Source organism: Onychomys torridus, chromosome 23, assembly GCF_903995425.1.
Source record: "Onychomys torridus chromosome 23, mOncTor1.1, whole genome shotgun sequence".
In the NCBI taxonomy this organism is placed as follows: Eukaryota; Metazoa; Chordata; class Mammalia; order Rodentia; family Cricetidae; genus Onychomys; species Onychomys torridus.
In genome coordinates this window covers 26351080-26495258 of record NC_050465.1, presented here as the reverse complement: position 1 = coordinate 26495258, position 144179 = coordinate 26351080, and the positions used below count along the sequence as shown (strand labels likewise).

Sequence of the window (144179 nt, the reverse complement as noted above, 5' to 3'; positions counted from 1 at the left end):
AAGCCATCTCCTTAAAAGCGGCTCATTCTGTGCATTCTGTCATCTATGTGTAAAGTACAGATGCTAATGAAACAGTTTGTTGTTTGTCACAGGGAACCCGAGCTAAAAACTCCACACATGGGTAGAGGGGAAACTTTTTTTCACCTCTCCAGGACTTACATTCTCCACTATAACACTCTAATAGCTAGTGCAACCACTTATACCTTAGTGGTTTTAGGGCTGGGGGGTGTCTCAGTGATGAAGCATTTGCTTCACAAATGTGAAGACCGGAGTTCAGATCTCCAAAGCTCATACAAAGGCTAGGTGGCATGGCAGCCCACCTGTAATGATAGTGATCAGAAGATGGGGAATAGGGCATCCCTGAAACCAGCTGGCCAACTAGACTAGTCCACATTGGTGAGCTCTGTGTTCAGTTGAGAGACTGCCCTTATGAACACACCAAGAGTGACTGAAGCCGTAGGGCCACCACATGCAGGTGCATACACACAGACCCACACACATGCAAACACATACATACACAATGCATATATACACATGAAAAAAGTTTTTAAAAAAATTATGCATCGGGTTATGATCAGCCAAAAAGTTAAGTGACTTCATCCAGATGCTGAGAGACAAAATACCTAGAGTAAAGAAGTGAAAGAAGGTGTGATCTAGTGCTGATCTTGCTGTTAGGACCTTTTCTATGCTTTCTGTGTTTCTGTCAGGTCTCTTATTGATTAAGCAGATGTTGAGTGTAGCTTGGCCTCCTGGACAAGTATCACTGGAGTACAATAACCCAATCATATGTTAAAAGTAACATAACTAGGGCCCAGAAAGATGGCTGTATGAGCCAAGGCCCCTGGGACCAAGCCTGATATACTGAGTTCAATTCTTGTGACCCACATGGTGGAAGGAGAAAACTGACTCCCCCATGTTGTCCTCTGACTCCTACATATGCTGTGGTACAAGGCGCACACACTCACAAATAACCACAGAAGAGGACAGTATACCTAACACACCTGCTTTCCCGGTGCTATAGCTTAGCATTGTAGAGTACCAGCTGTCCACCCCATGGTTCTGTGGCTGGCTGCAATTCCCTGCTGTTGTTATTCAGAGGCTCAAGGAATACTGTGCTGCATGTCACTAGCCAGAAAGCAGGCAAATTTAAAACTTAACGTCTTAAAGCAACAAAACTTAAAAATCGTAAATCAGACCATTACAAGGCAGGAAATGGCTGGTTGCATATGGCATACATATAAACATGTATGTGTGTGTGTATATGTATACAGAAATATTGGGCATGTATATACATGAATATCGAAATATACTTGATAGATCCAGGTGTATCCAAGTGTAGGGGAAGGTGCTTTCCAGATGGATGACTGCTAATACCCACCATAAAAACAAAGGGCTGAGCCCTTGTCCTGAGATTTGACGTTATGAATAATGACAGCCTAGGTTCTAGCCTGACCCTGATTATTAATACATAAAGTATCAAGAGACAGGCACTACCCCATTACAGTTGTGTCTAAGAGCTTCAGTGGTTCACTAGAATTTCAAAGCCTCTTGCCCTGCTGGTCATCCTCTTCTCCTGAAAATGCCAACCTCCTTTGTGCTGGGGCCACATCTATGAAGAAAAGCAAGGCCTCTGGCTAGTCCACTTATAGTGGCAACCATGACAAAGAGGACAAGGGACCCAAAGGGGGTAGAGAATGGGGAAGGTAGAGAAATCTAGATGGTTTCAGGCAAGGAGAGAGAAAGACATGAGTTTGAAAGCCAGGAAAGAAGGATGGTTGCAGGCTACTGCAATCTGGGACTTGGTTCAGAAACTCCAGCTACTATGCTTTCCATAGGAATCTTCCCTGGGGTCTCTCTACCATGCCCCAGATCCCTCTCATTCCTCCTCTCTCACTGAGGACCCTCCTGTCACAGCCCCTCTACACCACATCCAGTCTTAGTAGCCCCCTTTCCAACCGCTGACAACCCAAAGCAATCCTTTCTAGTGAAAGGAGCCACAGGACACACTGTAGAGAGAGCACCAGTTGTTTGCCCCTGTAATTGTACCTATGTCAAATTCCAGCCAAGGGGCGTGGCAGACTGAATCATCACCCAGCATAACAGCTACTGAGACTCACCCTCCAAATCAGATATGCTTTTTACTTCGAGCACGTGCGCTTAAGCAGCACTGCCTTTGAGCACAGAACACACATGTTTTTCTGTTTGCAAGCTTGCACAAACCTAGTTCTGGTTTTGCTCAAGACCAGTTTCCTCAGCCAGAAAAGAAAAAACCACAGGAAGAGTTCTGCTCATTGCTGAGCTGGCAAAGGGATTTTTCTCTCCTCCTAAGTGACTGGAGGATCTCCAGAATCAAGATGGGTGCAAAGCAATGCAGGCTGAACACATATAAAAGGAGAAAAACATAGCGAGAACCTACATTGGAACCAGGGATTAGAGAGCACAGGGGTAAACGCACAGACACATGCCCAGAAAACCTTGTGAAAGGAACAGGGAGTTCACAGCTGAACCACAGCCTGTGGGAACCTGGAATATTAGGAACCAGGCAAGCTTCTGTTGCTGGCTACCCTACAATATACAGTACATCCACGTCCAAAATGCTTCATTAAATATCCTTTCCCAGAGCTACTAAAGAACCACTTCCCTATCTTCTCAGTCTGTTTTCAGAAGGCATCCCTGAAATGTGTCAATGGAAACATCTCTACATATACCTTCTACTGGCTCCTTGGTGTTCTTCTATCACCTGTTAAATTTATTGCTCTGTTTAATGCTAAAAGAATTGTCATCAAAGAGACCAGAGAGATTTCATTCAGCAACCAATGGGAACAGATGCAGAGTCCCACAGCCAAACCCTAGATGGAGCCCAGGAGTCCTGTGGATGAGGGAGAGGAAGGACTGGAAAAATCAGACAGAGAGGAACTATGAGAACATGGCCCACTGGGACTCATGGAGACTTGCTGGCGGCAGAGATCAGGGAGCCTATAAAGGTCCTAGGTCCTCTGTATGTATGTTATAGCTGAGTAGTTTGGGGTTCTTGTGGAAATCCTAACAGGGAGAGTGAGGGCAGTCTATGACTCCTTTGCCTTCTTGTGGGACCCTTTTCCTCCTTCTGGGTTGCCCCTTCCAGCCCTGATATGATGGTTTGTGCCTGGTCTAATGGTAGTTTGTTATGTTGTGTTTCCTTGACATCCCTGGGAGGCCTGCTCTTTTCTGAGGGGAAGTGATGGGGGAGAGACTTGGGGGAGGAGAGGGATGGTAAACTGCAATTGAGGTATAATATTTGAGAGAAGAAGAAAAAAATAAAGAAGAGGGGTAAAAGAATTGTGCCCTCTCCCCGACTCTCAGCCCCCATCTTGCTATTTGACTCGGGTTTGGAATCTTCCTGCATCTGTGACCCAAAGGCTCTGATATAGGCGTGGACTGCTTCTTTACACATGATGTCTTTAAATAAGGGAGAGTGCTTAAGTGTGGACAGAACTGAAGTGTCCACAGAACTGGCCTCTTCTCCACTTACCGCTTTGCTCCAAGGCAAGAATTCTGATATTAATAGAGCCCATTTTCATGCATTTTGTTGTTGTAGTGGTGGTGGTGGTTTTTTTGTTTTTGTTTTTTGTTTTGTTTTTGTTTTTTGTTTTGTTTTTTTGTTTTTGTTTTTTGTTTTGTTTTGTTTTGTTTGTCTATCACCAAAAACTCAAAACAAAAAATACAGTTAATGACAAGTTAGTTACCCAGCAGCTCCAATTATTTGTGAACTAACAAATCAGTCGTTGAATCTTAAGCGCAATGATTACACAAAGCATCAAGTGCTTCCCAGGGTGCAAGTGGCCCCTTGTTTATTCCTAAGAATTCCCGCAATAGAAGCCCCAACATTTCAGGCTTTCCATCGCCCCCCTCCTGCCCCCCCCCCGCAAAAAATCTTCACTACCTTCCCCACTTAGGAGCAAGGAACAAGCAATTTTCTTTTCACGTCACACCAAGATTCGAATTGACAGTCTAATTTTCTGTAATCCAGAATGTGTCTGTACTTGGAAATAGGTACTTTACAGAAGTAATCAAATTAAAATGAGCCTATGAGCATAGGACCTAATCAATAGGACTGGTGCCCTTAGAAAGAGGGAAAATGTGGACTCAGATGCAAACAGAAAGATGATGTCGGGGAAGAAGACAGCCACCAATCAGAGAGAAGTCTGAAACAGACTCCATTACAGCTCTCAAGTGGAACCAACTTGACAACGTCGTGAGTTTGAACTTGCATCCTCCAGGACTGTGGAACGACAGAAGTAGATGTTAAGGCGCCCAGTTCATGGTACTTCTTTGTACATATCCAAAGGGGGGGAAGTTTTAAGTACTCTCTTGAAAAGACGTTCTGTACTCTTCAGGCTCATTGGCATTGTTCACAGTACTAGTTAACACCATAGTCAAACGCAACTTGTTTGGGAAGAGCTTGTTGAGTTACATGCCTCCAGCACAGTACTCCTAAGAGGAAGTCGGGGTAGGAACAGCAGTGGGAACCTGGAGGCAGGAACTGAAACAGAAAAAAAAACAGTTTACTGACTTGCTCTCCCTGTCTTGCTCAGCCTGATTTCTCATAACCCAGGTCCACTTATTTTCCCACAGTGAACTGGGACCTCCCACATCAATCATTAATCAAGAAAATACTCCCACAGGCTATCAAATGGGGGAAAAAAATCCTCAGTTGACATTCTCTCTTCCCAAATGACTCTAATTTATGTCAAGTTGACAAAAAACTAACCAGAAAATTCACAGTATATACCCAAATGTGGTGGTTTAAAAAAAAAAAAAAAATGGCCCCAAAGGGAGTGGCATTATAAGAAGGTGTGGCCTTGTTGGAGGAGGTGAGTCACTGTGATGGTGGGCTTTGAGGTCTTTTTCCTCAAGTTTCACTCCATGTGATAGACATTCGACTTCCTGCAGCCTTCTGGTTAAGATGTAGCACTCTCCGCTCTAGCACCACAACTTCCTGCATGCATGCTCCCTGTCATGATGATAATGGACTAAACCACGGAACAATAAGCCTTCCAATTAAATGTTTTCTCTGTAAAAGCTGCCATGGTCATGGTGTCTCTTCACAGCAATAGAAAACCCTGAGACACCAAGACATGGGGAAAAAAATCTATCAATGGGTAAGTGCCTAGAGAAATGTTACAGATACATATTATGTATAAAAATTATTTGGTCTTTATAAAAGAAAGAAAACTTTCCATCTACAGCCACAATAATGCGTCTGGGGTCCATGATAGCTAAGCCAGTCACAGAAAGATAAATACATGTAGTCTCGCTCGTTTGTGCACGCATAAAAAGACTAAACTCACAAAAACAGAAAATAGAATGACAGTTACAGGGGATTTGGAGGGTGACAGAAAATGGAGAGATGGTAGACCAAAGTTTAAAACTTGCAGCCAAAATGCTTCAGTTCTGAAAACCAAGTATATGGGATAGTGACTGTCACAACCTTTAGTGAAACGTGCATTTCCTAAGAGCATAGACATGACCTGTTCTTTGCATGCATGTGAATTTTTTAACCTAAACTGTACAGTTATGCTAATCAGCTTGAGTATGAACATTGTTGCAGGATTATACACTTAACAATACACTTATCAAAGCATCATTGTGCAAATGAAACAAAAAGCATCACTTTGTATACCTTAAATACGTACAATTTTTATTAATCACAATTCAATAAATCTAGGGAAAACTCTTTTTTTATTTTGTTTTTTGAAACAGGGTTTTTCTGTGTAGTTTTGGTGCCTGTCCTGGATCTTGTTCTGTAGACCAAGCTAGCCTTGAACTCATAGAGATCCACCTGGTTCTGCCTCTCAAGTGCTGGGATTAAAGGCATGGGTCACCACCGCCTGGCTGAAAAACTGATTTTTTTTTTTAAGTACAGGTTTAGAGCTATAAAAATGAGACTGGCTGAAAAAAATGAATGTGAATGCACATCTTCATACATTAAACTTGCAAATATTTAACCAAAGTGTCACCTTCAGATCCTAATAATCACCGCAAAGAAGGCTCCATTTCATATCCCGCTTTATTGCATCCCAGAACTCCCCATAGGAAACACATGTTAACCTGCAGGTATCTGTGTTTCACAAGTAACAGACCCCAAGGGACAAAATACCAAATGGCACGGCAGAAGGTTGTATTACATGTCCCTTTGTGAAGTCCTATTACATCTGTTTCTTGCTCCTGTGCCTTGAAAAACTTTCAGTACTTGCAACTGAAATGCCCTCCACCCATCACTTGCCTCTATGTCATAGTCATGAGGTAGATAACGTCATTTCACCCACACCCCACCCATTTCCCACTAACTGCACTATTTTTTATATTCATATCCTTTCATCTTTTGCTTGGTTCGTTTGCTTGTTTCTTTGTTTTAAGATAGGTCTAATGGGGCTGGAGAAATGAAGCAGCAGCTAAAAGCACTCACTGCTCTTCCAGAGGAGCTGAGTTCAGTTGCTAGCACCCACATAGGGCAACCCACAACCCCCTATAACTACAGCTCTGGGGCATTCAGTGCCCTCTGCTAGCCCCTGTGGGCACCTGTACACATGTGCCTATACCCACGCACAGACATACATAGATATATGTAAATGAAAATAAAATAAAATATTTAGGAAAAAAAGATAACATCTCACTATATAGTACAAGTTGTCTTCAAACTTGCCAGCCTCCTGCCTCAGCCTCTGTAGCTAGAGTTTTCTTGCCTGGCCCACAGTCAGGACAAATCTCTCTCACCTGCCAGTCCCACAGCCGCTCAGACCCAACCAAGTAAACACACAGAGACTTATATTATTTACAAATTGTATGGTCATGGCAGGCTTTTTGTTAACTGTTTTTATATCCTAAATTAACCCATTTTTATTAATTTGTAAATTGCCATGTGACTTAACATGTTGCTTCTCATCAGGGCATCTCCCTGCCTCAGCTTTTTACTTCCCAGAATTTTCTTTTCCCACCTATACTTCCTGCCTGGCTACTGGCCAATCAGTGTTTTATTTATTAACCAACCAGAACAACACGTTCAATATACAGAACATCCCACAGCACTTCCCCTTTCTTTTTTTTAAAGGAAGGTTTTAATTTTTCCATAGTAAAATTACATATAACAAAAAAATATTTTAAGCAAAAATTACAGTTACAATATCTAGTCTATTTATAATATCTAGTCTATTTGTATTTGGCAAAATTAAAGAAGATATCCTATCTATCCTATATTTGTGAGTCTAAGGTTTCATATCTAACTTACCTTTTATCATAACTAAGGAAATTATAACTATATAGTCTTCAACTACATCAAAGACCTCAAAAGGATATAATATTACCTGAGAAACAAAAAGACGCAAGCAACTTTCAAGAGTCTTACAAGAATGGACAGAGACATCTGGCATCCTGGACAGTCATCCAAAGTTCTTTTGTAAAGTTGGGGCATCTGTCTTTAGCCCACAGGTCTAGAATCTCTCACTCATTTCTCTCTGTGTCCTGTAGAATGTCTGGAGAAGCAGGAACCTAAAGGACCATTTTGCCGAAGTTCAGTGGTCACCCTCCTATGGGTCCTACATGTCCAGTCGATCAAGAGGTCTAGGCAAGAACAGTTTCTTGCCCAAATCACTATTTTTTTAAATAAATAAATAAATAGATAGATAAATAAATAAATAAAAGATAAACTCCATATAGAGTGTCTTTGATGTCCATCCTCCTATCTGAAGCAAATTTTGAAGTAAATTTTGAAGTTAAGGTACCTTTAAAATATACATATTGGCTTAACTCAACAGCTTTTATGATCAAATTATTTTCTGCAGTTAAAAAATCTCAAAGACGGTTGGGGATTTAGCTCAGTGGTAGAGCACTTGCCTGGCAAGCACAAGGCCCTGGGTTTGATCCTCAGCTCAAAAAAAAAACTCAAAGAAAACACAATTTGTCTAGATTTTTTGTGTAATATCTATCTTTATGTGGCTTATTTTTTATATTGCCTTTACTGTCTTTTTTAAAACTTTATTTTTAAAAACTATCTATTTTTTTGGATGAGATCTACATGAACAACCTGGATGACAGTGGGAGTAATGAAGGGCAAGATTTGAGGAAAAGAAAGCTTAGGGGAGCAGGAGATCCCAGCTGGATCAAGAACAGAAAGGGAGAACAAGGAATAACAGACCATGATAAATGAAGACCACATGAGAACGGGAACAGGCAGAGTGCTCGAGAGGTCCCCAGAAATCCACAATGATACATCCTCTGTAGACTGCTGGCAATGGTCAAGAGAAAGCCTAATCTGACCCAGTCTGATGATCAGATGGCCAAACACCCTAACAGTCGTGCTGGAACTCTCGTCCAATAACTGATGGAAGTGGATGCAGAGATCCTCAGCCAGGCCCCAGGTGGAGCTCCAGGTGTCCAACTGTCGAGAAAGAGGAGGGACTGTAAGAGCGTGAATTGTTGACTCCAAGATTGCAAAAAGCACAGGGACAAATAGCCAAACGAATGGAAGCACATGAATTATGAACCAAAGGCTGTGGAGCCCCCAGCTGGATCAGGCCCTCTGGATAAGTGAGACAATTGAACAGCTTGAACTGTTTGGGAGGCATCCAGGCTGTGGGTGCAGGACCTGTCCTTAGTGCATGAGCTGGCTGTTTGGAACCTTGGGCTTACACAGGGACACTTTGCTCAGCCTGGTAGAAGGGGACTGGACCTGCCTGTACTGAATCCACCAGATTTAAATGAATCCCCAGGGGAGTCTTGGCCCTGGAGGAGATGGGAATGGAGGGGAGGAGATGAGGGGAAAGTGGGGGTGGGGACGGGAGGGGGGAGGACAGGGGAACCCATGGCTGGTGTGTAAAATTAAAACACAAATATAATAATAATAATAAAAGAAAAAAAACTACTTTTATATAACTATATAACTATATAACTATATATATATATATATATATATATATATTTCTTTTTCTCTCTCTTCCAAGCCTACATACATTTTTATACACATTGTAAAGCATTTAAATTCTTGTTCCATCTGAATCTGTCTTATTGTGAATCTATTGTTTTAAACTGCAGCATTTCTAAGACTGAAACAGAGCTGTGGCTGATGACTCCACCCACCTCAGTTCTCAACATGGTGGTGGTACATTTACTGCCAGCTCTGGGAGCCATCAAGTCTCAGAAACAGTGGGTCTATGCTTCTATCAGAGCAGTGTGTAGCTCAGAAACCTCTTTTTTGTTTTGTTTTGTTTTGTTTTGTTTGTACTAGCAAAGTCTAAATCCACCACACAGCATAATGTGCCACTTGTAGACGCCTCATTCCCGCCATACTGCATGCAGGTCAAGCATGTAAGCTAGGAACCCGCCATAGTAGCTCAAACCCCCAGGCTGGCACTAACTTGAGAGAGACAACTAAGAAGTTGTTTTTAGCTCTGTTTTAGAATCTTTTCTTTTAGGTTTTAGGTGGAAACTCTTGTCAACCCATTGGGCACCATTTGTAGTTAGAGTTTTTCTCTCCAGGTCTGGCCAAGCCCCAGCAGCCCAAGCTGTCTTTGAACACAAGATCCTCCCACTTCAGCCTTATGAGTGCTGGAATTAGAGGTGTATGACACCATACTGGCTCTTCCTAGTTAATCTCTCAATACCTACCTATTGACTCAAAATACAAATGCACATATTCAGTTTGACTGGATGAGCCCTGACATACAACTACTGACCTGAAATGCCTTTTCCTCATTTCCTGTATATAAGGTCTACTGGAAACAACTCACTGTCAGCTGATAAGGCCAGCAGTACACCTTGCCTTAACTCTGCAGCTCTAGGTCATGGGGCTCTTGACCACCATGATGGTTAATTGTGCCATCTTTATGAGATTTGGAATCAATCTAGAAGACAAACCTCTGGCTGTGTCTGGATATGATTCCCAGAAAAAATTAACTGAGATAGAAAGACCCACTTGGAGTTTGGCCAGCATCATCCATGGGCTGAGGACTTATACTAAATTAAAAGCAGAAAGCAGATGGGACAGCAGCATTAATCTCTCTCTGCTTCCTCATGGCAGACACAATGCCCGCCACCACTCTCCTGCTGCTGTGTATTCTGAAACCCCAAACTGTGAGCCATACCAAACCTTTCTTTCCTTAGTTCCTTCTGTCACTGTGATGAGAGAAGTACCTGTGACAGCTTCTTTTTCCTTCCACCAGACTTCACACTAGTTCACTACACTGACAACCCTGTGTGGATCAAACCTAACAAGTGAGTAGCAGCAAGTGTTCTACCTGTAAAGATCAGGCATTTGAAGGTCTATTTCAGAGTGGGAAATAAATTCATTAAAAATATCTATCCAAGTATGTTGGTGAATGCCTATAATCCCAGCCCCTGGCTCTAAGCACTTGGGAGGTTGAGACAGGAAGATTGCATGTTTAAGACCAGCTGGAGCCACATAGAAAATCTGAAGTAGATCTGAGCTACCTGAGAAGTCTGAGGCCAGCTTGGGCTATAGAGCAGGTATCAAAGAAAGCTGGTGAAATCCCTAAGGATCAAATAGTGTGGAACCTGTTGAGATGTCCCTCCAAGGTGAAATATAAGTGGCTGCATCTGACCCTTCCAAGCACCAAAAGAGAAGCTCAGGAGGTAATGGCCGCATGGGTTCTGGGGGCGCTGTATTCCTCATTTGCTTAGACTACCAAGATGCTGGTTTTGAAGGAGGCAGAAGGCTCTGAAGTACATCCGGGCTGCTGTGTATATGCAAACCTCTTTGTCAAAGTGCCTGGCCCATGAGGGGGCTACACATTTGGTTAAATACTATATTATTGTGGGTGCAACTGTGAGGGTGTTGCTGGGTGAGATGAACATTTGAGAAAAAAAAAAAAAAAAAAAAAAAAAAAAACCTGAGTAAAAGAGATCGGTCTCTCCAGTTCTAGAGAGCTTCAGCCAACCCAAGGCAGGGCGAGGCAGGATTTATTCTTTCTGCCTTATTACTTTCAAGTTAGGATATCAGCTCTTTTCTAAAAACGTATTTTATTTTCTGTGTATGAAGCTTTTGCCTCCATGTGTCTGTGTGCCATGTGACTGCACTGCCCATGAAGGCCAAAAGAGGGCAACAGACACCCTGGAATTGCAGTTCCTTTCAGTCTTCATGTGGGTATTTATACCTGAACTCAGGTCCTCCTTGAGAGAAAAAAGTCAACGGCTGGGCCATCTCTTCAGCCCCCTTTCTCTCTCTCTCTCTCTCTCTCTCTCTCTCTCTCTCTCTCTCTCTCTCTCTCTCTCTCTTTAAGCTCTTGTGTATTCTATAGTAGTCATTTTTATGCAATAGATATTTAATAAACTCTTCCCAATGGGTTGGGCGAGGGGCAATGTAAAATGCAACATTTTTTTCTATTTCTCACCCATAATAATTACCTCATATAAATGTTATTGATGCTAGTAATACAGATGTTACTGAAACTGAATTACAAACTCAGGGCGGGGGTGGGGGACACAGATCTTCCAGCATTTGTGGAGCTGTGAGATATGGTTTCCTTCTCTACTCCCCCCAGTTCCTGCTTTGGTCTCCAGTTCATCCAAACCATAAGGTTGTAGAGTCAAATTCAGGATGGCTGCTTTAAAAGGGAACTTTTTGTCCTCACTTGTCTCCTAGAGAAGACAGCTCTGCTTTCATTGAGACAAATAGTACATTCTGCCTAGACATCGGTCTCTGAAGATTTGGGCTCTGGAAAGTGGAAGGGCCACATTTGTCTTTTCTGAAAAGGTTAAACAGCATGCTACAGAGGGGTGATTTATTGGAGACTTTGATTCTGAATGAACCCAAGTCAGGGAGTCAAGGCCAGGGCTCCTGGGAAGAGGCCAGGATAGGGAAGCAACTCCACCAGGGCTCATTCTGAGTCAGAAAAGAGATGTGGAATGAGGGGAGCCACAGAAACAACAGATACGTGCCTTGTGCTCAAGCACAACTGCATCACATCACTTCCATGGTCTTTTACCAGGTCATCAATACACTCCAGCATGTTCTCCAACTACAGCAGCTGGAAGGGGCACATTAAAATCAGTAGGGAAAAGTTATGAGGAAGGGTTCCTTGTCTAGTGAGTGGGTACAAATGGCAACTTCTCCAATTGAGGGTGTTCTTGAAATCTGTTTTTAATGAGAGCAAACCTTTTATTCTTCTACCAGAAAAAAAAAAAAAAAAAGACCTTAAGAGTAAATATAAGCTAGCCACAGTGGTGTTGGGTGGGGAGAGGGAAGCAGGCCTTTAATCCCAGCACTTCCAGAAGCAGAAGAAGGTGTGCTGTGGGAAGGTCTTTCTGTGTGCTGTGAATAGGTGTTGCTCTCATTGGTTGATAAATAAAGCTGATTTGGCCTATAGCCAGACAGAATATAGCAAGATGGGAAAGCCAAATGGAATATAGGGAGAAGAAAGGGCAGAGTTGAGGCAGACACCAGCCAGACAGCCTGCCCAAGGAGCAACATGCCAGCAGACTGGTAATGCCACAGCTATGTAGCAATACATAGATTAATAGAAATGTGTTCATTTAAGATGTACTAGCTAGCTAGTAATAAGCCTGAGCCATCAGCCAATCATTTATAAGTAATATTAAACCTCTGAGTCAATTATTTGGGAAGCAGCAGCCAGGTATTTAGGAGTTGCTGGCAGGACAGAAACTTCTGTTTACACAGGTAGATCTCTCTGTGAAAAGGAGACTAACCAAGGCTAAGAGCCCGACTCAAAAAATAAAAATAAAAATAAAAATAAGGAAAAAGTCAATATTCAAAGAGACATAAGTCCATGTATTACTAGTGGATATTGATGATATTCTTTCCTAACAGCAAGGATACTTTCATTTTGTTTTTGTTTCCCTTTGGTTCTTCATTGATTTGTTTGGTTTGGGTTTCATTTTTTTGTTTTATATTGCCCAAATTTATCTTGGACTCCTTAGCTCAAGTGATCCTCTTGCCTCATACTCCCATGCAGCTGGGACTACAGGAACATTCCATAGGGCCTGGCTCAAGAACAAGCCTGGATTAGGACTCCCAGAAGGCATGGGTTATTAAACAAAACTCTGTCAAGCATAGGTTACCTCCTTATAAATTATTGCTCAGGGAAGCCCCAGGGGCACCTAAAACATAGCAGGCTATCACCATGGCTGTTGGTTTCACACACTAACTAGACAGTAAGACTCTCTTGCTGAAGATATCACATACTTTGGTTATAGAATACAGAGAAATAAATCTTGAACCAACCCTGCTGGCTAGCATTCACAGTGCTGGAAGGTGCCATGCAGCTTCCTGGGGGAGAAAAGACATCAGTAGTTTTATCCAGCACTATACCCTCCATGCTGTAATAACACCAACCCCTCAGGCGAGAGATGCCCACTGGTGTGATAATAGCATAACTATGTAACCACCTGTTCTCTTTATTGGATTTGAGGCATGCTCTGTGGGCAGGAATGCATACATGAAACTATAAGTATAGTCAAAATTCACGGCCAGACTCTAGGGGAGAACCTATGGATGTTGTTTTCTAGGTTATCATGTTATCAAACTGCCTTCTAAATATTTGTTTATGTCCACAAATCCATGCTTCTCCCAACCCTGATCTGAGAAGCTTCTTAATGAAGTGGGTAGTGGTTAATGCAGAGACTCTTGGCTGTTTAAAGTGTTGAGAAAAAAGGACAATGACTTTTCAGCCCTAGATTATTTGTATCAACAGAGGAGACCTGTTGATACAAATAATCTATTTACATGCTGACCTCTGGACATGACGTGACTGCTGCTCATGTAAACTCACAGCACCATGATTGTTTCACACAATAAACCCAGTCGAAAATTCCAGCATGGAATAGAAGAGAAGTTCATAAGATCTGGCCCCTAATTGAGGCTCTATTTGGCAGTTGATGGTTGCTGAAGAAGAAGCAGTCATTTTTCTTTGGGGGTTGTTTACTGTTATGTTCTCCCATTTCCCCATGACTGACCCCACACCCATGAGTACATGGACAGCACTATTAGACTCAGTAGGTTAACTCATTAATTTTTTTAAAGATTTTAAATGTTTTTCCTTTTATTTATATGAGTGTCTTTGCCTGCATGCCTCTAAGTGCATTACATACATGCAGTGCCCACTGCAGCCAGAAAAGGGCACTGGATCTCCAGGAACTGGAGTTACAGATGGGGTCCAGATCCCCCCTAGTTAATTAATATTAAGAGGACATAAAGTTTGGAGGTACAATGTGATAGCTGCAGTGGAAATTTCTAGGAGGATTTGGGAACAAGTGAGAGGTAGATATGATCAAGATACATATTATACATGTGTGACATTTTCAAGGCTTTAAAAGAGAGCACATATCCTGTCCTAGGTATAAACGTTACTAAGAATCATCCTAGAAGAGACAAGAAAAAAAACCTTACCGACTTGAAGAGTGTATGGAAGGAAGAAATGCTGTCCTCAAATCAGGGAGGCACTTGGCGATCATTAGTCAGGGGCGTTTGAATTTCATCCTGAACTGGTCCATGAGGAGGAAGAAGCAGATGATACTCAGGACATGCAGGAAGCAGGTGGTGGTGAGGCTGGTGACGCTAGGAGTACAAATGACTTCCCAAGAGATGCAGACAAGACCGTTCTACCACAGCCGGCCACAAAAGGCTGGGCACATGTGCTTTCAGATGATGACGGAAACCAATTAAGTGAAGTTTCTGGAGGTCAGGCAAAAAATGGTAAAAGGAGTGATGGAGAAGCTGACAATGAAGAGGAGGGAGAGAAAAAATGGAAGCCTTAGGACATTCCTGCTGATGAAAATCTTTTTACTGTGGAATATTTAGATGAACTAGAAGAAGAATACAGCCCACTGGATTTGGAAGAAAAACACAAACAAGTTGATGGGAAAATTCAACATGAGTTTAAATGAACAGCATTAATCTTTTCCCCACCAAGAATCAACAGGATGTTTATTTCTTATGACAATTCTGGAGGTATTACTGTCCTCCAAAGCAGAAATCATCTCCCTAGGTCTTCCTTCTTGACTCTGGCTACATGTCATTATAATCCCAGGGTAGTTCATGACAAATTAAAAATGGTCATAACAGAAAATGATTGATTGATGCAATTGTAACTTAATGAGGGTTATAACTTCTTTCTAGCTTTTGGGTTTTGGAGGGCATTTGTTGTTAACCAGGAACAACATGCTGGGCCTCAGTGGCTTTCCTTAGTCGCTCCTTGATTCCAATGCCAGAACCATGTGGCCAAAGCTGCCAAGTTTTGCTGCTTGTGGGGGCTGGATCATGGCCCTTTGTTCAATTACATCTTCATCAGTTTTCTGGTTTTGATGATTTCCTTCACTGCCTGAGCTTGGCTGTTCTGGAATTTGCTCTGTAGACCAGGCTGGCCTCAAACTCAGATAACTGCCTCTGCCTTCCAAGTCATGGGATTGAAGGTGTGTACCACCACACCTAGCTCTAAGCTTTTCTTTAATTCCCTTTCAGAAGTTGGAAACTTAGCTGGGTTGGATCTTGCCCTGAGGTTACCACCTCCTTTATTCTATTTCTTAATCTGTTTATCTCTTTGAACACAGGCTTCAGCTCCATTGCACTTCCTGATGCCCCTTTTCTCCTTAAATTGTACATTTTGTGTTTTTCCTTTCTCAGCTGGTTCCTTTTCATTATAGATCTTCATAAGAGTTACCACTAATAACCACACAGCAGAGTCTATACTAGGCTGTTTTGAGATTTCTTCTGGCAATGGAATTAATCCAAAACCCATTACTTTAGCCTCAGGCACACTCTTTGGACAAGGGCAAAAAGCAGCCACATTCTTCACTAAAATATCACAAGAATGATTTCTAGGCCATATACTAAAATTCTTCTCCTCTGAAACCTCTTGAGCCAGGCCCACACAGTTCAAACCTTCCATGCCCCTACTAGTATGGCCCATTAAGCAGTGCTTAAAGCATTCCACTGCTTTCCTAACCCAAAGTACCAAAGTCCAAATTCCTTAAAAAAAATAAAAAAATAAAAAAATAAAAACATGATAAGGCCTATCACAGCAATACCTGGTACCTGGTACCTGGTACCAACTTCTATCTTAGTTAGGGTTTCTATTGCTGTGAAGAGACACCATGACCATGGCAACTCTTATAAAGGAAAACATTTAATTAGGGTGGCTTACAGTTTCAGAGGATTAGTCCATTATCGACATGGCAGACATGGTGCTGGAAAAGGATCTGAGAATTCTACACCTTGATCCAAAGACAACAGGACGTGAACCAAGACAGTGGGCATGGCTTAAACATATATAAGACCTCAAAGCCCACCCCCACAGCGACACACTTTCTCCAAGAAGGCCACACCTACTCCAACAAAGCCACACCTCTTAATAGTGCCACTCCTCATGAGCTTCTGGCAGCCATTTTCTTTCAAACCAGCACACCAAGGCAGCTTATAGAATCGTTTATTTTGCCTTATGGTCTGAGAAGGACAAGAGTCTGTCACAGTGGATTGGCACAGCAGCAAGTGGCCTGGCAGCAAGAGCAGGAGCTGAGAGCTCACACCCTCAACCTAAAGCAGAAGGCAAACTGGAAGTAAGGTAGAGGCTTTAAGCTCTCAAAGCCCATACTTCCTCCAACAAGGTGATGGTGACTCCCTCAAGCAACACCACCAACTAGGCTCCACGTAAGCAAGTATAGAAACCTCTGGGGAATGTTTCTCAGTTTGTAAAGGGAAGTGCAACACCATTCTTGCCCTTGCATGTTTAAGAATAAGGTACTTTATGCATCTACCTTCTTTCTAGAATATCCCTTGGTCTTTGATTTTTTCTGCTATCTCACTACTATGTGCCTACATATAAATCTTTTGGTGTTTATTCTGCTTGCTATTCTTTGTGCTCTGTGTGAATCTACACTTTTCTGTCTGTCATTAATTCTAGAGCATTCTTGGTTGTTACAACACATGGACTTTGGGGGACATTTGAAAGAAGAATAAAGAGAGAACCCACACAGGGAGAAAACCTTGTGAAATGCATCACTGATAAAAGCTTTGTGTCTAAAACACATAGGGAACTCCTAAAATACAGCACTGAGAAAACAATATTGTGTTTCAGATGGGCGAGAGGACTGAACAGATGTAAACTGTTGCTCCGGAGACATTAAATGTCATTAAGAAAACTCAAATTAAACCAATCTTTAAGAAGCCATGACATGGCTAAGAGATGGCAAAATTCCAGATACTGAGACCACCAAGTGCTGGAGAAGACATAAGGCAACTGCTCTCATTGCTTCTGGAAATGGAAAATGGGTACATTCTTGCTATATCCAGACAGTGGAATGTTAGTCAGCAACAAGAAACAAAATGGCAAAGGTATGGAGGAGCCTTCAATACACTAAGAGACTCCAATCTAAAAAGGATTCATAGTATATGATTCCAATCACACTGCCAGAATGGAATTCTGGGAAATCAAAACTAAGTTAAAATAAGAGCAAAAAGATCATTGGCTGCCACAGGTTGGGATGAAGAAAGGGTTAAACACATAGAAAGTGGGGCTTTTTAGGACAGTGGAAGCACCACATGGAACTTTACCAGAAGACATGCATCATGCATTTGCCAAAATTCATAGAACACAGTGAAAAACTAAATCATAGAGACTTAATTTAATAATAATAATATATCAGTATCAGGCGAACAAGAACACTCAGCAGGTAACGGTGCTTGCCCTACAAGACTGATGACCTGGTCTAGATCTCTAGGTGAAGAGAAAGAACTGAAAAGGACTGACCCCTCAAAAGACATTCTCTGTCCTCCACATCAGTGCCATAGCCCACCTACACACTTGCAGGATTATAATAAATAACTTCAAGACAAAAGAATGCTACATCAAGACAGGCTCACCAACTGTAATAATGTACCCCAGCAATGTGACATGCTATAGGGGAAGCCTACAAGACAAGAGGAAGCCTATGGCAGCTATATCGTTTCAGTGAGATTTTTCTAGAAAACTTAAACTACACTAAAAAAAAAAAAAAAAAAAACTGATTAATTTTTTAAATCTCTGTGTAAAGGCTGTTTCTCTAATGTTGAATCTCGGAGAAAAGCCATTTATCAAGCTGAGTGGTATCTACGTGCTATTTTCTAGCAGTGGTTTTCACTAAACAGCCCTAAGCTGTTTTCTTCAGAGTCGAGTAAATAAGTCAAGTTTGGGCTGCAGCTCGTGATTCATCCTGGCCTATTTCCTTCAGAACAGAAAAATCTCCCTACCAGTTCCTTCTCTACATTGCTTCTTATGTCTGCCCGTCCCCAAAGTGCTCTGAACCAGGTGTTTTTAAGCTTTTTCTATCTGGCATCCATCCCTCGTCCCTCGATTACCCTCATTGTTTCGCTAGCTCATTGCCACACTGCCTTCCTCCAGAAAAACCCAGCTTCCACTCTCCTGGGCCCTGGATGTCCCTGCTTTTCCCAGGATGTCCCTAAATTTCATGCTCCTTCTCTTCCTTGCTGTCTTGCCACCCTAGCTTCCAGACATTACTTCTGTTTTCACATTCTTCCTCTGTTTTGCGGCCTCTCAAATGAGTCAGCTCATGGAGCCAAGCTGAGCTGCGATAATATGACTAACAAAGAATATAAGCCCAAGAACTACAGCAGGGTTAAGTGATTCCTGTTTTAATAGTTTTTCATTATTTATTACATTTTAGTGTGTGGGGTGGGGTGGGGTGTGTGTGTAGGTATATATATAGGTATGTCTGTGTGTGTGTGTTTGTGTGTGTGTGTGTGTATGTGTGTGTGTATGTGTGTGTGTGTAGGTATATAGGTATGTCCTTATGTGTGTTTATATATACATATATGTATGTATATGTATTAAATTTTTAATTTTAATTAATATAATATAAATTTAAAATGTTAATCTTTATACTATCTTAACAAGCATTTTTCTCAATGTAGCATTTATCTTTCCATTGGGGTTATGATATCTGGACACAAATGAGGAAAGAGCCGTGATTTGGCATTTATTGGGTAAAGTCAGAAACCCATTTGATGACTCTATTAAAAAATACACAGGAAGTCAGGTGTAACAGCATATACCTGTGATCCCAGGAAGGGAAGGGGAGGGAGAAGAGGGGTGAGAACAAAGTAAAACACATGCACATGAAAGCACGTACATTTGAAAAAAATTTTAAGGGCTCATGGGCCACTTAAATTCTATCTCTGGCCAGGCAGTGGTGATGCACACCTTCAATCCCAGCACTTGGGAGGCAGAGGCAGGAGGATCTTGGTGAGTTTGAGGCCAGCCTGGTCTACAGAGTGAGATCCAGGACAGCCAAGGCTACACAGAGAAATACTATCTTGAAAACCAAAAAAAAAGAAAGAAAGAAAAGAAAAATCCAACTATAACATATATTAATTATTATTTCCTCTGGGCTCTAATACCTCACAACCTCCTCAGGGTGATTATATATTAATTGCAATTACTTACCAACTTTTTTATTCTGAGATAGGATCTCATTGTCTTGGCTGGCCTGGAACTCTCTATATAGATGAGGCTGACATCAAATTCACAGAGATCTGCCTGCCTCTGTCTCCCAAGTGCTGGGACTAAAGGTGTGTCCTACCATGGCTTCTTACCAATGCTGATATATGAAAATCACACACAATGTGTTCTGTGTCATACTGCATTTAGGGAAAGCATTAGGTAGTGGTAAGAAAAAAAATTGGTTTGTGGTCAGGATCCCCAAGAGTTTGTCCTAAGTCTGTCAATAACTAAATGAGGTGGTAAAAACCATTTAAATTGCCTCCAGCTCTTCATCTATAAAGTATACCCATGTGTATATTTTTATCTACATATATGTGTGTGTGTGTGTGTGTGTGTGTGTGTGTGTGTGTGTGTAAGAGGATAACTAGCATTCTCTAAAGTTCTCTCTATATCTAAAACATGCATAGATTGTGTAGCAAAACAGTGTTCCTCTATCCAGCACACTTTTATTTTGGAGTCATTAAAGACAATTCTGTAGAAAATACAGGTGAAGGCCAAACAGCACAGCTGCTAGTGTACAGCTCCCTTAGTTACAAGAAGCTATACCACCATTTAATGATGTCATTAAAAATACATTGTCACCATAGTAACCACAACACTATAGATACCAAATCTCTCCCTGCAAAGCTCATGCTGCTCAGCTGGCATTGTCTACTGTGATGGTGGCTGCAGATTTGCTTTCTTTTTCAGCATGCACATCCTTCTTTTCCCTCCCCCCACCCCCAACTTTACTGTAATTAAGAAAAATCATCAATAATCTGCTTTTTAAAAGCAAAAACTATCTGATACACACACATCAGTGGTGGTCAATAGTGGTGGTCAACTACTTACGGGTTGAGAATCAGAAATGACCCATTATAAACAAAACTGTTGTCAATCTCCGGTGTGACCTTTTCAGACCTTTCTCCCTTCCTGGTGTTTTCTCTCCCAGGTGCCCTTTGGCTCTGTTCTGTCACTCACTCATGACGCCATGTTGCTTTACCTATTCTGCATATTTTTTAAGAAGTAAACTCACAGGACTATTTGCACTTTAAACGGGGGAGGTTGGGGGCTACAGGTCTTACAAGACTTGAAGATGCTTGTGTTTTAATAGTCATCGTGTGGGAAATAGGATCAACACTTTGAAGTACAGCAGCTCAGCCCCAGGTCCTCCTCAGCCGACTCTACCCTCCAACACCACTCACTTTGGACGTCTCTCTGTTCTCCATTGTGCAGGGTTTGCTGAGTGCCTATTAAATTTTGCCTTAGGCACAGAAGATATACCAGGCAATGATTTTTTAAAAACATTCTTTTAGTCACTTTTCTCTTGTCTAGTTCAAGGTGGAACAGCAAAGAAAAGATATGGAAGGAAGAGGAGGAAATTTGACAGGGTTTCTCTGTATAGCCCTGGCTGTCCTGGAACTTGCTCTGTAGACCAGGCTGGCCTTGAACTCATTGAGACCCACCTGCCTCTGCCTCCCAAGTGCTGGGATTAAAGGCATGAGCCACCACCGCCCAGAGGGAATTCTTACAGTGTCTGCACTGACTTCTAAGGATTGGAACAAACTTCCCAGCACAGGACCCCATTGGTACCAAGTTCTGAGATAGTGATGAATTATGTATACTTCTGGAACAATAGAAAGTCAATATGTCTGATGGGCTGTGCATGAAGTAGAAATGTGTTCGGAACAAGATCAGAGAAGGAAGTACAGGCCAGTTCAAGTAAGACCTTGAAGAGAAAAATGAGGAGTCTGGATTTTATTCTCTAATAAGACAGCTGCATGCCAAAGTATGAACTGACCAGATTTATTCTTGAAAAGGTTGCCTTGGCCACATTGTGAATGACCATAGAGATGGACAAGGGAAGAAAGGGGACTGAAATCACTACAGTGACGGTTGTAATCTTCAGGAAGAGTGGCCGCACGGGCGCTGGACGTTTCTTCACAGTTACAGAAAACCTTTTACTGGACTGTTAAAAAGTTTTATTTGCTCTTATATCTCTCCAAAACATCATCATGGCTGCTGTTAGCCTGCCCAGATTCTGACAAACAGATGAAAAGATCCCAGCCACTCCTCCTCTACTCTAGGACTTCTGGGTCCAGCTCTACCCTCGCCAAATATTCAAGTAAAGCACAGATTGTGAAGTGTTCACTTTTAACACGCCTCGGTGAAAGCAATAAATACGATGTTATGAAACAGTATAGAGCTGGAGCAAGGGCAGAAACCTGGCACTCTCTCCTCCCACTTGGGGTCTTGCCCACCAGCCCATTGTTCCAGGATTCCAGATTTGTTCCACTCTGTCTCTCAATACTTCCTCCAAAAGTGCTGATTTGTGCAGCAGTCATCCAAAAAGCATGCAACAAGCAAGAAAGGGAAATAATTAGTGGCTAATTAACCTTAAGATGATGCGAGAAACCTTCGCAGAAGTTTGTCTGAATGTTTCGTGCTAATTGAACCTATTCCTCATTAGCGTCCGTGTTATGTGCTACTTTTTCGATGAATCACAGATGAATAGACTATGGAATCTTAGGATAAGACCTTGGTAGAGACATGGGGTTTATTCTAATCTGAGTCTCTAATTGTATAATCTATGGATTTAGGTGACTTCCCCCACATCGTTTACCAGTATCCGATACCAAGCAGGACACCACAGGTACCTTTTCTCACAGGGTGACCTTGTCTTACTGCCTTCTCCGAACCTTTACTCTCCTGGTGTTGAGGCCTTCCCACTTTGGGGGCCCTTGTTCTGGTACCCTGGGATGTGTATTTCAACCACTCTCCTGCATGAGTGCTCAACTATCTTGATCCTCGTTAACTCTATCATACACCATAGCATCTATCATGACTAAACCCAACCTTCTACCTCTGACACACCTGTACCCTAAGGTCTAACTATGGTTGCAGAAAAGCACCTGATTGACAGGCTCAGTTAAGTGTGAAAACACCCACCTCCAGGATTTCTGGTTCTTTCCCGTAGTCCTACTAAATTCCTTTCCCACTCTTGAACCACCCTCACCTTTAGCCTCTACCTCTGCCAGTCTGGATCACCATTGTACGGTCACACTAAAGAAACCAAAGCAACCAGGAGAAAATTTCAGAATTTTCCACCAAATCTGCCCTCCCACCTTCCAAAATATCCGTAAAATACATGACACTGGAAAATGGTCTATTTAAATTTGTTGAAAGTGGATTCTGGATGCAAGGAGAACTTCCCTGGTCTCAACACCTCATGAATATTTATGTCAAGTGCCCTCCAAAATCTGTTGTCCTGGGTCAGGCTGGCCCCGCCTCTGTAACAGACAGAAAAGCAGCTAAGGGGATAATAATCATTGTGTCCTTGAGAACAGCTAGAAGATAAGCTATTTCCAAAGGATATAACTATCACTCATCCCATGATATAAAAATGCCTGTAGTGAGAACGGGAAACACAAAGCATTTAATCACCAACTCAAGCTGACTGCCTCAGTGCAGCTCCCCAGCTAATTTCTGCTAGATGTTATAAGCTTCTGTCTGATGATGTCATCTCTGTTTGCTCTCTCAATCAGGCCCCTCCAGTTATCTGTTGGGTTTTGTCAGTTCATGATTCGAAGACATTGGTATCCATCTGCTGCTTCCATCTACCTGCTATTTACTTTCATTTGCTACACGCTAAACAAATTCATTTGAAACTGTAAGTACATCTTAGATCACTCTCCAGACCACACAAAGCAATGCCCCATTGTTTTTATGCCCTCCTACCATTAAAGAGAGAAGCCTCCCTATGTTCCTTTTCTTCACTAGACTTCTCCATTACTTCTTTCCTATTATAGACCATGGTTCCTGTATGGCCCCTCTGCCTCCTAATGCCCATCTTCTCTTTCTAGTCGATGTAAGAAGGGAAATTTTGTTCATGATGCTTGAATCTAGGCTGACTTCAGCAGGCAATTTTTCAAGCTGTTCTCTCTTATGGCTATTGTCATCTGATAGTTCACATGACTTCACTTATAATAACCAAAGTTATTAGCTAGGGTTCTCAGTACTCTTCTGCACAGTCTTTCCGGCTAGAAAGACCCAATACTGAGCATGGTAGAAGACCATTCCAACTGAGAATGGGCAGAAACTACAAGATCCATCAAGACATTGTGGGAAAGCCATATCATCATTTCCAATGCAAGATACAAAGCCAACTCAGATTAAAAGAGATTCCAAGTTTTCTCTGGGGAGGCTAACAAAGATTTGTGGCAATTTTTGTTTTGCTTTTGCAAATAAATCTTATAGTGCATATTTAAAATCTACAACATGATATAGTAAGATGGTATATTTAGTCAGATGATTTGTGGAACAAGTGAGGACATCCATCATCTTACTTTGTTACTATGGCTGTATTTGGTCCAAAACAGTCAAGAAAAATTGGGGGGAAAGTAATGCTTCATTTGCTAAAAATGCAAAGAATCCTACTTAACCTCTATACCTAATTTGTTCATGGTGTTTATGTATCCAAATTGAATGTTCAGAGGGAGAACTGTGTCCCATGCTGTAACTGTCTATACTAACCAATTTCCTCCAGAGTGCCCCTTGAAGTAACACTAGAAATCCTCTAAGAAAGTCTCCCCCTTCCAGGCCTCCACCATCTTAGACATGCCTCCATTTCCACAGCAAAGCCATACCTGAGAACATCTGGGGAGGCTGAGAAGAAGGGAAGGGAAGAACTGCTAAACACGTGCTGTGTGTTTATTCTGAGCAAAATCACAAGTCATCTCAAACACTCATTCAACTAAACCATAAAATATGTGGAAATGAGAGAATTTCAAAAATTCTCCAATGAATATAAAAGAGGACTTAGATTATATTAGTCGCTTTGGAAGTAAGTGGTAACAGCTGATAAGAGGTGTATCTAGGTTTTCCTAGAAAATTGGGTAGAAAAAAGAAGGTAATAGATATAAATTAGCTATTTAGAATAAAAGGTCCTGAGATAGGGCCTTGACAATGTCAGGAGGTGGCTTAGCTAATGAAGGGGAATCTAAAACGCGGCAGGTACTCTAATGTGGAGGACATTGTGTTCTCTCAGCAGTCTGCTAAATGTCTCTTAGGAGAGACAATATTGCCTTTATTAAGACCCCTTGTCAACTCATTAGCCAGAGGAACAGATCAGCTGGGCTTTGGTTTCTCTGAGGAAGAGCGAAAATTCCTCAGCATTCAAAAAGAAAAACATTCCAGACTGTGCAAGCTGAGGAGACAGAGTGTATCTGGAGGAAGTCACTGGGCTCCTAAGAAAAGGGAAACAGTGGTAGAAAAAAAAAACTGAGGATGAGAGCCGGCACCGTACACACACGCACACGTGCATGTATGCACACATGTACACAAAGAAGCCACGTCTACAAACACATACATACATAGCCATATGTACACTCGTGCATATATACACACAAAAATCAACCAAAGTCTACCAAAATTTATAAAACCCTGCACATGAATGGACCTTCCTATATAGATTCCTCATGTTGTATGTGGGGGAAAAAAAAATCTAAGTTATTTCAGACGAATACGGGAATGTTCATTTAAACTAGTCCCAGAAAAGGGCTGGAACCAAGAATTGTGACATCTTTGTGCTCTCCACCTCTCTGTTTCTTACCACCTGGCCTTGCTTGTGGCAGACCACTTGGTACCAGCACTTCCAGGCTTCACAATTCACAGCTCTACCACACGCTGAGCTACAAAGGATCCTGCTGCTGCTGACCCAGCATGGGCCAGGTGTCCTCTCCTGACACCTGAGCTGCCGCAGACAAAAAGATGGTATCTCCCATTGCATGACAGTAAAGGTACTGGTCCAGAGGGAAAAAATGGGAAGGATCCTGACAAAAGAGCAGTCGGTGTCTGCTGTGGATGGAATATCTGAGTCCCTCCAAATTTATGCTGAAATGTAATTCTCCAGCACCAAAGTATTCAAAGGTGGGGAAGACTCAGTCCTCGTGAACAGGGATATGTACAAAGGGCTATTTGTCTCCTTTCTTTCCTTCTACCCCGGGAGGACACAGTAACAAGGTGCCTTCGGAAAGGAATGGAACCTTAGGAGACTCCAAGGTGGACAGCACCATGATCTTAGATGTCTCAGCCTCCATAATAGAAAGCAATATGCTTCAGTTGTTTGAATAATTTACCTAGAATAAGGTGTTTGAATATAGCAGCAGAAATAGGAACCTATCAAGAGAATGTACATGACAGGTTGTATGAGGAAAATCTAAGAGACCTAGCTCTACAGGCCAACTAGTGAAAGAATAAGTCACACAACATCCAATGTCACAGAGACAAAAATACAATTATGGCTTTTTTCCAGTGCTACGGATTGAACCCAAGGCTTTCCATAGGCTAGGAAGAACTCTACCACTGAGCTATGCCCCCATTTCCAGTAACTTCTGAGAAACAATTTAACCACATAATCACTATTTGCTCCTTTGTTATCAAGTACATTATTTCATTTCTGTCTCATTTTATTTATCTGGGTTTTTTTTTTTTTTTGAGACAGTCTCTACATAGACAGTCTTTTGTATAGCCTAGGCTGCCCTCAAACCTGGGATTCTTCTGCCTTAGTCTTTTTCTCTCAGAAGAGTTTTTAGAAGACAGTAACAGGATAAAGATCAAGCTACCAAGCAAACAGACTATAAACAAGATGGTGTGGCTATTCTTGTATTTGGTATAGTAAACTTCAAAACTAATCAGAAGAGGTAAAGAGGAACAAGACAACAAGAAGACATAACAATTATGAACATTTATGCACTAAATACCATAGCCCTAAATTTTGTAAAATAAATAAATAATCACTAAGTCATAAAAGGCCATATAGGTCCTGACACAATAATATTGACAGACTTAAATTCCTTACTCTCCTGTCAGAATATCTCTTCCAAACCAAAAGTCAGTAAAGAAACTTCAAAGTTAAATTACACAATAAACCAATGAGACTTAACAGCTATCTATAGAATATTTCAACCAACAAATAGAGCATACAACATTCTTCTCAGAAGCACATAGAACCTTCTCCAAAACTGATCACATCATGGGCCACAAAGCAAATCCTAACAAATAAAAAAAAAAAAAAAAAGTCAAGATAATTCCCTGGATCCTATCAGATCATAACAAAAAATTAAAAATCAACAGTAAAAGAGACTACTAAAAGTACAAAGACACATGGGGACAGAACAATACACTTTCGAATGAACAGTGGGTCACTTAAACACTGTGGAGGAAATTCAAAAACTCTGAGAGTCAAAAGAAAATGAGAGTAAAATCTACCAGAACCTTAGGGATACAGTCAAGATATCCCAAAGAGTAAAGTTTATATCTGTGTTTGTGTTTTAAAAGAGAGATAGAGATTTCGAATAAAACAGCCTAATAATGCACTTCATGGTTCCAATAGATGGCATGGGATGATAGGGTAGGGTAGAAATGAATGAGATAGGAACTAAAAGAACAAGATACAGAATCAAACAAAAAGTGGGTACTTTGAAAGGATTAACAATATTGATAAACCCTTGCCCAAACAAAAAGAGAGAACACTCAAATTTACAAAATTTAAAGATTAAAGGGGGTGTCATTATCATGAATTCCAATGAAATCCAGAACATCATTGGGGAATACTTTGAAAACTTATCTTTCAAAAATGTTGAGTTTCCAAATGCCTATGACCTGCCAAAATTAAAGTCAGAAGACATAAATAACTTACACAGTTTCATTACAAGCCACAAGATTGAATCTATGATCAAAAATCTTCCTACAAAGAAAAGACAAGGCCAGTGAGATGGCTCATGTCTGATGACCTGAGTGCAATGCCTGGAACCCACCTAAAGGGGAAGGAAGGAGCCAACCCGATGAAGCTGTCTTCACACACACACACACACACACACACACACACACACACACACACACACCTAAAAAAAAAGAAAAACTAAATCCAATCAGTCAGGTCTACCCACATGACTACACAGAGTTTCCTGTGTGTTAAATTATTGCAAGAACATTTCTTGTACTTATCAGTAGACACATCTGAGTTTTTCAGTCAACCCAGAGAACTCAAAGCAGAAAAAACTAAGTTCATTACTTATGCTTCATAGCTTCTTGAACTCTGTGGCACCAAAAGCATGAGTGATTACAACCTATGTGTCTAGGCTGGCACAACAGAGGAAGGAAACCAGTGGGTAAATACCACCTTCATCTGTTATGCTGACAGGCAATTTGGAAGGGGGTTCTACAGAAATCCCCACTCACCTTCCTCTGTCATGCTGATAGGCAATTGGGGGGAAGGCGGGTCCTACAGGAATCCTCATCAAGGAGGATCCAGCTTCAGCCATCCATAGCTGTAACCTGCTGATGTCAAGAATTAACTTCCCTCCTTTCTCTCACCTGCCCACAAGCTTTGGTCTGAAACACTGTCTCAGGATTAGATATACTACGGCAAATGGTCTTATATAATCCTCCTCACCAACCTCATCAGCATGCTCTTTGTCCCCTTCTGGATTGCAAGAGCCAGTGAAGAAAAGTTCGGGGCATGGGGAGGAGGGTGTCAAAATCCCACCATAACAACAAAGAAGAAAACAAAAGGGTTCCTCTTCTCCTCACACATCCAACAGCCTTTGCTTCAAACTCATAGACTCATTTTGTCTTTAAACTCTCTGATAGAAAATTCCAGACATTCCATTTATTAAAGTTCTGTTTTCTCTGACATCCATTTGGCCTTGATCCTATAATAATCTCACTAGAAGAGAAAGCCTGATCATGACTCAGACTCTGAATAGGGCAGGAGAGCAAGATTCATGATCTTACCAATAACACAGTAAACTAATTTAAAGGAAGTGAAGTACTCTCAAGACATCACTTTAGAAGAATAAAGGACAATTGGATCCTTGACCAGCTGAGAACCTCATTCTGATAGCTATTAAAAATTTATAAATCCTCCTTGCTTTATATCCCGTGTTACAGGATTGTACTTTTCTTTCTCAAAATAGAATCCTTTATCTTATATCTTTAATTCATCAGCACAGTTTTCCCAGCAACATGTCTCAGAAACAATATTAGAGGAGGAGAGCTACATCAAACTTACTTGTCAGTTCAGGTCCTGACACCTGCTAGATGTCCACCCTTAGAAACATTTCACTAAAAATTCACTTCCACAGAGTCAGTCCAATCTGAGTCTCTACCAGATTATTGGGGTTTTTTTTCTACAGTGTTGGATAGAGGGCTGACCACTTTGGGCACAGGCAATCTATCACAGGCTTGTCCCTGGAGAAAACTGACTCTCATTCCCTCAGCAACTCTTCAGCTAGAGCAGGGGCCTTGTGAGCTCTTCCTGAATCCTTGCTTGAGTGTGGACTGGTATAGTCTTTATAGAGGTCTTCAAGCAACCCTACTGTTGAGAGTATATAGCTACAGCATGTCATGTGAGGAAGACACTATGCATTCTTTTTTTTTTTTTTTTGAGCTGAGGATTGAACCCAGGGCCTTGTGCTTGTTAGGCAAGAGCTCTACCACTGAGCTAAATCCCCAACCTGACACTATGCATTCTTAACAAATAAAAAATGGGTAATTGACTTTTGCGCAACTGTAAAAAATGTATGCAAGGGCTGGAGAGATGGCTCAGAGGTTAAGAGCACTGACTGCTCTTCCAGAGGTCCTGAGTTCAATTCCCAGCAACCACATGGTGGCTCATAACCATCTGTAATGAGATCTGGCCCCTCTTCTGGACTGCAGTCATACATGCTGTATACACAATAAATAAATAAATCTTTTTAAAAATGTATGCAATAGAAACTTATTCAAAATAAGGGAGATACATGTTAAAGCAACATTGGACACCAGCTTACCCACTAACTAGACAATGATCAAAAAGTCCAGCAATACTCTATAAGTACTTGTGGAAATATACAATTAATTCAACCTTCTTGCAGTAAAATTTTGCAATAATATATACCAGATAATCTACTCTTAAACAGAAATTTCCTTTTCTAGGACTTTGTCCTTTAGATACATTCAAACAAGTACTCTGTGTTGAATGATAAGGTATTTGCCACAGCACTATGATTTAACAAAAGTTTTAAAACAACCTACTTGTCAATAGGTGACTGGTTAAATCAATTTTAATATATCTGTACAATGAAATATTCTGTAGACACAAAATTTAGTGAGAATTTTTGTAACAATATGTAATTTGATTATTTTAAATGTTTTTATGATTTTAATGATTTTAAATGTTGAGTTTTTTAAAACCACAAGGTATTTTAAGGGGTGAGCATTTTATTATCTTCCTGAAGAAGAGGAATATATTTGCGTATGCTTGCACATAATTAGGCAATTCTGGAAGCATATTAACAAAACTAATAGCACAGTTTCTAAGGAGGAGAGCTACATGTTTGAGAACAGAATAGAATGGAGGTTTTTCACTCATGCCTTTTGTAGCTTTTAAAGCATGTGAATATATTCTCTAATTCAAAATAAAAACAGGGCTAAGGAGATGGCTCAGTGTATAAGAGCATTTGCTGAGTTCAAATCCCCAGTGCTCATATACAAAGCCTGTAACCCCAATGCTGCTGTGGACAGAGACAGGATCAAGGGACTTGGTGGCTGCCAACTTAGCTCGGATTCAACGAGAGACCTTGTCTCAAAGGAATAAGGTGAAGAGTGTCAAAACAAGACATCAGACATCCTTCTCTGGCCTCTGTGCCCATCTATGTACACACACACACACACACACACACACACACACACACACACACACACACTTTTTTAAAGACAGGAACACAACATAGTCCCAGTTGACCTAGAATTCACTATGTAGACCAGGCTGGCCTTAAACTCAGAGAGACCCCTGCCTCTGTCTCACTAGTGCTAAGATTAAAGGCATGTACCACCATGGCCAGCAATATTTTTTTAATTTTACTAAGGGAGATGAATTAGTAAATCTTTAATGTCTTCTTTTAAAATTTGGGGAATGTGTAAAACAATCATGAAGCTTTTGCCTTTTTAATATAAATCTGAATAAAATAAAGGCTAAAGGGGACCGATAGAGATTTAAACAATATGGTGTCAGTGAGGGTATCTGGAATCAGTTAATATGCCAATCATCAGCTCCTGAAGAACCATGAGAAAGCAATAAATATGACTGTTATATAAGTTGTTATTTAAAGAGCCCTGGTAAGAAGGCACTTCTGTGTAATTCTCTTTAAAAATGTCCTTGGGACCAAGGGCACATTTGCCAGTGGCTCCTTGAATAGTCTTTCATCTTCTAGTTCTTTCTATTCTCCATTCCTAGTCCTTGAAGTTGGCCCTGTCAAAAGCCTAATGGTGGCCTTGGTCCACACAGTGGTGATTTCATTTCTTTACAATCACATAGCAAAAGCCTGAAGTCTGTGCACTTTACTTTCTTTCCACAAACACATAGTATTAACATGGTCTTTATAAAACTGGACATGAACATGCACAACCCTGTAACCACATGCCAAGCAAAGAAAACCCTGTAATTCTCCACCTCAGGATGCCTGAAAACAGGTAGTACTTCACTTAAGCAATGTCAAAGACCCCAAGACCTATTTATAAAAGTTCACCCACTCTCACTGCAGAGAGATCTGTCTGCTTCATTCCTATAAAAATATGCTGGGGGTGGGACTGGAGAGATGGCTCAGTGTTTAAGAACACTTCTTCCAGAAGACCTGGGATCAATTCCCAGCACCCAATGGAGGCTCACAACATGTGTAATGCCTATCTCAAGTGATTCTACTTCTAGAGGATCTGATGCCCTCTTCTGGCCTCCATTGGTACTGCATGGATATGGAACACCCACATGCATGCAGGCAAAACACCCATAAACACAAAATAAAAATGAAGGTTTAATTTTTTTAAAGACTATCAATAAAAGTATGCTGTATTTTATCTGTGCATGTACCATTTCACAGTACACATGCAACTTAGTGGCTGAGGAGGTAGTATATCTTAGGACTATTTGTATGTAATGAAAATGGCCAAGAATATAGTTTTTATACGTAACACTAGAGTGTACACACTAGAAATTGTACCCAACGACTCACAACACTTTAACATTCATTTACGATCATAAAGCAGGGACAGACTAAAGCAGGAATATTGCAAGGACAGCTGTTTTTCCTCAGCTTTGGGAGAACTGCACTAATTTCACATGTGAACGAGTATAATAAAGGTGTTTGCACACTTCTTTTTTTTTTTTTTAGAGCTGAGGACCGAACCTCTGCCACTGAGCTAAATTCCCAACCTGGCTTTTGCACACTTCTTAAGAACTATGCAGTATATAGCCCAACAACAGTAGCACAACTCTGCAACCACAAATACACTGATGTGAACATCTTCTAGTTAGCTAATTTTCATTTATGAAAACCCAACTTTAGTCAACTTTTACATTTAAAAAGCAAAAATAATAGTCCTAATTTGTAATCTAAAATTTAGAGGCTATGAAGTGTTTTGTCTCTGCCTTTCTCATTTGTAAGATAATATTTATTCTTACTCCATGGGGTCCTTTTAAGGATCAGATGATAAAACATGCTGTAACAAAATTTTATCAACTTCAATCAGATCTGTATATTTTTCAAACATAAATTATTACCTTCTTGGAGGACCTTCCTCCAATGATCATGCAACCTTGAGGACCCATGGGCAAAAGTTGAACTATGAAAGATCTCAAAGGATTTTTACAGGACTGAGGAATTTTGGCAAAGGTTAGCATTTAGTTGAGTAATTGAAATAAAATCTATCATAAAACACTGTTGAAATTAACATGTTGCGGGTCTGCTGATAGGTCTATACAGCGTGCCTGTATTTGATCGATGGATAAAATTTCCTAGCAAGAGGGGTTGCTTTAATACAACCAAGCTTCAAACCCCTGACAAGTAACTGTTGAGGAAATAAAATAAGCCAAATTTCACATTCCTCCTTGGGAAATATGCCCTGCAGGTATTTAATAACACACTCTGTTTCTTTGCAATCCTTATATTAGTATATGCAAACTCACCTTCAGGACCTGTTTTAATTGCAAGAGTGTCATGCATAAAAACATGGGGAGTCATTTTAACATGTTCATTATCCAGAGCTTCATCCTTCAACTCCGAGGCAAGTTTACTCACATTATTATTTGTTAGTCTTAGTCCTAAGATTTCTGCAGGTGTTTTGTCAGCTGAAATCAGAGGCAGGTGCCCCTGTTTAGAAGGCTGTTATTAGTCAACATACTAAAAATCTTGTGAACACCAAGGGCACACTAAGTCTGTGCTGGATCCCATAGGGCTCTGATTATGGAAATAGATTCACATGTTTTAATAATGTTAGGGGCCCCGGTACTTTTCCAAATGAAGCCTAAAGTATCCATGCAGGTTAGGGCTGACACTTCAAAAGGCTCTTTTTTTGTTAGGCAAAAAAATGATTGCCATCTGGCTATGCATTTCCCAAACTTTGATAAGGCAGCTCAGTGTTTAGTCAGCCATGTTGAAGACATTTAACCCTCCAAAGTCTCAGCTTCTGTGAATGTTGAATCATTAAATAATTTCAGGGAGAACATTTTTGAAAGCTCTTTCCTGAAATCAAAAGCAATTTAAAAAATCCCAAGATACCGGAGGCTGTAGGTATTGAAATGTAATTAGTTGATAGATACACTATTGGGTTTTTTGAGACAATGGACCAGAAGTGGCCTCTCTGATGAGAATCCAAGTAAAATGTCATGGAGGAAATAAACGTGTAAAGCTGGAGAACTTCAGAAGATCAAACAATAGGAAGTTATAAGAATTGCGTAGTGGCACTAAGCATCAAGGGCAACTTAGGTGTTATTTTTTTGTTTTTTGTTTTTATAATAAAAGTTAGGTGCCCTGAGGAGAGAGAGTCTAATTGAATTGGTGTGCAGGCGTCTGAAAGGAAAGCAATTTTGATCAGCCACCAAAAAAGCAATTTGAGACCTGAATAAAAAAATAAATAAATAAAAAGAGTAGGAAAGGTAAGACCAGACATAACACATGATGTCTCCATTTAAGTCACACAATAAGCCTAGTATATATGTGTAATTGTTTGACACAGTTCATCCACTTTAGAATTGCAGTGGGACACGCCTTTAATCCCAGCACTCGGGAGGCAGAGGCAGGTGGATCTCTGTGAGTTTGAGGCCAGCCTGGTCTACAGAGCTAGTCCAGGACAGGCTCCAAAGCTACAGAGAAACCCTGTCTAGAGAAAAAAAAAAAAAAAAGAATTGCAGTGTGCAACTGGACCATCTTGGCAGGACACACACTCTCATGTATGAGAAAAATGTATTGTTTATCATTTGGATTATACTTCACTAATATTTAGACAGTTCAAGTTCTTTCCATACCCTTAGGGAGGTAAGCCAAGTTAGAAAGGGCAACTAGAAATGCCCCAAGAAAGGCCAAACTGTCTGTCAGCTTGTCTCTAAGCTCATGAAATTCCTGGGGTAAAAGAAATTAGATATTCCCCCAAGAGTCTCTTACCACTGCCATGAGGATCAGCCTTCAGCAGCTCAGGGTTTGAAGGGGAGCCAATGGAGTCAGCAGACCATCACTAAACTTGACTTTTCTATCTGAAGAAATAAAAATTCTCAGGGTCCAGTGAGGGGGCCTAAACTTAACTCTCTGGGGCTGGCAAAAGGGGGGCACACACTCTTAGGGTCTTTCTCTGTTCTTTCTTTCTCTCTCTTTATTTCTTTTCGTACCTCTACCCAGATGTACCTTCTATCTCTCTTGATGCCTTTCTTCTCACTGACTTCATTTTTTTTTCCTTACAGCTTGTATAGCCTAGGAAAATCTTTCAAGCAATATAAAATATTTTTCAAGTGAATGATTACAATGAATACAAGTAAAAAACATGTTTTCCATATCCCTTCATGATTAAATATTTTACATATTCCAGGTGAAAAATTATTCCCAAGAACCCACATACATTCATGTCCAAGCAATTTGTTATAGATTAACAGAGTGTAAGCAAGCAAAGTATTTTTCTCAGCCAGATCTTTTACCAGCAGGCTGCATTTTGCAGTTATAAAGAAAGGATCCATCACTTTATTACTTATCTCAAAAGGTAATCTTATAAGGAATCTTAAAAGAATCACAAATCTAAACTTTTATATACAAAAAAAAATCAGTCAGTTCTATTTTAAATCCTCAGAGTGTATACCAATTCATCAATAGCTTTTTCTATCAGGAAGCTGAGGGCAGAAATGGGTACAAAGAATTAATCATCACCTTTGATCACCAACCCATCCCAGCAAGAAAGGCACATCAGCTAATGATAATTGGGCTGCTTTGTTCTTGTTCCCTGACCTTAACGAGTCTCTCACTCAACTATGTGCCTTTCTAAACTTTAGATTGTTTCCCCAGGTTCTTCACCTCAAAGCTATTAACAAAAACATCTTAAATCTATCAACATTAAGATTAAAAGAACTTGAGCTAACCTAGCTTCTGGGACTCAGTTATTTTTCTTAATCATTATCCTTAGCCACAGTCTATACAACTCCTCAAGTGTTCTAGCAGTGTGACATTTCCTTACTCTATTTTCTATCCTCTGCTTTACCAGGGGTAGGGTAGCACCATATCTTGCTTTTACCTATACTAATTTTCCTACTAAGTTAACTTCTATCATAATCCCTTACTATATTTACTAAAGACCCTCAATCATCAAAATTCTATTTAAACTAACACTATTATTATATAAAATCATTGATTCAGTTAAACAGTACAGCTTAGGAGAAAACCATCTTCATAATAATCCACAGGTAAAAATGCCCAGTAGAATGAGATACTTCCAAGAGATAATCATATCACATTAGGGTCAATGGAGATTTCCACATACCCATGCACACCATGCCAGATGCCAGAGAAAAATGGCAGCGGCAAATATGCAAAGACACAGCCACAGCAAGAGACCTTCCGGGACCCAGGCCCTGGGGGAAGGGCACTTGCCTATTGGAGATTCACCCATTGGAACTTTACTTCCTGGTGGGCTGACTTCCTGAACCTCAACTGCCCCTCTGACATGTCACTGGCAGCCTCTGATGAGGAGGAGCCAAGATTCCTCTACTGGCATATACAGCTTTCTATTCCTAATCCAGTTTTTTAAAGATATAACCTGTACATTATAAACTTTAGATATTTTAAATAGTATCAGCCCACTCCTCAATAAATAACTTTCCAAATAACTTTGTAAAAAGGAGGGAGCTGCTTTTCGCAGAGTCTTGTCAAAACTATGAAACTAAAATCCTAACACAGTATCTTAAAGCAGACAGAGAAAGACCAAACTGTCTTTCTCATTACATGTCTTTTACCTGCTTATTCCATGTGCCTCTCTTATCCGGGTGGAAGGATTATCACCATTCAGAGAAACGTTTAGTCACAAACCTGCTACCGATATTTAATTTTTTTTATGTCTCTCCAATCGGATAATAAAGTTCTGGTGGTCGGTATTGAGTGCCACTCTGCCTCCAGGCATTGCAAACACAGAGAAGGTGTTCTGCTAAATGTTTGTATGATGAAATAATTACACAAATTAATTTCCATATGAATCCATGCTTCCTGATATCCTTTCCTATAGCATTACCTTATTTTTATTACAAAGTAAAACAGCTACATGTATATATAGAGACAAGTTTAATAGCTAAAGGAAAGTGACAGATGTCAAACTGTGTATGAAGATAAGCATGTCCAGGGCTGGAAAGAGAGCTCAGAAGTTAAGAGTAGACACTGCTCTTTCAGTGGCTCACAACAGCCTGTAACTCCAGCTCCAGGAGACCCAACACCTCTTCTGGCTTCCATAGACACCTACACTCACATGCACAAACCGCACATATATATAAAATTTAACAAAGAAAAATATATATGCCTCTAATTAGGTGTATCAACAAAAACTATACAAATTGTTATCTTGAGTAGAAATTGTTTTTACTATGAAAACAGACTAAAGCACACATTTGACTGTAAAGCAATCTTTTGTTTCACAGATTAAACTCCTGGACTTAGGGATTTAGGTGAATGGTAGGGTATTGGCCTAGCAAACGCACAGACACTGGGTTCAGACTGAGTACAAGAGGGGAGTTGAGGAAGGGGAGGAAATACAGATTGTGATGATTAAGGTTGTCAACTTGACAAAAATCACCTGAAAGATAATCTCCTACAGACATGTCCAGAGGCTATGTTGATGTCTTAAATAAGGTGGCAAGAACCAGCAGCGTGGGTGGCACCATTCCTTAGGCAAGGAACCCTCGACTGATAGGATTGAGGGGAGCAAGCTGAGCACCAGCATGCATTCACTGCTCTCTTTTGAACGTGGATGTAATATAAGCAGTTGTTTCAAGCTCCTGACTCCTTGACCTCTCAACCAGGAGGTATGTATGTAGAACTGTGAGCTAAATTAAGCCTCTTCTTCTTTAAATTGGTGTTGCCAGACTGTTTTATCAGAGCAGTAAGAAAATAAATAAGACAAAGACAAAACCAGATTAAAATCCTAATAGAATAAGTTGTGCTTGTTTTGATACATCTAAGTGTTTTCTTTTGCATCAGTTTTACTATTGAAATTCTCTTCTTTGGACCCGGGAGCAAACTATACTCTTAAGTTTGAATCTCTGCACCCATAGATCAATGCAGCTCATCTCAGACCTCATCAGAGAAGTCTCTTTGTGCAATGGACAGTGATGAATGACAAAAGTGCAGATATAAATGTCAATGGATTACTCAGCAACAGTGAAGCATCCACATTACACACACACACACACACACACACACACACACAAATACCAAGACTCAGGGACAGACCATCATGGAAAAGCGTGCAGAAAGATTGTAAGATCCAGAAGTCAGGGAGGACTAGACTAAAACCATGTCTTCTGTACATAGCAGGGCTGCGGCATTGGTGAACTCACAGTGGCAGTGGTTACCTGTACCAAATCAAGCTGATCAATGTTCTAGTTTACTAGCCCCCACCCCAAGCTGAGGAGCAATTGACGGTTGATGGTGTAGGGTGGGGAGAATCAATTTTCTTTAAGGATACAATCCCTGGTAAGTCAATCATATTCCAGGAGCAGGTGGGCAACACAAATTGGATTCAATGGGTTATTGTGGTAGTTTGAAAAAAAAAATGTTCCCCAGTACTATTAAGAGGTGTGGCCTTGTTGGAGGAAGTATGTCACTGTGGGGGTGGGCTTTGAGGCCTCTTTTCTCAAGCTTCACTCAGTGTAACAGTTAGTCAACTTCCTGTTGTCTCTGAGTCAAGATGTAGGACTCTCAGCTCCAGCACCACATCTGCCTGCAAGCCTCTATGCTCTCCATTCTGATGATAATGGACTGAACCTCTGAAACTATAAGCAAGCCACCTCAATTAAATATTCTTATTTATAAGAGTTGCCAGTGGTCATGGTGTCTCTTCACAGCAATAAAAAACCCTAAGCCGGGCAGTGATAGGCACATCTTTAATCCCAGCACTTGGGAGGCAGAGCCAAGCAGATGGATCTCTATGAGTTCAAGGTCAGCCTGGGCTACAGAGTGAGTTCCAGGACAAGCACCAAAACTACACAGAGAAACCCTGTCTCAAAAAACAAAAAACAAAAAACAAAAACAAAAAAAAACTAACTAAGACAGTTATTTAAAAAAAATAAAAAGGGGGCAGGGTTTGGAGTTTGGAGTGGATCGGGGAGAGTTAGGGGTGACTATAATCAAATTCAATGTATTAAATTTTCCAATAATTAATAGAACACTGTACTTTGAAAGAAATTATCTTCTCACTTACAGTGTCACTTCATTCAGGAAAAATCGTATCAGGCTAAATCTGAGAAAATATTCACCTACTCAAGAAAAAGGATGAATTATCATAAAAATTGACGATTTATAGCCACATTATTATGAAGCATGATCCTAATTAGTCTTATCAATAAAAACCAAGAGTCGCCGGGTGGTGGTGGCGCACGCCTTTAATCCCAGCACTCGGGAGGCAGAGCCAGGCAGATCTCTGTGAGTTTCAGGCCAGCTTGGGCTACCAAGTGAGTTCCAGGAAAGGCGCAAAACTACAAAGAGAAACCCTGTCTCGGAAAAAAAAAAAAAAAGAGTCAAATATTGGGGTAATAAACTGAAAGGTCAGATAAGCAGAGCAGCAGGCATTAGAGACTCCTCAGATGGAAAGGGGGCTGAGATCCTGTCTCCACCCACCTTACATTCCTGTTTCCACCTCCCAGTTGTGCTGGGATTAAAGGTGTGTGCCACCATCATCTGGTCTCTATGGTTAACTGGTGGCTAGCTCTGCCCTCTGAACTCTAGGCAAACTTTATTTTTCAGAACATAAGCAAAATATCACACAACATTATTACTTTAAGAATCAAGGGAAGGCCAGGCAGTGGTGGCAAACACATTTAATCCCAGCACTCAGAGGCAGAAGCAAGCAGATCCCTGTAGTTCAAGGTCAGCCTAGTCTACACAGCAAGTTTTAGGACAGCCACGGTTACATAATGAGACCATGTCTAAAATAATCATAACAACAATAATGATAATAATAATCAAGGAAAACAGTGCTTGACCATATTTCTGACCAGTTTCATGAAAATTAATGCCAACCCTGAGAATAAATAGCATGAAAGCAAACAGCAGCTCAATGGCTAATGTTGAGCTAGCTACATGGGAAATTAGGTTCAGGGAGAGAGGTCCACAAATTGCCCTGTGTGGGCAACCTGAGTTCCTCAAAGAAGAGAGTACAGTATCAGGATGGACCAGTGCTTCTCGGCCCTTTGCTTTGCTAGTTATTTTTCTCTTTGCTGGGAAAGAATGCCTGATGAAGAAGGGTTTGTTTGGTGGTGGCTCACAGTTTGAGGGTACAGTCAGTCCTCCAGGACAGGGAAGGGTGATGAAGCCAGTTATAATACATCTGCAATCAAGAAGCCAAGAGAGATGAATATTGATGCTCCATTTCCTTTCTCCTTTTGTACAGTCTGGAATCGGGGAGGTGCCCCTCACATTTAGGGTTAGTTTTCTCACCTTTATTAACCCAATCTAGACACTCCCTCAAAGGCATGCCCAGACTGGTTAGATGGCTCACTTGATAAAACTGCTTGGCACATAAGCCTGACTAATTGAGTTTGATCTCTGGAGTACACATAAAATGCCAAATACGGTGGCATCCATCTGTAACCCCAGCACTCCTATGGTGAGATGGGATGCAGAGAAAGGAGAATTGCCTTGAAGCTGAGGGAACATCCAACTGAAGTATGCAGTGTGAAAGAAACAGCAAGAGAAACCTCACCTCAAAACACAGTAGAAGGGGCTGGAGAGATGGCTCAGAGGTTCAGAGCACTGCTTGCTCTTCCAGAGGTCCTGAGTTCAATTCCCAGCGACCACATGGTGGCTCACAGCCATCTGTAGTGGGATCTGGCGCCCTCTTCTGGCCTGCAGGGATGCATGTAGACAGAACACTGTATACATAATAAATTAATTAATTAATTAAAAAAAACAGTAGAAGAAGATCAACTCCCAATAGTTGTCTTCTGACCTCCGTGCATACACCATGCCTGATCTCATATGTACACATCATACATACCAATTATTATTATTATTACAAATTATTAAAAATAAAGACCTGCTCAGAGGTTTCCTATGTGATTCTAGATCTGTAAAGCTGACAGTCTCATACTTGCTAAAAGTAGAAACCAGGGAAGCTTTGAGCAAATACCAACACTGGTCACTTACCTCCCAGAGATTCCGGTTTGCTTTGCCTGGGATGTCCCTAGTCATCAGTCATTCTATAAGTTCTCCACATGACTGCATTGCATATCCAGAGTTGAGAACCATTTGGTTGAATAATAGAAGATTGCACATAAGCTTTCTAAGAACATGCTTACATTTCACTGTGTTCATTCCAGAACTAATTAAGACATTTGAACTGCCCAGAAATATGTCATTCTTTTTTCTTTTCTTTTTTCTTTTTTTTTTCTTTTTCTTTTGGAGGGGGCGGATTAGAGACAGAGTTTCTCCATGTAGTTTTGGTTCCTGTATTGGATCTCACTCTGTAGACCAGGCTGGCCTTGAACTCACAGAGATCCACCTGGCTCTGCCTTCCGGGTGCTGGGATTAAAGGCATGTGCCACCGCCGCCCAGCATTATTCTTTATATAAACTTAAATGTTAACACCTACAGTTCACATGTCTGTAAAGTCTCAAAGAAATCAATCTATCAAATTGATACTGTTTCATCAGAGCCAAAATCATAACCATCCTGTAAATAACACTAGATCTCCAAGCCTAGTGCGCCTCCTTGGACTGTTAAGACCTAATGTGATAAGAACTAAATCAATCTAATTTAGTGGGGGGAAAGTCAGGAGAAAATGGTATGTGGCCCAGTGCTACAGCACTTACCTAGCTTTTAGATATTCTGGGGTTTTTCCTCAGCACCACAGAAAGGGGAGAAGTGATAGGCAGTGTATTTAATCAGCTAATAGTTGAAGATGACCAGAAAAGATTCCATATCAAGCATAACTTAAGACTCAGTATCACCAAGACTTGGTTCACCCCTCTTGCATGTGCCCTTGCTCCAGTCCTCATCTTTCCTCTCTACTGATGTTGATGACTTTTTCTCTGCCAGTGCACATCTTCCAAGTTGTAGGAACCCCAACTTCACATCCTCACAGCAATTTGACCCAAAAGGCAACAGGAGATCTTCATGACTGAAATCAGGATTAAAAATCCCAGACAAGGGCCCAGAAGACTCTGACTAGATCACAAGCAAGTCCTTAAAAACAACTAAAAGTAGAATCTTCCCATAAATGTAACACCAGGCAATCAGGCTGAGTTTTAAAGGGTTGCTGTAAATAAACATTTGGAAGAAGCAGAGAAGACCACCAAGTGGGAGATACAGTGGTTGAATTAGACAGAGACCGTGCCAGTGGCAGACTTTTGCTTGAATAGGTGAGTTTGAGTTGTGTTTTGAAAGCGAAAACGGCCCTAGAATGACTTCAGCAAAGGTAAGAAGAGATGGTCATAACAGGGCTCCTGACCTTAGTAGGCTCTAGACCTTGGCACAAATGACTCCATGGTGGAAATGGCATTCTGGCTGTAAAGCTCAGCATGTAGACAGCATACTAGCCAAAGTGAAAACAAAGACCTAATCCAACAAAGTCCATAGATCTGGGAAAGTTTCTAAATGTACTTACCTTGGTTTTGGCTTCTGTAGTTGACTAACTGTTCTTGTTAACTGAAGTATGTCAACCCAAGGCATGGTTTCTTTGTGATTAAAAGCTCACTATCAGAAATAGTCATGTAGTCACTGGGATCCCAGACACCCAATTTAGTCACTGGTAAGCTAATAAAGACTTTCTATTGGCTTAACCTCATGTCCAAGCAGTCTTCTCTGGTGACTACCCCACAACAATGGTCCCATTTATTTTAGAAAGATTACTTTGGCAAGTGGAGATACATTGAAGAGAATGAGCTTTTAAAATAGAAACCAGATAGATATAGATAGGAGTTCTCTATATCTAAAGCTGTGATAAAGCAATGGAAACACAGAAAGAAACATGGAATGGACTGAAGGGAATTGAAGGGTGTGTTGTACAGTGACTGAGTTGGACATGGAATGTTCCAAAAGGGAGACGATTCAGAATGACTCATTGTTTTTTGACCTGGGAAGCTAAGAGGGTAGTGACATTGTTAACTAAGAGAATTTAGAAATAATAGCAAGTTTGGAAGGGGTAGATTATAAATTTAGTTCAACATATTAAATAGTCAACATATTTATAGTTCAACACATAAAAAATAGTCATCTATGTAACAAAAATGGAGACCAGGTCACACTGCAAAGCTAACTCTAAGATCAACCTAACTCTGAAGTCATGGCATTGGACAGCTATTGCATAAATATAAAGCATCAGAACTCAAGGCAAAAGTACAGGTAGGAGAGTGAAGGGGGAAAAAACTTTTCAAATAAATAAGAAATGGCACATTCACAAATAATGCCCAGTAGAACAGTATAAGGGGTGTTTTGCTTACCTGGTATGAACCCCCAAAGAGGTCTAGCATGAGGGAGAGAGTGAAGACTTTTATGTGGTGGTCAGACAAAATGTGTTCTGACCTCACCCCTTCCCATATCTAACTCAGGAGCTCTGGAGAAGAGCATTAGTCTCTTAGTGAGAACACAAAGAGAGCGGGCCTTGGAATTTTGAGGTATCAACCAAGGTGACCAGTTGTTCCACTACCCAGCTCCTTAAAAATCATGACTAAATGTGAGAGTTGTGGAAATAGTGGATACATATGTACATTTTCAGTTTCCATCCATCTGTTAATAGACATCCAGTCTGGTTCCATTTCTTTGCTATTGTGAATAGAGTGATAAACACAGATGAGCAGGCATCTCTGTGGTAGAACATGGAATCCTTTGGGTCCATATCCAGGAGTGATATAACTGGGTAACATGGAAATCCTAGTTTTAAGTTGTTGAGAGTATCCTCCTTGCAAGATCTGGAGGGAAGGGAAGTGTTCCTTCTTTGGCTTCTGCTCCCCTGCTAAAGGGAAGTATGCTTGCACCTCTACTGGAACCTGTGCTATTGCTGGAGAAGCAAAATGGGAGAAAGTTCAACAGAGGAAGCCATCTTCAATCGCTCCCACTTGCCTCCCCTTGTCTCCTCAGAACCTATAGATCTACATTTTTGTAATAGGCACACAAATCAAACATCTACTGATAATAAATCATAAAGAAATTTATTTTAAAACAATTCTTTGGTATACATATAATTTTACTATATAATAAAGACCAAATAAATTGGCATAATAATACGATTTTTTAACAAAGAATTAAATCTCAGGTAACTATTTGATACCATAGTATCCAGAACATCTTCAAATATTTTTCAGGGTGCATAACCTGATTTTATAATTGTTAATATCAAGAAAACCACTTTATGTAAATATGTGGTATAAAATTGTAAAATACATGTAGGAAAATTTCAAAAATTGTTGGGAATTCTGTCTTATTCCCATTTAGTAATTTTTAATATATGAAACTCAAGTCAGCAACTCAAACAGTAACTTTCTGTATAAGGCACATGTGTATGTATGAGTGTATGGTATATGTATGTGTTCATACATATGCATGCATGTATGAGCATTGTGTGTAAACCAAAGGTGTCTTCAATCACTCCTGATTGTGTTGATGTGTATGTGAGTGTGTATATGACCCAGAGATATCTTCAATTGCTCTCCAATTTATTTTGAGACAAAGTCTTTTATCCCACCTGGTGCTCCATACTTTGGCTAGGCTTTCGAGGCTTTCTGACTAATGAGTACCAGATACTGTCTCAGCATCCTTCTCCCCAGCACAATGTATTTTTTAACATGACTATAAAGAAAAAATGATATTATAAAATTTTCAGGGAAATGGATGGCTCTTGAAAATATCATAATAAAGGTCGTGTGGTAGTTTGAGTGAGAATGGCCCACAGCGGCTCAGATGTTTGAACGCTTGGTCCCAAGTTGATGGTACCATTTAGGAAGAATTAGGAGATGTGACCCTGTTGAAGGAGGTGTATCACAGAGGGTGGACTTTGAGGTTTCAATAGTCTATACCATTCCAGGCTAGCTCTCTCTCTCTCTCTGCTTCATGCTTATGGATCAAGATGTAAGCTCTCAGCTACTGTTTCAATACTCTGCCTGCCTACCTGCTGTCATGTTCCCCACCATGATGGTCGTGGTCATATCCCTTGACACTGTAAGCCCTCAAATAAGCTCTTTCTTCTATATGTTGCCTTGGTCATGGTGTCTTATCAGAACAATAGAAAAGTAACTAAGACAGGAGGTAACCCAAATTTTTTAAAAGGGGAAAAAAAAACGTGATTTCTCTCATATTTGAATTCTGGATTGTAATGTATATAAAAGGGTGTAAACATAGGTAAAGCTTAAAAACTAGAAAAGAGATCAAAAGAGGTAAAAGAGATAGTGAGGAAGGGAGGAGGGCAAAAGGAGATTGGAACCATCAAGACATCCAGTCTCACGAACTGAGCAAGTCTGGATTCTCAGCCTGTGTGAGACACCCATTATTAGAATATCCGGTGTGTGTGTAATATATATGTGTATATAATGTACACATATATAATCAGTTCTGTATATGTATATGCATATAATATATATAATCAGTTCTGTTCATCTAGAAAATCCCTACAAATATTATCATACCTAATGCCTTGTGTGCTAATTTTAATTAATTTAATTCAAATAAAAAAGAAAGTGTGAGTACCCGTTGGCTCTGGGTCCTATCCATCTGTCCCTGACTTCCAAGCTTTCTCTTCTATTGTTCATGTTCATTCTAATGAAAGCAGTGAATTTATCTTCTGTCTTTTTAAATCTTCCAGCAGCTCTGAATACTCCTTGTAGAAAACTCGTTTTGTATTTGAGGAAAAGAACTGGGTTTGAGACCTGACTGCCATACCAGGTAAGACAACAGACAAGCCTCCTGGACTCTCTGAACCTATGAGTGAAAAAACTGAGAGTTTCTCTGCATCCTAGAATTGTGAGGAAATAATAGATGCTGCACATAGCCGAGATCCATAAACCACAAAGCTTTATCAATATTAAAACTTGGTGACTAAAGTTTCCATTGACTCCATCACAGACACCCCCCTACACTAACCTTCAACTTTAATCGGATGTCTCCAATCTAACATTAGCACAGACTGACTGAGTTCCTATTGCATGTGAAGCTCTGTACCAGGAGCTAAAGATCCTGAAGAGAAGGAGCTGGAACTGTATGAGCTCAGCCGTGCTGTTAAACACAACAGACTAGAACAACCTTGAGACGTGTTGTGCACAGTAATGTCTGACCTTCTTATCATCGAAGGTTTTTCCTTCTCCTTTCCTCTTTGTATTCTTTAACTTACTAAACTTCATGAATGCCAAGAGAGCAAACATGTTCTCCATTACTGAAATGGTCATAGAACATCATGTCCTCAGAGACAAAAACTCTGCCTGCTTATCAGTCCATTTAAAGTTATAGCATGATATAATAACAAATTATATTTCTTATTTATAGATGGAAAAGTTGACAGATTCTCAAGACTCTTAATTCTTCCCTTAATTACACAGCTCCTTCCCTACCCACAAGAGTCTGTTCCTGGTCCTAAAATCCTAAGATTTCCCTACAGTGGTGAATGTGTATAAGAGCAAAGCTTCTTTGCCTAAGCTAAGGTTAGACTCTTTGTGCATCCTCTGTATTCCACTATATTGTCTGATGGGTTTACCAAGGATCCCCTGCCTAAGTGAAAGAGTATATAGAGCTGGTCCTTTTTTCCTAGTCGTGTTGGGGAAAGAGGAAAATGGGGAGAAAAAGGAAAAAGAGTTGGAGAGGGAGCCATCCAATACAGATCACCACTTCAGAAACCATAATTAGAAATAACCACTTCTAATCTCTTTAGAGCCATCTGAAATGCTGGGTTTACCCTTGAGGTCTACTTATGTGTCCCTGAGGACTACATTGTAGCCTGAGTTCCTTTTCTCTGGAAGAAGGGAAGGACGGATATGAGTTCCCTGAGCCACATAGTCTAATATTTCCTACCCATGAGATTTGAACAAGTCAAGCTGCCTTGTTTGGCCTCAAGTTTCATTACCTGTCAAATAAAGGGAATTGGATTGTTAGTCAGCTTTTCATTGCTATGAAAATGAAATAACTGATAAAATCAACTGAAATGAGGAAAGATTTTTGTCTCAAGGTTTCAGAGATTTCAGTGTGGTTCCTTGGTCCCATCAATTTGGGCGTGGAGCCAAGCATCCTGGTGGAAAGTGAAAGGTTAACCAAAGATGCTCATATCATGGCAGAGAGAAGTTTGGGAAGGAAGAAATGATAAACCTATCAATAATGTTATCCACTCACTGATAAGGCCAAGAGCCCTCATAAATCAATCACTTCCCAAAGGTCCAACCCCTAAACACTGTCATATTAAGGACTATGCCTTCAACCCATAAACCAGCTATAACAGTTGAACTAGATGGTCCCCATGTTCCTCTCTGTTCTAAAGTAATATAAGCTTTAAAGCTATCTTGAATTAAGCTTTGTATTTTCAGTGGCATTAGAAACTGATAAATTGTGTTTAAAAAATCACTGATATGAATTATGTATGGTCATTCTTCATTTATCATTGTATTTCAGGAGCTGATTCCCAGCCAAAGCTAGGCTGCATGCCAGGATCAATGATGTGTGGAGAAAGGGCTTCTAGATGAGAAACATGACTGTATTTGTACAAAACAGAATAGATAGATTCTGTGGTTCATTTTAACACTGTTCACAAACATTTATTCCCTCTTTATAAGAGGGTCCCATTTGACTTCCCTTGCCAAGCAGGGCATTCTTCCCACTGCACTGGCATGGAACTTGGCTGTTGATTATTTAGCCAACAGCATATATAAAAATACGACCTAGTTCCTATCTAAGTGAAAATATTAAATTTGTTTGATTCAGCCAGATCTCTTTCTGCCATGACCTTGTGCCACAAGAAGGGCACATCATATGAGTGGCTATTTCTTCAGCCAGAGTCACAGAATCAATGACACACACGGTGAGTGAGTTTGACATGCCGTCTTAAGCAGAACCATCACTAGGAAGCCACAGCTGCAAACACATAAAGTAAGAGGTAAATTTTGTTAGTACAAGCCACGGATACTGAGGCAGCTTACTGTTACACAACAGCACTTACACAGCTCCTGTAGTAAAGCATGTTAAAGGTGTGCTCGCCTGGTGAATGAGCAGCTGACCCATTCACTCATTAGCTCTCTGCTTCTGGCCTCACTTCTCTGCTGTCCTTTACAAAATATTCCATTAAAATGTTATTTGGTTACCCTCTCCACCCTCTTCCCCTTCATCACATCTTTAACTCACTCCTGTTAGGCTTTTATAGCACCCATCGAACCGATCAGTAAGTTCTCCTTTGCCAAACCTGATGGGCAATCATCTTATTCCATGTCCGTGCAGAACTGACACAGTTGATAATCTCTTTGTTTAACATGTGTTTCCTCCTTCACAGTCCCCTTTTGAGTCCAGATTGACCCTGGAGCCTGAAACCCTTTGACCACACTCTCCCACGTGCAGGATCACAGGTGTGCACCACAATGCTTGGCTTCAGCATCTTCTTTACACGGCTTCAGAAATTTCAGCCTCTTTTTCTTTCCCATATTCCCTTTCCCATCATCCTATTTTCCTCCTGTCTTTCTTGGTACCCTCTTCCTAAGGTGGGAGAATTTACAGCAGGCAGTTAGGGGTGAGGAAGAGACATGTGAATCATCTTCGGATGCTTACTGCCACCCAAGATATGACATATGAATGAGGAGAGCTACATTAGGCAAACTCTCGGCATACATCACAGTGCATAGGACCTGTGCCACCAAATGTGCCAACTTCAGTTCAATACCTGGAACTCACATAATGGAAAGAGAGAACAAACTCCTGCAAGTTGGCCTCTGACTTCCAGATGCCCCCTGTGGCACATGTGTGCACACATACATACAGATACACACTAAATAAATACTATGTTTTTTAAAAATAATAATAAATTTGTAGATTGATTTGATATTATTTCAAGATCTACAAAACTACAATAATCAAGACTATGAAACCAGCACAAATGAAGATGTGTAATTTAGTAGAACAAAACTGAGCATCCACAAACAGATTTGTATATCTTTGTCAGTAGTGTTTTTTAACAAAGGAGCTCAATATCAGAAAAAACATTTATCAATAATTAGTGTTTTTATCAACTGTTTAGCACTTGAAATAAATGAACATAGACCTTTACATCACACCATATACAAAAAATGATTAGCAATGGATAACAAACCATATTTTAGAGTCAAACTACCAAGACTTAAGAATAAGAAAAAAATTATAATGGCCTTAAGTTTATTATCTTCTGCACATGGGCATGGAACTTTATAGATGCTCTTAAATGACAAATTCAATTTAGTAGTTAAGTGATTCTCTGAGTTTTCTGTTTTGTTCTGGAACACTGATAATTTGTGGTTTAGAAGAACAAAACTCCCTCTTCTCTCTCTCTCCTTTTCTCTCTTTTACAGTACTGGAATGGAACCCAGGGCCTCCTGCATGCTAGACAAGCACTCTACTCTAAAACAAATCTGCTGTAAATTTTTTTATTCACATAAAAAAATCACAAACTATAGCAGAAAAAAACAAATTGGATTTTGTCAACTAGACTTCAATATTTTCAACCATTTTCTGTTCAAAACCCATTACTGTACAATTTTAAAGAAATAGATCATGCACTAGTAGAGTACTTGCCTAACATGCATTGGGCTCTGGGTTCTAGCCCAGGTAACCACAAAAGAAAGAGAATCATGGAGAGATGGGGAGGAAGAAATGTCTGTCCTTCTAAACCACAAATTATCAAAATGTTCCAAAACAAAACAGAAAACTCAAAGAATCCATCAACTACTAAATTGAATTTGTCATTTAAGAACTTGCAAAAAGTTCATGGTCCAAGCACAGATCACCCTAATAAATTCTACCAAATACTTCCTGGCTTGATAGACACCAACTTTACATAAGTTCTTCAAGAAACCTGAACAGAAAGGAACATTTTTGAACTCATGGTATGAGGCAGTATTACCATGGGACCAAAAATGGACAGGCAGTCCAGAGAGATCCAGAGGCTTCAAAAGTCCTAAACTAGGAGTTGATTAAATGTGTAAAGGTGATTGCTACCAAGCCTGATGACCTGAGTTTGATCCCCAGGACCTACATGGTGGAAGGAGACAAATTGTCCTCTGACAGCTACATGCTTATTCTGGCATTTATATACACACTACATAAATTAGTAAATAAAATTTCTAAAATCTTCAATGAAGAGGAAATTCTTATACACTGCCTTTGGTTTGATCTTCAGCTCAAAAAAAAAAAAAAAAAAAAACAGAACTAGAAATGCCACATGGCCCAGCTATACCACTACTAGGCACAGAGCAAATAGACTTTATAGCCTACTTGTCTTAGTTAAGAGTTATGATTGCTGTGATGAAACACCATGCCCAAAAGCAGCTTAGAGAGGAAAGGATTTGTTTCTCTCACAGTTCCATGTAACAGTTCATCATCACTGCTTTAGTGAGGGCAGGAACTCAAGCAGGGTAGGAACCTGGAGCCAGGAGCTGATACAGAGGCCATGAGGGAAGTACTGCTTACTAGCTTGCTCATCGTGGCTTGCTCAGCCTGCTTTCTGACCCAGAACCACCCGCCTAGGGACAGCACCAACCACGATGGGCTAGGCCTTCCCCCTCAATCATTAGTTAAGATAATGCCCTACAGGCTCGCTTACAGCCTGAACTTATGGAGATATTTTCTTAATTGAGGTTCCCTCCTCTCAGATGACTCTAGCTTGTGTCAAGTTGACACAGAACTAGCCAGCACACTTCTACAGAGATACTTACACATCCATGCTCATTGCTGATCTATTCATAGGAGCTAGAAAATGGAAACAACCTGATGCCCATCAACAAGTGAATGGATAAGAAAAATGTGGTACATATACACAATGGAATATTCCCCGGCTGTAAAGAAAAAGGAAATCATGAAACTTGCAGGTAAATGGATAGAACTGAACAAAACTATATTGAGTGAGACAATCCAGGCCCAGAAAGGCAAACACTGATGCTTTAATAGTCGTTCACATGTGGATCCCAGCTCTAAATCTTTTGTTTTATATTTAACTTGGAGCACAAGGGAACCCATGAAACTAAAAATGGGCCTCTTGAGGGAGGAACATTGTTATATTTTTGGTTGTGAGCCTAGCTTTAACGGCTGAGTCATCTCTCCAGCCCTGGCAGGGAACATTGTTCAAGAAGAGGAAATGTTGGATTACAGGTAGATCAACAATAAAGTGGTGGAATACTGGTAATGGAAAGGCTTGAGCCAAGAGGGACATGGGAATGTGAGGGATATCAGGCAATGAAGCAAGGGATTAAGCCCAAGTTTCACAACGCAAGTTAGAAAAAAATAATTGGGAAAACAGTAGGAAAGAAGAGAGACTACTGGGGAATTAAAGGATTCAGCAGGCAGAGATGGAGTGGGCAGGAGTAGAAAGAGAAAGTGGAAGGAGGTGAGTTCACCAAAACTAAGGATGTATGAAAAAGCCTTATGGAAATCCACCAGCTAGTAAGATAATTTCAAAGTACAACTTTAAACAAAGCAGAGCTTACGTGGAATTCCTAGAATATATGGGTTACTGAGGGAAAATGGCAGTGCAAGGCATAGGATGCCTTCTTATGAGTTGTTGGTCAGAGAGGTCCTGAAGATCTCCAAAGCAATACAGGCAATGGCCATTACCCTTTGTTGGCTGCTGTGACTATGTCATAAGACCCTCCTGCTGAAGACACATTATACTCTACTGCAGGACATACAGAAATCAATCTCGAGCTGACAAGGAAACTTCTTGTCTGCTAGCTTGCTCCCGTGGTGCTGAAAGGTGCTATGGACACTAAGAAAAGATACTCATACATGCTGCAATACTGACCTGCCAGGCCGGGTGTGCCCCCTGGCTCAAAGCATTATGGAAAAGCTAATTCATCCTGGTCAGATTTGAGTCCTGCTTCATGCCTTGCACTGCAATCGTGATCAAAAGCTCTTGGGTAGGGAGGTCATAGGTCCTAGGACTAGGACCTACTATTGTTGTTTTGTTAAACAGTGTTCTCGTTTGCTTTCAGTTGCTGTGATAAACACCAGGACCAAAGGCAACTTGGGGAGGAAGTGTTGGTTTGTTTAGCATATAGATTACGGTCTACTATCAAGTGAAGCCAAGGCAGGAATCTGAAAGCAGTAACTGGGAGGCAGGAATCTGAAAGCAGTAACCGGGAGGCAGGAATCTGAAAGCAATAACCGGGAGGCAGGAATTGAAGCACTGGCCACAGAGGAACATTAATTACTGGTTTTCTCCCCCTCGCTTGCTTGGTTTTCTTAGACAAACCAGGACCACCTGTCCAGGGATGGCACTGCCCACAGTCAGCAGTGCCCTCCCACATCAATTATTCATCAAGACAATGTCTCACAGACCAATCTAATAGAGGCAATTCAACTTAGGTTCCCTCTTCCCTGATATGTCAGGTTGGAAACCAAGATTAGCCATCCCACACGGTTATACTGCCAAACTGCCATCTAAGTACTTATGTTTATGGTCATAGAATAGGGCTGCTCCCAATCTTGGTCAGAGAAGCTTCTTTTTGCAGTAGGCAGCCATCAATGAAGTAACATGAAACTGGCCAAGGTGTTGAGAGAGAGATACTGAGTACTCAGCCCTGAATGGGACATATAAACTAAGCTCCCCACCACCAACACTCAGAAACATCACAGGAGTGGTGGAAAGAATGAAGAACTGGTGGATGGAAGAAGTGTCATGAAATGCTGTCTTCTGAACATGGCATGGCCCTTGCACCCATGAATCCACAGTAGCTGTGATGACCTGCATGAGACCAAAGCAGCCAAATTCCTAGCATAGGTCAAGTAGATCCCACCACTTACTGAGTAGCTATTGGCTGGGAGAGGAACACTCTTTTGGGGGGACATGCCTACTGGTAGATTTCTCATGTTCCAGTGGATGGCCCCACACTCATGAACACATAGATGGGCAGCGCTAACTGGACTTGGTAGATTATCAAAAGAAGACATGAAATAGAAATGGAGGTATGATGGGGTATGAGGAATTGTGGGGGACATGGAGAGTACATATGATCATGTTTCATTGTATGCATGTATGAAATTCTCAAGAAAAAAGATTTTAAAATTCTCAACAAAATATCAGCAAATAAAATCTAAGAATATACTTAAGCCAGCCTAGACTAGAGTGAGTTCTAGGAAAGGACACAGAGAAACCGTGTCTCAAAAAACCAAATATATTATGTGGGTGGCTCAAATCTAATCACAACCCCACTAAAAGCAGTGAATTTTTTTAAGGTGGCATAAATAAATATCAGATTCAAAGAATAAAAAGGAGCAAGCCTGCTAATTCAAGCCTTTAATTTCAGCCACTCAGGAGGCTGAGGCAAAAGGATTGCAAACATCAAGGCCTGCCTGGGCAACTCAGTGAAACCATCTCAATTTTCTTTTCTTTTCTTTTCTTTTTTTTTTTTTGGGGGGGGGGGGGGGGGGGTAATTCAGTGGTAGAGCACTTGCCTAGCAAGTTCAGTCCCCAGTTTAAAAAATAAATAAATAAAAGGTAAAAGAGACTGTGTGCTATTATGGCTTTGAAGCTAGAGGACCAAGTGCAAGGACTAGACAGAAGCTTCTAGGTACTACGAGAGACTCCCAGGCAACTGCCCATGCAACAGGCCGCAGGGAGCAGTGCTGAATTCTGCTCCACCAGAGTGAGGTTTTTAAGATGGCATTCCTCCCAACAGCCTTCAGGAAAAAGCCCAGCCCAGCTACCACCACAAATAATAAACTAGTCTGACCGCTTGAAGCGGACCTAAGAAAATTGAACAATGGGAACAAGTGTAAGCCATCATGGTTGTGGTTATTTGTTTTATCAGCAACAGAAAACTACCAAGAAATGAATGAAATCTGGTTTACCCATATAATTCAATACTGTCCACCAAACCACACAATGGAAAAATCTCAGAATAATTATACTCAGTGATAAAAGACAAAAAAAAAAAAAAAAAAAGTATGTGATGCATGACTTCATCTCCGTAAAGTTCTTAAAATGTACATAAGGAAAGGAAGCAGATCTGAGAATGGAATGAGAGTGATTAAGGAGAGATGGGCTATAAAGGTCCATTATAAAATTCAGGTTTCAATGAGTACTCTATAACTGAATTAAGTTGTTTATTATCTCTTATGAAACGGTGACTTCATCGATATACACATAAATTAAAACTCAAAAACCACACATTTATGTTAAATGGATAATATAGAAAGCAAGACTTTAATTCACCAGTAAATTTAGTATCGTTTTATTAAATTGGCAAAATCTTACGCATTCATATCTCAATGTTTTAGAGCTTACAGTCTAAAGGATGGTGTGACTTTATAACTTTTTGGAACCAGCACATTCTAGCTGCCTAGTGTCCTTAGCAACATCACAACCACTAGTGTGAATTGGAAAATAGACAGAAGTCAATCAAGGCACAGTTCTGGCCCTCCATCTCCCATCTTACTTAGTGATAGCTACACTCTGCTCCACAGCTCTGGGTCGGGCTCTGCTGCACCGTCAGATGTAGTTGGAATTCTCTTTGAGCCACCAACCAGCTCCCAAATAAAGACATGCAGACTTATTAATTATAAATGCTCAGACTTAGCTTAGGCTTGTCCCACTAGCTCTTTTAACTTAATTTAACTTGTTTCTATTCATCTACATTTTTGCCCCAGGGCTTTTTACCTTTCTTTCATTCTGTTTGTCCTATGTTCCTGCTGCCTCCACATCTGGCTGGCTGGCCCCTGACATCTCTGTGTTGTCTCCTTTTCTCTGTTCCTTGACCCTAAATTCCTTCTCCTGCTTACTCTCCCTGCCCAGAAGTCCTGCCTATACCTCCTCCCCCACTATTGGCCATTCAGCTTTTTATTAGATCAATCAGGTGCCTTAGTCAGGCAAGGTGAAACAGCAACACATCTTTACATAGTTAAACAAATATTCCACAACATAAACAAAAGCAACACATCTTTGCATAGTTAAACAAATGCAACACATCTTTACATAGTTAAACAAATATTCCACAACATAAACAAAAGCACCACATCTTTGCATAAACAAATATTCCACAACAGTGAGACATAGTAATAATTCCTTGCACGAGTCATGTCTATTCAGTTAAGTCCAAAGATACAGTAAGGCCAAAAGTCTGCTCATTCGGTCATTATATATTGGCAGTTTCAATGTGGTATGATGGAGGGGGAAATATGTTCCCTCCATCTGTATAAAGTCTTGGCTGGGGCCTCTGTAATAAAAGACAGATTAGCAAGCGAAAAACAAACAGAAGCTTATTAGCATGTGTATTTCAAATGCTCATGGGAATAAGAAATTCCCACAGTGGCTTAGCAATCTGGCTTAGAAAAGTAACTTCAACAGAGAATAAAAAACCAGAGAAAAGCTAAAACAAAGGAAAAGGACCCACATTGTCTACCCCAGGACATGTGAAGAAGCCGGTGCTAATGGTAGGAAGGTGGTGCCAGTGTTGTTTGGGGGTTCCTCTGGAGCCCTCAGGCTGATAAGGATAGAAAGTACCCTCAGGTTGGTGATGAACTTCAATCTTGTCTTTCCCTGTAGAGAAGGGACCACCCTCTATGTGAACTCATGTCCTGCTTTTTAACAGATGAGGTCAAGGCAGGGGGAAGCCCTGTCTTGTTTCGGCTTCTCAGCCTCCAGCTTAAAATCAACTCAATCCAAAGCATACTTTGGCATGGCAAACTGGGCTGCCGTGCATCAGGATAAGAGGCTACTGAAAACTGGTCCTACCTCCCATTATCTACTGGGAAGAGAGAAAAATGACCTGGTCTGTTCTAAAGGCGTCCCTGGGGGCTCCTCTTTCTCCCTGTCTCATATAGGTAATGACCCAGGATACAGCAATTCACCAAATGCAGATAAACAGACTCAAGAGCAAATGCAAAGATCACCCAGAAGCAAAATACCAAGTACATTAAAGCAAACTGGTGCTGGGAAAGGCAGGCGAAGACCAGATTCTAAAAGGAGAAATAGCATGTCCTGAGGCTGCTACTTCTCCACTGCAGGAAAAGCGCACCTGTGAATTGGTCTGTGATGCTACTGTCACAATATAAATAACAACTTGGAGAGTCGAGTTGGCTACAAGTCCCTGAAGGTACCAGGAGACCATTTTAGCTTTCTCATCGCCATGACAGCGCATCTGACATAAACAATTTAAAGGGAGGAACGCTCAATTTTGTTTTTCAGAAGTGTTTTTCAGAAGTGGTGGCATGGGGAGGGCATGGCAAAGCTGTGCAGTTTACATCATGAGAGCCAAAGAACAGAAGTGTGGTTGTGCTAACTGGCTTTTTCCTCTTCCCCCTGTTCTTTCACCTGGGCCACTAGCATATCAGACGGAGCCACCCACATGCAGGGCAAGTTTCCTCCCTAGGTTAATACTCCCTGGAAACATTCTCAGGTACATAAGATGTATGATTTACTACTCCCTTAAGACACTCTCAGTCCAATGAAGTATACCATCAAAAATAACCATCAAAGGGCTGGCTGGCGATTCAGCCTCAGCAGTTAAAAGCATGAAAGTTCCGGCTTGTTATTAAACTGGATTAGACTGGTAACAGAATGTGGAGTTTTGAGTTGGTTCATACATCCAGACAAAGATAACGGACAACATCAGTCACTTTTAGCATCCTTAGGTTATGGAATCTCCCCCTTTAACTATCTGTACTCAGTGTTATTTATAACGTCCTCAAAATGTGACTGTGTGGATAAGTACAACCTCATGGTAATGTTAATGGCTTAGTCAAAACATTTAGCAGCCCATTAGATTTTAAATCTTTCTCAAGTTATCAGTTCACCTGTTAAATTTAACAAGAAACATTGTGTCAGGAACTACGAAGACCGATGCTATGACATACTGAAAAAGGTATGTTTCTGTGTTAATTTAGGAAACATTCTAAACACACCCCAGGCTACCCAGGGAGCCCTCTGATGAGACTGTCGCTTTTAAAATCTCGGGTTCAGGGATAGAGAGAAGGTTCCGTGGTTAAGAATACTTGCTGCTCAACTTCCAGCACTCAACCACCTGTAACTCCAGTTCTTGGGGATCCAACAACCTCCTCTGGCCTTTGCTGACACCAAGCGCATGTGTGGTACACATCCATGCAGGCAAGCAAGCCACTCGAACGCGAATTTTAAAAATGGAAAAGGAAAACAAATAGGCAAATGGGTACGACATCAAGTACGACAGTCAGGAACCCAAACAGAATTCAAGTCTTAAGCCTCTAGCCATACAAATCAGCCTGAGGACCTACTCCGCCCTCACTTGGGCTATATCTCCGCAAGCATTTACTGAGGATAAAGCAAGATGACTAGTAAGCAGGGAACTAGGCACACAGCGCTCTGGGACTTCCGGGATGTGATAGGCCAGAGGTACATGAGGAAAAAAAAAGAGAGAGAGAGGTGAAGTAGCAGCATCTTCAAAGAATGTGAGGCCCAGGGCTCAGGAGCACCTGCTCTTCTAAAGGACCTGAGTTCAATTTCTAACACTCACATGGTGGCTCACATCCATCTGTAACTCCAGAGGATCCAATGATTCTTTGGGTCTCTGCAGGCATCAGGCACACCCGTGATGCACAGATGTAATACAGACAAAACACACATATACACAGAAATAATACTTTTTAAAAACTGAAAAAAGAAAAAAATCACAGATAAGGCCCTTTGAAATGGTTACAATATTTTGAAAAACCTAACCTAATGTGTTCCTGTAACTAAAAATCCTTCCAGGATGTATGTCTAGAGCTGGGTGTGGTAGCGCCTGTAACCCAAGGTAGTAGGAAAGTTCAAGGCCAATCTGGACTGCACGGTGAGTGTCTGTCTCACAAGATGGTCTCTAGAGTGGGAAACTTGAAAAGGCAGACTTGGGAACCTAGGGAGGATGAGTTTGAGAACCGGGATGGGACGGAGTAGATAAAGCTCCCAGTGAGGGCAGAGCCGGGGCAACAGCTAAGCCTGTCTCAAGCCATGTGTAACGCTGTTTTGTTTTTAAGGCAGAACCACAGTGGAAACAGAGATTTCAAAGATTCCGCTGCAGAAAGTCAAGTCTGATACAGGATATCTGGTGCACAGAAACAAACAAAAGATTTAGGAGAAAACTCCATAGAAGGCTTAGAGGGATACAGTAAGTTCCTGAGTTTCAGTCCAGATTGTAATAGCTTCTTAGGTTTAATGATGAGAAATGGGTAAGGGATGCTCAGTGCAGAATGCTTAGCAATACTCCAAGCACTATTGCCAGTGCCTTTTACGTATTTTAGTCAGCTCTTATAGTTCCTCTGAGGTAACACTATTGTTCATGTCTGGGAATGGGGAGACTCAGGCCTAACTTGCTATGACTAAATACCAACTGGTATTCAAATCTAGTCAGGCTGGCCTCCGACTAAGCTGAATGCACTTGCTGAAATGATCATTTTATGTACAAAGTGCAACTGACAACGGTGTCCAAGATAGTTTTAAAAGTTAAGTGAATACAGGAAAAAAGGGAAGGGAAAATGTGTAAGATAAAGGATCGTGGTAAAGAAGATCTAAGTGGGGTGTGGTGGTGTACACCTCTGATGTCAGCACTCAGGGGCAGAGCCAGAGGGCTTGCCAGAAGTTGGAAACTAACCTGGACGACAGAGTAAGACCCAGTCTCAAAAGACCAAAACAACAACCAAGCAAGTAAAATGTTTGCCTTACAGGTATGAGGGCCTGAGTTCTATACCCCCAAATGCACATAAAAAAAATGCTGGGCACAGTGGCACATGTTTATAATCCAAGCACTGGGAAGGCAGACCAGGTGAATCCCTGGAGCTTGCTGGCCAGTCAGTCTAGCCTACTTGGTGATTTTTAGGCCAGTGAGAGACCCTATCACAAGAAGAGGAAGAGGGCACCTAAGAAACAAAGGCCAAGGTTGGTCTGGTCTCCATGTGCAAGTGCACATGCACGTGTACACACACACAGGGGGGCAGGGAGAGGCTGGATGATTTCCTAAAAGGTGGTTAACTACTCCAATGAAGCCTACAGGGAGTCTAAGAATCCAAAGAAAAGCCAGGACATCCAGGACCTGAGTTTCTTGAGTTAGTAGGGAAGTTTCATGTGGGTGGCTTACAATCAACCGTGAATCTACAGTCTCTTCTGAGTCCAAAATCAAACGAAACTTCACAGCTGCAGAGGCAATGAAACCATTTCAGACATCCTTGGTCATTTGCTTGGTTTTCAGTGCTCTTACATGGACTACGGCATGGGCTATCTGTCCTCTACTTGATTCTGGGTTTATAGATACAATGGTCCCCTCAGCTTTACTTCTGCCAGCCAACAACTGCAGACAGTCGCTATCTCTCAGAGCTATGGAAGGAGGAGACACAGTAAACATGAAGAAGCACGACAGAGGAAAACCATACATACATTCAGTTAATGTTAGCGCCACCCTTCAGCCCAGGTTGTTTTGGTTGGTTAGCTGGTTGGTTTTGCAAGATAGGGTTTCTCTGTGTAGCCCTGGCTGTCCTGGAACTCATTTGTAGACCAGGCTGACCTTGAACCCAGAGATCCTCCTGCCTCTGCCTCTTGAGTGCTGGGAGTGAAGGTGTGTGCCACAACACCCAGCTTCAACACAGGTGTTATTACAAAGCCCCGAAGGATCTTGAACCTATAAACAAACTATGACAGGTCACTGAAAGCCCAAAGAATTCTTAGAAGTTACGAAGCCTTCTTGTTTGTGTTGCTGGGTTAGTTGGTTATTGATGGTTGTACTGTTGTTAATGTTTTGAGGTTTGATTTTTTTTTTTTATTTTGTTTTTAGAGAGGGTTTTCCACAGTCCAGGCTAGTTTTGAACTCACTGAATAGCTGAAAATGACACTGTATTTCCAATTCCCTCCCAAGTGCTAGTGATCTAGGTATGCTCCACCACTCCCATTGAGAAGTTACAAAGTAATATATAAATCCCTTTATGAAAAACAATCTCAAAATAAGTGTATCAGGTCAGTTGGCTAAAACTGAGTGATAACAATGGCAAGTGCGGTGTCCTTGCTACACACTTGTTCTCATGGGGCATGGAGGGCAGGCCACTGTAGACGCTGCAGTCACCCTTTATCCACAAAGACCTAATAAGGAAGCTTAGTAATGTGGCCCAGGGGTGACAACTTAAGAGTTAGAGCTAACACTTTAACCCCTGCTTGAGTGCAGGGCTCATTGAGTAAAAATTAGCTTTCTCTTTCAGGACCAATATTCATGATGAAAAAGAAATTCCAAAATCATGCTAATAATAAAATGCTTCCACAAACTACACCAAAAAAAAATCTATAAATACATGAAGCTGCAAATAATTTCAAATGAAATCCTTAAAAGCTTGCTTCAAGTGTAAAGCCTTTTCCCATTTAAGTAACAAGTCAGGCTACGCCTACAAACACAAAATTTTCTGATATTAGCCTTACATCCTCAAAAGATGAACAAACCTCAAAAATAATTTCTGATGAGATTGGTAGTGAGCTAGACAAGCTTGTCAAAGTAATTTCAGTCTAACCATTTCCTAAGTAAACAGTGAGCAATTTATAAACAGTACCAATGCTTTTCCTAAACGCTAAGTGAAAGAAACCAGACACACTGTTTCTCCACCACATGATTCCATGTCTACAAATGTCTAAAAACTAATGTGAGAAAACAAATCACTGTTTGCCAAGGATCAAGATGGAAGGAAGGGACACATTGCAAAGGGCCATAATGTGGACAACTATGTATGATGTAAAACTCACTCCACAATGGAAACCAGTGAATTCTATTGTTGGTTTTTTAAAGAGAGAAAAAAAAAGGAGCAGGGAGTTAGATAGATGAAGAGGAAAGGAGGATATGAGAGGAGTTAGGGAGAGGAAACCATGATTAGAATATATTATATAATTTTTTTCAATTAAAAGTGTATAATTTTTGAGTACATATCATCAACATGTTTTTCAAAGAATCCTTTCAATCAAAACATTTTAGAAGCCAGGCAGTGGTGGCACATACCTTTAATCCCAGCACTTGGAAGGCAGAACAGGCAGCTCTCTGTAAGTTGAAGGCCATCCTAGTCTACAGAGTAAGTTCCAGAATAGCCAGAGCTGTTACACAGAGAAGGCCTATCTCAATAAACCAAAATGAATAGATAGATAGATAGATAGATAGATAGATAGATAGATAGATAGATAGATAGATAGAGGCATTTTCAAGTCTAGAGGTTTAGCTCAATGGCAAAACATCTGTATACCATATGTGGAGCCCTGGATTCAGTCCTCACCACTAAAAAAAAAAAAAAAAAAAAGAAGATGAAAAAGAAAAATACCTTGGTAGAAAAATATTTATTTGTGTAAAATCTATAATCTAAACAGTTTTTCACAAACTATAAGCGGTGTTTACTTCTTGACACCCTATAAGAAATATCTTAAGTTGTTTTCTAGAAAAAGGCAAAAATAAATAAGTACTTAAACAGTGACCCTAAATGCAATGGAAATATTCCAAACTGTCCAAACTGTTCAGCACATACGTACACCAACTACCTGGCCAGCACTTTTTCTTATATAGCCGAGGCTGCAAATGCAGGCCAAATAGGAGCCACAGAGCTAACACACAGAAGCAGCATGGCAGAAGCTGCACACTGGGAGACTAGAGAGCACATGGCCTTTCCCAATTGAGCTGCTACACTGGGGACTGCAAGTTGATGCCACCCAAGGACACAGGCTCCAATGGAGCTGGAGTTTCTGATGGTTAAACACGTGCAGACATCTGGACTCGGGTAATATTTTCTGATTCTTTCCGGAATGAGGCTCCCATTTATTTTTTTAATACCACCAAATAAAAAATATCCATAGACCAGTTCATGACCTAGAGTCCACAGTACATGCTTTCTGAATTAGTTCAGTAGTAGAGGCAGGTCTTTCTACTAACTGCTTACCTCTTTAATTGTAAAGAATCCAGAATGGTGTGGAATATTAGTGCAACTGAAGTAGAATTCGTCTCAAAATACAGGAAGGGCAATCACTGGTTGAAAAGCCAAAGTCTAGGTCCATTTCTAAGCACACTGATTGGTATAAAGTCAACATGTCTAAGCACACTGGCTGGTACAAAGAGAAGTGAGTCTGAAGGAGCCGGAGTAAAGGGCAGCACAACTTCTACAGTCAGTGGCCCGACTCCAGAGCAATGAAATAATCCACGTGCTGGAACTTGAGGACCTCGTTGCCCCAACTCATCCAACCTGGCTGTAAATTTCGAGCAAACAATTCCAAACACTGCCCACCTGGCTTGATGTAGTCTTTCAGTACTTCTGTCCAAAAAGAAAAGAAAAAAAAATCAATATTAAGAAAGAAATCAGTTTCCTTTTAAAAAGCAGAGAAGCATAGAAGATATTCAGTTTTTAAGAAAGACAGCAAATCAGAGTCAAGCATGTCATGGTTGGCTCTGCTATTCAAGTCAGAAACTCGAAGGAGCGGCACCTGCAGGCTTGGGAGTGGCACCATTGCAACCTGCACTGGTTCTGATTTACTGCTTTTCATGTGCAGATGAGAAATGGGAGCTTTAACTGCCACCTACGGGACTCTCCAGTTTTCTAATACTGCTCACATGTCTCCTGAGAATGAATTTACTTTATTTTTTAATAAATGCAATCCATGAATTATAAAAAAAAAATTGTAGAAACAATATAAAGACAATCTGCCTGGAAATTGAAGATAAACTATGAGTCTAGTATTAGCAAATACTTTAGTGAAATATTTAAGCAAAGAGTATACATACAGAAGTATTCAAAAGTTGTTACTACAGCCCCAAAGCTGAAACATGGAAGTTCTAAGACTATTCCTATACTACAGTTCTTTGCCTAACTTTCACCATGCTATTTCCAGTTAAGGAGCCCTTATTTACATGTTCATAACTATAACACTGAAAAACCATCTTGTTTGGAGAGAAGACACTTCATTTAGATTAGTTAAGTAACTGTGGTCCACACTGCCTGGGAGAAAGGAAAACCACGGCAACTTGTTCTTAAAAAGCGCTCATTCACTTAGAGGACAAACAATTAAATCATTCTAACCCTGATCATGTTCTGGTTGCTCTACGAACCACATAACAGGAATTGTATACAAAAATAGTTGCAAGAAGAAAGTACTTTAGCAAGTAGAATACAGTTCATAGCTTCTATGTTGGGATGGCCTTAGAAGAAGCCTATCAATTCTAAGAATGGCAAGACTTCTTCAGGATTTTTCTTTTTTCCTTGGGAAAGAAGGATCCAGCCCAGGACCTATACATGTTAGGCAAGCACTCCATCTCTGAGCTATACCTCCAGTCCCGTGGCTCCTTTGGGAATAACTGAAAGGTTTAAGAGATAACAAATGTAAAGTTAGAAACACAATATAGCAGGGATAGATCTGGGGTGAGAGAGGAAGTGAATATGAATACATCATATGAAACTCAAATGATTAATAAAATTGTTATATTATTATTAAAAACATTTTGAATATCAGACTGTTCTTTGTCCAAGAGTAATATTCTTATTTATCACAAATCAAAGAGAAATTAAAAGCTGTTATTGCCTGCAATTGAACTAATTCAAATTTAGGCTTTGGTAAGTTTCTAGATGTTGACATATAAGACTCTATTCCTTTCAAAAGTATGGAATTAAACATGGGACAACTTGAAAGAGAAAACTTTCCCTGGAGATTTAAAGGAGAAAACACTAACTCCCCTTCTATTTTCTAGAAGTTACCATGGGCTAAGCTATAGTGACATAAGTTTGTACTAAACCACCCCCCCTTCTATTTTCTAGAAGTTAACATAAACTAAGGTACAGTGATATAAGATTGGGGGTTTACTTAGGTTTCGGTAAAGATGTTCTCTTGAAGATGGGGCTGGAGAGACATCTGTGAGCACAAGAGGGTCTCTGACTCTTGCCTGCTCTTGGGCTCTTTTCCTCCTATTGGGTTGCTATGTCCAACTTCGGTGTGATAGTTTTTGCTTTGTATTATTGAATTTTATTTTGTCATGTTTGGTTATCTATTGGATGCCTATTCTTTTCTGATGAGAGACTGAAGAGGAGTAGATCTGGAGGTGAGGGAAGCTAGAGAGGAACTGGAAGGAGTTGAGGGAGGGGAAACTATGGTGGAGATGTATTATATGAAAAGGGAATCTATTTTCAATCAAAGAAAAAGGGGGAAAAAATCCTCTGCTCCTACTGAGGAGCAGGTTTTGATTTCCAGCACCCACATGGTGGTTCACAACCATCTGTAACTCTAGTTCCAGGGGATCCAATGACCTCCTCTGGCCTCTGCGGGCATCTGGGATGCATATGGTACACAGACAAACATGCAAACAAACCACCCATACATATAAAATAATTTTTAATTAAAACGATATATTTTGAGGTTTTGAAGCAAGAGAGAACATTTCATGTTTTGAGTATACATAAAACAGTTTAATAAGGTTCACAGGAAAAGTTCTAAGTAGTATGTACATACCATATATCATGCAAACCCCCAGAATTATGATTTCACTGTAAAATTTACCACAGGAATCTGAGTTACTTTCTGAGGGCTTTAACCTGTACCTCTCTATAGCTAAAATACATACACTAAACTAATATGAACTCAAAAACAAAGTACTACAAATACTTCATGTATATTTAACCTGTACCTCTCTATAGCTAAAATACATACACTAAACTAATACGAACTCAAAAACGAAGTACTACAAATACTTCATGTATATTACTATGTAGCCAAAGCTTGAAGGTTAACTCTATTGAGTCATTCAGATTTTCCTCACAAATACAAGTTTGAGTTGAAATGTTTTCGATTCTGAAATGTGTTCGTACTGCTCTCTACTGGCAGTACAGCAGAAACACTTCATAGACTGTTCAGGGCAAGACTAATTTTAAGTCGCTCTCTTTAAATCTTTTCTCTTAAGAATAATCTTTAAATGTATTTTTATTCTATTTCAAATTAAATGACAGATTAAAAAATATCTTAGATTTTCTGTAAATCTTTATAGCAAACTATAAACCCTAAAACAAATGACTTATACCTTAACCTTTGGTACACACCAAATGATAAACAAAATTCAAGTATACAAATTAGATTTCATTAAAGTACAACTGGTGTTAAATAATCTTTTTTTCAAGGATCAATAGAGTTCACTTTCATCTAGGTCACAAACTAATGCACTAGCATTTAGAGTCCCAAGTGTGAGGTTGCAGAGGATCCTTCTAAGCCAAAGAAGAGTCAAACACATCTGAATATTTCTCAAATTAAAGGTTCTGTAAGGACTGCTTTGCAAAGCTATTCAAGGTAACAGAAACCTTGAGTTCACTTTCTTTTGTTTGCTGTATATCAGTGTGTGTATCTGTGTTATACAGGTGTGGTACAAACACTGCGCATGTAAGTACCAGAGTGCACTTGCCAAGGTCCGAGTAGTGCCTCCTTCATGGCTCTCTGCCTTAGTCCCTTGAACCTGACTCTCTCATTGCACTGGAGGCACACCATCTGGCAGGCCTGGCTGACCAGTGAGCTCTCAGTGAAGCGCCTATCTCTGCCCCTAATGATGGGGCTGCAGGCACACACAGCCATGCCTGGCTTTTTACATGAATGCTAGGGATTTGAACTCATACTTCCTGAGCAAGCACTCTTACCCCCTGAGCCACCTCTCCAGCTCCCCTAAGTTTACTTTCTTTTGTTTTCGTTTCCTAGCCCACAAACTATATTCTGCAAAAGTAAAATTGATAATTGCCCCATAGTTTTTAAATAGTAATGATCAAATTAGTAAAATATCTTCCTGAAGAAGTGATCTAACAAATAAACTTGGAATACCAAATTCAGGCTCTCAAGGACTTCCATGAGTAAGTCTTTAAACTCTCACTTGAAAAAAGTTGAGCATTTACTGACTTTTAATCACATTGTAAGCAGTGTGAGCAATCCTTATCACTTTGCAGTATTAGATATCATTACTCACTCTGAAAATGAGGGTGGCAAGGAAAAGATCTGGGTAATCTGCCGAGCAACAGAGCCAGAATCCACACACCTGTGAGCCAATGCCCAAGGCCAACACTGGCCATTAGTCTTTGCTGCTCAGTGACACTGAATCAGGAGTGCACACTGAGCACCCCAGCTTGAGGAAACTGCAGCCTCAGCAGCTGCCTTCCCATGCTGCAAAACAGTAGCCTGCCTTCAGGAGACATAAAAGTACCACGTTCAGGGGACCCTAGACATCTGTTCGGCTGGGTTCCTAGTTGGAGGACAAGTAAGGGGTTTTCTGGTCTGAATCCTAAACATGAGGGCAAAGCAAGGTCACTCAACTGCACTACATCCTGTGAGGCCCCAACATTCTTCATCCACCAAGGCTACTACAAAGACAGTAAAGAAAACCTGGGAACTGATGCTAAAGGATGGTTGAGGTAGTATAAACTAATGTGCTCTGTTTCATAAGTTCTGCAATGAATTTTCTACAGCATTTCACAATATTAAATGCTGTGGATATCGCTCTGTGTAAATAAAGTTCTGATTGGCCAGTGGCCAGGCAGGAAGTATAGGCGGGACAAGAGAGAAGAGAATTCTGGGAAGTAGAAGGTTGGGGAGACACCGCCAGCCGCCGCCATGAGAAGCAACATGTAAAGACACTGGTAAGCCACAAGCCATGTGGCAAAGTATAGACTAACAGAAATGGGTTAATTTAAGATAGAAAAGGTAGATAACAAGCAGCCTGCCACGGCCATACAGTTTGTAAACAATGTAAGTTTTTGTGTGCTTTCTTGGTTGGGTCTGAGCGACTGTGGGACTGGCGGATAAGAGAGATTTGTCCTGACTGGGACAGGCAGGAATACTCTAACTACAAATGGCGTCCAACGTGTTGGCAAGAATTTCCACCTAAAACCTGAGAAAAAAGATTCTAAACAGGAGCTAAAAACAGCTTCCTAGTTGTCTTTCTCAAGGTAGCGGCAGCCTGCTGGTTTGAGCTACTATGGCGGGTTCCTGGCGTGTGCGTCTGATCTGCAGTGCGGCGGGAATAAGGAGTCTACAAGCAGCACTTTACTCTGTTGTGTGGTGTATTTAGCCTTTGCTAGTTAAAAAAAAAAAAAAGTTTCTGGGCTATGAGCTGCTTTGATAGAACTGCTTCTGATAGTTGATGGTGCACATGGCTCCAGACCCAGAGCTAGTGGTAAACTGTACCACCGCCATGTTGGAAAGCTGAGGTGGGTGGAGCCAGCAGCCACAGCAGTGTTTCAGTCTTACAAAGATGGATATTACACAGAGAATCTGGTTTGTCTTGTCTTTGGGATTTTTAACTGCAAAAAAAGATTTGATTGTAAAAGCTGTTGAGTTAAATAAATATGTAAATTTTAAAGGTACCTTGACTTCAAAATTTGGATATAAGGAAATGTTGCTTTGGAAAAGAGTCTCTGCTTTTGTTTCCACAGAAAGCCAGAGGTTGTGGATTTATTCCAGATTAAGATACATCAGGTTTGATCAGCCAAGACCACCTGAAAGGTCTCTGATGACACCATGGCCCAGATGATCCAACATCCAGAATGCTTTCAAGGCAACTGGCTCAGAGGTTCACCCTAATGGACTACTCCATAATCCTAAAATTTTCTTTGTGTCCCCATAAGATACAGCGCCCCCTTCCAGCAGGAAGTAGTAAGAGAAACTACGCCCACATTCCCAAAATTATCAAGCTGGCTTTGGAGATGAAATTGGCTCACTCCTTCTCTAAACCCAGACATATTGCTAAAAGAAAAGGTTAAGAGATTCTTATGTCCCAAATCAGAAGAGCCCTCTGGTGTGGGACAGAGAAAAACCAATATTTTTCTTTAAAGCAGTTTGATTATAAATGAGATCTCTTTCTAAGGAAGAAAAGGGGATATGATACAGATATAATAGGATGAAAGGGTAGATTAAGGAACTTACTTCTAAAGAGCAACAACTTGTTTAAAATGTTTTACATTGGTATAGATTTTAGTCTATTGATACAAATTTAAAGTTAATTTTGTTATACTGTGTACATATTTCTACTCATGTTTAAGGTATAATGTTTGTATAGCTCCTTTAAATTATAATGGATAATTAAAAATAGATTAATAATTAGTCATCTATGATAATCATACTCGTAGCCATGTTAGTTAAGTCTTCTAGGTATACACAGAGATATTTCAGATAGACAGGTAATCTTCAAATACTTCAAAGACCTTCAGAATATGGCATTTAAAATATTTTTAAAATTTAGACTTTCTGGACAGTGAGACATGTCTGCTCCTGGCAGCACCAATTTACTTCAGAGAGGAGGATGGGCATTGAAGACACTTCATATCTTATCTTCACCTTGGCAAAAATAGCCATTTGGGCAAGAAACTGTTCTTGCCTGGACTGCTTGATCAACTGGACGTACAGGACCCAAAGAAAGGTGACCACTAAACTTTGCTTGACAAAATGGTCCTTCAGGTTCCTGCTTCACAGAGAAAACTGCCAGACATTCTACAGGACACTGAGAAAAGTGACCAAGAGACTCTAGTCCTGTAGGCTGAAGACAAATGCCCCAACTTTACAAAGGAGCATTAGGTGGCTTTCCAGGCTGCCAGCTGTCTCTGTCTACTCTTGCAAGACTCCTGAAAAATGCTTACATCCTTCTCCCGGTTCTCAGGTAATATTATATCCTTCTGAGGTCTTTGATGTGGTTGAAGACTAGATAGTTATAATTTCTTCAGTTATGATAAAAGATAAGTTAGATATAAAACCTTGGACTCACAAATATAAGATAGATAGGATATCTTCTTTAATATTGTAACTGTAATTCTTGCTTGATAATTGTTTTGTTATATGTAATTGTACTATGTAAAAGTTAAAACCTTCCTTAAAAAAAAAAAAGAAAAGGGGAAGTGCTGTGGATATCGCTCTGTGTAAATAAAGTTCTGATTGGCCAGTGGCCAGGCAGGAAGTATAGGCGGGACAAGAGAGAAGAGAATTCTGGGAAGTAGAAGGTTGGGGAGACACCGCCAGCCGCCGCCATGAGAAGCAACATGTAAAGACACTGGTAAGCCACAAGCCATGTGGCAAAGTATAGACTAACAGAAATGGGTTAATTTAAGATAGAAAAGGTAGATAACAAGCAGCCTGCCACGGCCATACAGTTTGTAAACAATGTAAGTTTTTGTGTGCTTTCTTGGTTGGGTCTGAGCGACTGTGGGACTGGCGGATAAGAGAGATTTGTCCTGACTGGGACAGGCAGGAAAACTCCAACTACAATTAAACAAAGATCTCATACACAAACCAACAGACACCTTAAATACTAAATTCAATCCTTCTTTGAATATCTCCCAAATTCTAACAGTTCTGTTTTACAGACACATACCAGCCAGAGGTGGCTTATGTGAGTGGAGAACACAGGGTACACTGACAATCAGTTTCTGATCTGGAACAGGGGGCACTTCTACATCTGTGTTCCTAAGTGAAACAGAACAAGAGAGCAAACTATTATTTAAAGGCTCATTGTTAATTATACGCTACAGTTGCATCATTTTTTCTCTTTTAAATAGTAATTAATTCTGTTAATAAATAAATTCAGGGGCTGGAGAGAGGTTAAGAGCACCTCTTCCAGAGGTCCTGAGTTCAGTTCCCAGCAACCACATGGTGGCTCACAACCATCTGTAATGAGATCTGGTGCCATCTTCTGGCCTGCAGGCATACATGCAGACAGAACACTGTATGCATAATAAATAAAAATAAAGCTTTAAAAAAAAAAAAAAGCTTTTAAAAAAATTAAATAAATAAATAAATTCAAAGATAGAATCAATGAGAACAATCAATTTAAAAATTCAAACATTTTTAGAATGTCATTTTTCATATTAACTACTATACTCTTGATAAAACAAAAGTTAGTATAAATTTTTATTTATTATCACTTTTCTTACCGTAATGCTAAAGCAGCTTTTCCTCGAACTCTCCCCAGTACAAGACATTCATAAGGTTTTTTGTGTGGAGAATCCAATGGGAACACAAACTCCCCTGAATGTGTGATCTGAAAGGAAGGAACCAAGGAAAGCAATTTTTTTTTCTGTCATTATACAGTTTCCAGCAAAAAAGAGAAGTTGTTAAACCTCCAGGCTAGGATTGTCCAATAAAAAATATAATATGAGCCAAAAATGCAAACCACATATATAATTTTAAATTCTCCAGTGGTAACATTAGAAAGAAGTTTAAAAAAAAAGAAATGCAAAGTAATTAATTTTAATTGCATTTAATCTAGCATGTCTAAAACAGTATCTTCACATGCAATCAATTTTAAAATGTGTCATAATATATGACATTCTTTCCTCCATAGTGGGTCTTTCAAGTCCAACATATATGTAACACTCAACAGTCGGTACCTCTCGATTTGAAGGGCACAGTCAAGCTCTAGAGAGCTACACATCACAGTGACTACCATACTGGACAATGTAGCTACAAAGAATGTTTAAAACTCACATAACATGGATATTTTTGTTTGTTTGTTTTTTATAATTTTTTCTCTTTTTTAAGATTTACCTATTTATTATGTATATAGTGCGTGTTCAGCCTGCGGACCAGAAGAGGGCACCACATCTCTATTGTAGACGGTTGTGAGCCACCATGTGGTTGCTGGGAATTGAACTCAGGACCTCTAGAAGTGCTCTTAACCACTGAGCCATCTCTTCAGCCCCATAATATGGATATTTTAAATATATTGGATTATCATCTCACACATAAAACAATGTCTACTTTTTTACGATCACTTGTTCCAGGAAACCAGGCCGTTGTTAATTCAGTCATTAATTCACTCAAATAACATTCACTGATCACTAACCACGTGACTAAGTAGTTACAAATAAAGCCTCCTATAGTTGAGATGGCAGACCGCCAGAGTCACAATTTAGTAAGGAAAGAAAGTGGGGAGGTAATGGCGTAGAAAAGACCTGGTGCAGAGACTGGCTCTTGGCACTATAAATTCCAGGATGACAACTAAGCAGGATTCTATCTACAAACTAAAATAAAACAGAGACTGAGAGCCTAGAAGGTAGCTAAACATGATTACATAGGTTCAAGGTCAGTCTCATCTACATAGCAAGTTCAAGGCAGTGTGGATTACAGGAGACCCTGTCTCAAAGGGGAAAAAGCAAACAACAACAAAAAAAGAAAACAAGGGGTTGGGGATTTAGTTCAGTGATAGAGCGCTTGCCTAGCAAGCACAAGACCCTGGGTTCCATCCTCAGCTCTGGAAAAAAAAGAGAGAGAGAGAGAACAAAAGGTTCTTGGTTCCTGAATCTTCTCATATACTCTACAGTGGCCTTTCTCTGCTCTCATCCACACAAACAGGGGATAGAGATGGGTAATGCAAAGGGCAATGAAACTGTTGGTGTGTGGAGAAGACAGTGAAGGTAAGACAGCCCCAAAATTCCTGCTTGTTCATTAAACTACAGATATCACATGGGTGCACACGCACGTGCACACACTCAAGCGCACAAAAAATTTTTTAATCAACTAGAGCTTTTTATAACTTCATTCTGACCTCTCCCTGATTTCCAGCAGTTTGGGGCCCTACTGCAGAGACAGAGGATAAAGAGACTAACACCTTGAGAACAGGAAGATAGGTATTCAGACACAAAGCACAGAAAGTTCTCATCAGAGCCCGATGAGGATACCAGGGATGTGGATGCCGCGAGAACAGCCGGTGTCTTCCCGTGAGCAGTATGTGACACTGTGTTAACAAATGAGCTAACTTCTGAACTCACTTTTACCCAATACCATTCTGCAACGACTTCCACAGACCATGAAGGATAGAGTTCCTCCTTCACAAAACACAGGTGCTTCTGCCTGTTGGTCACCCATGTAACAACCAGACAGTCGGCAGCAGCCAGCTTAGGAACAGGCATTTGCTTTATCTGCTGTGGTGATAAACAACTGTACCTAAAATGAACAGGGGGAAAAAAATGATAAAATTAACTTCAAGAAAGAAATAGAAGCAGGAAAAGAGCTGCAGGGCACCAACCCCACAAGTACCAAGTTCCAGGAGCCACTCCTGCGTGGCAAGTATGGAGTCACACTGACCCCTGGTGGATTTGCTCGCACTTCCACATGCACCAGTTTTTCTGTTTCACTAGTTTTTCATTGCCAAGCCATATGTTTTTTATTTTTTGAATTACTTTCAAATGACTTACATTTTGGTAATTTTCCCACAAGTAATATGCTTTTTCTCTCATTCAGACTTAAACAAATATTGACTGCATTCCATCATCGTGTGTTTCACAGGAGCCCCATCAGAGTGAGCCTTGAAACTAGTAACCCAAATGGTGACATTGCTTGGTACAATAAGCAATGGCCGTTAGCCCAGTGATGCAAAAGCCAGCTGACTTTAGTGAGGTGCTGTGCCCCACTGTAAACCTAAGTCTTGCACACACTGCTGACCCTAGATCTCCTATCACCTTGCCCAACCTCACCTTCCCAATACAGCTTCAAGCCCATCTACCACCCTGCTCCTGTCTTCCCGTTCTCCCTCAAGTCCACATGCTCTCATTTTAAAGACCCAGTGTCTTCTGCCTCCTGGCCACTAATAGTACAAAGGAAACTTGTTTGCTAGAACATTACTTGCTCTACAAATATTCAAACAAATATGACACTTTCTCCAACACTCCACATACAACTGGAGATGCCGAGTCGGTATTCTAGTGTCCCCATTATTGCTTCTAGACTCTATCAACATTTGCAAAACCTCCCTTCTCTTTCAGCATTATCTAGCCACACTAGCCCCAACCTTCCTCACTTAACACATTTTGTCTTCACTCTCAACATTGAGTGTGCTGAAGCTCTGAGATCCCTCTATCTCAACAAGGAAAACCTTGACACTATCCTGGGCAACTTCAAAGTACAGCTCATAATGTGCACACAAGTGTTAATTCACCTATACAAACAATACATGCACTTACCCTCCAACAACCCATTCCAATGACATAACTAAGGCCTTGTCATTGTGCACACATGTGGAGGTATGCATGTGCATATACATGCACATAATAAGGACTGAACCTAGGGCCCTGTGCATGCAGAGCACACACTCCACCACTGAAGTATGCCCATGCACACATAGCCAATGTCACAATGCAATTCAACTTCTTCATACAGATAAATGAGGTCAAGGAAAATGCAGAGTAAAAGAATTAGACTGCTGAAGATTCCAGTCTTTTCTCAAGTTCTCAAACCAGTCATGGATTCTTTTATTTCCTCATGGTTACCACTCTCAGCTCCTTTTGTCCATTATTTCCCTTGGCATATGAAGTTATCTCATACTTTAGTTACAATAAAAGCCACCAAGTCTCTCAACTACCACACTATCTCCTTCCTCCTTCCTTTATATACTTTATTTATCTACTTCAACACGTTTGCTTTGGGGAAGTGCATGACAGTGTCTACTGAAGTTCATCCTTCCAACTGTCTTCTCGTTCCTAGATTCCAACACCCTGCAGTATCAATTATTACTTCTGCATTTCTATCCTCTCTGGTACTTCATCATCATGCTTGGGTTATGCAATTTAAAAAGCAAAGGAGAGGATGAGGAGAGATGGGGACAAGGGAAAAGAAAAAGGAGGAAGGAGGAAGGAGAGGGGTTTTTCAGATTTTATTTGTTTGTTTGTACTGGTGTGTGTCTGGGGTAGGGTGTGTGGAGGTCAGAGAACAATTGAGGGAGTCAGTTCTTTCCTTCCATCATGTGAATTCCAGGGACTGAACTCGGGTCATCAGGCTTGGCAGTGGGTGTGTTTTCCCAGTGAGCCATCTTGCAGGCCCAAGTATTATTTTAGCCTGGAATGTCTCCCATTGGCTCGTGTGTGGCGTGTTCCGTCTGGATTGCAGTGCTGTTCTGGAGACTAGCTAGCCGTAGGGGTGCAGACTGCTAGCTTGCAGTAGCTCACTAGGAGGGGTGGAGATCTTCGAAGGTTACGCCCACCGCTGGCTGCCATCCAGTGCTCTCTGGGGTGGAGGTCTTCGAAGGTTACGCCCACCGCTGGCTGCCATCCAGTGCTCTCTACTTCCTGTCTGCTGCTGCACGCTCCTGCACCTGTGAACAGGGGCCGTGCCTTTCCTAATGGGATGGACCGAGATTTCTAAAAGCATGAGCCCAAAGCATACCTTTCCTTCCTTAGGATGCTTCTGTCAAGGGTTTTGTCAGTTTCCTCCCAGGGCTAACCAGGCTAGGGATGCCATGGACCTACGTCTCTCCTTTGTTTCATTCCTCTGTCAATGCCAAAGAAACTTGTACAAGTCTACTCACTCAGAAAAAGACGCGGAGTCTCCCTAGGGGCAGGCACCCGCATCCGGTTCTGACGTAAAGCAACATTACAGTAAAGGGTCGGGAATAGCTGGCAAACTTTTCTTAGGCAGATAAACTTGGTGAAAGGATTTACACGAGGAAAAGGACTGAGATTGCAAGCACCCTGGCTCGTGCAATCCAGACCGTCACCCTCCCAGAACCCTAGCCTCCCCATTCTCACAGGGACGGTTTTCAGAGACCATCTTGTCACAGTAGAAAAAGTACCAAGTGAAACCTCTGCAGTGACATTTTTCAATAGCTATGGATTCCCGACTGCCTTTAACTTATCTGGAAGGAGTGTTTGGAGGTGAGGAAATACTCACTCTCTCTGGTACCTCTAAACTCACAGAAATCACTGAGCAAATTCCAAAGGATGCATCCTTATGCCTTACGAGGATAACTAAGCAAAAGCACCTACTTTTCCAAGGTGACATACATACTTGTACATCTTCGGATTTCTTGTAGGACTTTCACACGCTAAGTTTTAGTTGATCCATCTTCTGTACTCCTTCCCTCATCTCCCTGCCCCCACTCGTATCCTCCCACCCCTAGTGGTCTCCTGTTTCCAACTTTCATATCATATGTGTTCTATTACCTCCTCTACCCTCCTCCCTTAAAGTGTCTTATGACTTTGTGTTGTGTCAAAAGAAAAAATTTTTTGGTTTTTCTAAGACAGGGTCTCACTTACCAGGCTGGCCTCAAATCACAGAGATCTGCCTACCTCTGCCTCCCAAGTGCTAGGATTAAGGTATGTACCACCATGCCTAGGCCGGCAAAAAAAATTCCTAAATAAAACACTAAAAGCTTAAGCAACATTAAAAAATTAACAAAGTGCTGGGCAGTGATGGTGCATGCCTTTAATCCCAGCACTGGGGAGGCAGAAGCAGGAGGCTCTCTGTGAGTTCAAGGTCAGCCTGGTCTACAGAGTGAGTTCTAGGACAGCCAAGGCTACTCAAAGAAACCTGCTGTGGGATGTTCTGTATGTCAAATGCGCTGCTCTGATTGGTTATTAAATAAAACACTGATTGGCCAGTAGCCAGCAGGAAGTATAGGCGGGACAAGCAGAGAAGAGAATTAGGGGAAGTGGAAGGCTGAGGCAGAGATACACTACCAGCCGCTGCCATGACAAGTGAGATGTAAGGTACCGGTAAGCCACGAGCCACGTGGCAAAATATAGATTAATAGAAATGGGCTGAATATAAGAGTAAGAGCTAGACGATGGTAGGCCTGAGCTAATGGCCAAGCAGTTTAAATAATTTAAGTGTCTGTGTGTTTATTTTATACGTGGGCTGTCGGGCTGACAGGGCTTGGCGGGGGCTGGAGAGTAGGTCTCCAGCTACAGAAACCCTGTCTCCCTGTCTCCCTGTCTCCCTGTCTCCCTGTCTCCCTGTCTCCCTGTCTCCCTGTCTCGAAAAACAAAATAAAATGACAACAAAATCAAATTGCATGCTTTATATAATTCTGAAGAAAGGAAACCAACAAAAAGGTTGAAGAAAAATATTTGCTAATCGTGTATCTGGTAAGAATCTAATATCTAAAATATACAAAGACCTCTTACAAATCAACAAATTTAAAGATGCAACCTTAAAATATACATAGAAGCTTTTCTATAGAACACAAAAGAACTAATAAGAACATGAAAAACTGTTAGGTATGGTTCATCTTTAGAGAAGTGCAGATCAAAACCACAATGTGATACTTCATAGTAACATAGTTATCATTTGAGATTACAAATAACAAATATTGGTAAAGATGAGAAAATGTCATATGCATTATTGGTAGAGATGTAAAGCGATACAGCCACCATGGAAAATTGTTTGGTGGTGCCTCAAATTTTTAAGAATGGACTCATCACAAGGCACAGCAACTTTATACCCAGGTAAGTGTCCAAGAACTAGTCAAACTACAGAGTTTGAAGGCACAGTCTTTACAACTGACCCCACTTTCAAAACCAACTATAATTCTCTAAAATGACCTCAGACTCAACAATCTGTCAAAATATTTCACAAAACTTACTAAATGTTGTTTCAGTCATAGTTATGAGGAGTCACAGGAAACTGAAGGCACATATCTCAGTGTAGAGCATGATCTACAGTTTCAGTGTGCTACAAAGGCTTTCAGGAACAACTGGTAAAATCTGAATAAAGTCACAGATGACACCAATGTGTCCATAGGAATTTTATATTAACATTAGTTATCTACTTGATAACTGCATTATGATGATGTAAGAGCACCTCTTTTTTTTTTTCAAATACACTTCAAATTTTTAAGAGTAACTTTCTCTTATTTCATTTTCAAGTGGTTCCAAAAAATATATAGACATATTTAGAGATACAGGTATAGATACACTTACAAACATAGACACTATACACTCCAGAATAGATACATGACTCTTTGCACAACTCTTACAACTTAAAAAGAAAATTATCACACACCTTATAAACAAAAATCCAAAAGAAAGCTTGCTGTGGGATGTTCTGTATGTCAAATGTATTGCTCTGACTGGTTAAAATAAATAAAGTGCTGATTGGCCAGTAGCCAGGTAGGAAGGATAGGGTAGGTGGGACAAGGAGGAGGAGAATTCTGGGAAGTGAACGCTGGGGTGGAAAGATACTGCCAGCCGCTGCCATGACAAGGAAGATGTAAGGTAATGGTAAGTCAAGAGCCACGTGGCAAAGTATAGATTAATACAAATGGGCTAAATATAAGAGTAAGAGCTAGACAATGATAGGCCTGAGCTAATGGCCAAGCAGTTTAAATAATATAAACATCTGTGTGTTTATTTTAGAAGTGGGTTGTTGGACTATCAGGGCTTGGGCAGGGGCTGGAGAGAAGGTCTCCACCTACAAAAGCTAATGATAAGTGTTGAGAGGAAGAACTTCAGTCTAAGTTTATAACAAAACAAGAACTGTTATATCTGGCACACTGAAGGTGAGAAGAAACTAAAAGCCTTCATCGGAAGTACAAGGGAAAGTTTCTTTCTTCAAGTGATAAAGATGTTAGTAAAGGTAAACACCCTGCCAGCCTCTAACTGAGCTTACCCTATGAGATGACATGAACTAAACATACAAATAATCTGTTAACTAGAGGATTTACTCCCTGCACATTACTATAAACTACAGGAGTGGCACGTGTCTGAGTTTCCAAACAGGATGGGGAAGAAGGCCAAAGGATGGCCTTAGTGTTGCTGAGAAAACCTTGAATGGTTCAGGACTCAGCAACAGCTGTAGACACTGTTTCACAGATATATCAGCTCTAGTTCAAGTATCTAGAATTAAGGAAATCAATTTTTTGATGAAAGCATTGTTAGTAGCTTTCCTGTTTATAGTATAGTAAACTAAAATTCACAAAGGACTGCGGTTTCCAGGATGCAATGTAGTAGATAAGTCGTTCCCACTCACCTGTTACTTCTTTTAACGGATTTGTTCTCCCATGGTGGATCAATCACAATAACATCAAATGTCTTACCATCTGAAATCAAAGGCACAATTTCAAAAAACATCCTCTGTATGTGCTGGGTTTAAGAGCAAAACCCTGGGACTGAGGGGAAGCCATGGAGCCCACACTCCCATAGCGAGCTCTGAACTGAATCCCCAGAACCCTTCAAAGATAAAAACTAAACAAGTAAAACACACACACACATGCACACACACACACACACACACACACACACACACACACATACACACACACATAAACACGCACATATATACACACAAACACACGTGACTAAAAATGAAATTAAGACAAAAAATTTCAAAAAGGGACCAGCAAGTGTTCTGCAGGTAAAGGCCACCAAACCTGCTGATCTGGGCTGGATCTCAAACCCATGTAAGAGTGAAAGAGAGGAGTCCACAAAACTGTCCTCTGACCTACACATGTCACAGACATACACAATGATAATAAGAAATCAATACATTTCAAAAGTAAAGTACTATTTTTTTGAACCCAGGACCTAGGGCATGTTCAGCAAGCTGTATAACTGAGTTATGGCCCCAGCCCAAGGAAGGACTTTCATTATAGACACAAATACAATGGAATACAGCAAAAGAGTTTATGGCATTTATTCAGCTACTGTCACTCTAGACCTTTGAGACAATAGCAATTGTAATTCTGCACACTGACTTTTGCAGAGCCATCTACGGATGGTTACAGTTCACTGAGCTGGGTACTAAGAACTTGAAAATGCCCTTACTGTTTGGAAGGAGTCTGGTAGAAGATCCACCTCGGTGCCCTTCCCCATCTCTTTCCCCAAACTCACTCCTTCAAAGCCTGCTGAACACAGCTCCTCCCCTAGAGAGGCCCAGGACGACTCCCACAGGGGCATCCCAGAAAACAGACTCAGGGTTCCTCCAGTCTTGAGTCCCTGTCTCCTCTCTGTGGGGCCAGGGAATCACCCGAGAGCGCTTTACCCATTAAAGTTGGGCTTTTCCTGATTCAGTTTGTTGCGATGGCAGGGAGGCCTTCGGGAGGCCTCCACTTATCACTTACAAGTCTGGCAGTCTCATTTACAGTCCTCCTGACCTGACACTATGTACTTTTTAACTCTCTCTTTTTTAACTTTTTATTTTGAAATTTCAGTTTTACAGCTGATATGGTAACCATAAGAAAAAGAAAACTTCTCCAGTTTTTTCTTTTCTTCTTTTTTTTTCTCCCCCCCCCCCCCCCCGCCCGCCCAGGCCAAAATCAGAATCACATTTTGCTTTTAGTTCCCACATCTCCTATTTCAGATTGTTTCAGGTGTCCCTAACTTGGGTTTGGTGTTTCCTCATCAATAATTTAGATCATCTATTTCTGGCGAGAGGATTACCAAACTAAGTCTGCCACACTCTCCTTCCTCCCTCCAAATCCAGCCCAGACTCGCCCCAGCTCTGTAGCAGACCACCTGTCATGGCCTCTCCCCAGTCTTTGCTACCATTCTCGGGGACTAAGCAGATCCTGGTGAAACACCACACTTTCCTCCCTCCTGTGGACCCCTTCAGGACTCTCCAAGTCCATCCCCATTCCTAAGTGTCAGCTCCCAATATTGGGATCCTATCCATTGCAGTTCTAGGATCCAATCTGAGAAGAATTCCCTACCAGGCAACACACAGATACCACAGTCTCCTAAGAAAAGGAGGAGGGGACAGAACCCAAGGATCAATACACCCACCCAATAAAAACAAGACGAAGCATCAGCACCTAGAATTAGAATCTTCCCAATCCCAGATGCCTAGAATCCAGAGTAAAAACACAATCAATAACGGTCAGGACAGTATGTCTAGCAGGTCCTGAATCTTCCAACATAGATGAAGCACATGTAAAAGACATTAAAACAGCCTTAATGAAGATGCTAGAGGTCCTTAAAGAAGAAACAAATAAACAAACAAAGCCCTTAAAGCAGAAGGAAATAAATAAAACCATTCAAAACCTAACACTAAAGAAAGTCCGGGGCTGGGGATTTAGCCCAGTGGTAGAGTGCTTGCCTAGCAATCGCAAGGCTCTGGGTTCAGTCCTCAGCTCTGGAGAAAAAAAAAAAAAAAGTCCCCTAGCCACAAACTAGTCAAAACACTACAGAACAAAGAATATTAAAAGCTTCAAGGAAATAAGACCAAGTAACATATAAATGCAGACCTATTAAAATGATACCCAACTTCTCAATGGAGACTCTAAAAGCCAGAAAGGGCTGGAGAGATGTTCCACAGAAGCTTAAGAGACCACATATGCCATCCCCACACTACTATACCCAGAAAAACTTTCAATAATGTTAGATGGACAAAATAAGACATCTCATTATAAAACCAAATTTAAGCAATATCTATCTATAAATCTAGCCCTACAGAAGGCGCTAACAAGGAAAAAAATCAACCTAAAGAGGCCCACCACACCAAAGAAAACACAAGAAATAAATAATCCCAAACTAGCAAATCCAAACAGGGAAAACACACACACTACTACCACCACCACCACCACCACCACCACAACAACAACAACAACAAAATAACAGGAATCAACAAACACTGCTCATTGATATCTCTCAACATTGGTGGTCTCAATTTCCCAATAAAAAGACACAGATTAACAGATAGATGCAAAAACAGGATCCATACTTCTGCTGCATCCAAGAAACACACCTTAACATCAAGGATAGACAAGACCTCAAGTTAAAAGAATAGAAAAAGATATCCCAAGCAAATGGACCCAAGAAGTAAGCAGTAGCCATTTTCATATCTGACAAAATAACCTTCAAACCAAGACTAATTAGAAGAGATCAAGGATACTACATATTCATCAAAGGAAAAATCACCAAGAGGACATTGCAATTCTAAACATCTGTGCATATATACAATGGCACCCAAGTTCATAAAGAAACACTACTATAGCTTAAATCACATATTGACCCTCACACATTTTTGTTGGTGATTTCAATAACCCACTCTCACCAACAGATAGGTCACAGACAAAAACTAAACAGAGAAATGGTGGAGCTAACTGATATCATAAACAAAATGGACCTAACAGATATTTACAGAACATTTCACAAACACAAAAGGATACACCCTCTTCTCAGCACCTCATGGAACATTCTCCAAAACTGACCAAATATTCAGACACAAGGCAAGTCTTCAAAGATACAAGAAAATTGAAACAACATCATGCATCCTATCTGACGACCATGGATTAAAGCCAAATATCAATGATAGAATTAAACATAAAGTTTATAGACTCATGGAAACTGAACTCACTACTGAATGGAAAAATGGGTCAAGACAGAAATAAGAAGGAAATTAAAAACTTTTTAGAACTGAAAGAGAATGAAACACAACATACCCAGATTTATGGGACACAAGGAAGACAGTTCTAAGAGGCAAGTTCACAGCACTAAGTGCCTACATTTAAAAAAAAAAAAAAAATTGAAGAAGTCTTATTCTAGTAATTTAACAGCACACCTGAAGGCTCATAACAAAAAGAAAAAAATCACACTCAAAATGAGTAGATAGCAAGAAATAATCAAACTCAAGGATGAAATCAATAAAATAAAACAAAATTACAATAATCAATGAAACAAAGAGTTAGGATTTTGAGAAAATCAATAAGATTGACAAACCTTTATCTAAATTAACTAAAAGGTAGAGTGAGATATCCAAATAAACAAAATTAGAAATGAAAAGAGGGACATAACAACAGATACTGAGGGAATCCAGTGCTATGGGAGGCTCTGTATGCTGTGAATGTGTTGCTCTGATTGATTGATAAATAAAATGCTGACTGGCCAGTAGCCAGGCAGGAAGTATAGGCAGGGCAAGCAGACGAGAATTCTGGGAAGAGGAAGGGCTGAGTCAGGAGTTACCAGCCAGACACAGAGAAAGCAAGATGACAAGGCAGAACTGAGAAAAGGAACCAAGCCACATGGCTAGACATTGATAAGACTTATGGGTTAATTTAAGTGTAAGAGCTAGTAAGTAATAAGCCTGAGCTAATGGTCAAGCAGTTATAATTAATATAAGCTTCTAAGTGATTATTTTATAAGCGGGCCATGGGACTGTGGGAGCTTGGCAGAACCCAAGAAACCTTCAGGCTACAATCCAGAGAATAAGGACATACTTTAGAACCCTGTGCTCCATAAAATTGGAAAATCTAAAAGAAATGGATAATTTTCTCTATACATACCACTTACCAGAGTTAAATCAAGATTAGATAAACAATTTAAATAGACCTATAACCCCTAGTGAAATAAAAGCAGTCATTAAAAGTCTATCAATAAATTTTTTTTAAAACCCAAGGTTTTTATTTTTGGTTTGTTTTAACACAAAAATCTACTAAACTTTCAAAGAAAAGTTAAAGCCAATATTCCTCAAATTATTCTACAAAATAAAAATAGAAGGAAGTTGCCCAATTCATTTAAAGAGGACACAGTTATCCTGATACCTAAACCACATAAAGACTCAACAAAGAATCACAGACCACACCAGGCAACAGTGGTACATACCTTTAATCCCAGCACTCGGGAAGCAGAGCCAGGCAGATCTCTGTGAGTTTGAGACCAGCCTGGTCTACAGAGCAAGATCCAGTATAGATACCAAAACTACACAGAGACCCTGTCTCAAAAACCTAAAAAAAAAAAAAAAGAAAGAAAGAGAGAAAGAAAGAAAGAAAGAAAGAAAGAATTACAGACCAAAATTTCCCTTAGGAACACAGATGCAAAAATTCTCAATAAAATGCTAGCAAACTGAATCCAAAAACAAATTAAAAAGATCATCTACCATGACCAAGTAAGCATCACCCCAGAGATGCAGGGATAGTTCAACATTCCAAATTTAGAAAATGTATCTACCAAAAAAACCAAAACAAAACAAAAAAAACTCTGAAAGACAAAAAATGTCATGATCATCTCATTAGATACAGAAAAGGCCTTTGACAAAATCCAACACTCATCATGATAAAAGTTTTGGAGAGATTAAGGATAAAAGGGACATACCTCAACCTGATAAGGGCAGTTAATAGCAAGCCCATAGCTAACATCAACTTCAGTGAAGAGAAACTCAAAGCAGTTCCGCCAAACTCAGGAACAAGACAAGGTTGTCCACTCTATACCTATTCAATATAGTACTTGAAGTTCTAGCTAGCGCAATAAAACAACTAACAAGGGAATAAAAATTGAAAAAGAAGAAATCTAAGTATCTTTATTTGCAGATGATACAATAGTATACATAACTGACCCTAAAAACTGGGAAACTCCTACAGATGATAAACACTTTCAGAAAAGTAACTAGATACATAATTAACTTTCAAAAATCAAATGCCTGTCTGTATACAAATGACAAATGGTCTGAGAAAGAAATCAGGGAAGCAACACCTTTCAAAATAGCCTCAAATAATAGAAAGTATCTTGGGATAACTAACCAAGCAAGAGAAAGACTTGTAAGATAAAAATGTTATGACACTGGCGGGTGATGGTAGTGCACGCCTTTAATCCCAGGACTTGGGAGGCAGAGGCAAGTGGATCTCTATGACTTTGAGGCCAATCTGCTCTACAGAGCAAGTTCCAGGACTGGTTCCATAGCTACTGAGACACTCTGCTCTAAAAAAAAAATTTAAAAAAAAAATTTAAGACACTGAAGAAAGAAAGAAAGATCTTCCATGCTCATGGACCAGTAAGAATAGCATAGTAAAAATGGCCATCCTACCAAAAGCAATCCACAGATTCAATGCAACCCCATCAAAATTCTAACACAATTCTTCATGGATCTTGAAAGGAAAATTTCCAGCTTCATAGCTTCATATGGAAACACACACACACACACACACACACACACACACACACACACACACACATACACACACACTGATAAATTGAATCAAATTGAAGATCCAGACATAAATCCACACACCTAGGGACATCTGATTTTTGACAAAGAAACCAGAAATACACACTGGAAAAAAGACAACATCTTCAACAAATGGTAGTGGTTAAGCTGGATGGTTGTATATAGAGGATCCCAAATAGATCCACACTTATCATCCTGCACAAAACTCAACTCCAAATTGATCAAAGACCTCAACCTAAAAACAGGTATCTTTGAACCTAACAGAAAAGAAAGTAGGGAACCGCTTTGAACTCACTGGCACAGGAAAATATTTTCTGAACAGAACAGCATGAACACAGACACTAAGATCAACATTCATAAATGGAGTCTCATGAAAGGCTTCTGCAGGGCAAAGAACCCCATCATTCAGACAAGGTGGCAACTTACAGGACGGAAAAAGATTTTTAACAACTACAATCCAATAGAAGGCTAATATCCAAAATATGTATTAAAAACTCAAATAAAATATATAAAGAACTCAAAAGACTAGATATCAAGAAAACAAATGACTCAATTAAAAAAAATGGGGTATAGATCTAAACAGAGAATTCTCAGTAGAGGAATCTTAAATGGCTGAGAAAAAAAAAACTGTTCAATATTCTTAGTCATTAGAGAAATGCAAATCAAACCAGCTTTGGGAGTCCATCTTATACCTCTCAGAATGCCTAGAATCAATACCACAAGTGACAGCTCATGCTGGCAACGACATAGAATAAGGGGGAACACTCATCCATTGCTGGTGGGAGTGCAAACCTATACAGCCACTAGGCAAATGAGTGTGGTGGTTCCTCAGAAAGATGGGAATTAATCTACCTCAAGATCCAGCTATACCACTCTTGGGCATATATATACCCAAAGGATGCTTTACCCTACTACAGAGACACTTGCTCAAACACATTCATTGCTGCTCTAGTATCCAGAAATTGAATAATAATTAATATTCAAAGGATGAATGGATAATGAAAATGTGGTACATTTACACAAATGAATATTACTCAGCCATTAAAAAGAATGGAATTCACAGGTTAATGAATAGAACTAATAAAAAAAATCATCCTGAATGAGTTAACCCAGACCCAGAAATGGTATGTACTAGCTTATATGTGGACATGAGCAGTTAAGTCAATGGTAACCAAGCTTCAATCTGTAGAATCACAGAGGTTAAGCATCTCCCCTAGGAGGGGAAATAGAAGAGAAAGTTATAAATTGGGGTTGTGGGGGGGGGGGAGACTGGAATGAGAGGATCAGGTAGGGAAAGAGAGAAGAAGGGGATGAGGGAGAAAATACAGGGAGAAACTAAAGCTAAAATTAAAGGCCATTTGAGCAGCAGTATGGGAAATAATACAGTAGAAGCTTCTAAAATACATACATATACGAAGGCAATCTAACTGAAATCGCCAAATAAAGGGGAAGGGGGGACAGAGCCAAATGTCACCAAATGAAATTTCCAGTACCAGGAATGGGTTATACCTAATTGAGTTGTTGGCCAAAGGGTTATCATGGGAACCCTCAGACAACCCAGGCTGTTGCCCAGACTATAGGGTGCGCTCCACAAACTGAAGGCAAAACTCACAGCCAGACAATATGCAGAGAGTGAGAGACCTTGGAACATTCAGCCCTAAACAGGATGTCTTCATGAAATCCCTCCCCTTAGGACTCAGGGAACTCTGTGGAAATGGAAGAGGAAAGAGTGCAAAAGCCAGAGAAAGTGAAGGATGCCAATAAAAGAAGGCCCTCTAAATCAACAGATCCACCCACATATGAACTCACAAGAGACTGAGGCAGCATGCACAGGACTTGCACAGTCTGCACCAGATGGGGTCCTTCAGCTGATGGACACACTCCCCCATCCCTAACCCACAACAATCTCCAACTGAAAACCACTTGGAAACAAATATCTTGGAATAACTGCAGAAACCAGGAAAACAAAATGGGACCATTGCTAGGGTATGTGGTCATGGGAGCAGCAAAGAGGGAATAGCACAAGTGATCTGGTGGAGGAAAGGCGGAAATGGGAGGGCTCTAATTTGGTGGTTGGAGGGAGATAAATACATAAGGAAGCAGACAGGGGGGGATAAAATAACAGTAAGGATGTTTGAAAAGTCATGAAGAATCATACCATTAACTATCTACCTAAAAAAGTATAATACACATAAATATATATAAATATACATATACAGCTTAAATGAAATTTTCCCATCTAGGATGATAATGCTTCCTCCAATACCCAAAGACCATCTAACAAAAGCCTACAGACCAGTCATGAGAAGCAGCCCTCTTCTGGGTTGTTGATAAAGCTGTCTCAGAACATTAGACTATTGCTATTGACCTTGGTTGTCTCCCAGAGATGGAAGGTAAGCCCCTATTGCTGAAGATCCCATTCACTTCAGACACAGGGATCAGAGGCTCCTAAGCTGGAACTGACCTGAAAGCTTCCTCCTTGAGGATTAGCTTTCATGGAACCAGAAGGTGCCATGCAAGCTTGCAAAGTCGGGAAGCAACCAACAGTCCCATCCAGCTATGATGCCTATGAACCACAACAGTGACCAGCAAGGAACAATAGCACTGAGGGTGTAGCAGTGGCATGCAGACCTTGGTGGTAACCAACAGCTCTCTAATTGGACTTCAGACTCACTCAAGAGGGAATCATAGAGGAAACCCAGCCAACTACCCAGGACTAGTGGAGTGATGGATCTTGGAGGAGAACCTATAACTGTCACTTTACTAGATCAGCATAATCCCTAACTACACTCTAAATAGTTGTCCTTATACCTATATATAGATGTAGTCCTCATTCCCCATCAAGGAAACTTCTCTTTGCAACAGATGGAGACCATTACAGAAAACTACAACCAATCAAAATGCAGAGTGATGGAGCCCAGGCCCAATGGGATATGTCTACAAAACAACTCCCATACCTAAAGCTCAGGAAACATTGTAGAAGAGGAAACACATAGATTGTAAGAGCCAGAGGATCATGGAGTTTGCTGTGAAACTGTGTATCCTAGGAATGCCAGAAGCTACACCTATAAAGTCTCATTAACATGACTGCTTAAATATGAGCTGAACGAGGACAACAGGCATGATAAAGGGGACAAGGGGCCAGTCAGCCCTACACAAAGCTATAGGCAACTCACGAATGCTGTGAGTTGAAGAAACAGTCTTACTGAAGGAAGAACACACCAATTGGTTATCCAATACCAAATGGTTAGCCCTGAAAATATATACAAATAACATTATACTAAGTTAAATTGTGTGTGTGTGTGTGTGTGTGTGTGTGTGTGTGTGTGTGTGTGTGTTATACTTTTTAGGGAGATAATTAACAGTAGGATTCCTTATGACTTTTTCAGATATCCTTACTATTATTTTACCCTCCTTTCTCCCTGTGTATTTATCTCCCTTGAACCTAATTATAACCCTGGAAACATACATACAAGTAACATTATACAGACTGAGCAGGTTACATACATATATGCATGTAATAACAATTAAAAATCCATGAATTTGAAAGAGAACAAAGAGGCATATATGAGAGAGTTTGGAGGGAGGAAAGGGAAAGGAAAAATGATGTTATTATATTATAATCTAAAAAAAGCCCCACATAATTGTTGCAGAATATTTGTTTAACTATGTAAAGATGTATTGCATTTGTTTAACTATGTAAAGATGTGTTGCATTTGATTAATTATATAAAGATGTGTTGCTGTTTTAACTTGCCTGCCTAAGGCACCTAATTAATCTAATAAAAAGCTGAATGGCCAAAGGGAGCAGGTACAGGCAGGACTTCCTGGCAGGGAGAGTAAACAAGAGGAGGAATTTAGGCTTGGAAAGGAAGAAAGAGAAAGAGATGCCAAGGAAACGCCAGGGGCTAGACAGACAGACACAGAGGAAAAAGAAAAGTAGGACAAACAGAATGAAAGAAAGGTAAAAAGCCCTGAGGCAAAACATAGACGAAGAGTAACAGGTTAAATTAAGTCATAAGAGCTAGTGGAACAAGCCTAAGCTAAGGTTAAGTATTCATAATTAATAATAAGTCTCCATGTCTTTAATTGGGAGCTAGTTGGCAGCCCAAAATTCCAACTACACTAATACAATAAATAAAATAAGGAAGTGGTTGTTTTTAAAGCATTAATGTAAAAGATAAAAAGAGAATGGAAACGACATTCTCAGTAACTCATCCCTATCACCTACTCTGAAGAATTTATGACAGACACTATCAATGGATAACCACCCAGGTATAAGGTAGATTGCCAGTGATTAAAAGCTTTTCAATAGCAAAGTATATTGCAGTTGCTTATAACTTAAAATGCTGCTATAAAATATCCAAATAACAGATTAAATTCAACTTGATTACATTACCACCTCTTACATACCACATTCCTTAGGATACATTATAATTTATTAGCAACATGTATCACTGAGTTAAAAGCCTGATACAATTATAGCACTTAATCCTCAGGGGCCTTCAGAAGTAGGCACAGAAATCAAGCTTGTTAGTTTTTTGTGTGTACATGACTACCAACCTGGGGGATTGTAAACTTCAACAACTTTTTAAACTTTGTACAAGAAAAAAAATGTTTCAATAAATTTTTAGGTAACAAATGATTTAGAGGTAAGACCAGTATCTGAAAACTTGTTTTTCTTTAGTACCTATAGAACACTGATCCTTTCTCACTGTAGTCTTCTATAAAAGGAATTCAGCCACAGTTAATGCTTAAGCAATAGCTATTATAATAGTCTTACTAATTGGACTGTGTAATGTCAAAATAAGGGAGATTTTGGCCAATAAGAAATACTTCCAATTCAAAGTTCTTAGCTAAGGTAATTTTATTATTTCTTAAGGCATCTTGAAATTAAGATGAATGTAAATTCATGGTGGTTGAAAAGAGTTTTGGGCATTTTTATTCATGACAAAACTGCATAGTAATAGTTTTTGTTTGTCTTTAAAAAAAAAAGAACATTATTTTTATTTTATGTGTAAAGTGTTTTGTCTGCATGTATGTCTTTTTACTACATGTGTGTCTGGTACCCACAGAGGCCAGAAGAAGGCATCAGATCTCCTGAAACTAGAGATATAGTTGTGGGTCCCAGGGGATTGAACCCAACTTGTCTGGAAGAGCATCCAGTGCTCTTCACCACAGAGCCATCTCTCCAGCCCCAGGAATATTAAAAACAACAGCCGGGCAGTGGTGGAGCACGCCTGTAATTCTAGCACTCGGGAGGCAGGTGTATCTCTGTGAGTTCGAGGCCAGCCTGGTCTATAGAGCTAGTCCAGGACAGACAGGCTCCAAAGCTACAGAGAAACCCTGTCTCGAAAAACAAAAAACAACAACAAAAAAAAAAAACAAAAAAACAAAAAAAAAAACAACTCTAGGGAAAACTACTGGACACTGCTGCAGAAAGTACTTGGTTGTATAAAACACAGATGGGTTAATCTATCTCCCAGTAGGAAAACATGTGCTTTTGCATGATGTTTGTATTTAACACCTCTTTTCCTTAAAAGAATGATGTTAAGCCAGCCAGCGTGGGAGGCAGAGCCAGGCAGATCTCTGTTAGTTCGAGGACCAGCCTGATCACAGAGTGAGATCCAGGACAGGCACCAAAACTACACTGAGAAACCCTGTCTCAACAAAACCAAAAAAAAAAAAAAAAAATGTTGAAAACTTAAAATGTAACATAAAAGGCTAGGAATGAAAAAATTTAAAGGCTAGGAATGATTTGGGAATTAATATTCACAACTGAAATGTTTTCATTTTGATAGATAAATTCTTGGTTAAACACGAGTGTGTTCTGAATTCCTGAGCACAAGTAAGGATTATATTTGTTTTCTTAAATATCCGTTTTAACCCTTTATTTGTCATAAAAATGTATTTATTTTTAAAAACCAGGAGGTGAGGGTGGGGACATGTACCTGTAATCCTAACATCCAGGAAGTTAAAGCAGAATCAAGCAGAATTGAGCTATCAGGACCATCCCGGGCTGCATAGCAAGTTCAATGCCAGCCTGGGCTACTTAACAAGACTCAGTCTCAAAAATAAATAACAGAGGAAAAGTCAGCATTTTAAAAGTGAACTTACACTCAAAGTTCATACTGCTAACTTCTGAGACGGCAGAAAAAATACCTTTTTCCAAAATAAACATAAAAACTTACAGTTCAGAAGCGGCTGCATACAAGAAATGTCAGATAAAAGAAAGGTGCTTTCTGGTGGCAGCAGGTATTTCTGTCCCATTAAAGTAATTGTTCTGGAAAAGCTAGCACCGTTTTCAATGACCTGTGACGATAAATCCAGCTCTGTAACAGACACATCATCTTCCGGCAACCGTAGCGTCTGAAGCTCCATTTCATTCAAGGCAGGCAAATGCTTTGCCATCTCACATAATTCTGACAAACTGCAAGCATCAAGTGGTAAAGCGATGCGGCCACTATTGCCATCCTGTTTTTCAACAAGTGGATAAAGAAAACCACTTTTGAGACCTTCTTGAATTAACTGTGAAGATCCATCCAAAATCAGCTCTCTGATCTGTTTAAAAAAAAAAATGTTTAAAGTAAATTAAAACGATACTGGTTTTAAAATCATTTTACATTTAAAATCATTTTACATGAAAGATGGCTCTGCAGTTAGGAGCACTGGCTGTTCTTAAAAAGACTCTGGATTCATTTCCCAACTCCCACATGGTTGCTCACAACTAGCTGTCAATCCAGTTCCAGGAGATCTATCACCCTCTTCTGGCCTCAGAGGGCACCAGGCATACACATGGTGCACAGACATGTATGCAGGCAAAACATCTATACACATAAAATAAAATTAGATTACAATTAAAATAATTTTCCAAATTATTAAATTTCTACTGTGCTTTGAGTATTTTATTTAATATACTGAAATCTACTCTTATTCAGCTTAGAGTAATTTTATAGTATAATAAGATTATGGGCTGGAGAGATGGCTCAGAGGTTAAGAGCACTGACTGCTCTTCCAGAGGTACTGAGTTCAATTCCCAGCAACCACATGGTGGCTCATGACCATCTATAATGAGATCTGGCGCCCTCTTCTGTATACATAATAAATAAATAAATCTTTTTTAAAAAAAACAAAGATTATAAGAATGTTAAGAGCATACTTTTGAACTCTACAGAATGAAACACATGTCATAAACCCCCTATTAAGTAATGTGACGATATATGTATAGAAGATGCTGAAGCTTCCAGCCAAAAATAACTTTTTCTTGCTTTGGTTGTTTCTAGATGTTGATATCTAGATGTAGTGATGAAAAAAATAGCCACCGTCTATGCTCACCTATGCTCTGCAAAGCAAAGCCTCACAACATTCTTGTAGGACATGGGGCACAAAGGGCATGTCAACATAAAGCGCATGCTTTTCCTTGTGCCAGGAACCACAGTCCTTTGTCCTGGTCCAGACATTCCACATCTTCTGCCAGCATCTCTGAAACTTCATGGTAGGCTAACTTGTTCACTTCCTAAATCTCAGTCTTCACAGTCCTCACTGGAGCGATGGGTAATCACGTCTCTCAGTAGGGGAGAAATACTGACCTTAGACACTGCTCTAATCCCACCTTTTAAGACCCACCAAAGGCCGAGCGGTGGTGGCGCATGCCTTTAATCCCAGCACTCGGGAGGCAGGGGCAGGTGGATCTCTGTAGTTTGAGGCCAGCCTGGGCTACCAAGTGAGTTCCAGGAAAGGCACAAAGCTACACAGGGAAACCCTGTCTCAAACTACCCACCTCCAAAAAAAAAAAAAAAAAAAAAAAAAAAAAAAAATCCATCAGAAAGGGTAGAACAAGTAACACAAATTCTATAGACAGTGAAGTTCTCAATCCTACACATAGGAGCACTATCTCCAACAGTTACAGAACATAATCTTCAACCCCACACAGTACAATCTCCAAGATAATTCACACACTGGGTAATGAAACAAAGCTCAACAAAATTAAAAGAAACTAAAATTTATTCTTATGCCCCAAAGGATTTAAGATAGAAATCAAGAACAAAATGATACTAAAATTAACCCCAAATGCAAATGGAATAGTTCTCTTCTAAATAATTCATGCAGGTCAAAGGTGAAAATCACAAGACAGATTAGAAAATCGTTTTTTTTTTTTTCACAATGGACATGAGAATATAAAATATCAAAATACATAAATCACAACGAGATCTCATTCTACACCCTTAGGATGTAGATTTCAATTACAACATAAAATAGAATTTTGGTGAAAAGGTGGAAAAGTTGGAATGCACTGTTGGTGGAAATACAAAAATTCTACAGCAGCTATGGAAAACAGGATGGGAGTTTCTGGGGGAAGGAATTCAATGTATAATCTAAGTACTCCAAGACTTCTATAGCAGCAATATGACAAGATCTACCAAATGTTCAGACCAAGATAACTGGGGGCAAAGGGAACACAAAAATGCATGTTTTCTCTCATGCAGAATGTACATTTATGATATAAGCATGTATATCATTATTTAACTCTGTGTGAGTGTATGCATCATGAAGAAAGAAGGGGGACAGACTACTTGGAGGGAAGGAGACTAGCAAGAAGGGTTAAAAAGAGAGAGAAAAGTACTGGAGGTGGAATATGAGCAAAGCACAATAATACATGTGTATGAAAATGTCATGATCAACCTCATTATTTCTAGGATAAATAAAACAATTAACAAAAAAATCAGCAATTCATCATAATACAAGACTGTGGCTGTATTCCTGCTGAGCTACTCCTGGCCTGGCTCCAGAGAGTAGCCATCTAGCCCTAATCCATCCTTTGTTAATCAATACCTTTTGTTTCTCCTTTTGAATCTTGTCTGAGAGTCTCCCAAGGATCAAAGGCCTATGCAAAACTTGGTTCAGGAAACCTGGAAGACCGTGGTACCTGAGAAATCCAGGAATTTGCACTTGGCATTGTATCTTTGGGAGCTCTTTGCAGGTTGCTTTGAAGATGCTGAAATTAAATGCCTAAACGATAATCAGAGAGAAAAAATGCCCTGGGCAAGGGGAAAGTGCTTCAGTCCTTCAAGGCTAGAGCCTCCTGCAACCATGAAAGGCTAGATTCATTTTTTTTTTTTTTTTTAAATTAAGATGCCTCTGAATCTTCTTTCCACGGATCCATGTGAATCCACACACCCATGCCACAACAAACCACAACACAAGACATCAAAATATGATCATGGGAGCTGGCCCTCTGAAGGCTACCTCCATGCAGCAGTCCATCATCTCTTGCTATAGTTATTTATTCTCATGTTGAATCTTTTGGAAGGTTTCTTGCTTTCAGTGGGGGTTTCCACTATAAATTGTCAGTATTATTTTCATAATTTGCCATGTTATATATTTCATCCTCACATCATTTCTAATTTGCAAATACAAATTGTTCAGACTTTTTAAAAGTTCTAATTCATTCTATGCATTTTTTGCCAGTTTGACTCTGCAAAAACACATTATCGTGCTGATTTCATATGTAAGACAGTCTCCTCATCCTTCTTCCAGCCATCACTGGTCACCTTCCTCCCCTCAGATAGTCCCTCTGTTTTACATCATCGCCACATATAAAGTTAAATAACAATCTGTGTTCAGCTGTTTACTGTTGAATCTAAATTGAATGCATGAGAGCAAATATGCAAAAGTAAAAACACTGAACATCCTCAATGAACTTAACCAATAGCACAAGATTAATTCATCAAATACTCAGACTGACAGAAGCATATGTGGTGTTAATAAAAATTGGCTTCAACTGTTTATTACTGAGAAAAAATAAACCACCTGAATTCTAATTCTGACCAAAACAATTGCTCTATTCCTAAAATATATTTTGTTCATTTTTATGCTAATTCACATTAATCTTCCTACAAAATCAATAAACATTTTATATTTACCTTTGTATGATATTCTATGGCATCCAATTCACCTTGATTGAAAACCAGACATCTTTTCCGTTTCTAAAGGAGTGTGACAAGAAAAAAACAATGTTGCCATCTCTTGAAAAGTTGACATTTTCAAACCTGTTAGTTTTTTTTTGTACTACATTTTTTAATATTGTATCTATTTTTTTAAAGGTAAGAAGGTCCTTGTGATCAAAACCAGTGCAAAGGGTACAAGTGCCCTTGGATTATGAAGGAACTGTGATTCTTCATAAGCAGCTAGTTGCCAGTTACCTATCAGTTTATATGCATAAGGTATCATTCATTACTCTCAACTTTCTTCATTCCTGAGCATGAACCGTCTATAAGCTATCAAAGAAAACCTGGGGCTGAAGTGAAGGGCCAGTAGTCAAGAGCACCGGCTGCTCTTAAAAAGACCCAGGTTCGGTTCCCAGCACCCACATAGTTGCTCAAAACCAGCTGTAACTCCAGTTGCAGTGGATCTGACGCCCTCTCCTGGTCTCTCCTGATCTCTGCAGATATACAGATGGTGCACAAAAACACGTACAGGCATGACACATTACATCAATAATTTTTTTAAAAAAAGAAAAGAAATTTCAAAGCTGGAAAGATTAGATGTTATCTCAAGATGGAGAAGAAAGTAATACAGAGCAATGATTTCCTAAGTACAGAATCTCTGTTTTGTGTGACGGAAAAGCCCCACAAATGGACAGTAGTATCAGGACATAATATCATGAATGTAGTAAACCAATACAATTTATGTAATTAATGAATATTAAAATATAATATTGAATGAATACTGTGAATGTAATCAACGAATACCACAAATGTAATTAATATCATGAGTGTAATTTTAAAAAATAAATAAATAAATTTTAAAAAGAAAAAAATCTCAAAGCCAGGTATGACATCTCAGATCTGCAATACCAAGAAATGAAAGGTAGGGCAGATGGGATAGGAGTTCAAGGTCATCCTCTGCTACACAGTGCTTTCCAGAACAGCCTGGGCTACTTGGACTCCGTTCCAAAAAGAAAAAAGAAAAGAAAGAAAGAAAGAAGTGCCGGGTATGATGCCAGATAATTATAATGGCAGTGGCCAGGAGGCAGAAGGATCAAGTTCAAAACTAGCCTTACAGAATAGCAAGACTACCTCTCAAAAAAAAAAAAAAAAAAAAAAGAATTTTAATATATTTTTATAAGGTGTTTAGAAGCCTGGCAAGATGATACTTATCACCAAACCTAACAGCCTAAGTTCAATCTCCAGGACCCACCAGTGAGTAAGGCCTTCAGGACTGGTCTGAGGGTTACAGACAAACCAATAATAGCAGCATTCTCTGCATATGAGATCAGGAACACAGAGCTGTACCTTCCTCCTTTTCGTTGCTGACCTGCTATTAACATGGTGTCAAATTCTAAACAGGCTAAAATATTTGTTGTTGGCTAATACAGAAGAGGATTTAAGATTAGGCTAGTTATGTAATTTGCATTAGCATATAAGAAATAACATAAATGTCATCATGACAGAATTCATTGCATGTGCTCATCTGTATTTCCCACATTAAAATGAGAAATTTGTCAGACAATGGTGGCACGTGCCCATCCGTGATCACAGCCCTCCACAGGCAGGGGCAGAGCCATGAGGTGAAAACAGCGTGGTCTACACACTGAGTTCCAAGACAACCTGAACGACTTAGAATCCTCCTCACATGACTGAGTCCACTCTTGGACAACACAAAAAGAGTTTTGTTTCTTTTATAGACAACTGACTTCTGAGCCCATTGTTTATGTCATGGTTTTCTTTTTTACGTTTATCTATTTATCCATCCATTGTGCATTGAGGGGAAGGGTACGTAACAATGTCACCCATGTGGGACTTAAGAGACAATTGGTGGGAGTCAGCTCTCTCCTTCTACCACATAGACCCTGGTGACCAAACTCAGACCATGAGGGTTGACAGCAAGCACCTTTACCTGCTGAGCTACCTCTCCAGGCATCTGCTTACTTTTTGAGACACGCAACGTGTTGTTCTAGAGTGGTAGATAGATAGATAGATAGATAAATAAATAAATAAATAAATAAATAAAATAAGTATTACTCTTGGGTATGCTAACACCTTCTCCATTATTAATTCTTCTTTATACTTAGGAAATAGGAAGTTATTTGAGATCCTGGAATTAAAATTTACTTCATGTAAAAAAAAAAAAAAAAAAAAAAAAAAAAAAAGCTTAAAACTTCCTACCTTCCCAATAGAAATGGAGACTTCTTGTTTATTACCAGTCACTAAATTCTCGTGGTTGTTACTTTGTTGGCATTCTTTATGAACAGCTGAAGTTATGTGAGGTTTGGTGATATTAAACAGCTCAGGTCGGAAAACGTATTTTTGGGTGATCATTTCACAACTTCCTCCATCCCCGCTGCCTGGCACAGTAGTAGAGTCAGGAGCAGAGCCCACAGCAGGAGCCCCAAAAGGAGACATGGCTTCCATCTGACGAGAATCCAGGTAGACAGAAGAAGTGGGATTGTTTTTACTGCAGGAAGGCATTTGATGCTGGTGAAGTTCATAGTTTACCTTGTTAATGAAAGAAAGATGATCCAGTAACCACCCAGGTGGCAAATGGTGTACCACAGACATACTTTAAAAACAAAACAAAACCTGAGAATCAAGAATCAGAAGTAGGGCTTGGAGTGCAGCTCAGTGTGGGGGTGCTGGGTTTGACACCCAGTGCTGGAACAACGAAAAAACAAACAAAAAGAACTTTTAAAATCAGGTTTTTAATGTCCTATATTTCAATAATGTACTTCATACGCACAAGTATGTTTGATATGCAAACATACATAGCACCTCTAAGGAAAAATGCAATACTTTAAATGCCTTTTAATTTTAGAGTTGGTCATTCAAATTTTTCAACCAACTTGGCCAAAGATGCTTTTGGAGTGATGAATCTGGATTCCCGGTTTGACCCTCCTTTCTTCCATCGCCCTCCACGGTCCTGTTTTGGTCCTCAGATTGAGGCACTAGTCCACATCATCCAAGTATTCAAGTCACTTAGTCCTTATGAGTGTCCTGTCAAGTCAAAGAACAGTAATTATCTACAAGAATACACCTTCTTAAATTACATAAGCCTGTCTAGAGAGGGCCACAGAGTTTCGAGAAGAGTTAGCCTTGTATTTTCAAACTATATTTGCCACAGGATGTCATTCTACGACTCTGATCCCTGCCCTGTTTAACAGCCATCAATGGAAGAACAGTAAGAATACGCGCCTGTAATCCCAGCACTCGGGAGGCAGAGGCAGGCGGATCTCTGTGAGTCCGAGGCCAGCCTGGACTACAGAGTGAGTTCCAAGAAAGGAGCAAAGCTACACAGAGACTGGAGAGATGCTCAGAGGTTAAGAGCACTGACTGTTCTTCCAGTGGTCCTGAGTTCAATTCCCAGCTTACATGGTGGCTTACAACCATCTGTAATGAGATCTGGCGCCCTCTTCTGGCTTGCAGGGATGTGTGTAGACAGAGCACTGTATACATAATAAACAAATCCTTTAAAAATAAATAAATAAATAAATAAATAAATAAATAAATAAATAAAAAATAAAAAGACTGCTCCAGCTAAAGGAACTGCAATATGAATTATACATCACAAGTGCATACCTAATTAGAACTTCAAGATCAAAGGTCTAGACCTGTAATCTGTTTGCGCTACACTCTAGTAAATTGGATTTTCAGAACTACTTTATCTTCATTTAAGCTGTGTTTTGCAGTTTTGGATATAGCTTATTTAATTATAATGTAGTGGAAACTTTAAGAGGGCACCAGAGAAGAAATAAGTGAAAGGCACAGCTAATAATAATAGCATTTATAGTCAAATTTCTTATGAAATTGACCGTGAACTAGTTTTTGTCATTTTTTTAAAGAAGGGGTCTCGCCGGGCGTTGGTGGCGTGCCTTTAATCCCAGCACTTGAGAGGCAGAGGAAGGCGGATCTTTGTGAGTTCGAGGCCAGCCTGGTCTCCAAAGCGAGTTCCAGGAAAGGCACAAAGCTACATAGAGAAACCCTGTCTTGAAAAACAAGAAGAAGAAGGAGAAGGAGGAGGAGGAGGAGGAGGAGGAGGAGGAGGAGGAGGAGGAGGAGGAGGAGGAGGAGAAGAAGAAGGAAGAAGAAGAAGAAGAAGAAGAAGAAGAAGAAGAAGAAGAAGAAGAAGAAGAAGAAGAAAAGGTCTCATGATGAATCCCTGGTTGGCCTGGGATTTGCCATGTACACCAGGCTGGCCTTAAATTCAACAGACTCACAGAGATAGATACACCTCTCTCTGCCTCTAGTGCTGGTATTAAAGGTGTGCCCCACTTTCAGGCTAAGTTACTTGATTTCACTGAGCTTCAAAGTTCTTTTTGTATGGCTAGGTTGTTTTTTGTTTTGTTGTTGTTTGTTTTTGTTTTTCTGAGGTCTTACTATGTTGCTCTGGCTGTCCCCGAACTAGGTAAACCAGGCTGGCCTGGAAATCAGAGATTCCCCCTGCTTCTGCCTCCCGAGTGCTGGAATTAAAGGTGTGTGCCACAACGCCCGACCAAAGGCATCATTTTTATGTTCCATTGTCATTAGTTTGGAGAACTAAATGAGATAATTCCCATGAACTGCTGCTCACAGAATGTGACACATAACAACGGTAACACATTTGATGACTTGTTAGTGACGGGGTTCCTGGTGATACCTGCGATTTTGGTTTCCCCGTCGTGACGTGAGCTGAGGAGACACCGTGATGGCTAGGAAAAATTGGGACTCAAAAAGGCTGCTAGACCCAAAACTACAATTCTAGCTAATGCACAACAGCTGCGAGATTCAGGAATCTAAACTTTCGCCCAAGGACCACTGTCAGGGAACCGGCAATGCCTGCTTGTAGTTCTCCACTCTGTGAGGGGAGAATCCACAGCACTTAGAGCACCATGCTGCTATTTATCCTTCAGACTCTCCCTGGCCTCTGTCCAACAGAGTACGACCACACTCAATAGCCTCTCCTACCGTCAGAAAATGTCACGCTGCCTCCCAGACTCCCCCCATGGAGACAACATTCATGTAAACCTGGTCCTCCTTACAAAGCCAAAGGAAACCCTCGCTTCCTTAGTCCATGGGCGCAGCCATGTTGCGGTACGGAACAGGACCCCGGGAGCGCCTGGGCCGCCCCATCCCGACGTCGCTTGTGTCCTAAATGCCAGTTTCGAGACCAGGGCCCGAGTCCTCTCGAGACAAGGACACCGGCTACCAAACGCCAGGGCCCCCGAGTGAGCTGAGGAGCGACCGACTCGCACACTTCCGGCGACTGCGATTGACGTAGAGGAAACGCGTCTGCGTACTCGCCGCAGGCGTCAACGTCACGCCGGCGGAATTTTTTTCAAAATTCAAACGGCCCTTGGTTGGTGGAGACGGAAGCTTTGGTTTTGGCGGCTGTTTTCGTGTGCAGTTGTGCAGTTTACTTAAAGTTGGGCGCTGGATCTCGTCTAGAAGCCGTGAGAAAGGTAACTACTAACATGGGGTTAACTCTGTCCTGGGGTGGAATCTGCCAGGGTCTGATTTCACCTTTCAGTGAGTTTGTGCCCGCAGTGCTTGTCGAGGGAGAAGCGGGGACTGACCGGGTGGGGACTGACAGGGAGGATGGAGCGCAGCGTTCGCATGCTAATGCTGCATCTTAAAAGCCGCGTCAGGAGAAAAGCCTGGGAAACTGAAGTCTTTGAGAATAAAATCTAAGAGGAATGTAAGCAGCCAAACAAGGAGGGGTGTGTCTCAGTACACAGCCTGTCGTGCTTAAGGTCCTGGCTTTCCATCCCCAGCCAAACAGTAAAGTGAGATCTGTCAAACCCTCAAAGGAAGCCAGGGCAGGACCTGCAAAGGCTGAGTGGATAGCGTCTAACACTGCAGAGATGGAGACAGGATCCGACACAGGCATTCTTATGATACTAATGTGTTTTGGAAATGGAAGCAGCCTGTACATCATGTTGTGGACCGGATAGTTTATCTTTGTTGAAAGCGAGATTAGAACCAGAAAGACAGTAGTGAGTATTAACTGAGAAACATTTGGTTTTGAAGCCAAAAGAAACACTTTAAGGGGAGTAAAGGAGCCTGAGATTTCTTGACAGGAAGCCTGTGAGTTAGCATTGAAATAGACATAAGCGATAGCAGTGATGTGGTCAGGGATAACATAAAGGAACTTTGTAATCATATATTGCCTTGTGATGCAGAAATCATTGTTCATCTTTGTGTTGCATTGTTTGAGTGTATTAAATACTTGAAGTGGCATGGGTGTTCTTTGTAGTGAGGACTTAAGTATACATGAAAAACAAATAGCCGGTTGGTGGTGGCACACGCCTGTAATCCCAGCACTCAGGAGGAAGAGGCAGGTGGATCTCTGAGAGTTCGAGGCCAGCCTGGTCTACAGAGTGAGATCCAGGAAAGGTGCAAAGCTACACAGAGAAACCCTGTCTCGAAAAACCAAACAAAAAAGAAGAAAAACAAATATAGCACCCAGGGAAAAGACTATCATAAAGAAACAAATTTAGTTGCTTTTCTACTCCAGGATAAAAATGATAATTGTTGCTTAATGAAGCACTTGCTTCGGGAACACTTTTCTAATATTGAAATTATGAATTAGGTTATAAGCATGAAGCGCAGTTCAGTCTCCACTGGTGGTGCCGGCCGCCTCTCAATACAGGAGTTGAGATCCCTGGACCTCAATAAACCAGGCCTTCATACCCCTCAAACGTAAGTATCTACACCATGGTTCTCACCTGCATACTTTACTATCTAAGAAAGAAAATGTAAGAAATGGTTAATACAAAAGAGTGATGTCTTCGTGAATCTTGTCTCTTCCGGGTAGTACTGGATGGGGGTCTGTGAAATCTAAAGTGGATATGATGCTAGGTGGATTGATTGCCTCACAGTTTCTCTGATTCCCAAGTCAGGTGCTTTACCAGGCCTCCTATCAAAGGACTGGTGAGCCCTTTCAACACTCCTCGTTCTCCTCTCCTACTTTATAATTAACTGTTTAAGCAGGTGCTGAGATGTTTCCGCCTACTAAAAATAGTAATAAAATCAGGCTGGGTAGTGTTGGCACCCACTCTAGGGAGGCATAGGCAGGTGGGTCTCTGAGTTCGAGGCCAGCCTGGTCTACAAAGTGAGTTCCAGGACAGCCAGGACAACACAGAGAAACCCTGTCTTGTCTTGAAAAAAAAAAAGTAGTAATAAAAGCAAAGTGATTTGATGATAAGCTATAAAATTATTTCCTCGAGTTTGGAGGGAAAAGGGTTTCCAAATGAGCTTGCTATCATAGCTGGTCACACACACCTGTAAGCCTAGTATTCAAAAGGCCCCAGGAAGAAGATGCCTCGATGTGAGTTCAAGGCCAGTGTGGGCCATATAGTAGTTCCCCAACCTACAGAGCAAGGCATAGTTCACAAAGCAGCCAACCACAGAGATTGTTATCACAAGCATTAGCCTTTCACTCTGAGGGCTGCTCTTCTTCCAGTTAACAACAGAAGGCTGTGTCTAACCCACTCTGTACCCATGCCCTATAACGTCTACATACAAGCTACTTAATAAGCCATTCTTAAATTATGTAGGATGAGCCTCTCTTGCTTTGAGAAATTTGAACCATTTACATATTCTCCTTCCGGATTCTTGAAGCACATTTTTTGTGCATTGAATCGTATTAGAAGAAAAATTTCACCATCGCCATTGTTTTTTTCAGAGTTTAGAAAATATGACTTTAAGTAACTGTAACTAGTACAGGGGCTGAGAGAAAAATTTTGAGTTTGAGGCCAACTTAAACAACATAGTGAGTCCTAGGATATCCTAGAATGCAGAGTAAGACTCTATCTCAACATTTAAAAAGTAAGTTTTAGGACTGGAGAGGTGGCACAGAGGTTAAGAGCACTGGCTATTCTTCCAGAGGTTCTGAATTCAATTCCCAGCAACCACATGGTGGCTCACAACCATCTGTAATGACATCTGGTGCCCTTTTCTGGCCTTCAGGCAAACATGCAGGCAGAATACTATATATAATAAATAAATCGTTTTTTAAAAAAGAAGTAGGTTTTAAAAGAAAAAATTCAAACATAGTTGTCAACCTATAATTATTTTTTATATTTTCCTTATAATTCTTATCCATATATAAATGAATTTTAAGATTAAAAAAACATACATTAAATTTTTGTTTTGTTTTGTTTTTGTTTTTCGAGATAGGGTTTCTCTGTGTAGTTTTGGTGCCTGTCCTGGATCGAGCTCTGTAGACCAGGCTGGCCTCAAACTCACAGAGATCAGCTTGGCTCTGCCTCCTGAGTGCTGGGATTAAAGGTGTGTGCCGACACCACCCAGCTATTGATTAAAATTTTTAATGTTTTAAAATTATACCCTCTTTTTGCTCATTCCAGTGAAAACAGCTGCCAAAAATTTGTGTGGTTTTGAAAACTTGCTATAGGTAGTGGAAAAGAGGTATTTGCTCTAACATATTTCCAAGATTGCTTGAACTGATGTTTTGACAATTACTTTAAGACTTGTTTTCTATTTTTCTTTAAAGCAAAGAGAGAACAACCTTTGGAAAGCCGAGTACAAACAAACCCACATCTGAAAGAAAAGTCTCAATATTTGGTAAAAGGTAACAAAGTTTTTCATTATGTTTAATGAATAGATTCTTCTAGCCATTCATTGATTCCCTTAGAGACAAAAAAAAATATTATATTGTAAAGGTACTTTCAAGACAAAAGTTATGATCCAATTTTCCTGTTTTAGATGGTTAAAATTCTATGTGGTATCTGCTTTCCTGATGCTAGAGATGAACAGATCTACTGTTCTATTGCTCTAAGGTGATGGTCAAGTCTGTGCCATGTTCTGTACCTGGTTCTCAGAAACTATAGAACCAGATGGTAAAAGAGCAACCATCCTCTAGTTCAACATTTGAGTCTTTTACTCTCTGAAGATTAATGATGACTTCAAAGAGCTTTTGTTTTATTGTCTAGATCTATCACTATTAATTATATTAGAAATTAAATTAGGCCGGGTGGTGGTGGCGCACGCCTGTAATCCCAGTACTCGGGAGGCAGAGGCAGACGGATCTCTGTGAGTTCGAGGCCAGCCTGGTCTACAGAGCTAGTCCAGGACAGGCTCCAAAGCTACAGAGAAACCCTGTCTCAAAAAACAAAAAAACAAACAAAAAAAGAAATTAAGAAAATGACAATATAAACTCAATTTAAAATAACAATATTCCCATTGCATGGTTTCAAAAATAAAATGCTTTTTTATTTATTTATTTTTTTTGCTTGTTTGTTTTGTTTTTTGAGACAGGATTTCTCTATGTAACCCTAGCTAGCCTCGAACTTACTCTGTAGATCAGGCTAGCATCAAATTTAGAGATCCACCTGCCTCTGTCTCCCAAGTGTTCAGATTAAAAGAGTGCACCACCTCCACCAGCAATGTTTTTAATTTTCAAAAATGTTTTTGTGTAACGTGAATTCTAATTGGTCTTATTAAATTAATAAATTTATAATAAAAACCCAGAGTGAGATGTCAGGGAAGTGAAGGAGCCAGCCACTAGAGAGACTTCTTACCTCTACCAAATCCTCAGGCCAAAAGTGGGGTTTAGCTCCTGTCTCCTCCCACCTTATATTACTGTCTCCACCTCCCTCGTGCTAGGACTAAAGGTGTGAGCATCCATTGCCTGCCTCTGTTTTTCTTTTAGACTGGATCAATCTGGTATAGCCCAGGGTGGCCTAGAACCCCTCGCCCCACCCCACCCCGATCTTCTTGCTTCCTCCTCCCGTGCTGAGAGTAAAGATGTATGCCACCACTGCCTGGCCTCTGTGGTTAGTAGTAGCTAACTTTGCACTCTGGTCTCCAGGCAAGCTTTATTTGTTAGAGCACAAACTGTCACAACATTTCTGGTCGAGCAAGATGGCTCAGCAGGTCAAGGCACTTATCACCAAGCCCAAAGACCTGCTTTCAGTCTCCAGACCCACATGGCACAAGGATCGAACCTACTGCTGCAGGTTGTTCTCTGACCGCGCGCGTGTACACACACACACACACACACACACACACACACAAAATGTACTAGAATTCAAACATTTCCAATGCAAAACAATTTAATTGAGAAGCAGAACATGGTCTCCCACTTTTAAAGTCAGACACCGTTAATATCTGACTAATGGAAGATGGGTAGAATCGATGTCTGCTGCTGCATTCAGACTGTTGAGGAATCCAGTCTCTAGAAAACTGTACTTGTGAAAGAATGAGGGTGAAAAGAACAATCGCATCTGAGTTTTGTTGTAGTGATGCCGAGATACACCCTGGAGACCCTAGATCAGCAGTTGTCTGGGTTGGTTGATCGACAGGAAACATTCTGTTATTAGTGTAAGCTGGGGTATGACCTCACCTTTTTGTGCTTTGAATTCCTTGTGTATCAGAGTAGACATAGGAAGAGTGGAGATAATGGGAGGTGGCTCAGTGGTTAGAGTGCTTGCTGCTCTACCAAAGGACCCAGATTCAGTTCCCAGCACCCACAGTGGGTAGTCACAACCACCTGAAACTCCAGCTCCAGGAAATTGGACACCCCTCTTGGGGCTCCATTAGGCACTTACCCACCCATGTGGAGTGTACTTATACAGACACACTACACACAAATAAAATTAGATCTTTTTTATTTTTTGATGGAGAGAATAGAAGACTCTCCTTTTAGAGCAGTTCTGAGAATTTACTGATAGAAATGAATATTTACAAACTAATATTTATTGAGTGTTCATTTAATCCAAATGTTGTTTTTCAGTTCTTCGTGTATCTTAACTCTTGATACTCAAAGACAGTTTTCCCATAAGGAGTAGCAGCAGGCCAGGGATAGAAGTGAGGGAGCAGTCGTGAGGGGAAAGAGAAAGGAAAGTGCTCAGGCAGCGGAGCAGACTTGTAGGCTGCTTGGTGCAGACAATCTGGGCCCTGAAACACACCTTCAAGGATCATGTGTGTGTGGGTAATGTTGTGCACAGGAAATTCATTTTGGTTTGGTTTGGTATTTGTGGTGCTGTGGACTGAGCACAGAGCACTGCACATGCTGAACAGAATACTCACTGAGACACATCTCCCGTCCAGAAGTACATTTTATTCCCACCTCACTTTATGCCTGAAACTGCTGTAGCCTTATATTATGCTCTCCTCCTGCTTTAAGTAATACATTGTGTTTAGCTATTTAAAATTTAAAGATTCATGTTGGATGCTTTTGTTTTGTGTGTGTGTGTGTGTGTGTGTGTGTGTGTGTGTGTGTGTGTGTGTTATGAATAGTCTTGAAATAATGCAGACTTAAACACAGAAGCAAAATACTTTTTATTACCTTCTTAAAATATTCTTCTAGGACTAGCGGACATGGATCCAGGAATAGTCAACTTGGTATATTTTCCAGTTCTGAAAAAATCAAGGATCCGAGACCACTTAATGATAAAGCATTCATTCAGCAGTGTACTAGACAGCTCTATGAGGTATTCTATAATTTAAATTGTCTGAACTGGGTGTTTTTGTTTCTGTTACTTTTTTTCTAATCCAAAACTTTCAATGCTTCATAAAAATGATTGTAGTTTCTTATAGAAAATGGTAATGTGCATGGTGTATCCATGAAGTCTCTGCAAGCCCCATCAACCAAAGATTTCCTAAGGATCTTTGCCTTTCTTCATGGCTTCCTGAGCCCGTCATATGTACTTCCTGATACAAAATTTGAAGAAGAGGTCCCAAGAATTTTTAAAGACCTTGGGTATGTAATATTTTTCATTATTCTAGAGATCTTATCAGAGTACAGAAAAGAAACACATGTAATAAGTTCGTGAATACTTTGAATTAGTGAGTCCACTTTTAGGATGAGCACTGTGAGATGTATGGGTAGGATAAACTGAAGAGAAAGGAAAATTGATAAATTGTGGAGTATTCAGCTTTTTTTGTTGCTATAACAAAATACCAGTGCTTAGTAATTTATAAAATATAGGAGTTATTGAGCTAAAGAGATGACTCAGTAGTTAAGAGTACTGACTCCCCTTCCAGAGGACTTAGGTTAGGTTCTCAGCACCCACATGGCTCACAATCATATATAACAATTCCTCTTCTGGCCTCCACAGCCACCAGGCACACACATGTTATACTTATATTCAGGCAAAACATCCATACACATAAAATTAAAGATATATAAATACATTTTTATGTAATATATCTGTTGTAAACTACTTGGTACAGAAGATCTGTGGGCTTAAAACACTCCATATAAGCCGGGCGGTGGTGGGGCACGCCTGTAATCCCAGCACTCGGGAGGCAGAGCCAGGCGGATCTCTGTGAGTTCAAGGCCAGCCTGGTCTACAGAGTGAGTTCCAGGAAAGGCACAAAGCTACACAGAGAAACTCTGTCTCGGAAAAAAAAAAAAAATCAAAAAACACTCCATATATATTATATTTATACACACACACACACACACACACACACACACACACACACGTGAGTAGCAGAACTTGGTTATGAAGGATGGAAAGCCCCAAAGCATGACGTTAGCATCTACTCAGACTCTAATAAGGAAGATCCTTCTTGGTGGGTCATGACTTGTTAGAAGGTATCACATGGCAAGGAAGAGCATGTGTGTCAGAAAAAGATTACATTATAACAAGGCCATGCCTTCAAAAGCCCAAAACTCTCATTTCTTTGTATCATTAGTATATGACTCTGGGGACAGAGTTCCCAACGTGAGTTCTGCAGAATAACATTCCGACCGTAGCAGTCCATTATTATAGAAGGTGATAAGAGCATAAAGCTCAACAAACGAGGAATGTAAAGTACAGCCTGCTTCGGTGGCAGGCTTGAATCCCAGAACCCCAAGGGCCGAGACAAGCAGATCTCTGAATTCAAGGTCTACATGATGAATACCAGGCTAGCCAAAGCTACCCAGTTAGACCCTGTCTCAAAAAAACATAAAATGCAACCTGGTTACCACAGTTTGTAGTGGCAAAACCATAGCATTAAGGTCTGATGAAGACAGTGAGATTAGTTTGGTTTCCTGGTACATGGATAAAACACAGAATAAGGAGTTGGGGACTTAGCTCAGTGGTAGATTGCTTGCCTAGCAAGCACAAGACCCTGGGTTCGATCCTCAGCTCCACAAAAAAAAAAAAAAAAAAAAAAAAAAAAATGAAACCAACTGAGGGAAGAGTTTATTATATTAGTCATTGAGGAAAGTAAGGGCAGAATCTCATGTAGGAGCAGAGGCAGGAACTACGAAGGTGAGCTGTTTACTGGCTTCTTCTCCATGGCTTGCTCAGTTTGCTTTCTCCTACAATCCAGTACCACCTACTCAGGGTGGCACTGCCCACAGTGGACTAAACCCTCTTCCATCAGTCATGAATTAAGAAAGTGCTATGCCCACGGGCCAACCTAATGGAGGCAATTCCTTTATGGAGGATCCATCTTTCTAAATAACTCTAGTTTGTGTCTGGTTGACAAAACTAACCAGCACAGAGATAAAGTTAGAAAGCATAAATATTTATTTATAATAAAGCATAGAACAAATGTGGAAAAACTGAGGAAGGAGAGCTGTTTGTTTGCTCACAGGGAAGTAGATTTTGTGATCGTCACTAATATATAATAGAAGTACATTGAATGTAAGAAAATAAAAAAGGTTTTTTAAGAAAAGTCTACTATACTCACCTGTTAAACACCATGTGAAGTAATCTGTGAAATGTGAATAAACACACAGAAATCATTGATGAGTAAGATCACCAGGGTAGACTCGAATATCTTCACAGCAAACAGACTATGCAGATGTTTGTAGAGCTTTAAAACCTAACTTTAACGTAGCCTCTATGCTTCCCACTGTGATGGCTCCTTGTTTGCTGATTTCTCATAGGTATCCCTTTGCACTGTCCAAGAGCTCCATGTACACAGTGGGAGCCCCTCATACCTGGCCTCACATTGTGTCAGCCTTGCTGTGGCTCATAGACAGCATCAAGGTATTGGATTGGTAATTTAAATGTTACCTTTAAACGTTTGGTTTTTGTTTTGTATTTTTTCTCACAAAGATTTTCTGTTTCTCTCCCAATCTGACTTTTGCAACTTGTCTCAAAACCTCCTTCAGTTTTGAAAAGACATTTGATTTGAAGTGCTTCAAACTGTTAGCGTAAGAAAGGTGAGCAGGGAGAAGTTCTGTTTGACATAGAAAGTGTTCTCTTGAGGTGCTATAGCTTAGATAAAAATGAGGCTATAGTTTTTCTTCATGAAATTCAATCTCTCCTTTTTTACAAATGAAATCAGTATTATCATAAAAAAAATGGAGAGAAATATAGAATGAATATAACTTGAATCTTTTTCTTTGGATGTAGTTTTATTTGGTTTTGTAGTATTAGGAGTTGAACTCAGGGTGGCTCTACCACTGAGGTATACTTCAGCCGAGGGCATAGGTTTCAAATTCCGTCACAGACTATTGTTTCAGTCACTGGTAGATGACATGGTGGTCCCATAAAATTATCACAAATATCAACTATTTCTGTCACTTAGTAATGGAGCCATTGCAAATTTTGCTTGTCTCTGGCGATGCTGATATAAACCTGTGCTGCAGCCATATAAAAGTATAGCACATGGAGTTAGTGCTGCCCAACATGTTTCTTAGCCTTATTTTAGCGTGTACTACATTTTTAAAACAAATCATTTTTACTGTAAAGCAGTGCTGTATTATGCTGTCAGCAGCTTTATGTATCGTGTCTCTTGACTAGATCAAGGAGCCACGTGGAATAATTGACCTATACCGCCTAGGTTTTTGTACGTACACTATGGTGTTCACACAACAAAATCACCTGATCATCCCTCAGATTGTGTCACCATCACTAAGCAATGCATGACTGTATATTTCTTAAGCTTTTGCTGCCTATGAACAAATATTCCTCCAAGGAAACTTGTAGCAAGTAAAAACGACAGCCACTAGATGTGGTGGCGCACGCCTTTAATCCCAGCACTCGGGAGGCAGAAGCAATCGATCTCTGAGTTTAGGGACAGCCTGGTCTACACAGAGGAACCCAATCTCTACTCAGCCATGTGAGAGCATCATGTGCCTACTGTTTTAAACTCTTTACCTATTTGGAAATTTTAAAACAGCTTGTTTTCGTAGTTTTACATCTCACCATGTGCTTTTGCTATTAATTGGAAACATTTCTTTCTTGGTTGGTTGGTTGGTTGGTTTTTGTGAGAGTGGATCTGACTGTGTTGCCTAGGCTGTACTCTGGGGTCAAATAATTTTCCTTCTGCAGCCTGGCAAATAGCTGGAACTACAGGTGTGTGCCACTGCATCCAGCTTTTAATTTAAACCTTTTTGTATGAAATTCCTTCATCTCAAACTGAGCCAATGGTTTGGGGAGGGGGTGGGGTTGTTGTGTTTTGTTCTGTTGTCAGATTGCTTTGGATTTGAGAAAGGAGTAGCTAGGATATGGTGAGTGGTTATTTTGGTTCACCTCTTTGGGATAGAAACTATTTGTTTCATGGGTAGTCTTCAAATCTTCCCACCTTGAACTCCCAAGTAACTAGGACCACGAGTGCTTGGCATCATATCCAGGTTTTCACTTGACTTCTGGTTCCCTAGATTCATGTTCCCCCATGTTAGAGTTTGAGCCTCTTATATACTGTACAAGCACTCTTAAGCTGAACTATAGTTCCCAGTCCTGATAATGCCTTTAAAGGACTTTTTAGTTTGTTATTTCTGTGTGCATGTGCTATGTGTAGACATAAAAATGGGGGATTTAATAAGGCAACTCCATGTAGTTTATCTGGTAGTTAAAAGGAGGTTTATTTTGGGGTAACTTACAACCAGTAAAGGGGTTGGTCACAGGATCCAGGAGAGGTGAGGTTCTCTGGAGAACTCTTCCTTGGTCTGCAATCCAGCATCCAGGATGAGGAGGAGCCAAGCGCACCAGTGTGGCACATACGGATCTGGGGTCTTAAGGGCTCCCGTCTTGGCCATGCCCCAGGGCAGGTCATAGGTGGGCATGGCAGTTACCAGCTGCCTCATTAGGGGCAGTGCTCCAAAGTCAAAGCTGGAAGAGCTACCCACTACAGACATGCCGTGGCACACATGTGAAAGTCAGAGGAGGACTTTTTGGAATTGCTTACTGAGCAGGTCCCTTGATCATGTTTTCAGTAACTGACAGCATGATAAGCAAAAAGAATATTGCTAATTTTTTCATATTTTTGTTTTTAAAGCTGGACATAAAAGTTTTGCACAAAAGTTATTGCCTGGGCTAGAGAGATGGCTCAGAAGTTAAGAGCACTGACTGCTCTTCCAGAGGTCCTGAGTGGCTCACAGCCATCTATAATGAGATTTGATGCTTGCTTCTGGCATGCAGGCAAACATGGGACAGAACACTGTGTACATAACAAATAAATAAATCTTTCAAAAAAAAAACAGTAATTGCCTATCATTTACTATTTTCCTTTTACATCATCATCATCATTATTATTACTGTGTGTTTGCATGTGCATGTGCACACGTATACATATATGTGGGATCAAACCCAGGTTGCCAGGGCTGTAGATCATGCTGTTACCTCTCTCTCTCTAGCCTTCTTTTCCTTTTTTCTTACCAATTTACAAGAATGCTGTTTTGTGGAGCTGGAGAGATGGCTCAGCAGTTAAGAGCACTGCTCTTCCAGAGGACCAGGGTTCAATTCCCAGCACCCACATGGCAGCTCACAACTGTAACTCTGAGATCTGACACCCTCACAGAAATATACATGCAGACAAAAGCACCAATGCAAATAAAGTAAATAAGTTTTTAAAAAATGCATCTTTTTAAACTATCAACTCAGTCAACTTAATGTGTTGTTTGTGTGTTAATTAGGTTCATACTGCCATGAAAGAAAGCCTACCTTTATTTGATGATGGGCAGTCTTGGGGAGAAGAAACTGAAGATGGAATTATACATAATAAGGTACTGTACATTACCATAAACATATATAAAGAGGTTGCTTTGATAGTCTTCACTAAAAAGTATTTTTTTTTTTTTTTTTTTTGAGCTGAGAATTGAACCCAGGGCCTTGCGCTTGCTAGGCAAGCGCTCTACCACTGAGCTAAATACCAAACCTCACAAAAGTATTCTTTTATAGAACTTGTCTTTTACTTTCTAAGGTTGTTTTTTTCCTGAGGTTGATTTTTTTTTTTAATCAGACTTAATTCATTAATTTTCCTTGTGTAAAAACCCTTATGTGATGGCCACAGCTGAATCCTGAGTCCTCTAAACAGAGACACTGGTGTAAGTTTTCACAAGATGGTCAGTAAATTCCTGACTGGGAGACTTAGTGAGTGAGCATAGTCTCTTTCCAGAGGTCCGGGGTTCAGGAACTGTAGGTCATGGTGATAGCAGCAAAGGTGGCCTTGGCAAAGTTGCCCAAATTCTTACTATGTATTCCTGACTATCCTAGAACTTTCTGTGTGGAGCAGGCTGACTCCTGACTCAAGGAGAGCTCCCTGCTTCTGTCTTCCAAATGCTGGGATTGACGACATGGACAACCATTCCCAAGCAAAACACGCATAAAATAAATCAATCTAAAGAAAATGTTCTTAGTAAAATAAAATTGATCTTTAAAAAAATACTTATTAGTGTGCCTCCTATGGAAATGACACTATAACTTCCTAAAATTACTAACCACAGAAACTTAAAAATGTTAACTAAAAAATGCAGACGTAACCAGGTGCACACCTTTAATCCCAGCACTCAGGAGGCAGAGGCAGGCGGATCTCTGAGTTCAAGGCCAGCCTGGTCTGTATAGTAAATCCCAGACTACTCAGGGCTACATAGTGAGATCCTGTCTCAAAAAGAAAAGAAATGAAAGAAAGCTACTAGAGCAATATACATGTTATAGGTAAGGCTTTTTCCCTCCTGTATCTTACTTTAATGTAATTCCTAGTCAATACAAAACATAGCTATGTGGGTATCTTTCATGCCAAAAAGTCCTCTTAAGTTGTTGAGGCTGGCCTTGAACTTACTCTGTACTCAAGGCTGGCCTTGAACTCACAGCCTTCTGCTTTGGCTTCATGGTAGCTGAAGTCTTACATTCAGAATTGGCATATTGGCTCTTAAAATGTAGGCTCTCGCCGGGCGGTGATGGTGCACGCCTTTAATCCCAGCACTCGGGAGGCAGAGCCAGGCGGATCTCTGTGAGTTCGAGGCCAGCCTGGTCTCCAAAGCAAGTTCCAGGAAAGGCGCAAAAGCTACACAGAGAAACCCTGTCTCAAAAAACAAAAAAACAAAAACAACAAAAAAAATGTAGGCTCTGGTTTATTTTGTTTTGACTTCTGTAGTTAGCCATTTTGTCACTTAGCTCAGTTATCACCTCCAAAAGTAGTTGTGCTAAAAGTAATCAACAGCTGGGTATGGTGTTATACTCCCATAACCTCAGCACTTGGAAGGCTTAAAAAAAAAAAAAAGGAAGATCATAAGTGCAAAGAGAAAAGCAATTATTAGCAGGAGATATAAGTTGGTTCCATATTCTTTATTAGAGCCTAAAATGCATGGCAAACCCCACCATATTCTAAAATACAAACATCAGCTCAAAAATAAACTTTAGATTATGTGTGTTGCCTGATAAATATTAAAGACCAGTTATTACATAAGTCTGTCAGAGTAAGAATTGCTTTGTGCACTAGTTTTAATTTTATCTTGTTAAAGCCTTTCTCACAAAATGAAAGTGATAATCATTGTAGTCTCATCTTTTACTAATGCCTGAGAAATAGTTCAGAGATACATTAACTGACTAGCATAGTATCAGTGACCTTTTTTCCTTACAGTGTGTGTGTGTGTGTGTGTGTGTGTGTGTGTGTGTGTGTGTGTACATCCATGTGTGTCACATGCACACATGAGATCAGAGGTCAACTTTCAGGACTTGACTCCTTCGACCACCGTAGACTCTGAGGCTCGAACTCAAGTGGTCAGACTTGTGCAGGAAGCACTTTCACCACTGAGCTATCAGTCTGCCCCTGTGTTTTGAACAAGAATGAACAGGCCACATTTAAGCAATGATCAAGCTGCAGAGGCTTCTGGAGAGACTTTGATCCTTTCCTCTCGAGACTTCTCAGGCTGGAGCCAGAGCTCCTTCAGAGTGCTTGCCTGAAGCATCCAGGGCCCTAGGCCATCTCGGCAGTCACAGCACAGCTCCTAGGGAGAGGCTGCACGGCACGACATGTACAATGGACTATATTTACAGCATAGTTTATCACAGGACAACTTCAGCTTCTGGTTGTCAGCTTTGGGGGACTACAAACTTACCACACCTGAGGAAACTAATTCACTTAATGAATTCTCAAGAAAGTAAACTGAAGTGGCATGAAAATACATTAATTTACCACCAGTGGCCTACCTTTCTGGTTACAGGAATATTTACTGCCTATTTAGGGTAATGAGAGGGTTTCTTAGTAAGCACAGGATTGGTACAAAGGGAATGTGTCTGTCTTGGGAATAAGTTCTTCATCTAGGCTGTGGAACATTCTGATTAGCCATTCTGAGTCAGGTGCTGTGACACACTATGATTCCAACATTCAAGGTCACTGAGGAAGGAGAATCACCAGTTGGAGGCCATCCTGGACTATATAGTGAGTTCCAAGACAGCCTGAACTACATTGGTCACAATGTTTCATGTTGGAAAACAGAGAGTTGCTTTCTCTCAGATAGATAGTCACAGCTCTAATAGTCTTCTTAGGTCTCTATTTGCCACGTCACTACTCACCTGAAGTTTCGATGTAATTATAGCTTTTATTAGCAATGTTCTGACTTTCATAATTAGTCCCTGTCTATTTAATTGGACTAAGATAATCATAGTCCATTTCAATTTTTCATAAAGTGCATCCTTCTTGTTTTGTTCTGCTAGTCTTATAGATGCATAGTAGTGACTCAAAGAGCTTTTGTTTATTTAAAAAAATATTATTTTTATTTTGTGTGTATGGATGGTTTGCCTGCATGTATGCCTGTGTACCACATGTGTGCAGTACCCATGGAGGCCAAAAAAGGGTGTCAGATCCTCTAGACTAGAATTATGACTAGTTGTGCATCACCATGTGGGTGCTGGGAAACAAAGCCAGGTCCTCTACATTAGCAACAATTGCTCCTAACCACTGAGCCATCTCTTGAGCCCTAGCATTGTTGTTATTGTTGTTGTTTTGTTTTGTTTCATCTTGTTTTTCTTATGGTTATGCATATTTTTTCTGCATATATGTGTGCGCCACATGCGTGCCTAGTGCCCAAGGGAGTCAGAGAGGGTATCAGATCCCCTGGGACTGGGGCTTTGAATAGTTGTGAGGCACCATATGGGTGCTGGGAACCAAAACCAGGTCCTCTGCAAGAGAAACAAGTGCTCTCAGCTACTGAGCCTCTCCAGCCCCAGCATTCTTAAAGAAGACTAAGTTTGTTCATTTTATGTTGAATTGTGCTCATTAGTAAGCTTCCTGGGTTGACTTCAAAATATCTGTCCAAACTTGGTATTTTCATCCACATTCATATTTAGAAGTAATAGGTTGCATACATCTTTATAACACAGTTAATAACAGGTTTGTAATCTCTTATTCTAAGGAATTTATATAACTGCCTACTATTTTTTACTTCATTTTTATTCAAATTTGAATTTCCAGTCTGAACAAAAATGAAACAAACTAAATAGAGAATTATGTCTTTGTTTTAAAATCTGCTTAACACATCAGTTGTTTTTGGACTACACCATAAAATGCTATGAGAGTTTCATGACTGGCGCTGACAGCTTTGACGACATGAATGTGGAGCTGCAGTCGAAGCTAAGTAAGTGTCTCCCCTGCTGTGCTGCCACTGACCTCTGGGTGGTTGCTTGTCTTGCCATGCCCGTTTTTCATGAGCCACTTTATAACAGGTGGGTACCTCTGACCTGTTCTTTGTTGGCTCTTTAATGGGAAGAAGTAATAATTAAGCAAAAAATACTGTTATAATCAGACCTGAGTCATAACCCTTTCTGGCTGTGTGAATTCAACAAATGTTTGACCTCTTTGGAACTCTGCAAACTAGAAAGCAATGTTATAAAATACAAAATGAGCCGGGCAGTGGTGGCACATGCCTTTAATCCCAGCATTCAGAAGGTAGAGGCAGGTGGATCTCTGTGTTCGAGGCCAGCCTGGTCTTCAAAGTGAGTTTGAGTACAGCCAGGGTTACGCAGAGAAACCCTGTCCTGCAAAACCAAACAAAATAAAGTATTAAAAAACTCTCTGACAGGAACACAAAAGATAATTGTCCATGCTCTAATATGTAAGAAGTTACAGCACTACCTAGAGAAAATATGTAAACTCTATTAAAACTTGGAGGAAGTTAACAGGGTACTACATTGCCAAATAAATTATTTTTTCACTTCGTGTTATCTGGTGATATACCTAGTAATGTGGGAATATCACTTTGACACCCATGACACAAAAGGAGAGGAAAAAACAGAAGCATTCCCTTAGGATGCTCTAGAGATGTGTCATCCTGAAGAGTAAAGAAGACAGTCCAGCTGGCCTTCAGCTGTCCGGGAAGCAGATAGATACATTTTAAAAGGCAAAAATTCGGTACTAGAGAAATGAATGGTTTGGTCCATAAAGTAGGTCCTCAACAAGCATGAGGACTTGAGTCTGATTCCCACACCCATTAAAAACACCAAATGTAGCAGGTGGGAAGGTGGAGGCTTAAGGTCCCTAGAGCTTGTTGGCCAGCCAATCTGACCAAATCAGGGAGCTCTAGGTTTGGTGAGAGACTTTTATCTGAAAACAACTGAGCCAGGCAGTGGTGGCGCACGCCTTTAATCCCAGCACTCGGAGGCAGAGCCAGGCGGATCTCTGTGAGTTCGAGGCCAGCCTGGGCTACAGAGTGATATCCAGGACAGGCACCAAAACTACACAGAGAAACTCTATCTCGAAAAACCAAAAAAAAAGAAAAAAAGAAAGAAAACAACTGAGTAAGGCACATTGTCAACCTTTGGCTTCTCTATGCACCTATGCATACTCATGACCATATAAACATACATAACGCATACAAAGGAAACTCATTGTGATCTAATGTGGAAAGCATTCAGTGAGTTCCTTAATACTTCTGTATATAATTAAACATAAATTAATCCACTCAAACAAATATTTTTTATATACCTACTATGTGGCAGTAATGACAACAGAAAATCTTGGCCTTATGAGCTTTTATTCTGTTAGATAGAAAGGTGTGATAATTTAATAAGGAGTATAAGGCCCATGACAACAAGTGCTGTGGAAGAAAGCTTACGCAGGTTGAGGCAGTAGGATGTTCCATGAAGTCAGAATAAAGGCTTGCTAGACTGGAAGGTAGTCTCTGCTGCATGCTGGATTTGGGAAGTGAGGGATAAGATCTGAAAACCTGAAGACTGCTGTAGATTGATTCTGATGAAGTGTTTGGGCTTTTCTCCAGAGGATTTATATAAGGTAGATGCGTCCAAGCTGGAGTCATTAGCAGCAGAAATCAAAGCATTAAATGAAGAGATTGCAAGATTGGAGCAAGAAAGAGAAAAAGAACCGGTTAGTAAATGTGTTTCTAGACTCACTTGACAGCTCCTTAGACTCTTGAGTATATTTGAGAAGACTCTCTTCTGGCAGGTTTTTGTTTTTTTGTTTTTTTGTTTTTTTGTTTTTTTTATTTATTAAGTATACAGCCTATATGACTGCAGGCCAGAAGAGGCACCAGATCTCATTACAGATGGTTGTGAGCCACTATGTGGTTGCTGGGAATTGAACTCAGGACCTCTGGAAGAGCAGTCAGTGCTCTTAACCTCTGAGCCATCTCTCCAGCCCCCCGCAGGTATTTTGTTTTGTTTTGTTTTTCGAGACAGGGTTTCTCTGTGTAGCTTTGTGCCTTTCCTGGAACTTGCTTTGAAGACCAGGCTGGCCTCGAACTCACAGAGATCCGCCTGGCTCTACCTCCTGAGTGCTGGGATTAAAGGCATGCACCACCACTGTCCGGCCTGGCAGGTGTTTTTAAATGAGCTTCTTAAAGGTTAGATAAGACAGACTTTGAATGCAACCATGTGTGGTGTCTGGTGCCTTGTTTTCCCTTGTGGTCTATCAGTGGTAGACTAATGGTGCTCAGAATATGATGAAAGATTCCTGCCTGTTTACATAAGACCCAAACTACCCTTTGAACAAGGTCCTTGGAGTGTATACTTGCAAGGAGCACTGTTCTCAAGAGGCCCTGAGTTTAGTTAGTGAAAACAGAATGGAGACAAACTCGCTTATAGAGTATAGGGTAGCCTACATGTTTGTATAAAAGCAAGATGATAATATGGGTATTTATTTTAATATGTATGGGTATTTTGCCTGCTTGCATGTCTGTGTACCACATGCTCACAGTGCCCATGAAGAACAGAAGAGGATGTTGAATCCCCTGAACTCAGATACAGATGGTTGTTAGCCACCATGTAGGTACTGAGAATTGAATCCAAGTCCTGTGAAAGAGCAGCCAGTGCTCGTAACCCTGAGCCATCTCTCCAGCCCTGATATCAGAATCTTAAACTTTATCTTGTGTTTTATTAATGGAGCACCCAGATTGTTCTGCAAAGTAATCAGATGTTAAATATTTGTGTTTTTACATTCTCCTTGGTTTTTCCCTATCCCAAACTCTTTGAAGTCTCTCCTTAAATTATTAAGTTATAATAGTAATTCCAAAGTTATTTTTTTAGTTCTTTTGACTTCCTCTAAGATAAGTATAAATAATATTGCTTTCTTTAAAATACAAAATGCTTCTTGGTGAAAATAATTTAATATGTTTTTTTCTTCAAGAATCGTCTGATGTCATTGAAGAAGCTGAGAACTTCCTTGCAAGCAGATGTTCAAAAGTATAAGGCATACTTGAGCAATTTGGAGTCACATTCATCCATTCTAGACCAGAAATTAAGTGATCTTGATGAAGAGATTGGTAGAGTGGGTAAGCAGAGCTAATGGACAAAGAGGTCGTGAAGATTGGCCTCTAGGCCTTTGTGGACTTGTCTGATACCCCAACAGCTATGTCATCTTTTCCTGCTGTGATAACTTTCTGAATTTGTTCTGTCAGCTGGGCATAGTTGAGAGCACTTGGGAGGCAGAGGCAAGTGGATCTCTGTGAGTTCAAGGCCAGCCTGGTCTACAGAGTGAATTCCAGGACAACCAGGGCTGTATAGTGAGACCTCGTCTCAAAGAATCCAAAATAATAATAATAATAATAATAATAATTTGTTCTATCGGGCTGGAGAGATAGCTCAGTGGTTAAGAGCACTAGCTGTTCTTCCAGAGGTCCTGAGTTCAATTCCCAGCAACCACATGGTGGCTCACGACCATCTGTAATGAGATCTGGTGCCCTCTTCTGGCATGCAGGGACACATGCAGACAGAATACTGTATACATAATAAATAAATAAATATTTAAATAATAATAATTTGTTCTCTCATGGCTACAAATGTAATCTAAGATTCAATAAATTTGTGCTTGCCAAGGGACTCAGGAAGAGTCTGTTCTTCCAGCTTGTATGGCTGACAACATCCTGGGTTTATGTCCACATCACTTTAGTCTCTACTTCCATTTCTCCATTGCCTTTACTCTGTGTCCTCTTCTTTTTTCCTCTTTGTTAAGACTATGTTTGTATCCGACACTGTCTTTGAATTGATAATCCTCCTGCTTCGGCCTTCAGAGGGCTTTAATACATAGCCCAAGCCTTCCTCAAACTCAAAATCTTACCTCCTCAGCTTCCCCAAAACTGGCATTATAAATTGCCACCACACCCTTCTATCCTCCTCTTTCTTTTCTTTTCTTTTTTTTAAGTTTTTTTCTTTTTAATGTGTATGTTAAATTTATTTGTGTGTGTATTTTGCCTTTGTGTATGTAAGTGCACCACATGTGTGCCTGGTACCCTCAGGTCAGAAGAGGGTGTCAGATCTGCTGGAACTGGAGTTGTAGATGGTTGTAAACCACCCATGGAGGAGCTGGGAACTGAACATAGGTCCTCTGCAAGAACAACAAGTGCTGCAAACCTGAGCATCTCTCTGGTCCCTAGGTCTCTTCTTTCTGTCTGTCTGCTTGAACTCTCCCTTTGCCTCTATCTTACAGTGACACCTATGGTGATATTTAAGGCACACCTGCATAATCCAGGGTTATCTCACATCAGCACTCTCAGTCATGTCTGCAAAGACTATTTTCCAGATGAGGCAATATTTACATGTTTGAGAGATGTATAGCCCTTTCTCAACCCACTGTAACTTCCAACATTCTCAGTACGTGACGTTTTTGGTTTGGGACAGGTTCTTACTGAACAACCCAGGTTGGCCTCAACTCTTGGCAGTCCTTAGCCTCTCAAGTACTAGGATTGTAGGTGTGCACTCCTGTACCTGCCTGGCCTAAACACATGGCTTTTTGAAGCCCACAGACAAGCTATTCTGAGAACAGAAGTCCTCTGAGTATGAACCTGTATATGTTTCTATATATAATACATTATATGTGAACTTATAAATATATATATAATATAAACTACATAAATTTTTATGTATGATACATTATAATATACTCTATATAAATATATTCTGTTTTACATTATAAACTAGATTCCTTTTTTGTAATTTTTGTATTTTTATTTAGCGTGTATGCTGTATGTATGAGAACATACCACAGTACATGTGTGGAGAGAAAAGGACAACTCCTGTAGAGTCTGTTCTCTCTTTGCTACTTTACATAGTTCTGGGTACCAAACTCGGTTTGTCAGGTTTGCACAGCAAGGCTCTACCTGCTGAGCTGTCTCACCGGCCCTAATCACCAGCTCCTGATCTCTGCCTCCCTCAATTGCCTGTAACTGTCTTATTCTGTCAGTCCCTTGTAAGCAAGTCAGCAGCTGAAATTGATTCAAGATAAAATGGAAAGCAGAGCTAAGGAAGCTTGTGTGTGTCCTATGTCTTTCTAACATTGTATTCAGGAACACATACCAACCTTAGTTAAGCTTTGGAAAATACTACCATACATATCGCTTGCTAACTTCTGTGGCACCAGAAGCAGAGCAGAAGTTGCCTGAAATCACAGAGCCGTTAAACTATACTTTAAATCTATGGACAACTGCAGTTTTCCTAGAACTGCTCAGTTTCTTCCTTTAGGATTTCCTAGTTTGTGTCTGTTCTGTGTAGATTGTGTAGATGATCTTTAGAGTTTTAGATTTAATTCTTAGTCTGTTAGTTTTGATCATCTACAAAACCAAAGCTTGTAATTTTCACATAGTATATGCTAAAATCAGGATTTTACAAAATACTCCAGTTGTGCATATTGGGTCTGCTCTAAATGAACTCTTTACTATTTTCTCAGCCCTGATCAATGTCCTTTTCTATTCTGTATCGTAGACTATTCTCTTACTCCCAGTGTAACTGAACAATACTAATATTACCTTTTCATTAGTACGTAATAAAAAGAATTAGTACATTGTTCTTTTCGTGAGTGTGTTTGTGTATTCTGTGGTATGTGTACATCTATGTGTGAGTTTATGCACATGTGCAGTATGTCTGTGCATGTATGTGGAAGCCGCAGGTCAACATCAAGATCTTCCTTGATCACTCTGCACCTTACTTTGAGACATGGCCTCTCTCTGAACTTGGTGCTCATCTCATCAGCTAGACTGGCTGTCACTGACCTCTAGAGATCTGCTTCTGTCTACCTTGTACCCATATCATGAAGGTCACAGATGCATGTCCCATGACCAACTTTTATGTAGGTGCTGGATCTAATCTTAGGTCCTTATTCTTGTACTATAGGCACTTTACCAACCACATCATTTTAGTACCTCCTTATTCTTATGAGAATATTATGTCCAAAAATCACAAACTGTGTAGATGAGAGAGTAATACTTCATCTGTCATTTGGTTTAATTCTCTGAGTATTTTAACTTCCTTGATTACTTAAAGCCATTTGTGGCTACAAATGAATAGGACATATTTATTTAAATTCCTTAGATCTGTCATGCTTTTGTGCAGATACATAATACGTGCATAAAGTTACTTACACTAGCTCAGAGGTAGAGCTTACCAACTATTATGCTGTAAAAACCACATTTCTGAGTAATTCAAAGGATTTATACAAGAGTATTAGAAGCATTTAAAATGAACATTAACAAAGTCAAACTATGCCAGTTTACAAGTTTTAAATGGAACTTTGAATGGGGCCACATTTTTGTCATATAGTTCTTTCTGAAACTGCAGTAAGCCAGTGTGGAAGATGTTAACATAAAACTTTAGTTGTTGGCTTATATCATTAATGAAGTAGGATCAGCTATCCAAAAGAAAGTATGTGCTGGCAGTGGTGGTGCACTTGGGAGGCAGAGGCAGGCGGATCTCTGTGAGTTTGAGGCCAGACTGGGCTACCAAGTAAGTTCCAGGAAAGGCGCAAAGCTACACAGGGAAACCCTGTCTCAAAAAACCAAAAAAAAAAAGAAAAGAAAAGAAAAGAAAAAGAAAGAAAGTGTATAAAGTAGACATTTAAACATCAGGAGTCTTAAATGATTCCATCAGTTTCTTTGTAGAAATTTTTTTAAAATAAGTTGACAAATGTTGTTTCTTCCAATGCAGAACTAGAATGTGAAACGGTAAGACAGGAGACCACTCGGCTACAGAATATTGTTAACAACCAGAAGTATTCAGGTGCAGACATTGAGAGAATAAATCATGAAAAAAATGAATTGCAGCAGACCATTAATAAATTAACCAAAGACCTAGAAGCTGAACAACAACAGATGTGGAATGAAGAGTTAAAATACGCCAGAGGCAAAGAGGCGGTAAGTCATGCCATTTTCTGAGTGACCGACCACTCATCACTTAGTAAAGGTCTGTGTAACCAAGAGGAGTTCAGTAGGTAGAGTGATACATTTTTCTAACACTGACATTTAGCACAACTAAAACACTCATATCCTTATGCCAATTCATTAACACCCCCCAATGTTTATCAGTCAAATTTAAGATAAACTTGGTTTTCTGATCATGAACTAAGAAATGGGGGTGTGGGGGAATGTATGTGATTCTAATATAGAGTGAGCAAGCAGTTCAGTGTAAGTCATCTACATTTTCTTATCTTCATATCCCTTGTAGGTAAGCTCCATCCCGTGTATAAAGGAAATATTTATACACATTTATAAGAACTAGCAGTTAAGAGTACCTCAGTGATGGAGCACAAGGTTAGCATACTCAGGGTATCAAGTTCAATACATAATACCAAAGAAAAGGACACAGCACCCAGTGTCTGAACCTAGAATTTGGTCAGGCTTGATTTAGCTTTAGCGCATAATGTGCTATTATCGGCATGCATAGTCTGCATCGTCTAACCTTTTTTTTTTTTTTTGGCTTTTTGAGACAGGGTTTCTCTGTTGTTTTGATCCAGCCTGTCCTGGATCTCACTCTGTAGACCAGGCTGGCCTGGAACTCACAGAGATCTGTCTGGGATTAAAGGCATGTGCCACCACCACCCGGCATTCATCTAACCTTTCATAGCCTCCACTTGCTTCTTTAGAAAATGGAATGTAATGAGACTACATCAGTGAATCTGAAGTGAGTTACTTCAGGGTACCTTACCTCTCAAAGGCTGTGTAAGAAAGGGAAGGTTATAAATCTCTGGACTACATAAACATTAGGTCTATGAAACTAAAAAGAATTCACATGCATTTGGATGAACAAGCTGGAAGAAGAAAATAATCTAGGAGGTAGGTGAGCAGTGGCCTAGGGAGGGGCCCAACTCCAGTCCTGTGAACAGAGAGCTGGCTGAGAGCAGTGTCAAAGGATCTCACTAGGATAGCAAACCTCACTCTAAGCAGCTCATCTGTAACCTCTTTTCTGTACTAAATGTTTGCCCTGTGGGTCAGTCTGGTAGTGTAGTCTTCCAGCACTCTTGTAGAGTGCAACAGCTGCAGCGCCATCTAGATCCCCAGAGTGTTCACTGTGGGGATTGACTATGGAAGGAAGAAACTGGAGACACAGGTAGACTAAAAAGAGGCGCAGGAAGCAGTGGGACAGACACTGCTGGGTCCTAGAGAGTCCCTCACTGCACTGCGGTAGAGTAACAAAGGAGGGGATCTGCCAGGCTGTGTTCTAGGGCAGGGGGAGGAGACACATCTGGGTCTAGATAGCTGACGTGTAGCTAGTAAAAGTGAACAGATGGGCCACATTGTAATGTAAAAGTAAGAGTTTGGGAAAACTAGGGACTCCATCAGAGGGAAAGAATAACTTTCTGGTAACATTCAGATGTAGCCTTGAAGGACAGGGAGAAATATGAACCACTAAAAATTTTTTTCAGTATAATTAAGTTAACACTTTGAAATGTAAATTGCCTATTTCTTTTATTTGGGATAATTAAAATGTTTCAGTTTATATATTGTCAAATATAAGTTTGGGGTTTTGGTTTTTGTTTGTTTGTTTTTATTTTTGTTTTGTTTTGTTTTCTCTGTTTTTCGAGACAGGGTTTCTCTGTGTAGCTTTGCGCCTTTCCTGGAACTTACTTTGTACCCCAGGCTGGCCTCGAACTCACAGAGATCCGCCTGCCTCTGCCTCCCGAGTGCTGGGATTAAAGGCGTGCGCCACCACCACCCAGCTCTAAGTTTTGGTTTTATTTCATATCTATATCTAGGTTTGAGAGAGTAAATTTTAGTTGATAACGAAACATGGACTTCCTCTAAATTATATGGAGTAAATTGTATACTGCTCACCAACCAGTTACACCCTTAGAATTATTGTACAAACTTTCATTTGTATACTTTTACATTGCTATCCTTTAATCATCAAACTACCAAACACTGGCATAACAACTGTGTCGAATTGCAAAAATGACCATTGAAAACCATACAGTGTAGGATCGTTTCATTTTTAACATTTCCTTTTGTGTTCTCTTTTCCAGATTGAAGCACAGTTAGCAGAGTACCACAAGTTGGCTAGAAAACTAAAGCTTATTCCCAAAGGTGCTGAGAATTCCAAAGGTTATGACTTCGAAATTAAGTTTAATCCTGAAGCTGGTGCCAAGTGCCTTGTCAAATACAGGGCTCAAGTGTATGTAAGTGTTCAAACTTGAGTTTATCCTTGACCTCAGACTAAGAAGGAAAGCACTGGATTCTCTCTCTCTTTCTTCTCAGTGGTAGAAATCTTAGTTCACACCTAACTTTTGAACTTCAAAAGCCTTTTCCTCTCTGCCTACTTTACCTCATCCAACTACCCACAACAAAAGTTGATCCCAAGTAACATATATGAGGACTATGTGAACAGTCTGGGGTAAGCTGTGTTCTCTATTCCCCTTCAGCCCCTCTGGGAAGAGCAACATCAGCAAATGTCAAGCACACACATTACTGGTGGTCCTTACAAGGTTAATAACCAGATCAGTTCTTCTAGCCAGAAGACTGAAGAGGGATGGCAGTGCAATCTTGAAAGATGAAGTATCTGTAGGGAAAGTTCCCATGCAACCACACACATGAAGGCATAAAGTATAATGAATTATTTTTCTAGGCAGGAAAAAAAGAAATGTCACTAATAACATCAACCACACACACAAAAAAAAAACCCATACCTAATTTTGAAATGATCAAAGAGATTTGAGAAGAAAAACGTTTTTATTGCCATATTAAAATTTTTAGATTATTCAGAAGTGTTATAAATTTATTGTTAGTACTAAAATGCCACCTTTGAAATACTTAGCTTTTGGATTCAAAAATGTTGAGTCCAAATTTTGTTATGCGTTTTTCCCTTGAGAATTACTCAGCTAGTCTATGGCCAAACCACCCTGAACCTGCCTGATCTCATCTAATTGAAAGTTTTGCAGGGTCAGGTCTGGTTAGTACTTGGATGGGAGAATTAATTCACCTACTATGTGTCACTGTATACAGACTGTGTTCCAAACCAGCTGCATGCTGGAAATAAAATACCCACAGAGAACCTTGTTTTCTCAGAGATAGCAGCTTATTGATGGACAGACATTGCTTAAATCAAGCTACCTCCATTCACACATACACACCCGCTTGTTCAATGAGACAGATCTTACTGTGAATCCTGGTCTACAGCTCACCATGTAGCCTGGCTGGGCCTCAACTCATGACAGTGCTACTGTTTCAGTCTTCTGGGTGCTGGGACTACAGGTGTGTGCCACAATACTCAGCTTCTACATTTACTTCCTGGAACTGACTATTGACATCAGACTGGCCTCAGTCTCTTCAAGGGGCTGGGATTAGAGGGGTACAACACTACACTCAGTTTAGATTTACACTCAATTAAGAAAAGAAAGTGCACACAGTAAATCATTGCTTACTGGTTTTGCAAGCCATTAGTTGTCAAACTAGGTACATTGATTTCTGTCAGTAACCAGGGTACCAGGCTGAGTTTGTGAATCACTGCTTTGAATGGTTTCATATTACTGCAGCAAGAAAATAATTACCTGTATTAAATAATCTTGTCAGTTGGGGATTTAGCTTAGTGGTAGAGCGCTCGCCTAGCAAGCACAAGGCCCTGGGTTCTATCCTCAGCTCCACAAAAAATAATAATAATAATAATCTTGTAAGAGATTATTCAGGTACAAAGAATATGTTCAAAAAGGGAGAAAATTTACTTTCATCTCTAGAAATATTTTTTTAAGATTTTATTTATTTATTTATTATATAGTATTCTGTCTGCATTCTAGAAGATGGCATCAGATCTCATTACAGATGGTTGTGAGCCACCATGTGGTTGCTGGGACTTGAACTCAGGACCTCAGGAAGAGCAGCCAGTGCTCTTAACCTCTGAGCCATCTCTCCAGCCCTCTAGAAATATTTTTATACAATAATAGAACAATGAAAGTAGAAACAGGATGCTGGAGAGAGAGCTCAGTGGTTAAGAATGTGCATTGCCTTTACAGAGATCCCAAATTTGAAGTCCAGTACCTACAACAATTAATTTACACCTAATTGTTACTCCAACTCCAGGGGGAATCCTGTGCCTCTGGCCTTTACAGGCATCTGCATTCAACATGCACGTGTATCCACAAAATTAATGTAAATCAAAAAAGAGAAAGTAGAAATAGTTAGGAATGCTGGAGAGCATCTTTCATCCCAGCTACTTGGAAGAGAGTTGTAAAACAGCGTTGACTCTTTCAAAAAACAGGCCTGGAGTAGTTTGTTGTTGCTGTTGCTGTTGTTGTTGTTGTTGTTGTTGTTGTTGTTGTTGTTTTGTACTATTTGGGGTTTGGCAAAGGTTTTCATTTGTTTTCCCTTTATTAGACTGTGGAAAGACGTATGGGATAGTACATGCAATGACACACATGTGGAGGTCAGTTCTCTCCCATCCTTGAGTGGTTTCTGGGGATCAAACTCAGTTCTCTAGGCTTGGACAGCAAGCTCTTTACCCTCTGAGCCATCTTGCATGTCCTGTTTTGGTAATTCCTGGGGTTACAGGCTTGTGCAACCACATCCATCACCAGGAGTTGGGTTTATATTCAGTGGTTTGTTGTAGAAGGTCTTGGGTTTGATGGACAGTACCCAAAAGGAACTGGTCAAAATTAGAAGTCAATAACTTTAAAAGTTGAGAGCCAGGTGTGATGGCACAAGGTTTTAATCTCAGCACTTATGAGGCAGGGGCAGGTGGATCATTGTGAGTTTGAGTCCAGCCTGATCTACATAGTGAGTTCCAGGACAGCCAGGGTTACATTGTGAAACCCTGTCTCCTAAAAGCAAAACCAAAAAAAAAAAAAAAAGACTTACTTGATGCATAATGGCCTATGGCATTTTCTTTTTTGGAGTAACAAAATATTTTTAAAGTACAAATGACATTTACATTGTAAGTATACTACATCCACTGAATTGTGTGTGTGTGTGTGTGTATGTATATACATTTTTTTTTTTTTTTTTTGGAGCTGAGGATTGAATCCAGGGCCTGGAGCTTGCTAGGCAAGTACTCTACCACTGAGCTAAATCCCCAACCCATATTTTTTTTAAATATTCACTAATTGTATAGAACGTTTAGTTTCAAGTTAAATTTATTTTAACATAACTTTCTATTTAATCATTTTAAAGTAGGTATTACCTCAATTTTCTCAAGATAACGAGAAACAATGCAATATAGTTCTGAAATAAAATCAGTAGGTTAGAAGGCAAATAGAAATGCAACCAGAATTATGAGACTGTCTTAAGTAAGGTATTAAGAGAAATGGGGGGGGGGGGGGAGATGGAGAGATGGCTTATGGGTAAGAGTGTGTACTGCTCTTGGAGGGGACCCAGATTCCATTCCCAGCACCTACATCAGTCACCTCTGTAGTTGGAATTTTTCCTGTGTCCCAGCCAGCTAGCTGGCAGTTAGGACAAATCTCTCCCAGTTGTGTGCCCCAGGTAAACTCACAGAGGCTTATATTAATTATAACTGCTGGGCCATTAGCTCAGGCTTATTACTGACTAGCTCTTACACTGGAATTAGCCATAATTCTTACCTATGTTTAGCCATGTGGCTTGGAACCTTTTTTCAGTTCTGCCTTGTCATCTTGTCTCCTCTGTGTATGGCTGACAACTCCTGACTCAGCCCTTCCTCTTCCCAGAATTCTCCTCATCTGCTCGCCCTGCCTAGACTTCCTGCCTGGCTACTGGAACCAATCAGAGCAACACATATTCACAGCATACAGAATGACATCCCATACCCAGCACACCTCACAACCTCCTGTACCTCCAGCTCCAGAGATACCCAACACTCTGGCCTTAGGAAGTACCTGCACTCACATGTACATACATACAGACACACAGAAATGGATTGGCAGGCATTGTGACGTATACCTATAATCCTAGCACCTGGGAGGCTGAAAGTTGAAACCAGCTTTTTTTCTCCTTCCTAAACCTGTCTTAAAAAAATTAAAGATGTTTTCTCATCAATGGTATATTATATTTTAAATGTCATAGCTTTATTTTATTCCTACGAAACTGACTTACATCATAATATATTCATGCCTCATAGGAGAAGTTTTTATAATTAGATATCTTGACTCCCATATATCATGTATTTTCTAGGTACCTCTCAAAGAACTCTTAAATGAAAATGAAGAAGAAGTTAACAAAGCTCTAAATAAAAAGATTGGTCTCGAGGATTCTTCAGAACAGGTAAGTGTGGCACACAGTAACTAAAGCCACATGCTGAGGGTGACTTGTGGTTTCTGAGCCACAATGCCTTAAATTTTGTTTTTTGAGACAGGGTTTCTCTGTGCAGTCCTGACTGTCCTGGAACTCACTCTGTAGACCAGGCTTGTCTTAAACTCAGATAAGATTCACCTATGCCTCCCATAAATTTTAATAAAATGAAAAAGGAAAGTTGGCACTAACCTTAACAGGTACATATAAAGGAACTAAGTTCTTTAACTTTTTGAAGCTTCATTTATCACTATGATAAAGTGGAATAAAACTCAATTTTCTTCCCATTTTTGTATACCTACTTCTTAACATACCATTGTCCTTTTTTATATTCAAGTGGGGATTTGAGGTGGGTTTCTTAAAAGTAAGTATGTGGCCGGGTGGTGGTGGCGCAAGCCTTTAATCCCAGCACTCGGGAGGGGCTTAGAAGCTGATCAGCTGGGGCCAGTTAAGAGGTTTCCTTCTACTAAGTGGCTCATTCTAGACCGTGAAGTCTTAGAATGAGGGAAATGCCTGTGGAGGTTTTTAAAGTAGTTTTCAGCTGGATGTGGTGGTGCAAACCTGTTATCCCGCACTCGGGCTCAGCAGGAGGACGGACTCCTGAGGCATGAAACACCACTGCGATTGTATTCCATAACTTCTGAAGTCAAGACTGGTGATAAAGAAACGCTTCTCAAGTTCACTCAAACTGTGGTTCCATGAATGCAAACGGGATGAAGCCCCTGACTAACCCAGCTCTTCAGGAACTGTTCTGACCAAGACTTAATATATCTATCTGAAACTTGTGGTTTTGTTTGTTTGTTTGGCTGTTCTGTTTTGTGGGGTTTTGGTTTTTGGAGACAGAGTTTCATTGTGGTACCCCTGGCTGTTCTAGAACTCACTCTGTAGACCAGGCTGGCTTTGAACTCACAGAGATCCACCTGCCTCTGCTGGGATTAAAGTATTAAGGTGCTAAGATTAGAGGCATAAGCCATCACCGCCCAGCTTTGTTCTTTTTGTTTGTTTGTTTCTTGTTTTTTGAGACAAGGTTTCTCTGTGTAGCTTTCCACCTTTCCTGGAACTCACTCTGTAGCCCAGGCTGTGAACTCACAGAGATCCACCTAGCTCTACCTCCCAAGTGCTGGGATTAAAGGCGTGCGCCACCACCACCTGGCTGTTCTTTTATTTTTTTTAATCTATAAGTAAAACTTGGCATTTCATGAATAGCTATTCAAGTGATCCACAGAAAGATGTTTTCAGTGTTAACAAATTCTGTGGAATCTGACTTTGTGAGCAGCAGACATGGCCCTCTAGTAAAGAACTTCTTAACGTGTGCCTGAAGCCCTGGATTTAATCTCAAGTACCACCAAAAAAAAAAAAAGTTACTTTTTATTAGGGAGATCTTTTCCTCAGGAGCATTGCCTTATGCCTGCAATCCCAGCACTTTGTTTCCAGAAGCTGGGAGGATTGCAAATTCCAGGTCAGGCTGGGTCACATAGCAAGACCCTATCTTAAAAATACAAAAGCCAAGAAATTTTAAAATGCAAAATAGACTGTATTTAAAAATAGTGAAAGTTAGTTCAAATTATGAAGAAATATAAACGAAAAACAATCAACTTAAGAAAAGTTGATGAGGGGCTGGAGAAATGGCCCAGTGGTTAAGAGCACTGCCTGCTCTCCCAGAGATCCTGAGTTCAATTCCCAGCAACCACATGGTGGCTCACAACCATCCGCAATGAGATCTGGTGCCCTCTTTTGGCCTGAAGGGACACATGCAGGCAGAATACTGTACACATAATTAATAAATAAATCTTAAAGGAAGGAAAGAAAAGAAAAGAAAGGAGTTCATGAAGCCAGGTGATGAAGTAGTTGATGAAGGTGGTGGTGGTGGTTCACACCTTTAATCCCAGCACTCAGGATGCAGAATCAGGAGGATCTCTCTATAAGTTCCAGCCTGAACTACATAGAGAAACCATGTCTAGAAAAACCAAAAAGAAAAGAGTTGATGAGGTAAACCTGAGTACAGTAGTGCATACCTATAATCCCAGCTTTGGAAAGCAGGAGAATCCAGTGTTCTAGGCTACATGAGCCCATGACTCAAAACAAACAAACAAACAAAACAAAATACCATATATGTATGTGGGGCTGGAGAGTTCATTCAGTGGCTAAGAATACTGGTTGCTCTTGCAGAGGACCTGAATTCAATTCCCAGCACTAACATAGTAACTCACAACCATCTGTAACTCCAGTTCTTCTGACTTCTCGGGGCACATGACACACATACCTATGTGCAAGCAAAACATTTATATCCATAAAATAATTATACGTACATAATAATTGGAGAGATAGCTTTGCAGTTAAGAGCACTTGTTCTTCCAAAGGGCCTGTGTTCATTCCCACCACCCACATGGTAGATCACAACCATCAGTAACTCCAGTCCCAGTGGATCTGACACCCTCTTCTGGCCTCCTTGAGCACTGTGTGCACATGATGTACACAAGCTTACCAAACACCCATATACATAAATAATTTAAAACATAATAATTGATGATCTAGACATGGTGGTGCATACTAGTAATCCCAGCACTCTGGAAGCTGAGGCAGGAAAATCTTAAGTTCAAAGTTAGCCCAAGCTGCATAGCAAGTTTAAGGTTAGCCTGGTATGTATAGCAAAACCTGTCTCAAGAAATTAGAAAATGGATAATAAGATGGATTACAGCATAAACAATAAAAATCTCAAAATTGGCTCAAAATGAAAAGTCAAAATAACCAGAATAAAATAGAAAAATAATTAGCTCTCAAAAAATAACTCCATTAACAAATTATTTTATACATGAGTACTTTCAAATATTAAAGGTCAGATGATTTTAGGACATGAAAATTGCCATAGGCAATTACCAAAAGGCTACTATAGGCCCATACAACAACTTACAGGCATCACAATAAAGAAAATCAAACCAGTCTCTGACAGACATAAAATGCAAAGCCCAATAAGAATTGCATGGAAACATATTTGGCAAAAATGTTTGTCTTATTAAGACAGGGTCTTGCTCAGTATGGGCAAGTCTCTTAACTACAGTCTCCAGGCCTTCCTTAGCCTTCTAAGTGCTGGAATTAGATGCATGCACAGCAGCAACTGGCTCAGCAGATGCTTCTGTGTGACCATGTGCCTGGAATGTAATAGTTGTCTCCAGGACGAAGATAGCACAGCACCTGCTCTGTGGACTCCGTTCCACATGGGAAGATGGCTGCAAGAACAAATATTTCCATTAGGAGAATAAAGTTAGCTATGAAGTAGTAGATTTCATAATGACTTTTTATGCATACTTTCTTCTCCCGCACTCTGCCCTCTGCCCTCCCCTTCCCATGTCCCACTCTTGCTCTTCCCTTGCCCACAACAGCCTTCTTTCTGCTTTCCCAGCACAGTATTCCATTCCCTTCTTTCAATGCCCCATACCTGAACCTCTTAAGATCTCTTCTTCCGTCTTGCAGTTCTCTCTAGTTTCATAAACCATCCACAAGTATACACAATCCTACTCACACATTAAGACTTACATCAAGATTCCACATGTGAGAGGAAACATACAGTATTTATCTTTCTGAATACAACTTATTTCAGTTAACATAATGATTTGCAGTTTGACCCATTTTCCCGCAAATGACTTGATTTTTTTTTTACTTTTAAATATGTATATATGCATGTGGATGCAGGAGCCCACAGAGGTCAGAGATGTCAGACACTCCTGGAACTAGTGTTATAGATGAGTGTGAACCACTGGTGTTACAGGTAGTTTTGAACCACCTGGTGTGAGTGTTGGGGATCAAATGCTGGACCTTTGGAAGAACAAGAAACGCTCTTAACCACTGAGGCATCTCTCCAGCAGTGTGATTTTTGGTATTTTGGTTTTGGTTGGGGGGGGGGGGGTTGTTTTTGGTTGGTTGGTTGTTTATTTGTTTTTTGTTGTTGTTGTGGCTTCTTGTTGTTGTTGTTGTTGTTGTTTTTCAAGACAGGATTTCTCTGTATAATAGCCCTGGCTGTCCTGGAACTCACTCTTTAGATCAGGCTGTCCTCAAACTCACAGAGATCCACCTGCCTCTGCCTCTCAAATGCTGGGATTAAAGGTGTACACCACCACCACCTAGCCAATTTTTTTTAGCGCAGATGAATAAAGTTATATAGTGTACATATAGAACATTTTGTCTTTCATTTTGTGGATGGACATCTAGGATGGTTCCATTTCTAAGCTATTGTGAACAGTGCATCAATAAACAAGAGTATTCAAGTGTATCTGGTGGAACCTAGAATCTTCAGGGTGTGCACTCAGAAGTGAGATAGCCAGACCATATGGTAGTTTGGGTTGTAGTTTTCAAAGACTTGTCCATTTTTATTTTTATGTATGTGAGTATTTGTCCTGCATGTATATATGTACATGAATGCTGCCTGTGGAGGCCAGAAGATGTGAGATTTCCTCAACCTGGAGTTACAGACGGTTATGAGCCACCAAGCGGGTACTGGGAACCAAACCCAGGTCCTCTGTAAGAGCAGCCAGTGCTCTTAACTTCTCAGCCATCTTTCCTACCCCTTTCTCATTCTAACAAACCGTCATACTCATTTCCACAGCAGCTGTAGTTGGTATTTTCACTGGCAGTGCATGAGGAGTTGTCTTTCCCCAGATCCCTGCCAACGTTTGCTGTCATTTGTTTTCTGAGCAAGGAAGGTGGGATCACAAATCATTGGTAGTTTGCCTTTCCCTGAAGGCTAAGGATGTTGAACCCTTCATCAAATATCATTGGCCAATTATGTTTCTTCCTTTAGGACTGTCTGTCTGTTCACGTCATTGCCTCCTATTGATTAGACTTGGTGTTTAGTTCTTGCTGTTCTTTCATAGAGCCTATCTGATACATAGTGGGCAATGATTTCTGTAGGCTGTCTCTCCAGTTGTGAGGTTGTTTCCATTGTTATGCAGGTTTTAATTTCCTAGAATCCCATTGGTCAGTCCTGGGGGTTGTTTCCTGTGCTCCTACAGTCCTCCACATAGGGCATAGTTGATATGTCTTCCCTAGCAGGTTCAACATTTCCTGTCTTAACATGAAGGCTTTGATCTATTTTCAGTGTTTCAAGTAGGGTGAGGCTCAGGACTTGGTTTTATTTCTCTACAGGTACATACCCAGTTTTCTCAGCACCATCTGTCAGAGAGGCTCTTTTTCCTATTGTGTGTTTTTGACATCTGTGTTTTTTAAAAAAAGATTAAGTAGCTGCTGGGGCTAGAAAGATGGTTCAGTGATTAAGAGCACTTGCTGCTCTTGCAAAGGACTCAGATTCAGTTGCCAACACTCATAGCAGCTCTCAACCACTTGTAGCTCCAGTTCTAGGATATCTGATGTCCTCTTCTGGACTCCATAGGCACCAGGTATGCACATGGTATAAATACATACATAATACATGCATACATACATACAGGCAAAACACTTATACACATAAAGTAGAATCTTGAAAAAAAAATGGTACTTTTTTAAAAGAAAAACAAGCTCTGGAGAGTTGGTTCATCAGTTAAGAGTACTTGTTGCTCTTAAAAAGAGCCCAGGTTTGATTCTCAATATCCACATGGCAGCTTACAACCATCTGTTAACTCTGGTCTCAAAGGATCTGACTCCCTTTTCTTACTTCATTGGGCACCAGGCATACATGTGGTGCACAGACATACATGTTAGCAAAATGCTTATATACACAATAAATAAACATTATGCATAAAAGAAGATACAAAAGTCTCATAATGTTAAAGAAATTTTGATGTTCAGTTATGATTTCTCAACCAAAGTTTTGTCCCCAAGCTGAGCACCATGAAGACAGAAAGCAGAAAAATCGTGAGGATGCTGAAGGAAGAGGTTCAAAAGCTGGACGATCTGTACCAACAAAAAGTTAAGGTAAGAACTTGACCGGTGTGTTCATTTGACTCACAGCTGAAATCTTAGCTAGATGTGGTGGCACACAAAAGCTGAGAGACAGCCTTAAAACTCAGCCAGAAAAGCCAGGGGTGATATCGTCATCCCTGTGATCTCAACATTTGGAAGACCCTGGTGGGAGGATTGGCACAGGTTCGAGACCTACCTGGAATACATAGCAAGACCATGTCTCAATAAGTAATAAAGCCATAATCTCTTGTATATTTTTATTGAGTTAGTGTTACGTACTCCCAAGAATGAACCCCAATAAAGTATTTTATATAAGTAATTGTCTATTAAGAATCATTGCAAACTGGTTGTCCAAACTAAATCCCAGACTATTCATAAGAGCTCCAGAAGGTGGGTAAGGTCTAAGAGCACTGACTGATATTCCAAAGGAACAGAGTTCAATTCCCAGGTCATCTGGAGCCCGATCACACCAAAATAAAAAAATAAATAAAAGGAGCCGGGCAGTGTTGGCACATGCCTTTAATCCCAGCATTTGGGAGGCAGAAGCCGGAGGATCTCTGTGAGTTCGAGGCCAGCCTGCTCTACAAAGCAAGTTCCAGGAAAGGCGCAAAGCTACACAGAGAAATCCTGTCTCGAAAAACCAAAAAAAAACCAAAAAACAAAAAAACAAAAAAAAATTTAATCAAAGTGCTGGGTTTCCTATAAATTAGACTTAAATGTTGAATAGACTGTTACCTAGAAGCCTCCTGCAAAGGGCACATTTGTGTTTTTCATATGGATCCCCCAATGGAGCAGTTAAAGAAGGCAGTCAACATCTTGGGAATATAAATGATGCAACATGATGTTTTTTAAATGCTTTGCACACTTTATTTAAATACACCATGAGCAAATGTAATATGAGTATCAAGAAAAATTACTTTCTCCTGTAGGAAGCTGAGGAAGAAGATGAGAAGTGTGCCAGTGAGCTTGAATCCCTGGAGAAACATAAGCACCTGCTGGAGAGTGCTGTGAACGAGGGCCTCAGTGAAGCCATGGATGAGTTAGATGCTGTCCAGCGGGAGTAAGTTCACCTCACCAAGATCTGATTCTTTTTTTCTTTTGTTTTGTTTTGTTTTGTTTTGTTTTTCAAGACAGGGTTTCCCTGGAGCTTTGGAGCCTGTCCTGGATCTCATTCTGTAGACCAGGCTGGCCTCAAACTCACAGGGATCTGCCTGTGTCTACCTCCCAAGTGCTAGGATTAAAGGCATGCACCACCACCTCCTGGCCCAACTAGATTATTAAATGGCTCTTAATGCTTGGAAACGAATCTATTGTTTTTGGTTGGTTGATTGGTTGGTTTGGTTTGGAATTTTGTTGTTTGCTTTTTTTGAGACAAGGTCTTTATGCAATACACAGCCCTGGATGTTCTGGAACTCACTATATTCAGGCTTCCTGTCTTTGCTGGGAAGGCATGCTCCACCACACCCGGCTGGACACATATTAAATAGTTAAATACATAAATAATTCAATCAAAATGGAACTCTTCAATTTAAGAAGACCTATAGAGCCGGGCATTGTAACCTAACACTTGGGCTGAGAGGTGGAAGGTTCATCTGAGATGGAATGGAAGGTAATAGCACCAGGGTAGCTGACTGCACATGCAGTGAACTAAAGCAGCTGGTGGAGATCGGAGGTGTGTGCTAAATACATATGGTATTTAGATGGATTCTACCAGGCATGGTTTTCTATAGTCACCAACCATTTCTCAGGGGAAACAGTAACATAAGTAAGTGCAAAATTTGCGTTTTTCTCAGGTTACTGCACTATGCTGATTTATTCATTTATTTTTTAGACATTAAACGAGTTGTCTTTTTTATTTTTAATTCCGTAGATACCAACTAGTTGTACAAACCGTAACTGAAGAAAGGAGAAAAGTGGGAAATAACTTACAGCGTCTTTTAGAGATGGTTGCTACACATGTAGGGTCTTTGGAAGTAAGTATGAAGGTCTTCACTGAATTCTAAGAGCTGCTTTGTTTCTATAGGAATTAAATGACAATTTTTATTTTTATGGAAACTAGTGATTCATTAAAAGAATCTTGTCTACTGGTGTGGCAAGGTTACAGGAGACCACTGTATACTTTATAAAGTAGTGTTTTGTTGATGTGCATACACACACACATACACCACCCTTAAAGCAGGGTTGTGCAGAAATAGGTCGGACTCGGGATTCATGCCTGTAACCCAGCATTTAGGAAGCTGAAGCAATAGAATCACTATTAGTTCACACCTGCCTGTCTCCAAGAGTCCAAAAGGAAGCTGGGCAGTGGTGGTGCACTCCTTTAATCATGCACTCAGGAGGAGAGAGGTGCATGCCTTCAGTCCCAGCACTCAGGAGGCAGAGGCAGGTAGATCTCTGTGGAAAAAAGATGACTAGAGTCTAGCAACGTATGAATAGAACTATAGCTCTATGCATCAACAGGAGTGAGCTGTCAAATACCGAGCAAGCACTGGACATGATGGTGGTACATGTCTGTAATCCTAACACTCCAGAAGCAAGAGGACTGGAGACTGAGGCAGCACAATCACCATGGTTTCCAGGCCCTCCCAAACTACAGTGATGACTTTTCTTCTTTTGGTTTTTCGAGACGGTTTCCCTGTGTAGCTTTGACGCCTGTCCTGGATCTCACTCTGTAGACCAGGCTGGCCTGGAACTCACAGAAATCCGCCTGGCTCTGCCTCCAGTGCTGGGATTAAAGGCGTGCGCCACCACTGCCCGGCTAGTGATAACTTATCTTAAAACAACAAAAAACAAACAAAAAAATGCAAGGAAAAAAAGTTCATATATTACATGTAATAAGTATGAAATTTAAAACCAAGTCCCAATACAGTATTAGTCAAATGTTGTGTAATGATGGTGTTACATTTGGAGATATGTCACAAGGCAGCTGGGCTGGTTGTAATCCTTATAATGTCCTTATACAAAAACCTCCAGGTTTTGTTAGAGATTGTATTCTCATGAGACTTCTTTTTATGTGCTGTCTATTCACCAAAACATCTGTAAAAATGACTGCATATCGTAAACACACATAGCTCTGAGAGTATTAGAGATATTTAAAAGCATATTAGTTAGGCAAATGGTTATCTCTGGGGGAAAGAAGGTAAAATATCATTCAGAAAATAGAATGTGCTGGTCGGTGGTGGCACACGCCTTTAATCCCAGCACTCAGGAGACAGGGGCAGGTGGATCTGTGAGTTTGAGGCCAGCCTGGTCTACAGAGTGAGTTCCAGCACAGCCAGGTCTACACAGAGAAACCCTGTCTAGAAAAAAGAAAAAGGGGGAGAAAAGGAAGGAAGGAAGGAAGGAAGGAAGGAAGGAAGGAAGGAAGGAAGGAAGGAAGGAAGGAAGGAAGGAAGGAAGGGGAAGAAAACAGAATGCTGTAAATGTAAGACTGGTTCTTTGTGACGGCCTTCCTTGGCAGCCCAGACTGGTGTTCAGCTGTGGTCCTCCTACCTCACTCTTTCAAGTGTTGAGTTTACAGTCATATACTACTATATCTAGCTGGTTCTTTTCCTAATTTATAAGTGTCATTCTTGTGTGTGAATGTCTTGAAACAAAATTAACGTTTGTACATTAAGAATTGTGAATTGTTTCCACTAGAAACATCTTGAAGAACAGATTGCCAAAGCTGACAGAGAGTATGAAGAATGCATGTCTGAAGATCTCTTGGAAAATATCAAAGAGATTGCAGAGAAGTTTAAGAGTAACGCTGCTCTATTTAAGGCTCCTGATGAAGGAAGATAAATTAATGGTGGCTATCTTTTATCCTTCATAAGCTTAACATTAGCTTAAAATATATCCCATAATTATGATAACTTGGTAGATTAACTTTTTAGGTGTAACAGACCAGTTAATAAAGTATATTAGTAAACTGTAGGTTTTGCCTCTCATTTCTGTGACTCCGTCTGATGGGAAAGTACGTGAACCAAATAAGACACCCCATTCCCTGACTCTCTGCAAGTGCTTTCCCACTGTGACAGCAGTTAAGCAATGTAAAGAAGAGACCACTTGGCCTGCAGAGCAAGATAGATTGACTCTCAGGTCCTTGTCATGTGACTTGGCGGGGGCGGGGTAAGGTGGGGGGAGGGGGCACAGCATCAATTCAGCTGGATGGAAAAGGTAACAACAAGCCAAATAAAAGATTCCATTCAAATCCAGATGGTGAATCGGTGAGTTCATCAGGGTTACTTACAGAATGGCAAATGACTCAAAGCAGCTACACCACCAGGAAATCTGACAGCATGCAGGCAGTTATACCATGAAGAGTCCCCCCCCCCCCCCCCCCCACGGCATGGGCACATCACAAACAGCTACACCACTGAAGAGCTCTATTGGCAACTTACGGAAGGCTACACTACCACAAAGTTCCCACACTCCAGTCAATTACACACCTTTGATAGAACCTCAGGGCAGGGACTCCCGAGCCCCATAAGCCCCTCCATCCAGGAGGGATTGTCTCAGCCTGAGCTGTTTTCATTAAGACAATGGGAGCCCTTTCCAGCCTGGGAGAAACACAAACTCCTTTACTTTAAATTTTTCAGATCATTGTTTAAATACTTCCTAATAAAAGTTCTTGAGCCGGGGGTCTGGAGAGATGGCTCAGCGGTTAAGAGCACTGGCTGCTCTTCCAGAGGACCCAGATTCAATTCCCTGCACTCACATGGCAGCTCACAACTAACTACAGTTGAGGGGATCTGACAATTTCACACCAATGCACATAAAATAATTTAAAAAAAGAAAAAGAAAAAATTATTGAGCTGGGCATGTAGCCCAGGAGGAGAGCTTGCCTAGCATGTGCAAAGCCATGGGTTCAATCCCCAACATCCAAGAATAAATGAGTAAAAGACAGTATCTTCAGACAGAGCTAAGTGGACACAATCTGGAAGTAGTTTTAACACTGACAGGAAAACATGTACCAGGGAAGAGTCCTAGTCAGGCAGACCGGGTATATAGGGCACCAAGTTGGCCAGAGTCAGAGACAAGTCACGTGCAAGGACTACGCACCCACACTGAGGGCTCACTGAGCAGCAGAGCAGCACCGACCTGAGACCAACTGGGCACTCGGTAGCAAGCTGACTCCATGAAATGTCTTCCATCCCAGTGAAGCCAGGACTTTATTCAACAGGCTATCCATCTGTGAGAAAGAGAAACAGTGAAAACAGTCTGTAAAGACGTGAGATGTTGAATCATTCTATTTACAGTTACTTAATATGTGAACTATTGCTATACATAAAATATGGTGGTTAATATTGAAAAAGTGAGTTGTTACTAAAGTAGAACCAAGAGGATAATCCATAGTTTTTAAATTCAATTTTTATGCCATTGCCAAGCTGATTTTTTTTTTCCCCGAGACAGGGTTTCTCTATGTAGCTTTGCGCCTTTCCTAGAACTCACTCTGTAGCCCAGGCTGGCCTCGAACTCACAGAGATCCACCTGGCTCTGCCTCTCAAGTGCTGGGATTAAAGGTGTGCGCCACCACCGCCCAGCTTGTTTTTGTTTGTTTGTTTCTTTCTTTAGCTGAGGATCGAACCCAAGGCCTTGTGCTTGCTAGGCAAGCGCTCTCCCACCGAGTTAAATCCCCAACCTGCCAAGCTGTTTTTATTCCTATAGCTCTATAGTAGAGCTTGAGATCAAGGATGGTGATGCCTCCAGAGGTTGCTTTAATGTACAGGATTCTTTTGGCTATCCTGGGTCTTTTGTTTTTCCATATGAAGTTGATTATTGTTCTTTCCAAGTCTGTGAATAATTGTGTTGGGATTTTGATGTGAGTTGCACTGAGTCTGTAGATTGCTTTTGGTAAAATTGCCATTTTTACTGTGGTACTCCTGCATGTCCATGAGCATGGGAGATCTTTCCATTTTCTGACATCTTCTTCAATTTCTTTTTTCAGGGACTTAAAGTTATTGTCATACAGGTCCTTCACTTGCTTAGTTAGTGTTACCCCAAGGTGTTTTATATTATTTGTGGCTATTGTAAAGGGTGATGTTTCTCTGACTTCTTTCTCACCCCTTTTATCATTTGTGTATAGGAGGGCTACTGACTTTTTTGAGTTGATCTTGTATTCTGCCACTTTACTAAAGGAGTGTATCAGCTGTAGAAGTTCCTGGTAAAAATTTTCGGGGTCACTTATGTATGCTATCATATCATCTGCAAATAGTGAAAGCTTGACTTCTTCCTTTCCAATTTGTATCCCCTTGATCTCCTTTTGTTGTCTTATTGCTCTAGCTAGAACTTCAAGTACTATATTGAATAAATATGGGGAGAGTGGGCAGCCTTGTCTTGTTCCTGATTTTAGTGGAATCCCTTTGAGTTTCTCTCTGTTTAGTTTGATGGTGGCTGTTGGCTTGCTTTAAATTGCCTTTATTATGTTTAGGAATGTTCCTTGTATTCCTGATCTCTCCAAGACCTTTATCATGAAGAGGTGTTGGATTTTGTCAAAGGCTTTTTCAGCATCTAATGAGAGAAGATCATGTGGTTTTTTTTTCCTTTTAGTTTGTTTATATGATGTATTACATTGACAGATTTTTGTATGTTGAACCATCCTTTCATCCCTGGGATGAAGCCTACTTGGTCATTGTAGATAATTTTTTTGATGTGTTCTTTGATTTGAGTTGCCAATATTTTATTGAGTATTTTTGCATCAGTGTTCATGAGGGAGATTGATCTGTAGTTCCTTTTCTTTGTTGCATTTTTGTATGGTTTGGGCATCAGGGTAACTGTAGCCTCATAAAAAGAGTTTGGTAATGTTCCTTCTGTTTCTATTGTGTAGAACAATTTCAGGAGTATTGGTATTAACTCTTCTTCGAATTTCTGGTAGCATTCTGTGCTTAAACGATCTGGTCCTGGGGTTTTTTTGGTTGGGGAACCTTTAATGACTGTTTCTATTTCCTTAGGGGTTATTGGTCTATTTAAATAGTTTATCTGGCCAGGCAGTGGTGGTGCACGCCTGTAATCCCAGCACTGGAGAGGCAGAGGCAGGTGGATCCCTGTGAGTTCGAGGCCAGCCTGGTCTACAGAGCTAGTCCAGGACAGGCTCCAAAGCTGCAGAGAAACCCTGTCTCGAAAAACCAAAAAAAAAAAAAAAGTGGGGGGGGAACAGAAAGGGGGAGGGGGAGGAATTGGGGGGTGTCAATCAAGTAAGAGAAAGAAAATGAAGAGTCAGGGGACTCCAATTCTATGGGAGAGTCACTGAGAATTAAGAAAACATCTAATGAACAATAAAGCTTTGAAGCCAAGCCCATCTGTAGTCCAAACTTGGGAAGGATAGGATGTCCTGAGCTTAAATTCAGGGGTTTTCTTATTCTGGGGAACAACAAGAGCAACACAGTAACACTTCACATCAAAAAAATAATACAGTCTCTTACCTAAAAAATAAATAAAATTAAAAATAATAATAATAATAATAAATGTCGGTAGTGTTGTAGAATATTTTAACTGTGTAAAAGTGTGTTACATTTTTTCTGCTGCTTCTGTTAACAATGCAAAGATGTACATTTGTTGGATTAAATAAAATTAACCTGGGGTCAGGAGGCTGAGTCAGCCACTGGCTGGCAGGAAGTGGTAGGGAGGAACTAAGTATAGCTGGGGTTCTTAAGTGGGGACTGAGCAGAAGGACGCTTTCCCCCCCCCCCCCCCCCCCCCGAAGACACGATCAAGGAAAGAAGGTTAGCTACTTGTTCTTCAGTCTTTCTGGGAGAGCAGGATTTCACCTCAACCTTTGGATCCTGAGTTGTGTAGAAGGACAGAGATCTAGATAAAGTTCCTTTAGGGGCTGTGACAGAGCTGGTGCCTGAGGGAACAGAATCCCCGCCTGGCTGGGGCCAGTGCAGCTGCTGGTAGCTGAGGAGCTGCAACTGCTGATTACAGGACAGCAGTTGCTTAAGGGGGCAGCCACTGTATTTAATGAAAAACAACAGGGTGGTGGTAACCCATGCCTTTAATCCCAGCACTCAGGAGTCAGAGGCAAGGGAAAGCTCTGTGAATTCAAGGCCAGCCAGGCCTACAGAGTGAGTTCCAGGATAGCCAGGGCTATATAATGAACCCTCTATCAAACAAACAAACAAACAAACATGATGATGGATGGATGGATGGATGGATGGATGGATGGATGGATGGACAGACAGACAGATAGATGCATATCAGGAGGCTTCATACTCAGCTGTAACTCCAGCTCCAGTGGATTCGATCCCCCTTCTGGCCTCTATGGACACCCGCATGCATTTATGCATACACACACAAACTGGGACAGACACACACACACAAATTAACTAAACATAAATAAACTTCAGTAGCCATAGGAAACCATACCAAACCATACCTGTCACTGAACTTGTGAATAACCGATGGAGGGATATTTCAATCAGATCAAGTGAAGAGGACCTTATCATAAGGTTTGCTGTGGGTTGACCCACTAAGGAATTACCAGTCTTTTTTTTTTTTTTAACAAATGCAGTACAGTGTTTATTATGTTTGGTTAGAATCATGTTTCCATGTCCAGAGGAAAACATCACTTATCTCCGTTATCACAGTCTCCCCAGTCCTGATTAGAGTACAGGGTGCTGGTTGGAGAAGTGATTTTGCTGGCTAAAGAGCTACCGAAAAGCCTAGTAGGGATGGAGCTCCTAGAAGGACTCTCCATGAAACCAACGTGTAGGACGGAGGAGCTCTGATCTGTGTAGAGCCTGAAGATGCTCAGAGCTGTTAAATATCTAGGGTTATTTTTCCCTCCCACCCCTACTAGATGTTTCCCATACATCACAGTTCTCCCCTGGGAGAAAGTTTAGAGGCTTGGGAGACAAAGGGGAGAGAACACAATTATACCATTAAATGCCCTCTACAGGGCTGGAGAGATGGCTCAGAGGTTAAGAGCACTGCCTGCTCTTCCACAGGACCTGAGTTCAATTCCTAGCAACCACATGGTGGCTCACAACCATCTATAATGAGAATCTGGTGCCTTCTGGAGGGCAAGCACACATGCAGAAAGAATACTGTATACATATAAATAATTTTTTTTTTTTTTTAGCTGAGGATTTAATGAACCCAGGGCCTTGCGCTTGCTAGGCAAGTGCTCTACCACTGAGCTAAATCCCCAACCCCATAAATAAATATTTTAAAATGCCCTCTATTGGGGCTGGGGATTTAACTCAGTGGTAGAGTGCTTGCCTAGCAAGCACAAGGCCCTGGGTTCGATCCTCAGCTCCAAAAAAAAAAAAAAAAAGGCCCTCTATTGTCTCTTCCTTGTGGTTTTGGAGAGTGAATCTTAAGGAATGTGGCTTTGAGTCGGAAGTAGTATTTAGGTTTTAGACTTGCAAAGCTGAAACAATATACTAATTAATGTCAACATGGTTGGGAAGATTTAGTTCTGCAGGAAGGCAAAAAAAAAAAACGTTCTCCAAAATGGAAAGGGCTGAGACCCTATGGATCTAAGATGGGACCCTGTAAATAAACAGTGGATGTGTGAAATGTGTGAACTCATAACTTGACTTTAACTTCTTTTTTCTTTTTCGAGATTCCTTTTTTTTAGGTTTAGATCACACACAGGAACAGGAAGGAGGAGGGACACCCAGCAGCTGTAGAAGCAGGAAATAGCTATTCTAAAACCAAGAAGAACAGAGAGAGAGAGAGAGAGAGAGAGAGAGAGAGAGAGAGAGAGAGAGAGGGATGAAAACTCAGAGTATCTCTGCTGTTTTGTTTTGTCCTGAGTAGCTTGCCTTTCAAAGTGGGCTCTGTGTGTGTGTGTGTGTGTGTGTGTGTGTGTGTGTGTGTGTGTGTGTGTGTCTAAGAATGGAGATGTTTGGCTCTCGGTATGTAGCACATCCAGGATGATTTGTGTAACTCTATCCTTGCAAATCTGTTTCTTCTAGAAAAGCATTTCTAACCCAGATCAACTTTCAGAAGTGCTTGGAAGCTAAGTCCCCAGGGACAACAGAGGGGCGGTTACAAGAGCTGCTGTCACTTCAAGCCAGAAGATGGCTGAAGGGAGGAATGAGCCTGGGCTTGGCAAATTTTACTTGGTGGGGCATTTAACTCAAAGTTACTGGCTTTGCGGAAGACAGGAAAGAAAACTGTGTTCACCTCTCGTGTTTTCCATGGCCGCCCAGAACGAAACCATGTCCATTTGTGTTGTTGGCTTGGCTTCCGGGGATGCTGCATGCAATCAGGAAGTAACAAGCTAAAATGGTCCTGCAAGAGGAGTGTGAGAAACAGCCAGTTTTTGCCAACAGAAGAGCTCTCTTTTAGGAAACCAAAACCTAGATGAGAAACAGAACTCAGTCTGCAGAGGGATACCGCTTTCTTTCTGCTGTCTTGAGGCAGTGTCTGAAATAACGTTAAGCATGTGCGAGTTTCCCCCGTCAGGTAAGGGGTATAAGCTACAAATCAGACGTATTTTGTAACAGACACTTGTACTCACGTCAAATGTTCTTTAAAAGGGGTTAAATCAGGCTATACACCTTTCCTCACGCTCAACAGCTCTCATGTCAAACTGGCTTCTGCTAGCAATATTTATTAAACCCCAAAGTAAAACTCTTAGAATTAAAAAGAAATCCAGTTCTGAAGTTGGAAAATCAACATTAGTCTAATTTAAAACAAAATGAGAGCTGTTTCATGTTACTTTATACGCTCTCTCATCACACAGAACCTAGGCAATTCTAACTCAGGCCAGAATTAATGCTGATGGAGACTGTACATGCACATTCCCCCTTACCAGAATACTCACCCATGTATACTTTTACAAAGAAAAATAGGCATGATGGATCACACCTGTGATCCTATAAACCTGGAGATGGAGACAGGAGGATCGGAAGTTGAAGGCTATCCTTATCTACATATTGAACTGAATCCAGTTTGGGCTACAGGAAAATCTATTTCAATCAATCAAACAATATTTCATTTTTCTAAAGAAGTTTCTGGTTTACAGCAAAATTGAAAGGGACTTAGATGCTTCTTCCATTCTCACAGACTCTGCCTCCACATAGCGGATATCCTCTACCAGAATGGTACATTTGTTACAGTTGGGGAACCATCACCTGCATATCATTATCTCCAAAGCATAAAAGTTAGGATCCTGCTCTCACTCTTCAAGGTTTAATGTCTTACACCATCAGTGGGTGACTACGTACCAGCCTTAAAAAGCCGGGCGGTGGTGGCTCATGCCTTTAATCCCAGCACTCAGGAGGCAGAGCCAGGCAGATCTCTGTGAGTTCGAGATAGCCTGGGCTACCAACTGAGTTCCAGGAAAGGTGCAAAGCTACACAGGGAAACCCTGTCTTGAAAAACAAACAAAACAAAAAACAACAACAACAACAAAAGCTGGACTCAGACCACCACCCTCTCTTTCTGTTTCCTCTCTGCTGTCTGCGCTGCCCCGCTTCCCTCCCCAACCAGGCCTGGCTTCTCCGCC

At 40.5% G+C, this 144179-nt stretch overlaps 2 protein-coding genes across 6 annotated transcripts; one reads left to right on the top strand and one right to left on the bottom strand.

The window, feature by feature from the left end:
- Positions 1–39858: 39858 nt before the first annotated feature.
- Positions 39859–98004, bottom strand: Mettl4 (methyltransferase like 4). 5 transcript variants are annotated; one of them, XM_036173572.1, is made up of 10 exons: positions 97409–98004; positions 95619–95769; positions 94945–95274; positions 92701–92763; positions 88969–89338; positions 76872–76941; positions 70901–71075; positions 69065–69171; positions 68506–68597; positions 60482–61444 (listed from the first exon to the last, which is right to left on the bottom strand). In XM_036173572.1, the coding sequence occupies exons 2-10, from the start codon at positions 95679–95681 to the stop codon at positions 61299–61301; spliced, it is 1416 nt and encodes a 471-aa protein (XP_036029465.1). In that variant the 5' UTR covers positions 95682–95769; positions 97409–98004; the 3' UTR covers positions 60482–61298. The 5 variants fall into 5 exon arrangements, 4 of the variants coding, with proteins under 4 accessions (XP_036029465.1, XP_036029464.1, XP_036029463.1 ...); XM_036173571.1 differs by having other exon boundaries at positions 97791–98004; XR_004943608.1 differs by lacking the exon at positions 97409–98004 and adding an exon at positions 39859–39883 and having other exon boundaries at positions 61076–61444; positions 94945–95679.
- Positions 98005–98069: 65 nt separating this feature from the next.
- Positions 98070–136592, top strand: Ndc80 (NDC80 kinetochore complex component). The gene is made up of 17 exons (XM_036173489.1): positions 98070–98210; positions 99341–99450; positions 101264–101341; positions 104081–104204; positions 104301–104473; positions 106601–106703; positions 109577–109666; positions 113425–113518; positions 115157–115263; positions 116521–116665; positions 120309–120514; positions 122620–122772; positions 126731–126820; positions 132659–132751; positions 133669–133799; positions 134610–134712; positions 136379–136592. Exons 2-17 carry the CDS (start codon positions 99350–99352, stop codon positions 136520–136522), a joined length of 1935 nt encoding a protein of 644 aa, XP_036029382.1. The 5' UTR covers positions 98070–98210; positions 99341–99349; the 3' UTR covers positions 136523–136592.
- Positions 136593–144179: the final 7587 nt, after the last annotated feature.

Excerpts from the sequence above, each read along its gene's own strand:
- Mettl4 (XM_036173572.1), bottom strand. The coding sequence starts at position 95,681 with ATGGAAGAAAGGAGGGTCAAACCGGGAATCCAGATTCATCACTCCAAA. Across the intron at positions 89,339-92,700 it reads CCATAGAATATCATACAAAG|ATCAGAGAGCTGATTTTGGA; the intron begins GTAAATATAAAA and ends TTTTTTAAACAG. Across the intron at positions 76,942-88,968 it reads TATGCAGCCGCTTCTGAACT|ATGGTAAGACATTTGATGTT; the intron begins GTAAGTTTTTAT and ends CTTTGATTTCAG.
- Ndc80 (XM_036173489.1), top strand. The coding sequence starts at position 99,350 with ATGAAGCGCAGTTCAGTCTCCACTGGTGGTGCCGGCCGCCTCTCAATA. Across the intron at positions 116,666-120,308 it reads TGAAGAGATTGGTAGAGTGG|AACTAGAATGTGAAACGGTA; the intron begins GTAAGCAGAGCT and ends CTTCCAATGCAG. Across the intron at positions 120,515-122,619 it reads ACGCCAGAGGCAAAGAGGCG|ATTGAAGCACAGTTAGCAGA; the intron begins GTAAGTCATGCC and ends TCTCTTTTCCAG.